Source organism: Centrocercus urophasianus, unplaced genomic scaffold, assembly GCF_019232065.1.
Source record: "Centrocercus urophasianus isolate 14NV4802_14NV808 unplaced genomic scaffold, USGS_Curo_1.0 seq_16, whole genome shotgun sequence".
NCBI classification, from domain to species: domain Eukaryota; kingdom Metazoa; phylum Chordata; class Aves; order Galliformes; family Phasianidae; genus Centrocercus; species Centrocercus urophasianus.
This window is the reverse complement of record NW_024884711.1, coordinates 8,519,948-8,664,126: the sequence shown is the minus strand read 5'-3', so window position 1 is coordinate 8,664,126 and position 144,179 is coordinate 8,519,948. Positions and strand designations below refer to the sequence as shown.

Below are 144,179 nucleotides of genomic sequence, written 5' to 3'. Positions count from 1 at the left end.
AAGGCTTCACAATAAGACTTTCATCATGATGTCATATAATATATAGGCAAGCAGGTGTTTTAAAATTTGATACTGAATACTGTTTATGTTTTTTTCACTTCAGTGGAAGTTACTGAACTTTCTCATTAGTTTTTTCCATGCAAGTGTTGCACTGAATAAATTCTTCCTTTAGATGCAAAGCATATGTCAGATTTGGAGTCAGTCTTTTTCAAGAATCTAGGTTTGTGGTCTCTAATTAGATGCTGTATTGCAGAATGGGTTCCACATTTGCATTAAAATCTAACTTCTAGAATTGCTTAGATAACTTGCAGTGTTCACAGTTAGTTTGTATCATGTCATTTTTCTGAGTATGCAGATGTGAAAATTTTGTGCACCTGCAGCTGAAGACTTTTAGTGCCCAGAAGCCTTTATAAATGCAGGCTTAGAATTATGTCAACAAATTCTTCTGGTAAGGAGATAACACATTCTCTAATGACTGTAAATGCCAGATAAAATACCTAGATGGTGAGACATCAATAGCATGAAGTTGGTAGCATTTTTGGCAGCAGCATTCCTGCAAGAAGCAGTGATCTTTGCCTCTGTTGTAATGGGAGGATCAACTGAGTTTCACCACTGTCAGTGTAATTTGCCTTAAATGTTTTTAAGATCTGGATGAAGCAACTGCACTGCTGCCACACATGCTCTCATCTCTTGTGTATTCTCCTTAAATAGTACTTTTGTCAAAGAAGTACTCAACTTAGGAATGTCAAAGCTGAAGATGTCTCTTTATAAATATAGCAGTAATTGTTGCTGTGATGTGCTGCAGAGTTCCATAGCTCCTGGATATAGCGAGTCATCGCTGTGAATAGGACTAACTAATCATCTTACAGCATTACTTCGTTCCATTAAAGAAGCAGTTCACAGAGTGGAATAAAAATCAAGCTCAAGTATGAACAGTTAGTTAAGATTTGGTATTAGCAGTACATAACATGTAAATGAAAATTCTTACAGGCTTTGTATTGCAAGCTGCTTAGTAAAGTTTTCAAGTTAATTTTGCTACTACTAGAAATGCTGCCTCCGCTCAGTTATTTTGCTGTTGCTGCTTTTGCTCAGCTACAAGCTGAAATTAAAATATGCTTTGAAAATGAGAACCATGCTTCTTAACAATTCTTTAGTCTTCTGCTGTACTTACTATAATATAGATTTCTCCAATATAGGTATTCACTCTACCTATCATAATACAGATATCTTCAATAGTTGCCAGAAGATCGCCAGAAATATCACTAGAAATTAATAGTACCATGCAAAGAGCATCATCTTAGTGAAGCTGCAGTGCTCCTCAAAAGGTCCAAACTAGGCTAATTTGGTGGCTGAGACTTCTAATTCTGAAATGTACCAAGAGGATTGTTTGATTCCTTCAAAAACTAGCTCTGAGGAGGAGATAGTTCAAACTACAGACCTGATAGGAAGAGGCAAGGAGAACAGCAGAGCATCATTTTCCTCATAGAGTGTCAGCTAAAATAAGAAAAGTCACTACACACAAGTATTCAGTCAGTCAAGTTCTTAAGAGCTCTTTGCTAACTGATAGCAAATGTGTATCTTATTCACAGTGTGGGTTGAGAACGTGAATGTTCACCTCAGGCTTTCAAGATAAGTTCTTAATTAGACAAGCGTTTCACATAATCTTCTTCATTCTTCTCATACTGACTTGCCTCAAAGGGTCCTCCCTTAATGAGAGAATCTTGCGAGATGGGTGAACAGTTCATATCTCCAGATCAGGTGGCTGAGGGAGGGAGAAAAGGGATCCTTTCCTTAAGATGATCCTGTCACACAGTACTACATACTATTCAGTCACTGTAACCAGCAGCCTCCTCCAGTCCTGGTGTGCCTGATCTCTGTCCAGTCAGGAAAGGAATTGGAAAAAGTCCTTGATATCTGTTGGGATAGAAGAACTGGTGAAGATGGGGATACTAAGGCTGAGATGTGCCACCCTTCAACCTTTGGGATGTGGCCGTAAGCAAAATATCATATATATCATATATATATCATATATCATCTGTATTCCCTGAGAATTTTTGACACTCTGTGGAACGTGTAGGTGGTTGCACGTGTCATCCGTAGAAGTATGGTATCACTGTACCACTTTCTAGCACAGCCTGTAAAGTACCAAGGTGGTACGAGTGTTGTGGGATCATAAAATCATAGAATGGCTTGGGTTGGAAGGGATCTTAAAAGATAGAGTTCCAGCTCCCTGCTGTGGACAGAATTGCCACCCACTAGATGAGGTTGCCCAAAGCCCCATCCAACCTGGCCTTGAACACCTCCAAGGATGGGATATCCACAACCTTTCTGAGCAGCCTGTGCCTCACCAGCTCTGACTAAAGAATTTCTTCTCAACATCTCATTTACATCTCTCTTTCTTTATAAAAAAAGTCATCCCATTGCTATCGGACCTTGTAAAAAATTAGTCTCCCCCTGTTTATAAGCTGCCTTTAAGTACCAGAAGGCTGCTATGATCTTTTCTCACAGCCTTCTCTTCTCCATGCTGAACAAGCCTGGCTCCCTCAGCCTTTCTTTGTAGGTGAGGGGCTCTAGTCCTCTGCTAGTCTTTCTGACTCTCCTCTGGACCCACTCTGACAGCTCCATGTCTTTGTGTAGTGGGGCCCCAGGCCTGGACACAGTACTCCAGATGAGCCCTCACAAGGGCAGAACAGAGGGGGACAATCCCCTCCTTATTCCTGCTGGCCACCCCTCTATTGATGCAGCCCGGGATACCACTGGCCTTCATAGAATCATAGAATCACCAAGGTTGGAAAAGACCTAAAAGATCATTCAGTCCAACCGTTCGCCTATTCCCAATAGCTCCCACTAAACCATGTCCCTCAACACAAAATCCAAACATTCCTTGAACACCCCCAGGGTCGGTGACTCCACCACCTCCCTTCAGGCTGCAGATGCACACTGCTGGCTCATGTCCAACTTTTCATCACCAGGTCCTTCTTGGCAGTGCTGCTCTCTGTGAGTTCTTCTGCCAGTCTGTAGTATATCTGGGGTTGCCTTAACCAAGTGCAATGCCTTACACTGGGCCTTGTTGAATCTCATTTCGTTCTCAAGCTTGTCAATGTCCCTCCGGATGTCATCCCTTCCTTCTGACTTGGTTTCATTAGCAAACTTGCCCTTAATCCCACTGGACTTTCAACCCCCTGGGGCAGCACTTGTGAACAGTCTCCACTTGGACAAAGAGCTGCTGACCACAACCATCTGGAGTATTGTTTGCAGTACATGCTGTTATCATCTCTCTGTGTTCTGATGAAAGGGAAACAGTTTTACCAGGTTCAGGCTTGTCCTTGTAGGAGCAGTTCACTATGAAGCAGGGAAGCAATATCAAAGCATAATTTGGGTGTCGTGTTCAGCTCTCTGGTACACTGCCTACCACTGCTGCTTTGTCAGCGCCTGAAGTTGGTCCTTGCACAGCATTACTCAGCAGATTTGTGCTTATATATGCTTATGCTTATATCCACATATTTATTTTTGCTAGCAAGTTACCCAATGGAAGGGGAAGTGAGCGCTTTTTTTTTTCCTGAAGTCACAGTGAGGTTCTGCAGTTAAGCTTCTAAATACTATTTCTTTAGATTTCTCTGGTCTGAAGGCTGTTTCTTGTTCTACCTATAGGACACCTCACAGTGAAAAATTAACCTACTATAGAAGAATCCATCACCTTTCAAAAGGAGGGGTCAATAGATTTGTATCTAACAAAAAGTGTATTAGGAGAGCAGATTAAATTCATTCATCTTAAGCAGTAAAAGTATAAATGCTGTTACATTGGGTTTCAGTTTTGAGTGGTAATTCATTCTAATTGCATACATAATGGGTTGCAGCCAAAGCACAAGACAGTTGTTCTCTTCCCTCTGAAGTCACTTCTGAAGCTTTACTTGTTTGAAACTTGAGGAGAATGTCAATATGTATTCCTGCCTATTTCATTTTTAACTTATCTTTTAATGTTGCTAGAGTAAACATCTGCAGCCTGTGTGAGCTCCAGTCATGACTTAAAAAATTGACATTAGTCCATATTAGTAAATGCATTATCTTTCATGTTTCCCTTTTAGCAGGATAGGATAGCAGTGTTGACTGAGTTTTCAGTGCAATTTAAGTCAGGACCGCAACTGGCTGGAGAGCATGCGAATTCCTGTTTTGTCTTGTACCATGCTGCAGGCTCTTGGCACTAAACAAATTAGCAAAAACCTTGCTGCACTAAGATAAGAGGCTAATTTTACAGGTACAGCATTTCGTAAATCATATTACAGTTGACCATTCAGACATTCAGAGCTGGAGAATTAATTCATATTTAGAAATGTAGTCAAATGGGAATGGTCGCAGGCTTATTAAAAACAAATGTCACGTTGCTTTTTGATAAATAGATTTCTAGGTCATAATGACTGATATTTATGTGAATTTTTTATATAAAAATGGCTAAATACTTTAGAAGGTCTACAGTTTTATCAGTTAGTGTATCCTATATAAATGATTATGATGGACAATTTTCCTGAAATACTGCATTATTGTATTTATTGTTTTTTTGTGGTTTTTTTTTTTTAATATCGCTTGACTGATACTGTGATAGCTCAGTGAGTGGAACCGTATGGGTTTGCTGGCATCTGGATTTGAATTTCAATTCTTTTTATCCTTTCATTTTGTAGGCAAGAACTGCTCTAACCTCTTTGTGGTTGTCATTCAGATATTAGCCTTGTTCTGCTGATTAAATGAGCAGGAGCTTGATGAGTCTTGCAGTCTTGAGTGACGTGAGCTTCCTTGCATTGAAATGAATTATTTCAAAGTAAACCAGTGGTATTTTGGGAATCCTAAGTATACAGGAGAGCTTAATGTAGTATTTAAATTTTTGTTTGTTACTGATGTAAATGGATACTTTCAGGAAATCGGTGAAATAAAAAATACATATAAGCTTTTCTAGTCTTGAGTGCAAACTGTAATGAAGTCTTTCACGGTGGGTTACCCATCCATCTAACCTCTTCTCTATTACAGTTTTCCATTTAATCATCTGACCTTAGCAAAAAAAAGTAATCTTTAGCTAAACGCCATTTGGAATATCTATTAGGAGAGCTGGATTTATGGAAGTTGCTTGTTTTAGAAGTGGCATTTACCCAGGCTGTTGTAAGCCGAATGTTTGCTTGTTCAGTTTTTAGTTGTGTTGTTGTTTTTGTGTATTTGTTTTTGTTTTGTTCTCCTCAAAGCTGTTCCACATTAATACCTATGGCTTTATTGGTTTGGCTCCAGAATGCACATATAAGAGTTACTCTTTTGGGTAAAATAGACTGCAGCTTGCCTCACAGCAGCATGAGCTAATTTGAAGAATTTTAGAATAGTTGCAAGATGTTGCTACTTGAAGTTGGAGACACCGGAAGAATTAATTATTTGGCAGAAAATCAGACAATTATTGCATTGATTGTCAGTGTTGTATGGGCAGCATGGAAGGCTGAAGTGAATACGTAGAAGGGCTTTAATTGTGCAAAGAATTTCCTGATGCAGAAAATATGTACAAACTTTGAAATTTCATTTAAAGAGATTCTATCTTATGTTAGTAGGGTCTCGTTTGAAAGAAAAGATTTATGCAGAGGGCATCAGGTTGACACTGAGTGAACAATTAGAGTGTGTTTATTTCATATTATGACATCATCTTTCAACATTATGTGAAATAGAGCAGTAGCAGATGTGCTGGGTAGCTGTCTTGACTCAGAAGGAAGTCCTGCATTAATTCTTCCATAGTCTTGTTTTACTTAAGTGGTATTCTGGATAGGGTATGTAAATTGGTGAAGAGACTACTTTAAAAGGAAATGCAGAACTAACATAGGCTTTGTGTCAGAGTCATAGAAAACTGTTTAATGTTTACCACGACAAAAGGCTGTAACATTTCACCTGTGTACGTGCACAGGCTGTAGAAATGGAGACAGTGTGGTTGTTAATAACTGCAAGCTTGGTAATTTACTTTAAAAATCTATGGATTTTGAGAGGACCATTGTATAGTAAATAAGATGTTGAAGTTTATTTACTTTCTAAATCCCAGAGGACTTACATTATACCTAAGATTCTTGATTTTTTTATTCCCTTTCCACTGTTCTTTTTTTCTAGGTTTAACTATAGATCAACACATCATCTTGCATCCCATGGATTTTATGAATTTTTAAACTGGTTTGATGAAAGAGCATGGTATCCACTGGGAAGAATAGTTGGTGGAACTGTAAGTATTATTATAATAACTTCAAGTTGACTTTGTGGTAATGTTGTTGAACTTTAAACACAACTTTGACATCAATAGAGGGAGAATCTTGGTCGAAAATACTTTTAATGGTCACATTGCAGTTGAGGGAATAAGATGATGTTTTTAATTTTTAGCAGCAGTAATTAAGACATTACATCAACATGCATTAGACCTCATCCAACAGTCTACCGTGAACAAGAAATACAGAACTGAATTTTGCCTTCTTACATGTGAGCTTGTAATAATAAGTTGGGGTTTTATGACTCCTGTAACTTCGATTTTCCTTTGTAGAGAAACTACACAGTGTTACAATACAAAAGAAAAGAAAGTGAAAAACAATCATCTAACTCTTCTATGACTCAAATTCTAAGTCAATTATGTATTTTGAGTGGGCATCATCTGCATGTGGAATTTATATTGAGGGTTTCACTGAATAAAGACCCTTTGAAACTAAACTAGGAGTGGTCAAGAGACATGCATGAAGCATCAGGAGGGGCTAAGATTGATGTCAATGCCAAATTACCAAATGGAAAAGTGATAAGAAACAATATTATCAATTAGAATACAAATATAGCTCACTAGAATATCTTTAGTAATTCCAAGTAACATAGCTACATCTAACCTTGAAAGTACATTAAAACTTTTTAATTAGAGAGCACACCATTTACATTCATTTACAAAGCTTTTTGTAATTAGATCACTATTTGTTTTAGTGTTTTAGAGATAGTCCATAATATATTACTGCATATTGATTTTTTAATGTTGATAAATGTGGAAAGGTACAATCCCTATTAAGAATATTTTAAAGTTCTCCAGTATTCTACAATAGATACGAATCCATGGAACCTATGCTGCTCTTTCCTGGAGGACATCTTTATTCAGTTTTGTAGGACTTTGCCTTAGTCTTCCTAAGATGTCTATGGATATCTTGCAAATATACTCAACTGACTGTCAGTCAGTTTTTCAATTTAAAAACTTCAATGTATATTTGCTTTCTCCACAGGTAACAAGAAATAAATAAATGACATGGTGTATTATAGAGAAAATTGGAAACGGCTGAGAAATGTTAAGGAGCTTCTTGTTGTTTTGGTTGTGTTTTGGATTTGTTTTGTTGCATTGTTCTTTCTTAAACATGTTAGCTGGCTTGAAATTTTCATACAAACTTTAGTTTCTGATTCCTTAACTGAAAATTCTGCTCATTATGTGATAAATGTCAGGGAAGATAGGATATTATCTGTGTGCTGCTTATTCATTTAGAAAATGTATTATATCTAATTGTTAGCATTTGGGTAAAATTTAAAGAACCTTGGGTATTCAGCAGTGTTGTCAAAACATGATTAAAGCAGTATTAAAATAATTCCATTAACTCTGCCTGCTCACTGCTTGTATCAGCTTAAGAAATGATTGTATTTCCTTGCAAATATATGCAAATAAACTTACCGTGACCATTTTCTACAATAATACAGTGAGATTTTTTCCCTCCCTTTAGGTATACCCAGGACTGATGGTGACAGCAGGCCTTATACATTGGATTTTAAATATGCTTAACGTGACAGTCCATATAAGAGACGTGTGCGTGTTCCTAGCACCCGTTTTTAGCGGCCTTACAGCTATTTCTACTTTCCTGCTCACCAGAGAACTGTGGAACCAGGGAGCAGGGCTTTTAGCTGCCTGTTTTATTGCCATAGTTCCAGGTTACATATCTCGATCAGTAGCAGGATCATTTGACAACGAAGGCATAGCTATTTTTGCACTGCAGTTCACATACTATTTATGGGTAAGTAATTGCTGAATCTTTTGCTTTGGAAACGTTTTTTTGGTTCCTCCTCCAACCAAATGATTTTTCTTAGCATTCATTGAAATCTCATTTTCTTCCCTTTCATTTCTCTTGCCTTTGGCTTTGGATGAGGCAAGTGTTGAGAAGTCATGTGATCTGAACCACTCCATAATAATGCTTTTCAGTTTATTACATGAAAATACGGCTCAACTGGAATACGCCTGTCCTGTAGTAGTAGTAATAATGATGAGTCTAAGTTTAAAGAAACAGTAGGGTTGCTTTCATTTTTTGGTTTGGAGGTATTTGGTGTTTATGTGAGCTCAGACTTGACAACCTGCAGTCTACAGCTTTTCACCAGCTCAGCTAAGGAGGCTCATCTGAAGAAGCTGTTGACTGTATGTCTAGACATTGACTTAAGTATTCAAATTTAATGCCTAAAGCTGCCTATGGAGCATGATACTCATACTGCTTGCATGCTTAAAAATTGTTCAATAGTCTAATGCCTTTTAAACAGCCTACTTTATCTGTCACTCCTTAATCTGCATGTAGAACTTCATCTGTCACATTGTTTTGTGTGAAGGGGGTTAAGCAAGCTGGAGTTTTTTGGGACTATTTATTATGAAAATAACACAGAGAATATAGTCATATTGTTAATTCAACGTGGACACAACAGTGCTGTTCCTTGAGCTGTCCTTTAAAGCATGCAGTTGCTGCATAGAATGTCTTCATAGGGACTATGTACATAGTCATTACAGCTCTTCCAATAATTTGTCAAGAATTGTAGTTTCCAGAAACAAATGCATACTTGCAGATTTTTTTAGCTTTGGAATATTTCAAACTTGGGACATGGTTGGTAAGAACATAATAGAAGGAAATTCAAGCTTTTCATGATTAAGTTACTGGTGATAATTAAGCGCAGGTTCTGAAGAAAGGCCTGCTAATGATTTTTATGTTTTCTTAATTTGAATTTAAATTGCAGTTGTAAAGTCATATTGGTTTGGATAATAATAGAATCAACCTGTGTTGTTACTTTTTAATAACTAAGGCACAATAGCAGTTATCTGCTCTAGTGGAACTCCCGCATTTAACTAGACTGCATAGTGCCAATAGCGTGCTGCATACATTTTTGCAGAATTGTGAGAATCAGATATATTTTACAGATAACTGCATGGCTTTGTTTAATGCCAGTATTTCACCACTATCTGTTCTGTACAAAGTCATATTCCTGAGCCAGTTTGTGGATGCTGCTGTACCTTTAGTAAAATCTGGATGCTCTTCACTAACCCTAAATGAGTTTTTCAAAATCACAGGATAGCTTTTTATAATTGCAAAGTTGGGTCTGATGCCAGCCAAAGGAAGCCACGGATGGTCTACAGTTAACAATAAGTTCTAATGTCTCAGAGAAAGCAGCATGAAAGTGTTGCAACTACTTTTCTACCTTGGATCATGAAATAGACAGTTGCAGTGCATCCTGTCCTGCATTATCTAGAGAGAGACATGTAAGCTGTCCTGTGTGTGAATGAATTGCCATTTTGGTTTGATTTTTATGGACATCAGTTCAAAAGCATACAAATATAACTTGAGATGTATTTAAGAACTTTTCTTGACAGCCGTTTTTTTTAATTGAATTTTGTATTATTGTCCAATATTTGTTTACTATACTTGATTATTTTTAAAGGTGAAGTCGGTGAAAACTGGGTCAGTCTTTTGGACAATCTGCTGCTGTCTATCTTACTTCTACATGGTAAGCCTTTTGTATGTAATAAGTAAATTGTTTGGTAGGACTTAATTCATGTGTTGGTGAAGGACAGAAAGAGGAGATTTTAATCTTTGTTGGGACCATAACGTAAAGTTGCTCCTTTGTCTCAATCAGACCTTAAGTATATAAGTTAGAAGAAATACTAAATATTTTGAAATTTAAAGTGCTTAAGTACAGTGAAAGTTCTTGTAAAACACTAAATACAGTAACTTTCCTTGCAAATTCATCCTGTGCTGCAATTAGATGTTCTGATTCAGCGGAATTTGTGGTTTGGTCCAGGTGATAGAAGGTGGAGTGTGTCATTATTACTGTGGGCGTACTATACAATATGTACATATTGTACATGTTACATACAATAATAATAGAATTTTTTCCTCCCCTTCTGAAATGTTAGATTCACAGTATTATCCTGTATGAATCAGTCAAAGGCCTTTTTTCCTCTAGCAAATAAACATTTTAGGGGGGCTATATGATAAATAAATTAGCTTCAGAACAACCAGTGGTGGGATAGTTGGGATAAGTGCTTGGTGGTGTTAATATGGAGGCCTGAAACACTGCCTTTTCCACAGGCAGATAGCCAGGCTTGGGGAAAAAAAGAAAAAGAAAAAAAAGGAATTTTGGAATTCTTTTGCATACCTTAAATTAAGGTAGAGCACTAATTCAGAGGTTGTGGGTGCTGCCTACATTTCCTTTGCTTTAATGTTAATTGGTTTTTTTGGGAGTGCATCTGTTTTCTCTCATTTCTCCTCTTTTCTGTTAAGTCAGCAAACAAAGAGCATCTTTTTTATACATAACATTTGTATTTATGTTGCATTATATGGAAGACCTGTAGTTTTGGTAAGAAGCTCGCTGTGTTAAACCACAGCAGTAGCAAATAAGACACTTTTTCACTTTTACTGATAAAAAAAGTCACAGAATAGCAATTCTCATCTCAGTATGACTAGCATCTTGGTCTGTGGAACTTTTCAAGAAGGAAGGGATATGGTCTTGAGTGTGCATGTGGCAGAATTTAAAGAATAGACTCATAGAATCACCAAGGTTGGAAAAGACCTAAAAGATCATCCAGTCCAACCGTTCACCTATTCCCAATAGCTCCCACATCATCATGACACTCAGTCCTTAATGTAAATTAATGTTCGTTTTCTTTTATATATTATTCTTTTATTTTCCTTCAAAGCAATGCCAACTGCTAAAAGCTTAATCTGTTTCTCTATAAATTAGTGTCAGTGATTAGATGAGAATTTGGTTGGTTACAGAGCTCACCTGCTTCATCTCTCTTGGTGGCTTTCCATATATTGTGTTTCTTTTTGAGGAAGTATTTCAATAAGATGCCCTCCTTGGCATTTTGCTTACATAAATTTCTAGAACAACATAATCATCATATGCATTATGTAGTATTAGTTTGTCCTCCTTTGGTGGAACGAGTGATCTTTTCAATGCAAGTTAAACAATGACAGTTTTGAGGTAGCGAGGGTGATTCCATGCTTGTGGAATGTGGGGAACTGCTCCTTGTATGAGAGATGGATATTGCATGAACTGAAAGAAGCTTTACTTATATCTGAATCTGCTTAAGGTACACGTCTAACTCTGGTGATTTGACTCATAATATCACGTTGCATTCCATAAGGATGAAATGTTTTTTCTTGCACTTAAATATTTTAGCTTTTATTTAACATTAGTTTCTTTTGCTTCAGATGCTTTGTAATGACAAAGGAAAAATAAAACTTTAAATTGAGTACTTATTAGAGTATTGGCATGTTTCTATTACTTGCAACTCTGCAAGGAAACATTTGAAAACCTCCAGTACAATCTTCAGTGTAGATCTAGTTCAGTGTTAGCGAATAAATGCTAGTTAGAAATACAAGTCTCTAGTCCATACAGGCTACTTGCTATGTGCATCACTGAAGCCTTTGCCAGAACGTGGCAATGTCCTAATTACACATTTGTTCTCATTCTATCTTATCTTACCTGTCTTTGTATAGTATTTTCTCTCAGAATATGAAATTGCCTATTGTATAGTCAATGAGTATAAAGGTGTTACAGTTATTAAATAAACGAGAGTTTGGCAAAGCAGATTATAATAAACAAAAAGAGAATAGATAGAACGCTTACCTGCATCCTGGGCTCACTGCAAAACTCCAGAGGAGGGATCTCCAGCAGAGATCCTTTCCCACTGGCAATCCAGGGGGGTCTAGGAGAGGTGCAGCCAGGCTCCAGCCCTTCCATCACACAGCTGAATTGCCTTCACCTGTGCTCCGTGGCTGACTCAGTGCTCGCCTCAGGTGGTCAATCAGTGCTTCAGGCTGTGATTCAGCAGTTCCACACACCTGCGTAAAGCGTGATAGCTCATGGTAGTGATGTGGCAGTAGAATGACAATAATCTGAAATTATTTCCTAGAAAATTCTCAAATTTTCTACTTGTTTCTCATTGTATAAATCAGTTACCCCGAATTTTGAAGTGCCTGGTTTTGCAGTTAGAGTATCAGAAAGCAATATTTGACTTTGCCCTTATTTTAGAATTTGTTCTATCAAATACAGATATTTGGGTTTCTGGATTCTAGGGCTTTAAAAATACCTGCATGAAACTAAGCCTTAGAGTACAATTGAAGTAAAAACCACATAGCTGCTGCATTCTGAAAATGAAGATCTGGGGTAGGCATGGTACATATGGGAGAAGTCTAGACTGCAGTTTGACAAGAGAACATGTTAAATACAGACTGCCTAGTGAACATTAGCCCTTCTTAATGTATTAAAAATTTAGATAACATATTTTAATAGTAGCTCATTAATTCTTTATCTACACCAACAATGAGTGATACAACGATAACACTGCAACGTTTCAGTTCTGAGTACATCTTACCCGTAGTTCTCAAGCACCGCAGTTTGTACAGGTTCACAATCTCCTTGATCCTGCTGTACGCCACTCCACAGTGCTCAGCCCTGCTTCCCTGTGTATCTGCCCTCTTCCATTTGTTTCTTTTCTTACACTGCAAATTCCCTTTGCTGTGTTGTCCCAACGGTTCTGTTGGGTTCCAGTGTTCCTTGCTCCCTTTCTTCTTTCTGGATGGAAACAAAAAGTGCAGGGCATTGTGCTTTCTGTGTGTCGAATGGAAATCTCAAATCCTAGGTGGGAGTACTGCTGCTGCCATGTGCTGCATCCATCACCATGAGGAAAAGCCCCCAGCATCAAATTCTTGTTTGCCAGCCAGCCCAAGTTATCTTGGGAGGAGCTGTGGAGCTGTAAGCAAGACAGCATGAAAATGCAGTAGCCCATTTCAAATGTCTTTAATGCTTTGATATTACTGCTTATGGGGGTTTGTATATCTTTGTTTTCCTTTCCTTTGGTGAAACGTTTTGAGAAAGATTCTGGTATTACCAGTAGTTCTGACTTCATGTCTAAATGGTTTTTGTGTTTTCTTGTCAGCACTGACTGTCATAAATATTCTTGCAGCTGATTTCCCATTCCAATTCTCACAGGTCTCTGCATGGGGTGGTTATGTTTTCATCATCAACCTTATTCCACTGCACGTGTTTGTTCTGCTGCTGATGCAGAGGTACAGCAGGAGGGTCTACATTGGTAAGTTTTGTTCTTTGAACAGTCATTGTCAAGTGCTAGATCATGAGATACGAAATTACACTGATGTCTTCTGTATTAGGTGGGAATGAAGTAATTGCACATCAAATTGCATTTCATTAATTGAATTACTGACTATAGTCAGTTGCTGTCTGCAACAGTAGAGAGTTAAGACGTCCTGTTCACATTTCCAAAATTTCAGATACATTGCAGCTAATTCATTTTCTACTTTCTGGTGCACTGAAAAAAAGAAACAACTGGATGGTTTGATATTCTTAAAATCCTGTTAGTGCATTTAATTTGTACATTGTGTGGGTGCATTCTAAATAAAAAAGAAAGTTTCATCTTTTTTCTTTTCCTAGTACATAAAACAGCTGCTATTTTTAAAACGTTTTGCAGCAATAATTTTGCAAATGTTACAGTATATTGTGACCTACACAGGAAAAGACATGGGGAATTTTAAGCAACCATATAAGCTTTATAGGCTGGACTCAAATGCAGCACAATAGTCTGCCGCCTCCACTTGATTCCTTTACATTTTCTTGGGTTAATGGGTCAACCTTACTGCCAGTTACAGAAATGTTTGGATAGCAATCTTAGGAGAATTTTTTTTTAATTTGATTTGCCTGATATTTACATACTGTGTCAACAGTTGAGATTTATTACCTATTAAATCAGTTGGCTGTCGTGTGGATGTGAATGAAACAAGCAATTCGAGGATTCAAAAATGTGTAAAGTAGCTAGAAAGGTTTTTGATCCCTTTGTGTGAAACCTTTACTGAAGATAGTTTGAGAGCATAGAATTCACTGAACTATAGTGTCATGTCTTGTGTTAGTTAATGTATATTTGTCACCCATTTTAGTACTGATTTTCTCTTAGTATTTTTAATAATTTTTTTGGTTTTTTTCGGAACCTACTAGGGGAATCAGAATATTTACAGATAGCCTGTAGTGCTTCAAATATATAATAGTTACTCACATTCTGTTTTTCATTTTTTATACCGTAATACAGATATTTGTTTCTTGCTTCTTGCTTATCTATTGTTATAATCCAGAATCTAAAATAAACTTAAAGAAGGGAGGAAATTCTTACCCACTTTTAATTTTAGTAGTAGTGAACTTTTTCATTAACTACTTGCTTATAATTACAGGGGAGAGCAATCTGTGTTGTTTTTCTTTTAAAATCACTTCATTAAATCTTTTCATTTTCAGCTTCTGTGAGTTAGGCAAGAGAAAGTGAAAGTTATTTGTTATAAAATCCTGAAAGGATGTGGTAACCAGAAACAATGAAGCATCAGTACTCTTGTTTTTTGAAACGTCCATAGGAGGCCTCACAGATGTCTGTGCACCTTGCAGCAATGTGCATGTTCTAGGTTTGTTTAGCAGGATGTTTTTGTAAAAACTGATAGGAATGTTCAAGCATTTCTGGGTAGAAATGGAAGTGTGTTTCCCTGCCAGATATTCAGATAGGGTAAGATGAAAGCTCATTGAAGTAGGGAAGATAAAGATATTTTTGGAGCATATGTGATACGCTATTAGTGTGCATGCAGGAGTCTCCTATTTCTGAAGGCTACCAATGTGCAGCGAGAACTTTTTGTAACCTATTGACAGATGACAGTAGCTAGTAAAATCTGCATGCATTTTAGAAAAATAGCCTCTTTATTTGAATGCAGGATGTTATCTTCTATTATTTTCTGTATAGTTTCTCTTGTAGTTTCTCACAAGTTTAAAACATGAATGGTTTTACGTTTGGAAAGGAACTGATGTAGATTTAAGCCTTGTGTGCTTGGGAGATTTGGCAATTTTCACTTCAACCTACTCTTTTTTTTTTCTTTTTTTTTTTTGTGTGTGTACTTCAAAAGAAAAAACCTTAAAGATAAGACAAGGGGAAATGGTTTCAAGCTAAAAGAGGGGAGATCTAGATTAGATATAAGGAAGAATTTTTTTTACAATAAAGGTGATGAGGCAACTGAACAGGTTGCCCAGAGCTGTGGTGGCTGCTTTGTCCTTGGAGATGCTCATGGTCAGGCTGGACCAGGCACTGAGCAACCTTATCTAGCTGTAATCACAGAATCACAGAATTGTAGTGATTGGAAGAGACCTCTGGAGATCATCTATTCCAACTCCTCTGATAAAAACAGGTTTCCCTGCAGTAGGTGGAGCAGAAAAGCATCCCTTGGAGTTGGAAGGGACCTTCAAAGGTCATCTAGTCTAATCAAACAATTCTGCGATCTGCCCGCATATAAAACTAAATTTCTTGCTTTTGTGTTGTGTCTTATCATATGTTTTTTATTAACTACTGAAGTACTGTAAAGCTTAAGATAATAAGTGTTTGTTTCTGGTGATTCTAATCCATTAATTGAAAACTGCTGATTGTATCCTCTAGAGTAGTTTTAGTAGTTTTTTTTCTCTAGTTTGCGCAGTGTACAATAACTGAAATTGTGTGAAATTATTTTATCCAAAAGAAGGTCAGTTTTTTTCAGTTTTTGGTCCAGTCAAAGTTATAATCATAGAATCATAGAATGGCTTGGGTTGGAATGGTTCTCAGAGACCATCTAGTTCAACCCTCCTGCTGTGGGCAGGGTTACCCACCATTAAATTACTAGATGCAGATCAGGTTGCCCATTGGCCCATCCAACCTGGCCTCGAACACCTCCAGGGATGGGGCATCCATGATATCAAATACATTTCAGGAATCCAAATCAAATTCTTGGTTTTACATTCTGCTGTTTGCGCAGTCTTTGCACAGGAACATGGGTAGTTTGTGGTGCAGTATCACCTTCATGTAATGAATTCCTCAAAAAGTTGTCTCAGACTACCTATTCCTTCAATACCAAGCAGGCAGATGTGATGGCTGCTTGAGAGAAGTGGGCTTTGAGGGGTGTGAATAAAGTGGGCAAATGAAGCATAGCAGTTGTAGAATTAAAAATGATTCTTCAAAATGGTCTAACAGGTGTGAAATCTAGTGATTTATGCCATCATTAAACCTCCACAGGATGGCACTGTTGCAGCATTTTTATGATACAGTAAGTGATTTATGTTGTAGTGAGTTCTTCAAAAATGAAGTTTCCTACAGCAAAAATACATTTCAGTGGCATAAAGAGGGAATAGAGGGGTAGCAAGGCCAAGCAGCAGAATACTGATGCTTCAAAGGATTTGGCAGCAAAGACAGCTGGAAGTGGTTGGAAGCATCATGACAGTCATTGTTGTGATCTTTGCAAAGCATACAGTATCTTAGGAGTGTAGTACACAGCTACAACAAAAATAATACCAGTGGTATATGATGGGGTCCCCAAACCTGTTGTCTTAGTAGAGGATTATATGAGGACAAGGATCTCCTCATAAGATTGAAGCCATAACAAAGCCCAGTGGTTTATGATGTGTAAGAATGTTTTAAAAATCTTGGAGGTACGTCATTGCTGGTTGCAACTGAGGGAAGAAAGCCTTGTTTGGATTTGGAGCTGGGGAGCTGCTTCCAGTGTAAGTGGACTTGCGGTTGTTCGTAGTTGGTATTTCTCTCTTGTCATTCCATCTCCTTCTCACTTTGGATTATTTAGGAACCAAATCCTGTCAGAATGAAGTACATGAATATCGTTTCAGTTGAAATAATGAATTGTGGTATTAATACTTTTGTGTTCTTGGCCTCAGCTTTCTGAGGGTTATGAGCGCACACTATTGGTATAGATCTGATAGTACAGATGCTCAATATTCATTTTTATTTCTGTTGCTTTTCAGTTTCTTGGCATGCCTCTGTTCTTGTATTAAAAACAGAACAAGCATACCTTTTTCATTCTGTAAGTGCACTCTTAAATGTTTTGTATGTTTGCAGCCTGGCTCCTTTAATTTATCCTCATATGGAAAGCTGCTTTTTTCACTTGTTATCTGAGATCTCTTCTCCCACCCCTATTCTGGAAAACTAAGGAAACCAAACGGGAAGAGAAAACTTGCAAAGCTACAGCATTTTAGGTAGACAGTTCACTTCTATAGGAAGAAAAATAAGCAACAACAGTGCAGTTAGGAAGAGCACTACTTTGCTTCATGTGTTTTTTTAGGGGAAACAAGTAATGGCCAGAATATTTAAAACAGTACAGTTGTGTTTCAGTGTCATTCTTTGTTTGGAGATGAGGAATGGGTTCTACTGTGGAATCAGTGCTTTTTGCAATGTGTATACAATTTTGTTCACACTTTTCTCGTCTGCTTTCTCCCTCTTTTCTTTTTCCAGCATACAGCACTTTCTACATTGTTGGGTTAATATTATCAATGCAGATACCTTTTGTGGGATTTCAACCAATTAGAACAAGTGAACACATGGCAGCTGCAGGTAAGAAAACTGTTTGCTTCCAAACAGCTTGTTCAGCACAAGAAAACCTCAAGCCCTTGTGACTCTGTTTCCTTGTATTAGAAACGGCACAAACTAACAAACCAAATTGTTGAAGAAAATAGGTACTATTTAGTATCTGTAGGGAAGTTTTCTTTCCAATCAACACATTATCCTTCTTTGTGTGAGCTAATGGAAGTGAAATGCCTCCATAACGCTGAATCACTAATGCATTCTGACAAGCACTTATTTTACATATTGATAATCTCTGCTCTATTGCAATATAATGCTGCTTTCAAGTGTTGTATAATTGAAACATTTGTTACTGGTAAACACAGTTCTTATTGAGCCATTTGTTTTTAGAGTTGATAATTTCTCAAAGTGAGTTAACTACAGATGACAGATTACATATAGGAGGCTGATTTTTAAATTACTGATTTTAATCTTTTTGATTCTTTGTTTTCTTAAACTAAGCTTATTCTCAGTAGCTGTTAAGCATTCAGACATCTTGATTTCTTGACAGCAGTAACCTTTACTAAGTCTGCTAGACGCAGGAGCATGCATATTATTTATTAGGAGCACAGAGCGGTTTTGTGGTACAGCTTAATTTGTTAGATGGCTCCTTGTTTCAGTTACATATTGTCACTTAAAATGTATTTTGGAGAGCAATTGGATGTTGATTAAAATTCACCAGAAAAAAATATTTTTAGCATGTTTTTTATTTTAATTGAGATTCTTTCAACATTCTGCATATAATGGATAGAGTAAAAATTATCACACCATGGTTTGCATCAGAATAATTTTACAATTATTTAGTGAAGAGAGATTTTGCTCTTCTCTGGGGCTTTGGAACTAATGAATTTCAACATCATGTATGACGGTTTCATGATTAGAGAACCACCACATGCTTGAGTTCATGTGTTTGGTTTTTTACCAGTGATTTTAGCTGTTGAGTGGTGAAATCATTGGATTGATGTGATTATATACATTGAAATAAATAACAGCAGAGAATTCCCATGCTTAATATTAGATTTGGAACTATTCTTTTTAAGGGTGCAGGATGTTTACCCAGCAAGTTCTGGTGTTTCAGCACTAGCTTTGTATAACTCAGATTGTGTTACTTAGATGTTGGTTTCTTTTTTCCTTCCATTAAATCCTATTGTTTGGTTCAGTAACTTGATTTCCATACATTTCTTTATTAGACTTACTTTTTATGATGTCCAGAGTCTTTGTTTGTAACTCATTACTCAAGCTAGCCAAGAGCTGCATGTTGTTTTTTCATAATATGTAGGTATATTAAACTGGCCTTTGTCAAAATATATGCAGTCTAGTTTTCAGATGTTTCTCCCCCTTATTCCCAAGTTACTTTGGGAGCAAAAAGGCAGCTTTTAATACATAATAAGCAAAGAACGTTTTGTGGGTAAATCACTTCATTGCAATAACTGAGGAACTATCATCTCTATTAATTATTAAAGTCAGTTTGTCAGAATGTAATTTTATACTGGTTTTCAGATGTAAGGATATACATGGTGTGTGTTTTTCTAACCCAAATAGGGACTAAGTTTGCCAATTGCTTTTACAATTGTTTTTAGCATTTAAACAGAAATGTTTGTCTTTCGTTAGGTGTTTTTGCATTGCTGCAGGCTTATGCATTTTTGCAGTATCTGAGAGACAGGCTAACAAAGCAAGAGTTTCAGACGTTGTTCTTCTTGGGCGTCTCACTGGCTGCTGGTATTGTATTCCTGAGTGTCATCTATTTGACATACACAGGTAAATAAACATGAAAACAGATTCTCTTTGGAGCAGGTAACCAAGGTAATCAAAACTCGGGCTGAGTCAAAAGTAGATGTTGGTAACCTCAGAGCAAACCAGCACCCATATTACCTCATGTGTCTGTGTGCTGGCATTCACTCTGAATTCTGGGCTGCAGGATTCTTTCCTGGGTTTAAAAATACTGGGGAAATTTAGACTTATAAATCAGCTGAAGAGATCAAATAGATCATCAGCTGAAGAGCAGAGATATCAGTATCACATCAAAATACCAAGAGAGCATTTAGAATTGAAGAATGGGAGATGAGCATTATAAAACGTGTGCATGCAGGACTCATTCTTTCATAGTATGATGCAAGAAGTCAGGTTAGAATGAGGAACAGAACTGTAGCAAAAGCCCATTAGGAAGATAAACATAGTTAATCTATTCTGTATACCACTGATAAATCAAGATAAAGCTACTTTATTGAATAATTGAACCTGATTTCTATATCACTGAAATTAATGTATGTCTGTAAGTTCCTCTTCTGTGGTTCAGCCTCCAGTCTTCAAGATAGCTCTACTCAGCCTCACAAAATTAAGCTTGTTTTTGCATGGTTGAGTTCCTCACATGCCTCACTGCCTTTTTCTGATTCTGTGACATATTTCTTTGGTCATCTACCTCCATACTTTTCTTCCATACCTGTTTTCCTATATAAATGTCACCCATGCCAAAACTGAATTCTGCTTGGTATAAACTGGGTGATGTTAATATATACCTCATATATAGTTATGTTTTTTAGAGAGGTTGGTTGGTTTACAAAAGAAACAACCACTTTCTTCAAGTTTAACTTGTTTTTATATTAATGGAGTTCTTTCTTGTACTTCCTGTTAGCAGTATTTCTACTGTAGATTTTTTTATGGTATCAGCTGTTTTTTGGACATTTAATTGCAAGTTTTATTTTTGTTAATTATGATACCGTTATTCCAAAAGATTACTTAGCATCAATATTTGCCTTTAAGTCTTCTAAACCTTGATGGTTTATAATTCTCTTTCCAGGGTGAAAGAGCAAATCCTACTAATATTTGTAAAAAAAAAATTAAAATTTCAGACTGGCCTATCAAGATGTTTGGCTTCTAATCTCAATCTGTTGCAAAATACGTCTTATGTTGCATTTCTTAGAAAGTGTTAGCATCCATTTCTGAGATTCCATAAGTGTCACTGCTTCACCACACAGAACAAACCTGATTCCCTCCCTTTTTCCTTACCTGCTGTGTGATTCAGGCTGCTGATCATCTCTCATGGCACTCAGCCCCCCCTTGTGTTTTCTTAATAATCCTCTTGCAGCAAGGTGCTAACATCTGGACCACACATCATTTCTTTTTCTTGTACTTCTTTACAGAACGTAGATTGCTATCAGTCATTCTTTGAGAAATATTTAAATTATTTTGCATCACCTTGACTTCTGGAGGTGTCAGATAGTTCAGTATGTCTTGCTACTGAACATGTCCAGTGTGATCTCATCACTAAAACTAGGTTCATGATTGGTAGACATCCTAAGCTACCTGATGCAGTAGGCCTAGTTCACTTATTCTACACATTTAATGAAATTTCTTGTGGTGTTTAGTTTTGTGCTTTCACTTAAAGATGTAGACAAATTATTGCATTTAAATACCTAGGCAGCAAAAGTCTTGTCCTTTCTTCTCATTTTCAGGTTATATCGCTCCTTGGAGTGGCAGATTTTATTCTCTGTGGGACACCGGGTAAGTAAAGATAAAGGATAATGTTAGCTATCATTAGTTCATAGTTTCTACTGAAAACTGATAATCTTTTGTTCTCCTCATTCTCAAATCCATTTAGTATTTCAGTAAATGAGAATACAGTTGATTTTGATCAGTTATCTAAAGAGAACATTGGCAGTAACTGTTCCGTGGTCTTTGCAACCATTTTATCTTCATCACAAATTTTTTTATTGAATTTCTTGCTTCTTTGGAAATCTTTGAGAATGTTAATTGTATGTTTGTCTATGAAACGTCATGTCAGCATAAGATAATGAAAGGTGGTATCAACACTTGAGGGCACATTTCAGAATTACTAAGAACCTTAAACTTACACTGTTTTCATTGCGCAGCATTGCACGAAATCACGAAGTTGTTACACATGATCTTGCATGGTGCCTGTCTATTATGTTCATACATCTGTTCTGTGTATACAGATGTCTACTCTGAACAGTTTTGGTTTATTCATGTGTGTTTCTGTAAATAAATTTCAGTTTAGTTAACTTTACAAATTCCAGTGCTCGGTTCTTTAGCCAGACACTTAAATAATGGACATTACGAATAAAACCAAAGGTATTCTGAAGATAAATGTGTTGAAGGTTTGTTTTAACTGGTAGATCTTTAAGATTAAAGGCAGGGGTAGGAGAACTTCAAACATTCACAGTTCAGCTTTTTATCAGGCTTCGAAGGCCAGCTGATAAAAGATTCTGTACCAACCCAGTAATAAATGTAGTAGAATAGCTAACAGTAAAGAAGCCTCACATTTATTTGAAAAATGTATAGATGTTGTTCCTTGCCTCTAAATGAAGCAGTCTGCTCACACATGTACAAACATCAAAATTTGGAGGGCTTGTCTACATTCAAGAATCACATTGTGTTTAAAACACGTCAGTTTCTAAGTGAGACCTGGATATCAGTGAAGAAAAGGACACGTTTGATAGCTCACCATTTGGTCACGTAGCTTCCCAGATCAGGGCTGTACGCAGAGCTGTCTCTTCATGTGGAACCCAATTCTGTCGTTATCCGCACTGAGTGTTCAATGTGTTTAGTTAACATGCATTTCCAAGTGTAGATCAGACCTGATTTTAAGCACCTGAGAAAATGTGGGGACATCAGTAACTGGACTGGTATTTAATATTTGGCTTAATGCACTAAGCAAATGAAGGTGTTTGGTATGTAAAAAGGCTTTCAGAATACACTATTGAAATCCTAGGAAATTTGCTGTCATGGGTGAGTGTCCTGCTGGAATACGACGACGGCTTCCATAGCTGTGTGTTTTCATTCTGGTGAAATTGGCTTCCTATTTAGCCATTATAGAACAAAGCACCTGTAATTCTCATTCTTTTAATTAGTATGGAAATGATCCTTTATACTGATGCTTGAAATAGCTCTGCACAAAAATACTTCCTACATACAATAAGACATGGGGATCTTTTGGTACTAAAGTTTCATCAGGTTTCTGCTAAATAAAGCACTTAGCATTTTAAATTGCAATGCTTCCTTTGAAATGAATTTCAGAATTCCTAATGCTTACAAGTTTTAATAATTTTATCTCTTCAAAATAATTTGAACTGAATTTTTTTTAAAAAAGGTATGCGAAAATTCACATCCCGATCATTGCCTCTGTGTCTGAGCATCAGCCTACAACATGGGTTTCCTTCTTTTTTGATCTGCATATTCTCGTGTGTACTTTCCCAGCAGGGCTGTGGTTCTGTATCAAAAACATCAATGATGAAAGAGTCTTTGGTAAGAGAAAATATTTCAAAATCGTTTCAAAACCTCTTGTCTTCAACTTGATTCTGTTTTGGTTTTGTTTGCTCAAAGCTGGTTTATGACATGTTTAAACCTCTTCTAGAATGTGATATGTTTGAGGGGGAAATGTTCAAAGTTGCCTGCATGCAGTAGTATTTGCAGCTTAATGAAAATGCAGCTCATGTGGAGAGGGGTGGGTTGGTGATGGAGTGCCTTATTGCGAGGTGGGGTCAGAGCGTTTGTGCAGTGCTGTTGTGTGGCTCTCCTGTGTGTGGATTGCACAGCCCTCGGGTTAGGGGTGCAGTTTCACACCCAGGTGAAGAGCAGCAACCCTCCCCCACGCAGGTCCAAGGCGCCTGATTCTTCTCTGGGTACCTGGCAGTCATCCCACCACAGAGGGTGATGCAAAGTGCCTTTTCTTAACAGATTTTCAACTATTTTAGTGAACTGAATCACTTGCTGTGGAGCAAGTGCTAGATAAGGCACAAGCCTAAGCAGAGGCGTGGGGTCTCCCAGTGCCAGTGACAACAAATTGTTTGTTTGTATGAAGCTTTACTTTGAGAGCAGATTGCTGGGGCTATGAATGAGGCTTCTGAGGATGTAACTTGGAGTTGTAGCCCAAAAGGAGGAGTGAAGCACACACTCTGTCATTCTGTTACGGAGGCAGAAGGTTACAGTCCATTACAGCAGCCTACTGGAACTACGCCATGAGCAACAGGAACATTTACTGTGTTCAATCCTGTGACTTCGGAGTATTTTGTGCTCTTTTGCTTACATGAGTCCTTGCAAAAAGCAGTGCTGCAAGACTCCCTTTCAGCCTGCTAATGCTGCAGCATCTCAGTCAGCTTAAAGAGACCCATGAGTGAGAGCAGAGAGCCATACCATTGCACTGCAAAGTGCAAAATGTTTATACAATGCAATTTGATAAATCAGTGCCCCTTAATAATTTCTGCGGCTAATCACAAATCTTTCACAAAAGTGTATGCTTGTGTCAAGCTGTAGCAAACTAGCAATAACCACTATTACATGAACAACAGATGTTCCTAACACGGCATGCAGGTTGCATTCTTGTTTTTTTCTCCTATGAAAAGTGTTGTGAATATTCCTATATTGAAAATCCTGTGGTTTTTTTTTTTTTGTTCTTGTTTTGTTGCTGCTTTGTTTGGGGTTTTTGGGGAGGAAAGGGTGAGGGGAAGCAAAGGAAGGGAGCGGAGATAATACTGTCCAGGAAAACTTGCTTAGGAATAGGGCTTGCAGTATCATCTTCTGTATCTGTATTGTAATGTAGACAAGCCCCCATTTGTTCAGGAATGTCTCTAAATTAAATTTTGATGTTTATATGAGAATCTAATCCTTGCTCTTTGTTTTTTCAGATTTAATAACTTGTTTGGCCATTCTAACCAAATGAAACTACCTACTACTCCAATAGTTTTTTTGGTGTGTGCTATTAAATTTCGCTAATAATGGATCTTCTGACACATTATTAATGAATATGAAAATGGAGTCATGTTATTGTTAATAGTTGGCAAGATGAGTTTCAGGAAGGACTTGAGGCTTAAAAGGGATACGCATTGATTAATTATCCATGTAAATTAAAAAGCAGTGCAAGATGCACGCTTCAGTCTTTATACACACAGATACTCAGCCCACTTCCAAAAATAGTTTTCTGGTGAGCATGTATGTGTGCAGTCACAGGGAGTGTTACTTTCTAAATGTCATCAGTAGGTTTCTTTTTTCTTCCTCTGCAGTTGCTCTGTATGCAATCAGTGCCGTTTACTTTGCTGGTGTGATGGTTCGTCTGATGCTCACTCTGACTCCTGTGGTCTGTATGCTGTCTGCAATTGCTTTCTCTAATGTCTTTGAGCGTTACTTGGGTGATGATATGAAGAGGGAGAATCCACCAATAGAGGACAGCAGCGATGAGGATGACAAAAGGAACCCTGGCAACTTGTATGATAAGGTGAGGACAGGGAGCAGAAGTTAGGAGTTTAATAGAGATAAGCTTTGTTATTTTTTGGAACTTTCCTAAAGATCTGAAATTTAGAGTAACAAAGTGCTCTTCTCCAATAAGCTGTAAGTGATGCTCTGAAAGAAAATCAGTGTCAGTAGAGAAGTGGTGCCTTCTAACCGATCAGCAGCGAGCCTTTAACCAAAGGAAGTCTGCAGTACTGACCCAGCTTTCTAGATGGGTGATGGCAGGCAGTTGCTCCCTCTCCTTTAATACAGTGGTTTTGTGTCACCCAGTGTCTGACTGCTTCCCTCTTGTATTCCCTCCTAGACAGAGTGAAATTAAACAATAATTTTATTCTTGTATTTTATGGGAAGGTATTTCTGTACTCATATTCCTGAAGAAGATGGTGTTACCTACTCATGTTTTTATTATTTAGCCTGTGTTACACTAACCAGTGCATGAGGGTTTCTCCCTGTTCCTCACAGTAGACTCCAGTGTCTCTCTCTCTTCCACTCCACCTTATAAAAGGGCATCATCACACTAAGCTAAGTCACATATAGCAGATTTTCTTCTTCTGAAAAGATTTTGGGGAATAATCCAGTCTTTCAATTTGCTGCGTTGTCAAAACGTTCTTGTGCATATTAGTTAATTTGCAATAGAACTTTGCTGATTTTTGCAGTGTCCCAAAGCTTTTATGAAGTGCATGTAGTGAAGGAAAGGCCATTTTGGTTTCACTGCTATGGATGATTGAATTTGCCATAACAGCTGTGTTTGTGTTTGTTCAGGCAGGCAAAGTGAGAAAACATGTATCTGAACAGGAGAAAACAGAAGAAGGACTAGGGCCCAACATCAAAAACATTGTTACCATGCTGATGCTGATGCTGTTGATGATGTTTGCTGTCCACTGTACGTGGGTAACAAGCAATGCGTACTCCAGCCCCAGTGTTGTTCTTGCTTCCTATAACCATGATGGGTAAGTAGTGTCACAGGTTTGAAAATAATTATAGGGCAAAAGCATTTCCAGTTCCTTTGCATTTGTAACTTGTTTTGCTTTTTGTTATATTAAGGCAAAACTGTCATCTGAATAAAAAAAAGTCTTAACGTTCTACTTTTCAAAAATACATAACATTTCAAAAAATACTTAATATGAATACATGAAAATAAATCCTGTCCAAAGCCAGTAAGCATAATAGTTTAAAAAAGAAAAAAAAAAGGTATTTGGGTCATACAATTTGTTAATGAATATATATTCAATTGGAAATGCATTTAATCACGTCTTGAAAAGCAGTTTCAGCTTCTGGCTGTTCAGCTGTCCACTAGTTTAAGCTCATGAGTACAGGCTAGGGACTGAATGCCTCTTAGGGAGTGGAAAGTATAAAAAAGACTCTGTTTGTGAGCCCAGATTTATCATGATGCAGTCAATTCCTTGCCAATATTTGTACTGATGTGAATAAAATGAACTCTGTTTTCCAGCACTCGCAATATCCTGGATGACTTCAGGGAAGCCTACTACTGGCTGAGACAAAACACAGACGAGCATGCCAGGGTAATGTCGTGGTGGGACTACGGTTATCAGATCGCAGGGATGGCCAATCGGACCACGCTGGTTGACAACAACACTTGGAACAACAGCCACATAGCTCTGGTAAGCATGGCAATGATCTGCGAGTGCCAGCACCAAAGTGTCCTCTTCTGGACAGAAAGTGTAGATGTTTATTGAAGGATAGTATGACACAAAGAAACAGAGGTGGAAGGAGCAGGTATCTTGGCTGTTAGTTCAGCTCTGTAATAAAGGTTGGTTTGGAGCTAGACATGATCAATTCTGCTTTTGGGTTCTCCATTTTGTTTTGTTGGAGTTTCCAGAACTGTGGCTCCACTTCAGTTTGTCGTATTTTCTTTGTGGGAAGATGGACAGCATCGAGTTGTGTAACCGTTCCCCTTGAGATATGCACTAGAAAAACTCACTGGTATCACTGCTCGGCCAGCACTGCCCAAACACAGATCATTTCAGTTCAGCAACGCGTTTGACTGGATTTTGAGTGGCACCCTGAAAACCAACCGTATGAAATGCATTTTTCAGACATCCTGGAAATCGGAGAAAGTAGCAATAGAAGTGTTGCAGACTTGAAGTGATTGTTTTCTCAAATCTGCAGTTTGATAAAACATCTGTACCTTTAATTTCTTCCAGTTCTGAAGTATAAGGGTTGTGCGTGCCATCTAAGGCAGGGCGTTTGTTAGCACTGTCTGTGCCTACAGAGGCGCTGTCCTTTTTTCAGAAACAAAGGAACGCCATACATTGTAGCCTTCCTAGGTGCTGTGTAGTCAGCCATCACTCAGTGCTTGCTTCTTCCCAGAAGACCTGTGTTCTGTGATGTGGGCACAGGGCCAGGAAGAGCTTGAGGAAAGTGACACAATAGTTTCTGTCTTCTGTCAGTACCCAGCACAGCAGTTGGACCAGATGTGCTGGCAAGCAGCGTTCAAAATGAACAAATTAATTGAGGTATGCTTGAAGCATACAAAGTACTGTAAAAATGTGTGAGGTGAGGTGCTTTTGGCAGTGGCAGGGAGCTAGAATCAGCCAAAAGAAAGCTTGGGAAATTGAATCAACGTTGCTGATATTAGTCAGCAAGCCTTCCCATGTAATGAGGCTTTTCTCTTTTTTTTCCTTGTCAACCTGCCAGAGTCAGTGTGTTACAGAGCTTCTAAACTGAATGTCTGTCTGTCTGTGTTCACCTGCTCTATAGATAGCTCTGTTTTGCTGTTGCCAGTATCTATAGTACAGATGCTAAGTCCAAACCTGCAGATTCTTCAGGACAAGATGTATAAGGTGAATAGACAGACCATAAAACAACCACCTGTACTTTGTACACACAGTAACTGTGCACGTTACAGCACTGATTATTAATGGTTTTTAATAAAGAATTCTCCTCAGTATGACTGGAGAGTTGGTACTGTTAGCTTCCATCTGCGAACAAAGGGAGAAGTAAGCACTACGTGTGCTTTGTGGCACATCTCTCAACTTGTGTTCTGAATGAGGCATTGCCCTGAAATATTTGCCAGATGACTTTTTCCTGCGCAGAAATGGAAATCTGCCAAATTATTTCACACAGATAATAGCTAAGAAACTGAGCTTCTTTTTGACAGATTGCAGCGTAAGCTTAGTATTTTCTAATCAAGTTCTGAACTGAATTTTACCAATTTGGATTCAGTATTATTTATATGGTAGTTGTGCCCTTCTACTACAGTGAGACATTATTATACTTTTAAGCGCAGGAGATTCTATGGCAAACAGGACTACTGAGCAGATGCCAGTTAGTGACCTAAGTGGATTTTTAAAGTAATTTTTAGGTGAAAAATGAACATTCCGGAAGATTTTTTACATACAGCTTTAAAAAGATTTTCAGGGCCAAAACATTGGCTTGCCAGTGCTACGCTTTTAACTCAAAGGTAACTCTAGCCTGGTATTTTCTCTCCATAAACTTTCCCTGAATTCCACACCAAGGAACCCTATCTGCTACTGAGCGCAGTGCAGCATGGCTGCTGTAGTAGAGAGGGACAGAAGGAAGGAAAGTAAAAAAGGGAGGGAGGGGGACAGCAAAAGAACACCAACATTTTAAAAAATGTATTCCTGTCAGGCTGAAAATAATTTGCAGCACAGCATTTTCTGCCACACCAACTTTTTGGCAATGCAGCTGTCACTGAAAAAATCTGTAGCTGCCACAAAAGGAAAGCAGTTGTTACCACACTTCTTACAGCTCATTTCAGTAGGCAGCCCTTCCTTCTCCTGCAGAGCAGAAGCCTTTTCCATTCAGGTTGAGCTTTAGGCCTTCTAAATAAAGACAATCTGTTTTATTTACTTACAAGGAGACTGTGGGATCTGGTGGGTGACCGTATTTTTGGACTTGCAGATGCTTGACCTGAGCACGTGGTCATTAGGGAGCTGTACAGATACTGAGGGTGTTTTTGCTGTGATGCAGGTGGGAAAGGCCATGTCCTCAAATGAATCGGCAGCATACGAGATCATGCGAAGTCTGGACGTGGATTATGTTTTGATTATTTTTGGTGGTGTGATCGGCTACTCTGGTGATGACATCAATAAGTTCTTGTGGATGGTGAGAATAGCAGAGGGGGAACATCCCAAAGATATTCGGGTAAGTGGAAATGCACGCAGGGAAACTGAAGGCTTCTTGGCTGAACGTGTTCTGTATTTTCACCTCCACTTTTTTCTTCTTTTTTTTAACCTTTATTTACTTTGTCATTTTTCTGGTGTTCATCACAGTGGAGGGAAATCTCTATTTACTGCAGTTATTTGAAAAATATGTTAGGGGTTGTTCTTCCAGAACAATAGCAGGGCAGAGGCTTGCAGTCTGTAGCACGGGTTCTTTCAGTATTTAGCTATGAAAGGTCAGTAATCTCAAAAGCTTTTCAATTTCTTTTATGCATTGTAATAAAAGAACAAGGTATCTTTTATCATTCCTGTGCACCACTGAATTACTAAAAAACAAGTCAGAGCATTCAGAATGTTTAAATAGTTGGTGTTACAGATTTCTTCAAACTCTGTAATAGCAGGAGACAAGCAAGCATTAATATTTATTTATGTAGAGTTGAAGTTATTTGAATGTCTCTGATTGCAGAAGTCTGTAGTGATATTTGCTTAAGCCAAACAAAAACTTTCAGACAGCACAGGAATAATGGAGAAGCTGCATGGAGAGTTTCATCTTGCACTTGAGGTGAAAACAGCAAAAAAAATTACATGTACAAACTGTGCACAAAGGAAGTCTACAATAACACACAGATCTTGTATATTAACAGTATGGTGCTTTGCACATTTTAAGAGTAATTCGGGCAGACATCCTCCAACTAGTTTGTATGTTTTCAAGTCAGTTTTCCAGTGACTGTTTACAGAAAAGTGACAAAATTTGTAGTGAGACAAGAACAGGGATGTAAAAAGATTGTTCTGCAGCATTTTAGGTTACAGTGAGGAGTTTGCAACTGATTCTACCTTCAGTGAGCACCATCATGACTGACTCGAATCAGGCTTTTAAGTCAATTTAGATTCTTTATGAAAGCTGTGTTGGTGTGGTGGTGGTGGTGGTTTGTTCTGTTGGTTTTTGTGGAAAAAGGAATGAGAAATTACCTTACATAGAGGTTTAGTTTATATTGACTCTATCTTCTTTTGCTTTTAAAGGAAAGCGATTACTTCACTCCTCAGGGAGAATTCCGGGTAGACAAGGCAGGTTCTCCAACACTGCTGAACTGCCTCATGTATAAGATGTCCTATTACAGATTTGGAGAGATGCAGGTTAGTGCTAACTCTTCTACTAAACCATAATTAAAATGTGAGAATACAAATGTTACTTTGATGCATTTTCCACTGTTTAGATTGAGTACTGCTCCTAATAGTAGAATCGTTAAGCAAGGAAGTAATCTTCACCAATTAATTATAATGCCTCCAAACTACTTTCTGCACGGAGCCTTTAGGCAGAAGCAGTTGTACTGCTAACCTAGACTGACACTTAGCTTTGTGCTGTCCTTTACTTGGTCTCAGATGAGTGTCCTAATTCCATTATGCAGAGCACTCAATAAGCTTCAATTCTTATGTGGTGGGGAGCATTTGTTGTTCATAACAGCAAAACAGAACTATTAATAATTGTCTTTATTTAGTATCTGTCAGAAACCATCCAATTTCTACCCAAGTCACACCAGTATATTATGCAACACCATGCTATAAGAGGGGGAGTGCATAATTGATGTAAACACATAATTCTTGGGATCATCAAACATGTTTGTAGCTAAATCGGCCTGCTTTGCTTTTTTCTCCTGTTCTCACCACCAGCCCTTGTCCCACGGGCTCCTCATTCTGACCTCTTTGCACAAAAGCCCTTTATTCAGCTGTAGCTTTGCAGCCAAGGGATCGTGTTCCTAACACAGGGGTCAAATTTAACTGATAACCCCAATAAGAAACTATTTTGGACTTGAACGGAAGAAACATGGAAGTGCAAACTATTTCAGTACGAGAGTAGAAAAGTACACATTAACAGCTGTGCCAAAAAAAACCCCAACCTGCTATGAGCTGCTGTACCTTAGTCTTTCACTGGAATAATCTCTGAATGCAGAAGTGGTGTTTCCATCGAAGATACAAAGCGCTGTTTCTTGCATCAACTGCAGGAATGAATGAGACTTCTCAATTTTTACAGTTGAGAATAAGAGAGGATTTTCTGTGTAGCAATGACCAATATAATAAAGGAAGTAGCATCCTTTGACCAGACCAGTGGAAATTGCTGCCCTGTGGTATGAAGCACCACAGTTTGTGGTGATGTGCTTTCGGGTTTTGCCTTAACTAATACACAACTCTGATCTTTGTAGCTGGATTTTCGGACACCCCCAGGATTTGATCGTACGCGAAACGCTGAGATTGGAAACAAGGACATTAAATTTAAACATCTGGAGGAAGCCTTTACCTCAGAGCACTGGCTGGTTAGAATATACAAGGTGAAACAACTAGACAACAGGGAGACGTTGGATCATAAACTTAGAGTAACCAACATTGTACCGAAACAGAAGTATTTGTCAAAGAAGGTGGGTTCCCAGTGAAGTAACTCGGAGGGTCAAGAGAGGGCAGTTTACTGTTAAGTCAATCACATAGCGGGTGCATTATGTATTTCCACTAGCCAGAATATTACGGATACTGTTCATGTTAGTGTCCAATATCAGACCTGCCTGCTGGTAATAATTGTTAATTTACTGTCTGCTTAACTTACAAGCATGTGAAGACACAAGGCTAGATTTTTTTTAGGCAGAACACTAACTGGAAATAGAGCGTGTCATTGGCTGTTACAGCTCCTAAGTCTTCATGTAACTGGAAGTATAATCTCTAAAGTAAATCAATTCATGTTTCAGTAACTATGGCTCACTAAGTAAATTCTGTGGAAGTTGCTTTCTGACTTTGTTTGAAAGTAGTGATGCCTAGAAGTTTAAAAATGGCACTTTTGTATAAAATAAATTAAATATGAAACTTTTGTTGATGGAACTTAAGTGTCTGGCTGCTTACTGTTCAATGTCATCTTAGTGTTAGTTTGGCGTGCTGCTTCAGCCTGCTAAGAAGGATTTGTTATCAGGGAGCACGGGAGAACCATAGCAGCAGCCCTGTCCTTCATGGCTTCTCACCCCTGTATATGCTAACATACGTTGCAAAAGGAATCCCAGAATCCTGTCAGAAAGAAATGTGTGTGAATTAGTGCAGGCAGTAAACATACATCCGTCATATAAGTACAGATAAGGAGTGTTAGAGGGGACTGGTAAAAATGGTAAAAGTTGCTTATTTTAAGTGAAATAAGGCATTTGAGAGTTGCCAAAGAAGCTAGTCGTACTTTAAAAAGATAACAGAAGTTTTTCTGAACCTAACATACAGTGTAACTTTTGCTTGTAGGTGATAAAGCAGGACTGTAAGTAGTATTTGTAAATGCACTGACCTTGCTAGAGCTGTGCACATGCTGGTTCTGTCTAAAGGCAGTTTTGATCCAGCACCAGCTGTTGTAGCACCAACTACTAAAGGATTTCCCATTAAGGAATGAGTGAACCAGGAAAGAACTTGGGGCCAGTGTCTAAACTCAGATTGGTTAAGCACGTGCTGAGGGTTCTGTAGTAGCTGAGGGTTTCAAATGCTTGCTTCCATAGTGGAAGTCCAGTCCTTCTCCTGTCACTCTTCCACAGTGAGGGTGACATTGCTCAAACTCACCAGAGTACCAAGTCTGAGTACTGTGTTGATATCTCACTTTAAAACACTTATTTTCAGCAAAAAGTTAAAAAGTTGTCTTTAATGGACATAAAGGAGCCTGCTGCTATGCATGGCACACTGCAGCAAGTGTGGGAGCTGCTCACTGTGCAGCTCTGCTTGCCAGGAGCTGACTATTTATTTATGCATTTGAATTTAATATGAGCCAAGACTAGCATCTCCCCATCACCACCTTTATTAAATAAAAAGAAGAAAGAGGAACCTAAAACACACTGATGAAGACCCATGAGCAGAAAGCACTAACTAGCCTGCAGGCAGCAGAGGACTAAAGATTAAAATATGCGTGTGCAGTTTCTCTTATTTTTGAAAAACATTTTTTGTGCAAATATTACTATCTACCTTGCCAACTTCAAAGAGAACCAAATAGGGCAAAAGGTGGTATTTCCAAACAAAACTAATGCTGTCACTTCTGCTCTTTGGCCTATTTAGTAAAGCTTTATCACGTTGGTTAATTATTAATTCTGCCTCAGCTCAAGCTTTGAAAATAACTCTACAGATTGTGTATATGCAGCTTGGAAAAGTACAGCACATACCAAAGCAAATGCTGGGCATGAATTAACAATTGCAGTTTTAAAAATAATAAACAGGTATTACTTAGTTGAGGATTTACCCATTAAGCTCTTTAAAAATAAATCTGATGCTCAGATTGCAACGCACGGCATTAAAATCGCGGTCAAGATTAAATCATTAACTAATGCATTGTATTCTGTTTTTCTTTTTAGACCTCCAAAAGGAAGCGTGGCTACATTAAGAATAAACTAATTTTAAAGAAAGGCAAGAGACCCAACAGGAAGACAGTTTAAATGCACTGTTCCGAATGCTAATACGAAGCAGTTGTCCTTGAGATAACCGGTCTTTGCCTTTAGCTCAAGTCATGTTTCACAGCAACATGAGGGTACAGAACCATCATTGGTCCAGATTATTGTACAAAATTTTCAGGCAATGTCTGATTAAAAATATTGGCTTATTGAGAACAGCTGTTTTAGATTTGTAATGTGAAGCAAGACAGAGCTGCTATCCAAGTCTAGCAGCGTTTTTTTATTGGTACATATTATCCTTCAAATCGGTTGAGAATTTGGACTGACTGCACCAAAGAACCCTGTAATTTGGTCCTTGGCACATGCATACTTGTCAATCTTTTTTGGAATACGTTCAGCTGAAGAGCAGCAGCATGTAAACTGGAATGGTTAAATCTAAAATGACTTGTTTTCGACAATTACGAGGAAATAAAGCTGTCTTTGAAATTAAACTTTCACAGTAAGTTCCTCCCATAATTACTGCTCCATGGTTTCTTCAGCCGTCCTTTCCTCTCGCTGCAGGCTGGTTTTGATCTGGGGTGTAAGAAGCAAAGCTGCAGTTCCCAGCAGAGCTGGGGCAGGACAGATAACCGGGGGATGGCTCCGACCGGATGAGCTGCTTTTGGTTAGCAGCCACTGCAGTGCTGCTGCCTTATGCTATCGCTTCATCAGGTAGACGAGGCAAACCTTGCACATTACAGATACAAGGGCTAAATTTGCATCCTCTGGAAAAAGCTGAATCGACAGTAATGAATGCTATAGAAACGTACAGCTGAGCACCATACTGTGGCTGGTGCTTCAGAACTGAAACTAAACTATTTTAGGAAAATGTTTACATTAGTAGAACAAGCGGAGCCTGTTGTAGGAAAGAAAAAGGTTGACAGGTATACAACCCCTTTTCTGTGTCTGGCAGTGGTAGAGGGTTTGCAAACCTTTTCGCCCTCACCACCTTCACCTGCGAGGGCAGAAGTTCTTCTGGAAATCTGTTTCTCTGCATCTTTATTTAGTGCTCAAATCAACTGAAGAAATCCCCGCTATAGCGCTATTTGTTTCCTCTGTCTTTTATACTGATTTCTTGTTTGTTTTTTGTTGTTTTTCTTTTTGAAGAAAAAGGTGGTGAAAACTGTCACATTAAATGCACTAAAGTAATATAAATGGAGATTGAACGTGTTCACTTTCCAGCTATAGGGAAGCTTTATACAAACTTGAACATTTTCTTTGGATAAAATGCAAGAAAGGGTTTTGCAGTTTGTTTTCCTGCCACAGATTGTAACTTTTTACAGAAACAAAACTTGCATCAGTGACTTGATGTGAAGTGCAGAATAGTATGTACCTTTCATGAAGAAAATGTAAATTTACAGTGTCCTTATGAGAATGTTACTGCTGACTTCTTTCCCAAGGTGTAGAATATTTTTGATTTACGAACTCATTTCCAACTCCAGTGGTTTTTTTACAGACCAATACTACAGCTGAAGCGTTTTCACAGAGGTAATTAAATCTGGATTTCTGGCCCCGTCATTTGGAGATTTCATTTATTTTGTTGCTTTCAAGTTCAATGCAGACCAGTTGTTGACTGTAGGGGAAAATAAAGTTAATTCAAGTTTTGTGTTAATAAGGGTGTTGTGTTGGTTTTGTTGTGGTTACTCAGTAATGTGGTGCTTACAGTCCTAGCAATAAATTCATGCATTCAGACTGGGTAATGCAAAGTTACTGACCTCAGGAAGTTACTGCAGTGAATCCACAGCAGCTACTTACTAAAGCTGGAAGGATGTTAAGTTAAACACAGGACCTCGGCTGTGAGGAAATCCAAAGCAGCTGTGATAGTTTCAGGGAACACACCCTGCAGTGAATACTGCCAGCAGCTGGAGAAGCCTGAGAGGTCGCCGTCACTTACATACAAGCAGAAGGGTGATGCATAACTTGTAGTATTCCAAGCATATCTACACCTTGACTGCTCAGCAGCGGTAAGAAAAAAGCAGTCAGGCATTTGAAAGAATGTGCAAAAGTCAGCTGAGCAGGTGCTGCTGGTCAGTCTCCTGGTTAGCTGTAATGCAGCCTTGCTTAAGAGGTGACCCTCCCATCTTCAAGAATCTTTACAGTTCTGTGAAAAAATGCTTTCTATGTTAGCTGTCAGCATTTTCCTACAGTAGAGCAGAAATAACTACTAATTTTGTAGTATTTTTAAAGCAACATGAAAGGATAAGCAGCTAACTCCCAAGAATCTCAACGAGCCTGGGCCCAAGTTTAACTATTACTTACCTGAGCATTCTTAAATCTAATCTGACTTCAAGGCTTTTACTAGTAGTGCGCATTACAATGAAAATTTGCTTTGACACCATTAGGGGAAAAAAAAAAAGCCTTTCCAACATACCAGCAGGCACTGTGTGACCTTCCTTGGTCCCTCAGGAACCAGCACATTGCAGGTGCCCACTTCTCCCACCCTTGGTGCTCTTACAAGAGCTGAGCCCCCCTTGTACCAGCAAAGGGCAGCACGCTCAGTTCTCGTCGTTCTCAAACCTACCTTCCATCCCGGGGTGCTTCCTCACAGCAATCTTCTTGTTGCTCTACTGAATCAAAGCTGGTAGAGTTTGAAAAACAGTTGCTACGAAGGAGTAAAAATCTAAAGGGAAAAATATGTTTGAGCCAGGCTCAGCCCTTCAGTTGCCGAAGAACTACACCTGTGCACCCATAGCTGATGCTGCTCAAGTTTGGCATCACTTGGGCACTGCTAGGAAGAGCAAGGAGAACACCACTGCTGTTGTTTATCCCAGCAGAAACGTTCTGAATTGCAGAAGAAAATCCGAAAGAGGAGGGGGAAGCTGTTTGTTAAGTACCTATCTTAGTAGATTACTCTTGGAAGCAGCAGTTAAATGCTTTGACTCAGCCCTCTGTACATATCAATGCCACTGAGAGAAAACTGAAATGAAATCCCATTTGGCTGTGACTAAAGCTGTCAGTAACGATGCTTAAAACACGCCATAGCCCTGAAGCAATGCAACGAGAGGTGAGGAACATGACTGAACGGTATTTCCTGTCTCATTCACAGCCACTGTTGGTCTCTGTTTTGCATTAAAACGAAGTCCTCTGGCATGGTGTTTCCCAACAATGTGGATGAATATTTAAAACAAACCAGACACATTATCCGACATGTGAGAAATGCAGACCACACCAGTGTCCAGTGCTGCAGTAATCCAGAATTTTATTTTAAGATAATCTCTGTTAATGATGAAATTTAAATGGAACGAATTTCAGAACTGAGGGAACATCTCAACCTTTTTCCTTTTTCTTTGCCAAAACAAGGCCTGTGCTTCCCAGCCTTTCCAAAACCACTGCCGCCCAGCCCTGTGCTCTCTGTGTAGTGCTGCCCAAATCAAACACCACCAGCTGTATGGTGTCTGGCAGTAGTAACAGGGAGGAACACTCAAGTACATAAACAAAGGCAGAGTTCCGCTGACCAGAACCATGGAAACGGATCACATGTGCCCTCAGCACTGTGGTAGCCCCGAACCTGGGAATAAATGCTTCTCATTAACTAATGCTTCAGTGAAAAGAAAGAGGGCACCCCCACTACTAAATGAGACACCTTTAATTCACGAGCATTGTAATTTTAACTTCACAAATCATGAAAGGAAGGCAAATAAGAGACTGCCAGAGCATCTTTTAAAATGTTGAAGGTAAAAATTTCTGTTCAGAAAGTTCTTTCTGAACATTTCTAATTCGAGAAAAAAGTTGCATAGGCCTTCCACAGATGTGCACAACAGAAATCTGAAGTACATGGATTACATTACAATTCCAAGTGTATACACTGGCTACTTAAAATGGAAAATAATCTCTTGCAAGCCAGGCCAGCTACTGGAACACCTTACAGAATAAGGCTTAGGAATACTTAAGTTTTCAGTCCTATAAAATGTACTGAATACATAACCATCAGGAAAGTAAAATGACACTTCTGAACATCGTTCTGAAATCTCCTGCTGATGGGATCTTTAAATAAGAAACTTTAATGTTTGTCTCTCCCAAGTTAGTTGGGAAAAGTGATGGTACCTGGGGACTCAGCATCAAGAGACATTTATCAGAGCACAAGTGGAATGTTCTCAATATGCACCACCAACCAACCATGCAGACAGAAAAAAACCTTCAATGAATTACAAGCATAAAGTTACTCAAATGTCCTAAGAGAATGACTACAGTATCTCTGCAGCTGTGACAGTGATGCCATCAAAGCCATGAAGGCTCTGCTCTTCTCCTAGCAGGGGCTGGAACCTCACAAAGAAGTTTCCAATGGTGATTCTCAGTGAGCGTGTGACAGTCAAAGGTTCTGGGAAAATGTTCCATTTGTTTAATTCTGCATTTAGAGTGGTCTTTGTGATGATGCTACAAACTGCACTGATCGCTCTAGTTACTTATCAGACTAACCAGAAACAAGAGCAGAACCATGATGGGCAGACTGCCAGCAGGTGGTAAGGAATGCATTTTCCTGACAATACCTGATGGTGGTATTCAGTGATTACCACAACTGCATCACTGTGGTGGTTACAGAGAAACACTGACTATAGCTAAAAATAAGATATTTCTTTAAAAAAAAACATCAGTTACAAAACTAAGCTCATTCGGTCCACATTTTTCTTAAGAAATAGTATTTAAATCACTCATAACATGAATCTTTCTAACGTGCAAAAAAAAAAAAAAAAGTATATCCAAGCAGACAAATAACATTCATGAGAGAAAGGCCACACTTCACTACACAGGGTTCTAAAGTTCAGCTTGGGAAGACTTATCAAGAGTTATATCCAGTGGACTGATGTTTCCTTGCACACACACCTCTGTATGGCCATGAGTTACTCAAGAGATTTTAATATCCAGCAAAAAATAAAGCATAATAAAATGCACAACATACAACAACAGATATAAGCAACACTTTGACCTAAATGTATTAGCGTAATAGGTGCAAAGCAAAAGTCATCCTGTTAATAAAGCAGACAAAAGGCACAACATAATCCACGCTACAGCAAGACAGGGCCCCATGCCAGGAGGTGAGAAACAGAGGGGTTTCTTTGCAGAGTGCTGTTAGAACAGCACTGAGCAGAAGTCAGCACGTCTTACATCTGTTTGCTGTCACTCCTCTCGAAAACACACCTTCACTTGTAACAAACACAAACTAAAAAGCAATGAAGGTTTAAGAAATGTATAGAATCCACATTCTTTGTGTCACAGTGGTTATCTTACAAAGCAAGATCAAGCTGCAGGATTGTTTACTCTTTTATTTTACAAAACAAGTTACATCCCATTTCATTCATTTCATTAATAAAGTTCTTGTTTCAGTGTAGTAATTTACTAAATCATTACTTGGACATCAGAAAATCATTCATCTGAAAAGGCTTCTTATCTCCTCCCACGAGGAAGCATTCAAAGCGATCACAAGCAAAAAAAATGAAGGTACAGCTCTACCTGACCAAGGACTGAGGGGCTCTGACTCCACAGCAGCAGTGGGCATGGGCAGCTCGGGAGGCTCAGACCCACTGCAGCAGCCGCACCCAACTCACAGCCTGGCATTTCTGCACAAGTGCATCAGCAGCAGTTTGATTTTAAAGGCAGGGCTGTGAACTGGGGCTCCTCAGACACAGACTGGGAGGGCAGGGAAGCTGAAGGTTGAAGACCTCAGCTCTATCTGCCAGGAGGGATTTAGCAAAACATGTAACCAAACGCATCGGCATGACAACAGCCAAAAAACATCACACAGCAAGACCAAAAGCAGCTGGCTAGGAGCGACCAGAGACCTGTGAAACTTCTGAAGTAGGAACAAACGAAACAGTGAGGACACGCCGGGTTAGTGCCAACAACGTTCTTGAGAAGGTATTGCTACTTCTTGTAAGAGCAGAAAATTCACACCGCAAGTGACAGAAACATGCTCTCAAATCAGCATCCCAAAGAGCTCTGTCAACGCATCATTCACACGTCAAAGTGAGTTACCCCGTGACTGCTGGAACAGAATGACTGCCATTAAGTGACATCACGTTTCAAGTGCAAAACATTTTTGGCAAAAGTGAAAAATAGAAAACCTTAACCAGTACTAATAAAAAAGTGGTTTTTAAATACTAGCACAGGGCCTGATCCTGCAAGCACGCAACTCGGGAACCCCAGCTGATGGCAGCCAGAGTTCTGTGCCCTAAGGTTTAAAGGATAAGGTCTTTAAATCACCATTAGTGTTTATACTTTGTTTATGTGCAGTGTAAGTAACACACACACAAACACACATGCATACTGTGTGTCTATATGTGTGTATATCGTACACGTGTGTGTGTCTGTGTATCCATACACATCAAATGGCTCCTGAATCACCTTGAGCTTGTGGCTATTTGAGATGCACTGTTCACAGTATATAGCTTCTCATTTGTATCTTCTGATAACAAGACCTACTCAGTGACATTTTACAAGTTATATACTGTGTCTTTATAATGCCTTTAAGGTAAGGTTATAAGACAATTCCTGCATCTTGTCAAAGGCTCTTCCAGAGAGGATTCAAGTATTGCCAACCATCTCCCTGTAAGAAAATTAGGGACAGGTTACAAACAAGATTTATTCATAATGCATCTGCATACATCCACATAAAAGCTAAAATGCCACCAATCGACACTAGAAACCATCCCTGTTCTCTGCAAACTCTGTGCTTAATGAACTTACAGGTAATTTTTGCAGAATGGAAGAAAATTCCCAAGGGGGAAAAAAGCAAAGGGAAGATGCAGCAGCTGAACTACTGGTTTAAATAACTACACACACTAGCTAACTTAAACACATTTGTGTAATGATTCTCTCAGTACATCTTATTTCCCCTTCCCCACTTCTCTAAGGGAGAACAAAGATGAACTTTGTAAAATCTATCTCATTCTGAGCAGATGAATCCCAAGGCTGCTTACTTACATTGGGCAAATGTCCCTAAGAGCATGTTCACCTTGCCATGCTAAGAACAAGATTATCAGGAAAGGTGAGCGCAGAGCATTTGCAAATCTACCTTCAGATTTCAAGGTAAAAAGCAAAGCTTTAGGTGCCTGCCACAAGATACCAAAAATTCAGTGTTAAATTCAGTCTAATTGAACAAAAGCAAGCAAACATACAAAATAAACATGAAACAATCTCTTGCTTCTCTCTGAAAGCCAGATTCCACTAAGAATAAAATAGTCGGTGATACATAAGAACACTGGCCCATGGTAAAACCACAAAGGTCCATCTGCACAAAGATGCTACTGGTCTTGAAAAAGAAAACATAATGCAGTACCTCTTTGGCGAAATATTTTGGCTTCCATGGGGTTGTAAGAGCTGCACGCTGCCTCTCCTCTGCTCGCTGCCTCTCTTCAAGGTGGTGTTTGTGTTCCGTTGCCGCATCAATGTTGCCTTCCTTCAGAGAATTGGTGACGTGCTGCCAGAGGTGCCTGTGTGATGGGGAAGGAGCACACGTGACAGTCAGTGCTGTGCCCCAAGCAGGCACAGGGCTACAGCAGAATGCAACCAGCGTTGAGCCCGTGCTCACCACAACTCACACGGTGCTGAACCACCGCTTCCACTACAACACCATTTGTGGACCACATCTTCAGAAGCCCAGTTCCCTGCAATCCACCACATTTCTCAGCAGCTTTTGTTCCTTGACTCTTCACAACCTGACCGTTTTTCCTCAAAATTGCTGAATGGTTTTTCAGCATTTCCTGTTCTAATCCTTTACTGATGACCTACCCCAAATGACAAGCATTTACTCTGCGTGTCTTTGCAGCCAGCTTTGGAATGACATGGGAATGTAAGACAGAAGCCAAGAGAACATTAACCCGGGACACTGACTGCTCCTAGGCTTACTAACAGAGGCACTGACACACTGATAGTCAGAAGCCCTTCAAGGTCTATGCACTTATTTCCAGTTGACAATAACTATCAGTACATAAGCACATTTGTTTTCCACCAGTACTGAAATGAAATGCTTCCTCACACTGTGTTCGTTGAGCAGCACCTTGGCCCCAAAATGTACTAAGAAACTTATTGCAACTCCCACATATTTCCAGGAGTGTTTAAGTGAGTTCGTTGACAATCTGATAAGCTGGATATCCTGCAGAAGCACTAGGTAGCTGTAATTTGCTTACTGGTGTCAAAAAATACAACAAATACACTGCAGAGTTACTGCTTTCATTATTTACTACAACCTTTCCTTGTTATTAAACTAGAGGGAAAAATGTGTTTGTGATAAACAGATATGTCTAGAAAGTAAAAAAAATGACATCTGACCTTGCACAATGCCTCAAGATACACCACTTACAATAAAGAAATATATTTAAAGATTATAAAATGAAGTTCAACTTGTGTTTTTAAATCCTCCAATAAAATGTTTCATAAAATGCTCCTAAATTCAATAAAAATATTGATTTTTCTGAAGTGAAAACAGTTATTGATGGAGAATAACAGAACAAGTTTTTTTCTAATATACCTGAATCAGAGTAGGAACATAACATCAGTTCTGACAGCCTAGAAACACCTGCATGAGAATTTCTGTGGCACTGTATCATATTTTACATTTCTGTATATACACACACATCACATATATTACATGTATATGTATGAAATACATAAAATGTGCAGTTCCAGCATGAACTATAAGATGCAAAGTTACCTGCAATAAATCCACTAATTTGGTTGTCAGTGTTACAATCCAAGAAATATATAAAAAACTGCATTACCATTTTCAAATGCTCATTAAAATGCATGTGAGCATTTTTCCCCACTAGAACACTCACGCTTACATCACTACAGTGTCATCTGTATACCAAAGAGCCAATACATGGCTTCAGCTACTTGCACCTAGATTAACGTGCTAAATGAAAGCAAGGGTTTTTAGAACCACGCTGTTGATAACTGCAGGTTGCTTCACCATCCTGTTTTCTCACTTGGGATTCAGCAGCAGAATGCTGTAATTACTCTGCCTTACCTCGATTCCAAAGGGCCTTGTTTTGCTATTGGTCTAATCTTCTTCTTGGTAACAGGCAGTTTGCTAGTGTCAATCACTTTGGTTTCTCCATTGCTGTAAGTGAATTCCAGCGTGCCATTCCATTCTCCCTGTGCCTTGCATACAATGGTATTAGTGGGATTATGTTTCACTTCAGCTGTAACCCTAATTCAAGAAGAAAAAAAAAAAGTAATAACTGGTACCATTCATTATCAGTGTATGAAAGCATTACCACTGTGCCGCTGCTAAGGCTACAAGCATGTTCTTACATCTACGGAACAGTTTTTCAAGCATAAAGACTGCTCTCCAAAAGACCCAGCTAAAACAGGAAGGAGTTTCCTGTGTGTGTGTCTGTACGAACAAGCACACTGTGTGCTTCAGCAGGTTGTGTCAAGTAATCTCCAAATTTGCTTTAGTTTTTAGATGATTAAACTATCACAGCCCTCCCCATTTTGATGGGCACCAATCAATCTGTCCCTTTTAGAAAAAGCCCTGTCAAAACAGCCCATGTCAATTATTAGCCAGAGCACAATGTTGAAGTGGTTGGCACACACATGGAAGAATAATAAGATCAACTGTAATTAAACAGAGGCAACTGTGCAAAAGCACACCTTCCCAACAGGCAGCACAGCCATGGAAATGGCTACAGTCTGCAGCAGAACTGGAAAAGGAGCTGTGTGTTTTAATTATCAGGTCACCAACTTACGCATGGAAGTAAGATACAAGCTATCTTGCATCGCTCTTCCTGACACTGCTGACACTCTCATAAAGTGGAACCAAAGACATACGAGCAATAGTTTCATCCAGAATTTCAGTGTGGAAATGGGACTTCTCAGTGTGGAGCTACTACTATGGGCAGTGACATACTCCTTAGGGGAATAAAAGCTGGCTCCACCTGCAGCATCAGCTCATCTAACAGCACTTGCACAGAAACAGCAGCAGGTTTGGCGGAAACGTTGCTTCTTCTGTATATATTTTTTCTCATCCTGCACTGTGCAGAGGTATACAGGTAAAACAGGTAACTTGAGATCAATGAGAGATATTAATCTAATTTGGTCAAATGGTATGAAATGTGCAACTACAATAAACTGAGCTCTAAAGCTGTAATCCACCTGAGACACTAATACAGAAAGAAATTCAGATATCTATCTACAACGCAGTGCAATAGAGGAACCTAAGAGATGATCAACTAAGTCTTTCCTTCAAATTCATAGCAGGTCAGCAAAAGTAATTCCCTACCTGTGAACCTTCCCTCCATAGAAGGGCTTGGTGTGGAATGTGACTGTAGCAGAGTAGCCAGTCCTGGCACAATTGATGTTGACTTTGCCTCCGAGCTCCACCCACGGGATGGTAAGTATCGATCGAGCATAGGCACTGGGCAGTGTGAAAACATATTCTTCTTCATGCTCCAGCAAGTAGAGAACACCTACATAAGGAGGTTGACAGAGAAATGGTAAAAGCTCATTGAGAAGACCTGAGAGTCACTGATCAATTATTGTCATTAAAATGCACTTCCACAGAGGGCACAACATGAAACTTGCTTGAAGGAGGGTACTGCCAGCTCCTCTCCACTAAATTATTTCTGACTAATTTGATGGTGGGAACAAAAGGTTCTCTCTGGGTCTGGCTGGGTGCAACCAAGAACCATGCTTAAGGTAACCTAGGAATTTCCTACAAGTTTGCTCCTTTCTTTCAAAGTGCCCAAAAAGTCTTACATAACCAGTGGGAGGTCACTTCTCTGTTCCCACTGACACCAAACTCTACCATGCAGAGAAAATTGCTGCCAACTCTATTTCATTCTGTAATGGTTTCTAACAACAAAACAAGCAGCAGCCATAGTTTCCATAATGTATTATTTGGACCTATAGTCCAAAACAAGCAGCAGCCATAGTTAGCCACAGTGTATTATTTGGACCCATAAAGTTAGTACCATATCTGATGAGAAGATCAAATCAGCTTTCCTTAAGGTTACTGATACAGCTCTATTTCCATAACAGCTGTACTTCTGTCTTTAAGACGGCAAAGAATGGCACATAAGACCTAAAATCAGGTAAAGAGCACTTTAAACCTTGTTCAAAGAATTAGGTAATGCTAACTATGTGCAGTCTATTTTTATTACAGTTCTACACTCTTTTATATACAATTCAATACCTAGCTAAAGGCAAAATTACATTTTGAAAATATTTTTTCACAACAGGGAACAAAAATAACCCATCATGAGAAGTACTTAGACCCCAGAAACCTCTGAAAATATCAGGAAAATTATCTTGACATGCAGAAAGTAATAGAACAGTTCAGCAACAAGATGAGCATAAGCCAATTTACCTCGCCCTGGGGTGGAGAGGGGAAGAACTGCAACGCATTAGTAGATGTATTTATTAGTTTGTCTATCTGTTGAAGATAATAATGATACATATTGCAAAGTGATCTGAAATGTAACGATGAAAAAGCACCAAATAGAAACACCACTAGTACTGTCAACATAAAAATGTGCCCTTAATGCTGTACAAAAACACAAGCCTAAGTGACATTCAGAATTTAAAAGTACAGTGTTCTATGAGAGTCATCATTTTAAATACCAGCTCCACCTGCTAGAACAAAACAGTTACAGGAAGCTTCCTAACTTGCTGTTCCCATTTTTCAGTAATCTCACTGCTTTCTGCAGCTGTTCCAAGATCTCTGCAACTGCAGCCAGCCAGCAGCAATGCAGCCAGCAGTCTATTCCAGCAACTCTGACACAAAAAATCCAGAGAGTGCAAAAGCATGAGCCCAGTACAGAAATGCCATCAAAGAACCTTTCATCATTTTGCCTTAGCAAGTCACAAGTTGTTCGTATCATGTGCCGAACCCTCACCTCACTCTATGGACAGAACACAGCTGGAACACACACACATTTTGCCACAGGTATCCTCAGTTCCACTCCTGTAAGTAAAAGCAAGCTTAACACCTTGCAGGAAGGCTGAGCTACATAATCCATCCTGGATGCCGACCGGGAAGAATTTCTACCTAAAAGGCAGGCTACACTTATCACAGAACTCACTGGACCTCATGGCAGCCTACAGCTCCTCACAGGGCAGCGCTGAGCTCTGCTCTGTGTGACAGCAACAGGGCCCGAGGGAATGGCAGGGAGCTGTGTGAGGGGAGGGGCAGCTGGGGGTGAAGGACAGGGTCTGTGCCAGAGGGTGGTGGGCATGGAACAGCCTGCCCAGGGCCGTGCTCAAGGTGCATCTGGACAGTGCTCTCAGACACTGGGTTTGGGTTTTGGGAGAGGCTATGTGCAGCCAGGACTGCACTCAATGGTCCTCATGAACCTCAACACAGAATACTATATGATTCTTTGCTTTTATCACTCTATAATGGCTACAAATACACAGAAGCTAAATGTCTGCGGTTGCACAATTTCCAAATGGAAAATTGTTACTAGTTGTAGATCAAAGCCCATCAGCCAGCAAAAGGATGCTGAAGCTCCCCATGTCCCACAGCCTTATAATTCTCAGGGCCCAGGCACCCTCCTCTGACACAAGAGGATCAAAACTGCATTGGCACAGGTTTGCTTTCATCACTCTGATGGGATCGATAGCTCTACTTCTCCATGCAGGAATGGGAGGGATGCAGAGTTCTAATGATCAGTGCCAAGCACACTGAAAAGTGAATGGCAAATAACAGTGGTGACCTTCAGTGTAAATATTTAACAACCACAGCAGGTTATGTATTGAAAATTGAACCAGCTTGTTTAGCAGCATTTCCAGCATTTAGTAGCTTCTCTTTTTTTTTTTTTTTCCTTAAATTCCTTAAACATCTCAATAAATACATTTCCTTAATGAAGTGCCACCTCTCTTGAAACACGGCTCCAGCTCAATGATTACAACCTAAAGAAGAACAAAGGAAAGATGTGAAATATCCACAACTTGATACTGCTTTCAGCACCAACAGGTGACTGCCAGTTTCCCATTCTAACACTTGCAGAGTCCACCTGCAAAACCTCATGTGCCTGAAGCAGCACAGAGACTGCAGCTGCGCCCCTGGGCCTGAGCTAACAGCCACATCTCTTTTTGAAGAAGCCAAAGGGATGCTGAGACACAACAGATATAACTGCTACCACCACTGGAGTTCATGTTTTAGCCCCCCAACTTTGAGAAATTAAAAGGCACTAAAAAGAAAACCAAACAGTTACTTTTAAATGGGTTCCATACTTTCAACATCTGCCGTTAAGTGTCATTTCATTGTGATTGAGTTTCAAAAAACTCAGGTAGGCCATCTGTGGGCTCTGTTTCTTCTCTTGCTCCCCAGTTGTAAGGGAACATTTATATTTTGAGTTTTAAAAATGGTTACAAATATACACAAAAAGTCATCAAAAGATTTTCCTCCCCCTCCTTCCTTTTTTTTTAAACTGAAGTTTCCTCCTCTCTCATCAAACAATGATTTTGGAAACTGCAGATTCCTTCAGAAATCGTTAAGTATTTATAGGCAGCTATTATAGAGGGAGAATGCATCACATAAGCACTCTGGGAAGAAAAGTGGATTTAGTAATCTAGCGTATTATTAGAACAAAATCCCATAGAGAAGAGTGAATTTTTGGTAAACAAGCCCTGAATTTTGATATCTCCCCTTGAAATATCCTCAACACCATTTACTCTTGCTTTGATTAAGGCAACACATTCACAGACACGCTCCTTTCCATGCCTCCCCAGCCCACATGAAAGGAAGCAATGTTCGTGGCATATCATTTTGCCCATTTGACTGTTACCCGTCCCTCGCTGAGGCTGTAGCTTTGTGAATTGATTTTCCAGTAACACATATTGACTGAATACCCAGAGGAGACTCTGGATCAACAATTGCAGAAGAGGCATGTGAAATTTAATGCTTCCCACTGATTGTTCGGAGATCAATCTGAACAACAAATGGTATGTGGGTCATAAATGGCCGAGGGCAGTTTCCTGATTTAACTGGTTCTTCACAGTCTGCATTATTCATAACAGGGCACAAACGAGAGTGAGTTACACACTGGGATGAAGCACACATGGATGCAGCCCATCAGCAGCCACCACAGTTCACACAAGATGCCCTTGTCTCAAATGTTCTAGCAAGCTGTTCTGCACTGCTTGTTTTCCAAAAGCTGGATGCATTTGCTAAATTCAGTAATGAGGACGGTGTCATACAGAAAGTTCTGACAGCACTAGGCTAAAAAATATTAATTTAAAAAATTAATGGTAGGGAAATATTTTGTTAGTTCCAGATGCATGGAGCAGAGCTGGTGAATTAACAAGTCACTAATGCCTCAGGAAGGGAAATGATATGCTTTGTTAGATGCACAAACAGATGCACATACATACATGTGAATGGAAAAAAACTAAGAAAAACAGCACTTGTTGCTTTCATTTGTATTTATCCTGGAAAGAGCACTGAGCCTTTCCCTATCTGTCAATCTTCTTCCGGGCTGATTTCAGTTTTAAGAAATAATTTCTGAGAGCATGCATCTCAGGAGTTTTTAAAGCATTTAAAAAAGAAGTAAAAAACCAAGATGTAACTAAGCCACTTGATTGTACACAGCAAACCACTTAAACTGCTTGAGCTGCAAATTAACCCGTGAATCAAAGGTAACACTTTCTGTTGGATTTTGCTGCTTTGCAACAAAAACCAAAGACAGATTAGGAGCACACAGTGAGGGTTTTCTACCAGAATACCTTTATCTTACAATCAGAATCTGTTTGAAGATTCCTTGGACCATGTAAAGCACATTAAATATTTACTCTGACTCTTCCATCCCCTGCTAATTTAAATCCTAATACAATTCTATTCATTACACCCTCCTCCCCTCCCTCGCTCTCTCATTAGTACATAATTAACATTAATCAGAATTAGGGATTATTCACTATGAATATGCATGCAACGTGAATTCTTACATGCAAAATACTCTCTCTTCTAACTCTGCTTTCTCCGGGGGAAACTCAGCTCTGGCTGCTCTGAAGAACGTTTTTGTCATACAGTGAAGAAGCTAAGAATTCTCTTCAGCAAACCAGATTCGGAGCTCTCATAACCAAAGATGAAGGCCGAGCATAAAAAACTGCCTCTGTTATGGACTTCCAGCATTGCCTGTCTACTCATTCTGCATCTCTGGAGTTAATAAATAAAAATCATAGTAGAAAATCTTAGTAACTCTGAGTTGCAACATACACTAAAAATTGCACAATTTGAATACATTGGTATGACAGAACATACTGTTGTCAAATCCCCTCATTATTTAACTTCCTACAGAAGCCTTGGCAGCTCTGCTGCATCCTATTTCAGCAAGGCATAAAAAGCAGCATGTGCTGCACATCTCAGGACATTGTGACAAGTTGAAAACACAATTTTGCAAAAGAGCCACAGAAACGTTATCGGCATATTCCTTACACTATATAGGTCCAAACATTCAGTACTACACTACCTATCTAAATAGCAAAGTGCAATTCAAAAACTCAGATGTCTGAAGGCCTCATACCCACAAAAAAAAACAAAAAACAAACAACCTTCAGGAGATAGCTTCCACATACACCACACATATTTGCATTCAATGCTAAGGTCACAACAAAGTCAGAGGGTAAACAAAAGGATTCTGTTAAATACCTTAAGTAGAGTAAAGATAGTCACTGCTACCACTACATTATGTGAATTCAGCAGTTTGTTTCTCTGCTGCTCTGTGGGGAAGGATTTTTCTTCCCCACATACATCAAGCAGTGTTGAATGAATACACAAGGTAATGAAACTGCCATATGAGCACCAGAATGATCTGAATATCATCTCAGAAAGGACATACACATATGGCAAGTCAAGAAAATTGCCTTTTCAGAATCTAGAATCCAAACTAATCTAGCAAATATTCAAAGGCATCTACATGTACAGAAGTAAACTTGATAGGTTATCTTAAACACGCATCAACATCACTGAATACATATCCTGCAAGAGCAAGGAAAAAAAGCTGAATGCTCATAATGAAAATTAAAAAAAAAAGAGGACAGAAAAAAAAAAGTATGAACATGACATGATTAGTTGGGTCATTCAGTATGGAGTAACAAAAAAAGAAGCACAAGAAAACACCAAATAGGGATTTCAATGATTCATGAGATGTCAATTTGCTTTTTCCCAGAAGCAGCCATATTTAAATCACTCCCGAGAAACTTCATCCATCACGTTTTAACAGCTTCTAATAGTAAGACTATACAATCCTGTAGCCAACCTTACAGTCAGAAAGTCCCTCCTGGTAGCTAGCTTTAGTTTCTACCTCTTTCAACTACCTTTTTCTATAATTTTTGAGTAATAATGTGCCTTTTCATCATCTACTTTTTTCTAGACAACAACCTCCATTTGAAATGCAGCAATGTGTACACTGTCCTGAAATATCAAGAACCCTCCAAATGATGTTTCATGTAAAAAAATTGTTGGGCTCTGCTCCACCAAACATGTAAATACAAACACAGACTTCCACACCATAAGCCCAGTGGCTACTTTTTATTGGTTCAGCAACATATTCCCCAGCTTTCATGCTGACCTCAATCTAACACAGAATTTGTACTTATGTAAGACATGATAAAGAGAAGCCTGCAGCAGCTTTTCATTTTTGCACAGCTTGACAAATCTATACACCAACTGTATCAGGAAGACCTCCCTGGGACTAAAATAAAAGAAAAAAAATCTATATTGGAACAAAGTATAGTCTTGAGTGAAGAAACCACACAGCAAGCAAACATTTTCAATAGAGGCTGCCAGATTTGAGCTGTCTGTTCTCAGATTATAAAAAAGATTCGCTGGTACAATTTCCTGCTGCTTATTGCTGGTTCTCCACACACAACAGAAATGCCTGGGCTGCACTGGCGTTTCTCTATCACTTCAAAGAATTGCTGTCACCATGAGTCCACACGCTTCTGCATTGCTTATGTGAACAAAAAAGATGAATGACAGCTATAAATTGGTAACCCCAAACTTCTTCCACAAATGTTCATCATAAAGACAGTGGTAAACCTTACACTAAAAGGGTTTGTCACTACAGATGATCCCCAAAGAACGCCTCCACTGATGGCACCTCTCTGGGATCACATAGGAAGGAAATTTACTCTCACAATTGCACACTAAACAATCATTGGAGTGGGGAAGCAGTTAATTCCTATACCCTTTTCTCTCTCAAAACTGGGACACATCAGGACTTTGAAGTCTTAAATAATCCCCACAGTAGACACCCCCAATCCCAGGGAGCTGTATGCTAGCGGCAAGAAAAAGAAATTTTCTCACTGCTAAAAAGGCTTTGCTTTTGATTGTAATTCTGCTAAACGGCTCCCTTCACTCAGAAAACAGTATCAGACTTGTATATGTACCAGAAAAATGTGACAAGTGAAACCAAAGACTTGGCCTGTAAGTAGGACAATAAGGAGATGGACAAAAGGACCTGCTTCCCTTCTGACTCTCTCTTCACCCCATATTAAAATAACGAAATCTCTGGAAAAAGAAAACAGCAGCACGATTATAGACTTCAACTATCACAACTACCACTATATCAGATCCAACAGCAAACAAGTTTCAAGGTTCAGGTACGAAAAGTGAATATATTGACATCAGGAAAGAAGCTACTGTAGCCATGTCTACTGTTTGACTTTGCTGTTTTCTTCCAGCAGGAACAACAGAACATATCTGTCTGCTCTCAAATATCAGGGTATTTCAGCACCCTAATGGTTGTCCTCACCCTCCTTTGTTACTGTCTTCAATGTTGATATTATTTAGCATAATGGCAAAAATAAACAATTACTCTAAGTTGTTCTGGTGTTTCTAAGATTTCCTCTTAAGGGCACTGCCTAGAAGCTAGTTAACAAAAAGGAATAGATACCACAGACAGAGATTACCCTCAAATATCAAGAGGGACTAAACTGTTTTGAAACATTAAATTAATAAATTAGCAGTCAATAACAAGATGGATACAGGCGTGTTTATCAGTTCATATCACACATTAATAATTTGTTGACTCCCTGCTTTTCTGAATTCCTATTGAGCAACAGTTTATCACAAAGCTGAATGCGCACATATGAAATAGCAAATTGTGATTAATACCTCAATTATTTGGCTTATCACAAAGCTTGAGACAATACATTACCATAGCAAGCACTACAGAAGCCATGATTCTTTACTGAAACTATGAGAAAGGAATGTTGAGCTTAAATACAAATGCTTTTCCTTTCTTATTTCTTCGCTCCACTTGTAAATCTCCAATATCTAATTGGATATTACTTTAAAAGTGAACAAGAAAACTAAAACCGTTCTTACAAAATATACTGTCCTCAGTCAATTGCTACTGCAGCTTAACATAGGACCATATATCAGGAAAAATTTCTTCCCTGAAAGAGCTGTCAGGAACTGAAAAAGGCTGCCCAGGAAGGTGGTTGAGTCACCATCCCTGGAGGTGACTAAGAAGCATGTTGGATGTACTAAGGGACATGGTTTAGTGGGGAAATACTGATGGTAGGTAGATGGTTGGACAAGATGAGGTCTTTTCCAACCTTGGTGATTGTATGATTCCATATTTCAGATATAATTAACCACCGCGTATAAATATACATTCCTGTTGTTTTGACTCTAATAACATTAGTTCAAGAAATAAAATAAAGTCACATTTCTTACCTTCACCTACCATAGAAACACCTATTGACATGCCCATAAACTTGCTTTTGGTCCATACGTGAGCGTTCACACACATTTTCTTCTCCTTGCACTCACAGTAAAAGCAAGATACCGGTGGATGATGGGACACTTGTTCAGCCACAAACCTCAGCTTGTAGCACGTGGACTGGTCCTGGCCAGACTCCTTGGCTGGGTCCTTAGAAACCGCAGAGGCACCGTTAGTTCTGAATGGTTTCACTTTATCTTTAGGCACATCCCATGAGCAATGAAACGTTTCACCAATTATAGGGTTATAGGGCTTCTTGGCAACCGCTCCCTTTCGGCCTTCATGAAAAGCTGTTAGATAATACTCCACAAAGCAGATAATTCTTTCCTCAGGAGTGGCTCCAGCTGCAATTGACAAAAACAGGTCTGGATGGGCCATGAAATTTGCATACATCTCCAGCAGGGATCTTTTCTCCAAAATAAATGTTGGAAGCACTACCTGTATGCAAAGCAGACAAAGGCAGATATGATTTCCCCATGATCATACTACAGCGAGGGGTAGGGGGGGAAAACAGTTAAGACAGCTGCAATTCTGGCCTAGCCAACTTTCAGGATAATGTATTTTCCTCCCCTCTGTAACAGCAATTTCCCTTCCTCTGCAGTGTATATAAATGGGTAAAGGAAAAAGCAGCAGTGTTGATAGCTGCGCCGGCTGCTTCCTATTTCATTATGATTCTCAACAGTAGCTCATGCAACAGGGATGTGCTGTTCCAATCACATGGAAATTCTCCTTTTCCTCTCCTCTTAGTTAATAAACAAACCATTGTTCTCATTGCTCTCCTGGCTCACAAGGCAGAAAAAAACCCCATACTCTGATGTAAATTGATTTAGTTCTAACATCAACAGACCCAACTGATTATGACTCTCCAAAACAAAAGCACACCTTCCCAAACCATTAAAAAGATGGGTTTTGTACATAAACATATGCATCCTAATCTAAGTGATGGACAATATAATGTGCACAGCTATCCAGTACCTCAAGCACCTGGGCTCCCAGTTTCACTCCAGGTCCCCGGCCACCCGCTGTGCATGCGTATGTAACTCTGTTCCCCTTTAGTCCCTTCCAACTAGGCTAACAAGCTCCAACCCAAGGTAAATCTTGAGTGGGTTTCCAAGGATAAAATCACTCCAGAGGCCTTTCCCAAGAGGTTCTAAGGCAGGAAAATGCTTCAGGTTGGACTATGCCTGCCATACCCCGTCACTGTATCCCCCTGACCTTCCCACTCCATTCTTCAGTCGCCCCAGAGCATGTGGCACTCCTCTTCCACTTCACCCCCCACCACATGACTGCAGGAAGCCACTGCATGCCTCTACCTTATTTCACCCAAGTTGAAACAAACAAAAAGTGCACAAGCTGTTACATCAGTGTCCTGGGACTAGAGAGGCCCATGTGGCCTAGAGGGATGCTGGGACTGAGTGCGAGTCAGGCTGCACGGCAGGCAGCCGTCCCGAGTGAATTGGGCACGATCTCAAATGGCTCATCTGGCAGCACAGATGTCACCAACGCCCCCCACTTAGGAACAAGGCTTTATTGGAAGTTTTCAATAAAACTTCTTGGAGTGACTTAGAATATTTTATTTCTCTCCATTTTTCCACATTCCCTCTTCCCCCTGCCCTCCATACCTTGCTCGGGGAAGCTCAGAGCTCACTGCTGTGCAGCCAACAGATATCCCTCTGGAGTCAAATGGGTTGGTGATGCCAATTACAGAACTACTGCCATCCTCTATTAAAGCAGCTCTTCAGCTTTCCTCTTCCAGCTCACTTCCTTTTCCCTTTTAACTCTCCTCCATATTTACTTGTTCCCTTCCCCAAAAGGGAGGGTTATTCAGAACACGCAGAAAATCACTTTTCAAACAAATACATTTGCTCTGCCCTTTCATCTCATACATGGAACATGGAACCAAAGCACAGTTCAGACCTATGCATCCCATGGATAATGAACAGAAGCCATCAAACTTCTATTCACAACTTAGTTCTTTCTAAAGAAAACTCGCAAGTGTGAAAAAAAAATTCTCTTCATGATGGCTCAAACAATCTTAATTCTTCACAGTAAGTCATCATACCCCCACAAAACAAAACCAGGTCGCTGCTCTATTTGGTAACATGCATGCTCATTTTCTCTCTCCTTCTGTGCACGTGTGAGTATAAATAATACAGTCATTCTTAGGCTAATATTTTTACAGGTTAAGACATAAATCAAGTGAAGTTCTCTCTGCAATATTCCTCAGACTCTGTAACACTTGAGGCCTCTACACAGTTTCTATTACTAAACTAATGAGTCCCTGAAAGATGCCAAGACCTTAACTTTACACTATTCATGGTAATCTATTGAGTGCCAAATACCATCCTCAGTGCCCTGTGGTTCTGTGATGGGTGGAGAAGTAGCTGAGGAGATTGCTTTTGAAAGGTGAAAGTTAAAATCTGGAAGTAAAAGTAGAAAGAGATCTTCTTACAGTATTTTTAGCTCTTGAAACGACTCCCTTTTCCTTGCAACATTCTCATTCTGACCAAACATTCGTTTTCTGATATCATCTTTAAAAACTTAATTCAGCATTAGTGACAGAATCTCATTTTAATATGAATTGTACACTAAAAGACCAGGGGACCAAAAGGGAAACAGCCAGTAACACAGAAAAAGCCTACCACTGCTACCTAGAAATGCCAGCAGTTGCTATCACTGTATAGAATAGAAAGGGCAGGGAAACTCATCTGAATAAAAAGCACTGCATCTCTTCATGTCCAACTGGCCCACTCTAATAGTGACCTTTATTAGCACAAATGGAGGAGAAGAAAAGGAAGCAATGGGCTATGCTTAAGATCATGCAAATCTGATGATTTAGACTGTTGTGGTTTCATCCTGTTGGCTTGCCTGAAAACACAGCCTCGTACCCACTCTCTTGGACACCAGTTGCTTCACATTATATGCTTAACGCAGCCACGCCAACACAGTCACTAAAGAGACATTATGAAAAACTGGACATTTTTGTTATTCAGTTTCAGTAATCAATTTGAAATTTGGAAGCCAGCTCACAGGATCTTGCTTTGAAAGCCCGACCTACAATGGAAAATGCACCCTCAACTGTAGCAGGTAAGGATCCTTTGCAAAACAGAGTAATTAAATTGTTTCCTCAAAAGGAGGCGTAAGTACATATGAAAACTGAGTTTCAAAGCTTACAAAGCTCTAGTGTTTTACAAAAATATCTAGAAAACACTGCCCCTTATGAAGTAATCTCATTGCCTGGAATCTCCAGTATGCAACACCATCACCCTCTAACAGAGTCAGAAAATCACACCAGGAATTTTTTGTTTGTAACTCATCCCTTCTTGATTTCCTCAGGAGAAAAAAAAAAGAAAACAAAAACAAACACATACAAACAAGTTTGGAAGGTACACTGCATTTTTCTTGTCAGCACAGGATTGCCATGCACTTCTGCTACTACTCTATCTTTCAAATGAGTGAGTTTTTGGACTCTTCTGCAGTCAAACAGAACTCAGTCTAGCAAAATACAATTACTATGTATGTTTGGTTTTTTTTTTGGACTACATCAGCTTTTTTTTTTTTTTTGCTCATTTTTTTAATTACATTAGGTCAACGCTATCCCATATTTTCCTATGAGGAAAAGCTGTCATGACAACTAAACAGACAGCGGAATCTCTCCAGAATAAATATCAAATTGCCAAAGTCTGAAGCAAAGAATTGCCTGATGGTGCACTAAAATGTTGACTTCCACTCTTGGTCTCCCTACGAAAAGCAAGTTGTTTAACTGATATCCTTCCCTTTCCCTTGATGTTAAAAAGAGGATTTGAATTCAACATATTTAATCAGATCTGAATGCAACTGAGAAAGGTACAGCATAAGTTCTTACAAATAAAGATACTGATCACCATTTCCATGATTTACTGGGAGGCAAAAGATGGGTGTCAGCACTGTAACCCACTCTTTCAGAAACCTGACCAGCACACCCCAAGCTGGGATTTTCACTACCTTAGAGAGACAAAAGCCTTCTATGGTCATCTGCATTGTTGTGGGAGTAAAATAAGGGTCTTTTCCACCCACTTATGTTTTTAATTACAATATGAATTCATCTTGCAATTTTAAACCATAAGACGTTGTGAACAAACTGCAGAACTAATTTACAACAGGCTGACAGACTGCAGAACTACCAGTAACGCTTCTACTCTGAACGGCAGCCCCTTGTTTTTCAGTACAGTTACAATGCATATGGAAGGTAAGGGAATGGGGTGAGCAATCACCCATCTCTACAAATTGTTAGCACTAATTTCAACCCATCAGATGCCATTTGCCAACACATTTATTAGGCTAGAAGAGATTTCTGGTACTGTTTTTTGTTTTTGAAAAGCCCAAATAATAAACAATTTATAAGTGTGACAGGATTTTCCTTTTGTTTTTCTATCTTTTCTTCTTCTCATCCCCATAAATGCCAATTTTAAGCGAAATATAAAGTCTGAAAACAGTCCAAGGCATCGGTGCTGTGTTGTGCTCTGCCACCACAAACTGCTCACCCATCTCTCAGCGGCTGCTGAAGTCCATTTAGCCACCACAGGGCTTTGTCTGTTCTAGGAAATCCCCATGCAGATTTGATTCTTCATTGTGGGGTTTTTATTTCACAGCAATGTTTTACCGTTTAATTCTTCATTAAAAGGCATGGCAACATGACACGTTTCAAAAGTGAAACACCTCTACGACGCTAAATGTGGCTATTATCACTGTAGGAGACTCGTGGCACTGCAGGCAAGGCCAGCATTAATGTAATGTTGTTTCCTCTGACGTGATGCAAGAAGATAATGATTATGCATCCAGAACCAAAAGTCAGCAAGGGCTCAGAAGAGCTGTTTGTTCATGTGCACCTCATCCTACAGTCCCTAGCTCATAAAAAAAAATATAAAGAAACAACCCTAGGGAAGACAGCAGAGGAAAATGCAAACATACAAAAATATCCTCTGATGTTAGCAACTACTGTGTCAGAAGCACTTCCAGCAGAAGCTGACTAGCACCAAGGCTATCTGAAATCTGACTTCCACAGGAATAATGAACAGTAAGCAGCACAGCCAACGAACTGAGCTTTACTGTAGCACGTCTGTGGCCCTGAGGGCCTCATGTCAGTTAGCAAAGTTAATAAAAAACAAGAAAAAAAAGCAGCCAGCTGTCCTGCATTTTTTTATTTTAATCCTTAAAATGGTCAGAAAAGTGATGTGCACATGTGGCACGTCTCATCAATACTCATCATATGTGTAGCCATGCATCACACACACACGAGAGAGATCTAACTGCCATATGCCTGTTCTTCTTTTCAGGTTGTAGGCATTATACACACATTCATGCACACAAACATTCTGCCATAGCACAGATCTGATGATACTCATTGCTACCCTCAAAAACCATGCTCCAAGAACGTTGCATAAGAAATAGGTTATCGTATTCATTTACCTACATACTTTTCATATATATCTCTACACTTCTCTTATTTATTGAAATTTATTCACATCAATGGTGCATCTGGGATTTTTGCCTCTGAAGACAAAAAGATGACACCAGGAATCAGAAAGAAAAGACTTATTCAGGTAAGACAGAATGTTATAATGAACACAAAACTAATAGATAAGGAATCTTAGTCTAGTTTTAACATCACAGATTCCAGCAGCCACAGCCAACCAAAACAGAAAAGAGGAAGGGCTATTAATGACTGAATGACAGAGAAACAAAATAAAAATGAACTGTACGTAACACCAGACATACTAAGAAGTGACAAGTATAAATTATGAACAAATTAAATGATGAAAATCTGTCCTCTTTAGAACAAAACATTAACTTCCCAGTAGTTATTCAATAGCTATACTTAGGAACAGATCATGGGATTGCTCAGTCTTAAAAATATAAGTCTTTATAAATAGTGTCAATTGTTTTAGAAGAAGCAGAGAAGACTACATTGAGAAAGTCTTAGTTTGTACAAAATAGTAAAAATAGATTTTGATTAATACATAAGATTAAAAGGAAAGCAGATGCAACTCTTCAAAATACACAAATGCCCGTGAAAATAATCTCCTGCACAGCTACTTCATAGCTACTTACGGGAAATCTCTCAGTAACCATAACTTCTCTGTTCACATCTGTATGGATAAGCTCATGACAATACTGGCTCCAAAGCCAGGAGGATGTACAGAATGTCAATCTGCTGAGCTGCTGAGCACAGACATGCATTATGATACACTGAAGACTGTCCTGTTTACCATTACTTTTTTCTTTTTTTAATTAATTGAAGCTGCCAAGTAATTAAAAGGGATTCAATCCACAAAGCAGTAACTCAAGCACAGATCTCCTTAAAACTGACACTATGGCTCCTCGCATGCTTGATGCACTCTGACTTAATATACATATGGGATATATACAGTTGCTTTGTAGGATTTGTAAAAAAATTAAGAAAAATTTCTTAAAAAAAAATTTCTAAATCCATTTTTTTCCCCCTAACAATGTCTTTCATGTGAAAACCTGCCTAGCAGACAATAGGAGCCCACAGCTGTCCAGAACCACCCTTTTATGAAGAGGTAAACATCTTTGTCTATTGGGTTAAGCACACACGCACACACACACAAAAACACATTAGGAAAAAGATACTGTGCCCATACCCTGGTAAGGTCCATGCCAAGTTTGAGTTGAGAGATGAGATGGAGAATTACACTACGTTGATCCTCCATGACTCCTAAATCTTCCTCTTCATTATCTTCTGTATCCGTCGCTTCATCTTCGACTAAGATCAACTCAGATGTTGACCGCTGAAATGAAAAGAAAAATCACCATCCAAAATGACAAAAATTATTTTCTCTACTACATACATTTAAAATGAAGTTGTTCCAAGGGAACAAAAGACAAGCTGTTGAAAAAGAAACATACGAATAAAAAGCCAGTGATGGGTTCACAGAGTATCTTGATCCTTTCATTTGAGCCCCAGTATTAAGCATCAGACGCTAATTTACACATTACATTCTTGTCTATATTGCAGTCAGATGTCAGGCAAAACAAAAAATAGAAAATCACAGCATGTTAAGTAACAGCATGTTAAGCTATTTAATAATCAGAAGTACACAAATGCAAATAAGCCTTCACAAGTTTGTTGCACATGTATCTTCAGCACATATTCATGTATCACCCAGATGTTGTAAGATCAGATTTAACATTTTCTTTTCCCCATTCTTTTACCCCAGTTCTAAAGTTAGATACCTAAGCAAGCCTCAAATAGAACATCAACCAGCACCCATTGGCCACTACAGTCCATACTACTAACTGAAGAAGATAAAGAAACTATATACATCTTAGGGAAAGAAAAAGAGAGAGAGAGAGAGAGATGACTGAAGGTAGGGCAATGCCATGAATCCTTGACATCTGCAACATTACGCTGCTTCCCAGTGTAACAGGGGCAATGCTGCCCATTTTGCAGACATGCCAGCTGAAGCTCAAAAGACATCAAGCCACCTCCCTTCAAAAGGAACTTGACAGCATATAGAGACCATGATTTGTGATACTATTTCCCTTGGGGTTTTACAATATATTAACGACACTAACTCAAACAGGTGCTAGTAGTTTTGTTCAATACACTTTGCAAGCCTTCCAAATTTTTATTTTCTTATTTTTTTTAAATGAAAGATGGGTTATGTAGTCTAAAAATTTACAGCCCAGAATTGCATTATTCCCCATGAAGCCCATGCTGCAAATGTGCCAACAGCACCCGCAGAAGTTAGCATTCCTTCATGCTCAGCAGCACATTCCCACAGAAACAGTGAGCTTGCTGCGTAGAAGGAGAACATTTTCAGCTCACTGAAAGTCTCTGCAAGTGAAAGTTTCATTAAAAAAGTTGATGCACAGAATTGGGTTTCAAAGGAAGTACTTCTGAATATCACGTTAGCGACCCCGCAGGTGAGCAGCTGGTGTCAGAAGGATGTTGCTTAAATTTAGTTGCTGCACCTTTTCAAATTTTAATTAAGCCCTTTCCACTTTCTTTTTCTTTTTAATTAAATACATGTTAGGTAACTAGTTGCAAAAGAATATGTATTTGGTGAGATCCAAGGACAATTAAAAGACACCCTGCAATTACTTTATTTAAGGCAGTAGAACACGTAGCTTACATAAAACAAGATCTGGTGAGCTGTAACCCCAACAGCTTAAAGCTTTTCAAAAGAACAAAACCACACTTTCCTCTTCCCACTCCCTCAGAAAATAAAAAGACAGAACAATAATCCCTTTCCTCCCAAAGCACACAGCAGCTGATGCCTTATTGACAAGTTCAATCAACATAAACCCGACAACCTCACACAAAACTATCAGTCAGGGGAGACATAAAACACGAAAGCCCGGCTCTGTTGTCGAGGCGACGTTTCATTTGGAGAGGCTGTGGAAAAAGCAGAACTTACAGCAGGCGTTTCCACAGGAGCTTTGCCTTTGATCCAGCTTGACCTCATTGAGAGCACTGAGCTACTGGGTAAGCACTGCTTCTTCGTTACTGCCATGAAACAAGCTCGCGGCAAACAAGCTCCAGCCGGAATTAATAGTGCTGGGGAAAAGCAAGGGAACCTCCCTCCTCACTCCCACCCCCTCTTCATTTTTTTTTTTTTTTTTTGGCTATCCAAAGAGTTGGAGTGTGTGTGCTGGACGTCAATCTGCTCCGTGTGTTGCGAGTCATGTGACACTGGGATCAGTGAGCTTATCTGCAAGCGGCTCCGTGGGGAAAACACTATTGCTGTTTCCCATAGGACATCCCACTGGGCTGCCCTCCAGGTTTGGGCTGGGGGGTGGATGAGGGAGGGAGAGAGAAAGCACTTGCAAGTAACAGCCAGCATCAGAAAATAAAAAAGCTACACATCAACCAGTTAAAAGAGGAATAACATATAATTTTCTTTTGCTCCTGAAGACTGCAGACTCAGCCAAGGACAGAAACATTTCTTCCTTGCCTGCTAAAACAGGTATTAAGTTTTCCATGCCTTTCAAAGTGATGCTAGCAAAATGCCACCTGCTTCCCATTGCTCCTGGACAAAATGAACACAGTGGGTGGGAGCAGCTCTAGAATCAACAGCAGTATTCAGGGAAATAGATTTTGCATTGTTTCAAATGAAAGACTTCCAGCTCCTCAGGGAGGATAATAAGTACAATGTAATACTGGGATCAAGCCTCTTTAATGACCATTCTGCAGTAAGGACTGCATTTTTCATTATCTGAACTATTTTAGTAGCACATGTAAGGACACTGAAAATCCTCTACTCCTTCTTCCACTACTAGAGTTTTCAGCTCAACAGTGATCTTCATGCATGTGGAATGACATCACTTCTCCATAACTTTCCTCACTTTCCAAGAAAATCAGAACACAAGTAGCAGTCTGCTCCTTATGTCATCAGACCTGAATAGTCATGCTCAGTAGCAATATCCTGTATGTATTTTCTTCTCTTCCCATTTGCTGTTCCACATAATTAATACTAGAAAACAGACTTCTCTTTTAAGAAATGCAAACTTTCTTAAAAACAAACCAATAAACAAAAAATCCACCATGAAAGTACAATACATTGAGTGTGCACAGACAGCCACAAAATGCAACACTATAAATGCCATAAAACGCAAAAGATAATTTATCTTCAAAATGGCATTAAAGTGCCACCAAGTTTTTATTTCTTCAAACAGAAAATAGTAAACAGTTTTGTATAAACCTATACGTAAGCATGCAGTAAAATCTAAGGGATTACACTGACCGATCATCCCTTAATGGCAGCTTTTCTGAATTATTAGACAGACACATAAATGACTTTTCCCCATTAAATATAATTGCATAGCTGAGCTAGGAAAGCAGTGATTTGCTTCATTCCTGAGTGGTTGGCGCACAGAATAAAACCTTTGGAGCTGTGCAACTCAGCCTGGGAACAAACAGCTGAGCAAGATGGATGCTGAACCTGAGAATCAGACAGAACCACTTACAAACAAACACCAAGAAGGCAATTCTATTTACCATCAGTGTATGTTTCCAGCACTATACATTTCCAACAATGATCTGAACCACCAAGATTTTTCAGAAAACACAATTTCTAGAAAACCCTTTGAAGCTTACTCCTTAGACTTTAAAAGCAGAAAACACATTACGGAAGAGATCTATTTTAAATAAGCTATTTCATTAGAACTGGAATTTAGGAAGGTCATCTCTTGGGATAAGAAACTCATGTTCAAGCCAAACATCTTGGGAAAGAAGAAAGAAATTGCTTCTGAAAGAAATATTGCAATTAAAAACATTCTTCTGGAAAAAAGACATTTCTACAAACTTGGGACAGAATCAAAGAATTAGAAATTACATTTCTGTCAAAGGGCAAAACTCCTGTTCTCCCAAAGACTACTCCACATATTCCAATTTTCAAACTGTAACTGTTTACTGGAAGTTAATTTCAGATAATTAGTTATGCTATAAGGTTCAGGGCTGAGTTTCCAACATACTCATAAGTCACACCATGTAACAGTATTGTCAAGCATGGCATAGATCTGATTTATTTGAAGGAATGGAGCGTAGAAAAAGGAATATACAGAACCACTGCACCAATTATCAGGTTAGAAAAGATCTCTCCAGATCATCTGGTCCAAACCCATCTGCTCAAACAGGGTTGACTAGAGCCAATTGCTCGTAACTGTGTCCTAATCAGATCTTAAGATCTCCAAGAAGTGAGACTCCACAATATCTCTGTGCTACTGTGTTTGACCATCCTTAACAGTGCTGTGCAGAGGAAAAGGAGCACTTCCCTCAATCTGCTGGCAGCACTCTTCCTAATGCAGCCCAGGAGGCTGTTTGCTGTTTCTGTCATAAGGGTACGTTGTTGGTGCATCAACAGCTGTCTACCAGGACTCCTGGGACTGATTTAGTGCAGGGGCTTATCTGCAGATAGCTCCAGATGCATTACTTTGCACCTCCCTGTGTTGAACATGAAGACATTTCTTGCTATGCTGCCTGTGACAGTCTGTTTCAACAGCAGCACAGCCCTCTAATTTATCAGCCAACCCCTTCCAGCTTTGTATCATCTCTAAGCTTGCTGAAGGTACACTCTGCCCTCATCGTCCAGGTCATTAATGAAGATGTGGGACAGCACTAGCCCCAACATTGACCCTTAGGTACATAGCTAGTGTACTAGTCTCCAACTGTACTTTGTGCCACTGACCACAATCCTCTAGGACAGGCCATTCAGTCACTTCTGATCCACTTCACTACTTAATCCATTACCCATCTGTCTATGAAGATGTTATGGAAGACAAGGTCAAAAACCTGAAACAAAACAACATACACTGCTTTCTCCATATGCACCAAGACAGTCACCTTGTAGAGGACTTTCATGCCAGTTAAGCAGGTAAGCTCATAAACATATACTGACTACTGGTCACCCTTCTGTCCTCTGTGTGTTTCAAAAAGGTTTCCAGGGTTAGATATTCAATAACCTTTCCAGGCACTGAGGCGAGGCTGATCAACCTGCAGTTCTCCAGATGTTCTTTCTTGCCCTATTCAAAGATACAAAGGGCATTTGCTTTCCTTCAGTTTTCATGAACCTCTTCCAATCACCATGACTTTTCAAAGATAACAGAGAGTGGCCATATAATTACAATGGCCAAGTACCTTCATGCTCAGAGACGTACCTTGTGGAGGCCCACAGACTTATGCACATCCAGTTTAAATGCTCCCTAATCTGGTCCTCTATGTGCAAAGGTATATCCTTCTTACTCAGCACCTTCTTGGAGGCCTGACAATCCTGAAGGTCAATTTTAGAGCAAAGAATGAGGCAAAAAAGGCATGGCATAACTCAGCCTTTCTTCCATCACAGCAATAAGTGCTCAAGCACAGTAATAAGCAGAGACCTACATATCCTGACATGCACACAGTGACAACTTGTACAGGACTCATAAGGCAATTCTGCATGTAACTGAACCAAAGAATTTTAAGAATTTTTATCAAGATATGGAAAAATTTTATGTAGTACAAGAAGACCTCTAGTCAGGTGCGACACGATGAATCTGGAAAGCTTAAAGCATTTGGACAAGAATTTCATAATATTCCAACTGAAGTAGGCATTAAATCTTTTTGTATTTAAAAAAAAATGGCAAATGATACTACAGAGTAACATAGTCTGACACACTATGCTATTAAGAGAAAGGTGGAGTAAATTAGTTGCAAGACTTGTTCAGAACCCACATTAAACAAAATTAGCATTCTCAGACTAGTCAAAGATTGACATGTTTTCCATAGAGTCATCTGGTTACAATTAGTCCTAGAACTGCACATAAAAGTCAAAGGCTTTATTTTAATTTTCAGATTCCCTCCATAATGATAGAGGCTTGCAAATATCATTTACATTTTTACTTGTGTAACTTGAGAGCTCGCAAACAGGTTTTCTGTGGGTGTAAGATTAAATATAACTCGTAACTCCATGTAAGGCCAGAGAGTTTTAGCATATTTACACTAACGTGACAAATTGACTCCATACAATTTTCATCACACTGAATTCCCAAATTAGAATTCTCTCTGTACAGTAGATACAGTAGATACAAAAGTGGGTGTTGTTGTATAATTAGGCACTGGCTTCTTTCAGGACTTGTCACTATATTAGAATTGATAAAACTGCACAAACCTGTAGTTGGGTCACTTGTCTTTTTCCAGCAGGTACTCTTTTGAAATATTTAATTACATTTACTATCAGTTGTGGCATGCACCTGCCAGGAAAACATGTGAGCTTACATCACCCCATACATTATTGGAAATGATCTGAATCTCAGATAAAGCTTTTACTGTATTTATTAAACTCTTTCATGTGCAGACTAATTCATTAGCATGCAATGAAAGGAATAATTCTCATACAAAATGTTGAAGTGAACAGAAATTAAATAAGATTTCAGTTCAGACATTAACCTGGATCTTGAAAGAAAACGCTCAGATGCAGTTGCTTTAAAACCCATGATAAAGACAGAAATCACCATCATCTATGCACTTCTCTAACTTACAACATGTTGCATTTACACATTAACACTTTTTAACCAGCATGTTTTTTCTTTTTTTTTTTTTGTTTTTGTTTTAATATATCCAGGAAGATTCTAATCTCTCTTAAAACAAGCTTTTCTCCTCCTCTAGAGCACTCCAAATAAAACAAAGGAGAAACTACTTTTCTCAGCACTTATCATCACACTATTAAACAATGTAAGCACACTGTGAAGGAAGAGAAATAAGACGTTGGAAAAGCAGTGCTAGGGTGAATTGAGTTTACTCACTGCTTGAGCCCTGGCCTCCTTCATCCTACTGAAGCCTTAAGTTTTGCTCCTGGTAATGCCTTGGACTTTGATTATTGCAAAGAGTAGATGAAGGATGCAACTTCAAATGCGCCAACACCTTATACTCTGATGGCAACTCTGGCACCTGGATACTGAAGTTCCAGTGACTTCCAAAGAGATTTAAGGGTCCCCATTTGTCAAGTGTTTTATTTATTTATTTACTTATTAAAAATATGGCTTAACAAGCCTACATACAAAGCAGAGCTTAAATGGGGAAGTTAGAAAGCAAAACTCATTATAGCCCACACACCTCAATTTTGCCCACAAAAAGGTCCCTTAAAAGCAATAAAAGTAGGTGGCTGAGCTGATTTTTTTCATTTATTCAGAATATTTCATAAAGCTGTTTCCTCTACTACCTTTGTTACCAGCTTTTGATTTAATTGCTAGGAAAAATTTTTCACGGTATTAATATACAAAATGTCTGCCACCTCAATGAGAGAATAAAACACACAGTTTTTTCTAGAATTCAACTGCAATAGCTTAGGGCTAATACTGAAAAAATATAACTTCTTAAATACAGATGTAAATACCAGAGAATACCAATCAAATGAGAAAGATTTTAAAACTAAAAAGTGTGCACACCGTAGCTTAGCAGTATAGCAAGCAAAAAAGTCCTTCTTTTTGCTTTGATAGTCATCTACATACAGATCCAATCAGCAAGACTGTTTCTCTTTCTTCCAAACCGCATGAAGGAAAAAGCAGAAAATAAGTTGGTTTTCTACTTACCTTTTATTATAGGTACCAAGATATTTTTCTATATCTAGATAGGTAAGTAATTGCTGCTGGGATACTGTGCTCATCACTGACAATTAAATAAAGAATATTTGGTAGGAAAAAGCATATATCAGGAAAGGAAGCCTACAATGTGCTTTGAAATTAATTTCTTAGCAAAGCTGTTATTTCAGATTGCTAATTCAGATCTCCAGAGGGAAAAAAAAATTATTCAAAGCTGAATTACCAATGATAAAACATCTAAATTTCTTGTATGGATAATTGATATGCATTTTGTGGGTTACTGTATTTTGCTTTGTCAGAATATACTACACACTTGGATATCCATAAAATTTATCCAGCAAGGGACAAGTGCAAGGATCAGAGATAGGTGAGGTGAACGACCTTTCCATTACACAAGATCTTAGATACAACATGTAATTGCAGTCATTTATGGAACAAAATAATACCTTGCTCATTTTATGAGATGCTTCACTATGAAGGAAGTATGTAAAGTCCATTTTGCAGAGATGATCTTCATCTTAACCACTTAGTAAATGCAGACAAGCTGACGTACAGATGGTGCAAGCAAAGAAAATAATTACAAAACTAGCTCCTGGAGTTACAAATAAATCTGCAGTCTTTCTTCCCAACAAAACCAATCTGACAAGCATCTTGGGGCAAGAACATTATCTGGATATTCACTATTTTGAGAGTTCCGCTAACGTGTTTTGCTTCCCACCCCCACCCCCAAGTATCTCCAGTGACAGAGGTCTTTTTACACATAAATAAGCTCAGAAAGCTTCCCTTTCCTACATGGCATAATTGTTTAAACTCAGCAAATATAACAACATAGTAGTGAAGAGGGCCAGAAAGCATAGAAAATTTAAGAACGGAAAGCTCTGATGTGTGGTAAGAACAAAATGAATGTAACATGAAACACGGGGCATCTTCGTAAGCTTTCAGATAAAAGTACTGGAAACAAACTATGGAAATAATCTTTTAAGATTAAAGTAGTAGTCAGTGAGCCAATACCCTTTTAAATGCAGAGATCCTTACTTGGATTACTCATAGCACTGTAACCCTGTCCAGCATCAAATCAGGTCTGACAACCCGACATGAACATATTTTCTTTGTAAGAAAATTCTTCTTTTATCTTAATTTTCATTAAACCCCAAGTACTCAGTACATAAAATCAGCTGAAAAGCAGCTCATTCCTAAACATAGACTTGAAAGAAAAAGATTAAGTATCAGCACCAGTCCACACATCTTGTGAATATCTATCATGAAGCGAGCGCAACTGAATTATGACACTGTTTAATGTGAATCCTAAAACACCAGAGGACTTGGCAATATTGCATAAATTCAGTATGAACAGGGAATAAATATTTTTCATCACTGTTATCAGAAAGGGTAAAAAGGAACAGCAACTAGAAGAACATACTAAAAAGAAAATGCTCAAAGAGAAAAGCCCTACAGACTTGTCCTAAATTGAGGCAAAAAAAAAAAAAAATCTTGAAGGCTACAATAAATAACAATAGTGAATTTTATACTAACCTAAAAATACATGAAAAACAATACAGTATCACATCATCTAATGCCATACAGACACTAGTGAAGAAAAACTTCTTGTAATCAGTTTTGTTTTGAGAATTAATTTTTTAGAACCAAGATGGCTTTAAATACAGCATCTGGCAACTCAAAATAAGTTCTTTATGATTTACAAGCTCGTAAATTCCAATGTTTGGAAGCCTATATAAAGACTCCCAGCAGCAGCCAGGCAAAACTTCAGAGACTGCGAAAGGTCTGAAAATCGTGTGCCTGTGACTCTTCCTGAGCTAAAGACAAAAAACTGCATGGAGCAGCAGGCTGGCAAGGGAAACAAACATGGATGAAAGCACAGCAGAAAGTTTTACCCTCTTGATTTCCTCCTGTATCCTCACTAGACTGAGATCCTTGCGTAGAACCTTGATGAACTTGGAGCAACTTGTCTCTTACACCCACAAAGTAGGGGAAGACTTTTTGGTAAGGGACTCAGCAGGCAATATTAGTCATCCACCATCCCATACAGCACACTGATAAGGAAAGCCATCACACTCAAATGAACTTGTGCTCATATTGATAGAATCCCAACTTCAGTGTTCTACTTTGACCAGAGAAATACTAAGGAAGAAATGTTACTCTATCGGTCTCCAGAGCAAGCAGTCACTAATGAAAAGAACATAGGTCTGATATTTGATAGTTGGAAATCACTCTCTTTACAGCTTAAGGGATTCATACAACATCTTTTAACAAACAAAAGACAAAGGAAGATTTATTTTTTTTTCTGGTATGCTTTCACAACTATAAACTTAACATTTACAATCATCTGGTCTGGCAAGATTACTCCATACATGTATCCATTTCTTGCTGTGCTACTACCTCTATGCAGAATAACGTGCCAGGATATTTATCAGAGGAAAGAAACAGAAAGGATGCTGACACAGGCAACTCTAACAATACTTCCAAGGCAGCAAACTCATTAAACTATTATGATTCCTCCTCTCTCCCTCAAATTCTTTGTCCCACCCACCACATACGTTCTCACTGCTGCCACACATAGGCACAAAAGAAGAGGGGAAAAAAAAGAAGGCAGGCTTGAGTCTTTCAAAACATCCTCATAAGAGAATGTCAATCCATATACGAAATAATCTGAGCCTAAAAAACTACCACCTTTTACATGGCTACGTTCTCGAGACCACTTGAAAAGCTTCAAAGATTTGTTCTCACTCTCATGAATCACTTGGTTCATTCTTGACCATAAAGAAATCTGGCCTCTGCCAGTTTGCACTGCAATAAGGTAAATAGTCCTGACTCCTTCACCTTCTCCTGCCAACTCCTCAGCTGAGGTAAAGTTTTAGTCTTAAGCACTTTTATCTCACCTGCTACCACAAGCAAAGCTTCTCAAATAAAGAACCACTAAAATTCATCACCACAGGTGGAAGACCCTCTTTCTAGCAAGACCAGATAGAACAGCTGAGGTCAGTTTGAATGACACTTTGCTTAAAAAGATGAAGCATAACCAACCGGAGACAAATATATACTGTGAAAAAGTTCAGTCCACCCCACTGAAGTCTAGGCAAGCTACTGATAGCCTTAAAGAGATGGGTACGCTTACTAATGGACAGTGTGGCCAAATCTGCACACTAGAAAAGCAAAAACGATAGCACAAAGCTACTCAGACAACAAATCAGTTAGTGCACAATCCTGAAATAAAATTGATACTGGCTTTGGAAACAGATTTACAAGGGGGCACAGGTTTTATAATTAATAGAATAAGCAATCTGTCTATTTTAACTTAGTTTTTAAGTCTTGCTGCAAGTGAATCTGATTTTATAATGATGAATTTGCATTGAAATTCACTGTTAATTATGAAATGCCAAATAATCAGAACCTCATGTTTATTCAAATTAAATATAAATTTTGTATTAAAGCCTCTCTTCTTGTTTTAGGCAGAATATACTCCCGAGTATATTTTACAGATATTAGATGGAATATACGCATTTGGGGCCTTCGGCTGACAAAACACCACGGCTTTGGCTGGAGATCAATTTGCATCTGTTATTTACATAAACAGATTTAGTAGATTCTTTGCTGACACAGTAATTACTTCTGAAGGTTATAAAAAAAGTAAACCCAACATCGGTTAGACTATCTTAGTCATTTTCTGTCAGGGCTGCTGTAGCAGGCCTATGTCACATAATTCTACTTTTAGTATAGTTGTATATTTAATCCCTTCCTCAGAAGTTTTCAATCGATTATCTCAAGAGTTCATTTTTCAGATGGCCTGATAGAGAATAGATTAACTGGTACCATTTTTGCCTAGAGGTTAAATTTATCTAAGTCATTACAGTTCATTTACTGTGCTCTTCAGCCCAAAAGCACTTAATCACACAGAAAGCAAAACGCAGGGCACATTTAGCAATTCGGTAACATCGATGCTAAACAGTGAAAAGGGACAGTGTAATACCATTAATATTACTTTCCCACACTGATCTGTTTCCTCTCCTTTACTGGACTTGCAGACAGCACTGCCTGTTCATTGCTAAGCTGACCTCCCAGCACTGATTACAAACACTTACGTCAAGTACAGAAAGGAAATAGGAAACACTGGGAAAAACTGATACCAGGAAATAATTCAGAGTCTTGGGCAAGACTGCCTCAAGACAGATGTACACAGAAAAGGTAATACCAAATTAGAAATTATTTCCCTTATCTAGTTTTGCTTCTAAAATGACAGAAACACTTAAAATTATTTCTTACCATCTCTAAATCATCCGTTAATGGCTCTAAAAGAGAAAGGACTCTAGAGAGGATGAAGCATTATCATATTAGGATCCATATTAAAGACAGAAAGCAACTTCAGCCTAAAAGACACAATCTCCTGAACAGATTGGACAAAAACATATCTTCAAGAACTAAGAAGAAAACAATTCTGCAGTTCCCTCTTGCATTTGAAAACATCAAAGTTCAAATCACCCAGGGGACAGAAATATCCTTAATGATCAGGACTAGACTACACTTGCTATCACTATCATAGTGAAAACCTGGTTTAACAGCTAGATAATCAGAGCTAAGCCTCAATCCTATAGTGCTGAAACTTCAATCCTATTAAAAACATACTTTGGTATGGAACACGTGTACAGTTTCTCATGCACATAAGCAAGGGAAAGTTAGAGACAGGAAGGCAGAGAGACTGCACAGATGCCAAATCCTCAGGACAGCAAGAATCAGCTGGCATGGCAAGTTAAGGAATTAAAAAAAAATAAAAATCACAAGAATGGACATAAATTGCAGAGATAGATACAGCATATTACAACATAATAGTTCTTAATCAAACTATGAGATGTGAAGAAAATTAGCATTCCCCTCTCGGGTCTCCCCTAAGAACCACCATTTGTATTTGGCTACCAGGGGAAACGTTTGGCCTGCAGTCCCATTCTCATTGCTCAAAGGGGGACTTTGACACCCAAAATTACAATTAGTTGAACTGGAAGAGCAGCACACAGATGGAAGTGATTCACAGCTTTATTCTACTTAGACACAAACTTTATTACAAAACTTAATATTTTGAAATTAATCAATTTCAGAACGTCAAGAAAGGAATTTCCAAGTTGTAAACAATTATGAGCAGGTCACTGTTTGTTGCAGACTTTACAGAGATCAAGTTCACATCACAGCTCTGAAAGGTGTACAAAGGTGTACAAAGGCATACTTGTCCAGTTCTGCTTTAAGGGGAAAACTCTGTAAAATACCTTATAACTTATACCAAAAACTCCAGGTAGGTTCATTAGGGGTTGCACAAATGTATTTTAAGTCATCTCACAGCAGATGTAGAATAGCTCTGTTCAGATCAGCCCTTTGCCCTGATGAAAATAATACGAAAAAGCTATCTGGCATTTCACTATTAGTGGTAACCTCTTCCAGTTGATATGACAGGCTTTAACCTAATGCTGTTTTATAACACAAACTTGAAAGGAAATTCTGATCTAGGAAGAAAAAGCAGTAATAACAATAGTAACAGCAAAGGAGATGACAAAATAAGCAAGTAAGTACACATGGAAATCAATTCTGCTACACGATCTTTTGCTTTCTGAGCTACTTTAAGAAGTATCTCAAATGACATCCCTCTGCACTTGGAAACAAGAAACATTTTAAATAACAAAAGCAAGTAAACAGCAACAGATTGTTTAAAAATAAGACTCTCTAGCTGCTACATTGTTTCACCAGGAGAGAAATTGCAACCTGAAACCTTAACTGGGCAGCAAAGTAAAAACGCTTTTTTTTCCCCTTTAGTTATCAGTGCCATCAAAACCCAGCTCCACAACTTACTATACTCCTCAAGGTATTCGGTATTAAGATTGCATCAGATAAATCTTGTCCGTGCTTTCTTTGTAAACATTAAAAAAGAGAAATTGTCTTCTATGTGTTAATGACATTTCTTAACGCACAGCTACAAAGAGCCTACCCAACATGCTGAGAATTAACTATCACTAAACACATTTAGTAACTCGGCCTTGTGGCCAGGGAACTGCTGCCAGTTTGTAGCCTTCTGTACTGGGGACAATTCCTTACAATCTCTTTCCAACAAAACAAACGTCTCTATTCTCTTCTTAAAAAGCACCGTTGATTCACATACCTAAAATGATCTTTTCCTTATAAATAGCATCCTCTAACATAAGCAGCTAAGTCAGTTGTTCCTCAAGGGCAGCAATTTAATGGCATTTTCTATTTCAGACCACAGGTCAATTCACAATTTGCTTAGTTGGTACATCTAATACATTATGCTGAATGTCGGCCAAAAAGCTCTCTCCCATTCCTTTGGGGCATAGCTTCTGACTAAGAGACAGAGGAGATACTATCAAAAAAATAAAGAATTCTTTCATAAAAATCCAGGCATGGCCAAAGAAGAAATCAGAATTAACTTGGTAGCACTGAAAGAAGAAACAGCACTCTCTTCTCAGAACTTCTTTAAAATTAAGGCACTTTTGAAAACTAGCCCAGCTTACACACTACCAACTTGTTCAGAGATGAGGATCAGCCAGCACTCAATTTGTTGCTTTTCTTTCTTGGTGTGAGGGTTTGGGTTTTTTGTTTAATTTTTCAAGAAAGCCATTGAGATACATGAACATCATTTGAATGACGCTTTGTGGATTCCTCTTCTTTTTTTCCTCCCACACCTAAGAGCAACTGCCAGGTAGACAACAAGAAGTCATGGTGTTCCACATCACAAGTTTCTTCAACAGTGACATCTAGATGGATTATCTCATTCTCTACTGATGCCACCACAGTTACTAACAATATAGGAATTAACATCTGCACTAGGAAATAAGTGGAGTGTGATGACTTGCAGTTGTTTGTATATATAATCTCACATACTAAGTAACTACGTGAACTGGCTACTCGGTGTCACTCACTCTTGCCTCAGACACACAACATGTCTGAGTACATCTGAAAGCGAGCACTAAGCAGAACACCTCTGATAGCCTGGGTGAAAAAACAGACAAACTTTTTAAAAGTCAGATATCATCTATTGGGTAACTGCTGGATAGCATCCTTTGTGGGCTAACAGTTATGCTACTCAAACTATTTTTCTTTTCCTCCTTTCTATAGTCACAGCAACAGAAAGCTTTGCCTTCTACCTGACACTCTGCTCAGCTTACACAATTGGGCAGAAATCTTGCAGCTCTCTATGAGAGCATTTGTTCCAGTAAAGAATCTGACCACAGCAATCAAGAGATGTGTAACCTTTGTAATAGGCCATGACAGCATGCCAGATCTGAAGTTGAACACGAAAACAACAAAAAAAAAATCCAACCTCAATGGGCTTCAACCTTCCAAGAACACACTGTTAGCTTGATCGAAACTGAAAATCTATCAGCCACTTTTGGAAGACAATTTCTATCTGTGAGCCAACAGTATCAATCTTGGACAACTTGAACCATAAAGACTCTGTGGAAGGAATACAGCTTTGAAAAGAGCTTCCAGGAATGAGTCCTGATTTACGTCCTTTTTTGGGGCAAAACAGAATTTCTGCTTGAGAAATTGTACTACCCTAACAAAAATTACATGCACAAGATGCTTATTGTTGCTTCAATCTACTAACTTCCAACTACTGCTTGTGCCAAAGCCAACATCCTGAGCTTTCTGTAACCTGTTCCACTTCTTTTTTTTGTTTGTTTTCTTCCCTTTTTTAAGTGCTAGTGCCCCCAAGGGATGCAAATGCAGGCTGCTGATTTCAGAAAGATGGCCCACAAAGCACTAAGTATTCTGTATTGAAACTAGTATTATGTTCCCTTGCTAATATCCATTTCCGGAAGGATATTCCCTCCTCCACAAATTATGAGCTCCCATACCTCAAGCCATATGCAAAACTCAGCATATCACATTAGCAAGAGAAAGAGAAGAGCTGAGTCTTTGAAAAAAATAGTTGTAATTCAAAACAAATCATAAATGGCTTGATTCAACTGGAAAAGTGATGCTCTCTAAAAATAAAAATTTATTTATTATGTATTTATAATGAGTACAGAAAGCTCTCAAAAGAATATTCTTAAGAAAATGCTGTAAGAATTGTGGTTGGTTCATCTAAAAAAGGAATTATACAACCACCTAGTAAAAAGCAAATATAAATCATTTAAACACTGAGATTATTGGACATTGTTAAATAGCAGAACTTGAAGCTGCTTTTTAAGGACAGAATTGGAAAAGAACCAAAGTAACAAACAACTGAAAGAGAACCAAAGTAACAAGTAATATTTAAAAAAATCTACTTTGGTTTAGCCCAGGATTTTTTAAACTATATTCAACTCAAGATACTACAAAAGACCTAGAAAAAACAAACAGCTTTATTGATCTCCCCAGCCATTACAGTTTGTTAAAGGCAATATATTTTCAGTTAAGCAATTCCAATTGCCAAAGAGCATTCACTTGTAACAAAGGGTTCCTTCAGCTCTCAAAAACGTCTTCCCAGTTCTCCAGGTCTTGTGTGCTCCAGGTGCCCAACAGTCAGTGAAGTCTCAGTGTGAAGTGTTTTCCTGGTGGGCAGCACTGGTATCCAAAGCAGACAGCAGAAGCTGGAGAAGTTTGACATGGTGAGAGAGTTTCAGTGCACCAGATGCCTGATACGCAGCTATGAGCCTCCTCAAAGAGTCGACGCTTCAGAACTGCCCTTTACCAAGTAAATGCCACAAAAGCACAAATCAACAGGCTGGTGCAGATGATGTGAACAACTTTGCCTATAATCACTTAACAAGAAAACGGGCCAGAAAGCAATGCACAATTTTGAACTCAGAGAAGCTGTGCCCAGAGACATTCAAGAGCAATTAGCAACATAGAAAAATGGGTAGCAAGCAAACCTTGTGGTCCTAATGTCTCCTGTCTCAAAGCAGAATAAAAACCAAACAGCTTATTCTATCATCAAAGATAGATATGTATACTGAAGACCACTAATGGGTTTTAAACTAGGAGATGATATGCTTTCCATAGTGCACTGTCTCTCAGTATCATGGAGAAGCAAAAGCACAGAGCAACTCATAAACATTCTGTTGTAGTTTTCGGAGTACATTCTTGCCAAATCAACCATTTTAACAATTACTTCATACAGAACGATAAAAAGTACAGTAAGTAATTCATAGAAACATCCACTATTGCACATCTTTGCATCTGATCAATGTCTAGTCTCAAATACAACAGAAATGGTCTGCTTACCTCAGTACCTGGCTGTAGTGTCTGCCCATCTTGGGCTGCAGATGGAACTATGGCCCATGTGATGTTGGCACTAGCAGATGATAAGGAGCTGAGGGCACCATTTTTCAGTTGCTCTGAGGAATGTGACTTGGGCCCAGGCCATCCCAGGATACCATCTGAAGCAGAAAACAGGTACCAACTTACAAGAGGCAGATGACTGATTTTGCCACTCCTCTCAGCATTCTATTCATATTAATGAACTGCTATTTATTCCCTGTCCCCATGCACAGTTTTACTTCTGAAATAAATGAATGAAGGAAGAATATTTTACAGTTTTATTCTTACTGCCAGACAGAATTACACATAAATTATTACACATAATTATACATAAAGATTATTCAATCTGACACATTTTTGTAATTAAGCAAGCATTCTCTATCCAATATTTTAATGGTTAGGAAATTATCCAGCATTACTGCACCTAATACAGTGCAGGTGCTTGCCACGTCTTTAAATATAGATCAGTACCAGAAGACAGGTGACTAACCATCTAGCTTTTGCATCAGGCCCCAGGCCCAGGACTAGCTCAGGTAATACGCTGACCACCTCTTCATTCACTGTGCCTGAAACCACAGTTCTAAACTTAACAGCTGTATTCCAATTCTGCCAGAACTTACACCAAAGCTTTCCCTAGATTAAGTGCTAAAACGCTTTCCTTGTACCAAGAGGACAGTTTAGAGGAGCTCTCATTAGAAAGATGCACATTATATATGAATCAAACAGAACTAGACATCAAGACAACCCCTACTTCTGGAGGCACCTAATTTCCAAGACAGGCCAGTATTGAGGGATGCTAAGGCAGAAAAAAACAATCAGCTAAGAAGGCTACAATGTCCCTCCTCCCTCACTGCTCTAAAACACAGTATTGCATTCATATCTGTAGCCCTCGCTACAGTGCTTAAATTTCAGCTATCCATTACATGCTGTTATAAAATAGAGAGATATGGGTAAGAAAATTGTGGTTTTTCAGTCATTACCATAATAAGTGCATTAAAATACTATTAGTGTCACCAGGAGGATCTCCTTCTCTCATCACTGCCAACATCTTAAGATGATCTTGAAGAACAAAAAGTACATTAAAGATCATGCTATTTGTTTTCTCCATATCACTGGTGGTTAACAGAGGTTGCTTCCTAATTAAGACAGTGATCTGGTGAGATAATCTGGGTACTATTATACTAACTTAATATTTGTATTGTTTAAAATGAGTCAGAAGTCCTATAGCTGAAATCCTCTGAATTCCAAAGATAAAACAATTACAGAATATTCCTCTCATCTCAGATGGTACCAAGTTATAACAATATGACAAAACTACAGACCTACTTGCTTAGCAGGATTTTGTACCACCTTTTGAAGAAAGCATAAGCAAATGATCTGTAAGAAGTGTAATATGATTTCCAAAGATCAGAGAAACTAGCAGAGAGAAAATAAAACATTAAATAAAAAAAATCAAACGTATTTCATACAACTCAAATTTCTGAGTGGATATTCATCCACTGACAAAGGATGAATATCTCGGGTGCTATAATATCAGGCCTTTACTTTTACATGCTGCAACTTCTGGATTTTAGTAATTCTGAGTACTGTGTCAGAAGATATTCTTAAGATTAAGCAGAATTACATGGATACATGAAGAAAAAATGGTCTTCATTTGATTTGCTCTACATATTAGTTCAACACACCACAAAGTCAACATTTGCTCCCATTTCAACTGAATTAAATCTACACAATGCTGGTATACATAGGAAGGAATGCAGAGCTCAGTGACTGCAGTCATAGTAGCACTCTGTTTGTTAGGAAGAATGGACAACCCCAGATCCCCCAAAATAAGCTCTGATTCAGAGGATCATCTGAAGATTGTTCTGGCAAATCCAAAATGGACTCTGCATGGGAGGAAGGAAGGAAGCATACCTTCAGCATTTAAGGATAAAAGCAGAAAACCTAGAAAAACTTTATGTGAAGAAATCTTCACATAAACTGTGAGTTCCTTGAAGGGAATGTGTGAGGCTATAAATTGATAAACAATTTTTAAAAAAATCATTTTAATGTTAATTGATACAGATTTCATAGAGAAAACCATATCAAGAAGTAAACTTGCTTCATTTCAATAGTTTTGTAGAGCACAGCTATCCTTCTCATTCTTCATTACTTTGTAATGTTGTTACTGATCTGTTTTTCCATTTCTCCCTGTCAAGCAGCTGAATATTGAATTATTACTGTTATTTTCCTATTACAGAGAAACTAAAAAAAAAAAAAAAAAAAAAATTGAATTGACTGTTCTTTATGCAACTCTTTGAAAATAAGTCATCCACTCATTTCCTTGGGCTATCAATTTTCTCTCTTCACACACAATCTATTTTGCCTCCACTGTGAAGAATTACGCTTTTTAACTAACATTTTTTAAAAAGCTCATTTCTGTAAATAGCCATAAGAAAACCATTTGAATAAACACCTCGCTTCAGGGGAAATTTGCAAGCGTGAACATTTACTTAACTGTTGTTTACATATTTTTTAGAATACTGGATCAGTTTTCAGTACAAACACACCTAGTAAAAAAAGATTATTTTAGTCTTCATCTTTCTCTGCACATTTTAAACTCTATCACAAAAGCAGCATCTATTAGTAGTATGCCAGCATGTTTTTCCATCTGTCCCAAGGGCAGTGATACTCCTTCAGAGAACGATGCATCTTGTCAGCTTAGACAAGTTTTTAAGCAGATCTTAACCATGCTTTACAAGAGGATGTTAAGAGTTGAGGTCCAAAGGATAAATCACATCTAATAACATCACATTTAATATGCAAATGTACACTGACACACCAGTATTCTTGGGTTGTTCCAAGGGAGTTGCCTTATACCTTATAGAACTTTACTTCCCAGACAAATGCAGAGTATGAAGAGAGGATCATTAGGAATAGTCTGAAAATCAAATAAGAATCTCTACATATAGAAAGTTAGAGGATACAAAAAGCACTAGGCTAATTAAAGCAAAACATCTACTACTCTGTAGTAAACAGTGCAGAAATTAGAACAGATGTGTTAAGTATGATACTTGTACAATCAACCAGATCTCTTCCACTTGTATGGTGTTGGGTATGCGGTTCCAAAAGAGAAAGCCAATTCTAAGCCCAATTACTCTGGCAGTTCAGTGCATATGTACACACAGTATGATGGCTCTTATAGAAAGTACACAAAAATGACACCAACTTCTACTGCAACTAACAGGCAGCAGGTAAATTCCGACAAAATAGAGAAGAATACTTCCAGGTAAGCTAAATGCAGCACCCAGACACAACCTGATCCTCTTTCCCTTTAGCAATGCTGCAGTTCAGAAAAATCATCCATTTCAGGTAGCACATTCTACAGAATGTATTCTACAGAATTGTCCTCAGGATAAAGACTTTACCCCTTAAGAGTTGCACTAAGCAGGAGGTTCTACCAAAAGAGGAGGTTTGGATGAGATTTTTCAGTTAAGCACTATCATTTTCTTTTCTTTTTTTATTCTGATGTACCTTCAAACTATGTTTCTGTACTGCAATTGGTGTTTTAACTTCTTAACTTTTAACTTCTCTGCTCTTGGCTTATAGACAGAAAAAACCAACATCATTTTCCCTTAGCACAATCATAAACAAACAACTATTGATAAAACTCTTACAATACATTGTAACTACACTATAATAAATATTCCCTTAAGAATTCTAAGTAGCTCTCAAGGAGAGACCAAAATTGGTCCCTGCTGGGCTGGAACTAGAAAATAATGTTATCTTGCAAAGCAAGATGAGCATGTAAGGAATAATGTATTAGCATATAGATAGAAGAGCAAATTGTTTTGGCTAGTCCCAGCAGAAACAAGTCTAGCACTGACACATTTAAAGGAGACTTGACTGACTAGGGAATTTAGTTAAGTTACACAGGTAATAATTGTTTCTCACCTGTCTTCTTTCCTCATTCTTTCCTGCACCTTCAGGAATTTGGGGGTGGGGGGGAGCAGGGGGAAGGGCTGGGGATAGCAGGTATTAGGCAAGAAGGAGGATTCCCCTGCTTGCTCATTTTTCTCTCCTTTTGACATCTCAGCTAAAGGAGAATCCACAGCTGTCATTTGTCATCAAGTTGAAAGCATCTGGATTTCATCTTTCCTGGCCACTTATTTTCTCAAAAGGAGGAACTAGAGAATCTGATGAAACAAAGAACATTCTGCCCCTCCTCCCCCCCCTCAAACTCCAGACTCCAGTATCACCTTCAGTCCATCTGTTGCCATAGAAGCCAAAATAAGCAGCATTTGCACATCCAAATGAACTCCAGAAAATAGATAGTGAAGGTGGGTTTGGGCTTTTGGCTTTTGTTTTTAGAAAAGAAAACAAAAATTACCCCTCAAAAAGGAAGAAAATAAGAAACATTATATTTCCTACCCAGAAAAGACAGGCAAGAGAGACTTAAAATTATATCAAGGAATTCATGTCTGGTAGATGCTTTGTTCAGTAAGTGAGCATGTGATGCAAGATAGTTCAAAATAAGGGATATATCTGTACACACTGCTGATGACTGCAAGGCAGGATTCCAATTGCAAAAATATTAAAGAAGAGACCTAAAGCACAACGTAAGGTGATAAATTAGCTTTAAAGCAAATACTCAAATTTGCTGCGTTTTTAGTTTGGAATAGAAGAAAGAACATTAACCACAGCAGTCAACAGGCTCTAGAGATACTCTTCTGACAAAGGCTACACATTAGGAAAAAAATAACACCAAAGGTTTTAAGGTTTTAAATAGAGATAAAAGTTTCTTCTCTGTAGTTTTATTTTGAAAGCCATCTGTTTCCTGTTGCATGCTAAATAAACTCAATCTTGTCATATGGCACTTAATGCTGAGTAGAACACACTACTCTGCTAGGTGACACCCTGGAACAATTTTTGGCTCTGTTCAGCAGCACCCATCTGAGACAACCTGCTTGACAAGCTTTTGAGGTTAATGGTTACCATGAGCACAGCAGTAAAGAGAAACATATGTGACTGGGCGACACGGAGAAACCATTTTCAGCTGTTGCTCATTTTGGGCATTCAAGCTGACTTACGGGGGTGGTCACGCAACCAACAAGGCATCACTGATCCCTGGTGATGACTATCCCCACTTTATAAACTGTTTGCTAAGATTTCACTCTTTACTATCACTAACTTCCCCATCTTCCCCACATTTCTCAGCTGCTTAGAACTTGCAATAAGTCAACTGGACTGCATTTGTCTTCTTTTACTGCTTTAGTCTTCCTCTAGATATATATATATAGATAGATAGATATAGATATATAAATGTCAAACCATCTCCTCCAATAACTGGAGCTGGACAGCATGTAAAAAAAATCTTTGAAATGTTTCTCCTCCCTACAAAGAGAACAGAAACCCAGAACTCAATACAACTTGTAGGTACAGATGGAATCACTCATTCTTTTCCCCACTCTGTATGTAATCAACACTTCTAGCTAATAACATATTTTTCTGGCATATCTTTCAGTGAAAGAAAAAAATGACAAAACTTAGCCAGAGATCAGTGCAGTTACTTTTAACAAAACAGCTAGGTATGTTTGCCATTATTTTGTCTCAAAAGCAGAAACAGACAGGATTTTTGTCTCACTGACTGTTCTTGTTGATGCATTTCCAAAAATCAAGCACTAACAAATAGAGAATCACAAAAACCTTTCCTTGAATCTTTACAGTAAGACTAAAACATGTGTTGACTACCCTTCAAAAAAGATTGAAGATTTCATTTTAATCTTTAAAACTGCTTGTAGACTTGAGTTATGTGACTGACAACTTCTGAGAAACATTAAAATGAAGAGCAGAAAAATCACATCTTCCTTAAGCTATTCCATGCCAAACAATATCATAAAATATTTGAAGTCAAGAACTACATAATTTTAGATTTTTGATATGATTTTATTGCACTGACTGCTAAAATGCTTTCCTTCTATTCACACTACTAGAAAACAAAACAATAAATAAATTACATTTAAAAAGGAGATTTTTTTTCTTTTTAACAGTAACAGCCCACAAATCCATTTAAAGTAGCTTCTACTAAATAACTATCTTTGCGATCGCAGTTCCTGAGCATTATGTCAGACACCCAGCTACCTTAAGTCCTTGCTGTAGCAAGCATTAAGATTGTAAGGCCTACAATGCACAGAGAAGTTAACAATCCTTATCTAACTGACCGTAACAATTTCAAGAACAGAAGCAGAGCAGAGTTGTTCAGAAAATAGATATGTATTACCCTTCAGGCAGTTCTCCTTATTTGGAACATAACAGTAAGAGGTTCTGATGCTGAAGTAAAGGTAATCACAAGGATAAGTCAAATTCAGCAAAGCTAAGTCACTGCTTATTTCTCACACTCTACACGAGCAGCACTGCTTTGCTTTGCTGGACTACTTTTGTGAACTGTAGGGCTAGAGGCAAACACGTTATCAAATACCTATCTCATGTGTCAATACAAAAACCTGGGGGATTCTAGACCAGGATAACCACTGCCTTCTCACAGAAGTTATTCACCATTATCTTGGACCTCATGTAGCAGGTAATTAGACAGCATCTGAATAGAAACATTTGGCAATATAGTGCATAGGGCCATCATATCATATAGGAAAGGTGTTTTGGACTTCTTATCAGAGGAACCTGAGGCTTTTAAAATAAGAAGTGATTTTCACCTGGCAGCATCAAGAGGTGATTCTTTGGTTGCTCCTTCTGGATATGCAATTTTAAAAAAATCGCCAGGAGGACACAACCAAAATGAAAGATATTATCTCTCAGAATTAGAGTTTCCTAGAAGATTACTTCTAGTCTGATTAGGTATGAGTTTATGCAGCTTTGATGACTCAAACTCCATCGACTCAGCAGAAACCTTAAGTCCATCAAAGTACGTCTGAAAAAGATTAAGTGTAGGAAAATCAGTAATCAAGACTTTCAGGCCATGTTCTTTCAGGCAACTGTGTTGCATAATAAATCCTGGGGAAAAGAAAAGGGAAAAGATATAATAATTTTTGCAGACTTTTGGCTAAGGAGAATAGACCAAATATTTCAGCAGCTTTTAGCCCTCTCCTCTCCCCCTTCTTCCCTCTCTCTAAATCACATACCAAGTGGTAAGCACACCTAAACACTGAAGAATTAACTGTTTGCATTCGGGTTCTCACAGTTACACTGAAGATTCTGGTAGGAACAAGTGCTACAGAATTCCTGAAAGAATTCTTGTGTAAGTTTAAGGTCTAAGGAGAAGCGAACAACAGCATTTATTAGACTTTTTAAAATACTTCATAATAGTGACTTCCAGAATTTTTTAGAGGAGGGATTAAAAAAAAAATTAATAAAAGAATTCAACAGCTTTTCCCCATTGTGCACGTATCTACAAAAATCATTACTAAGTCAAAATAGACACCAATTTAAAAGAACATTATTTGGACACAAATTCAAGAGCATGTACAATTCAAGCCATCTATCTCTGACAGCTCACTTAGATCACATGAACATGGGAAGCAACATCCAGAGAATGTGAAACTGGAAACTGACCTTTCTTTGAAGGATGCTTTTCATCTTTTATACAACCCACGCTGTTTTGAAATGGCATTATATCAAAGAAATCTATTAAATGTGCCCTTCATCATTACTACGAAGATGTGCACAAATTTTCTAAATTAAAACCAAAGTGTAGAAAATAGGGGTTTTGTTGTTCTCCCTTGTTCCCCTATGAAACATCAGAAACTGGATTAGGGAAAGTCATAATACACCACAGTACACGCATAATAGTTTTTAATGCCTTTTTTTCCCTACTTCTCAGCTGATCCTCTCATATTCCACTTTCCCCAAAGAGAAACTCTGGAGAGGGCTTGGTTTTTCAACCAGTTGTCTCAGCAGCTCTGAAGGTATATTTGCCCAGAAGCAAACCTACTGTAAAAGAAAGGATGTTTCGCCTTTTTGGTTTTGTACCTTTTTTTTTTTTAAGGGCCTACTTGAAGTTGGGCTTTGTTACTGATTCACCTACAGAAAACACACAGAGCCCCCATATCCAGAATTCTCTTCCTCTTATATCAACTTCTGCTCCTGCGCTTAAGCTAGATAGTACAATAAGAAAGCAACAAGTACCTGTTCAGAAAGGTTTAGCATCTTATATTATGGACAGAGTTCTAGAACTGTGAGAACTGAAAAAAAAACTGAGCTACATGGAGATCGAGAGCTTCATGCCTACAGAGCTAAATGCAGTATCTGTTTGATATTTTAGGCTCATAAAAATGTGTCAAATATATATCTATATTTTAATAGCAGCAAGAAAATCTCTTCCTAGATTTAAATAAAACCATTGACTGGAATAAATCTGCTTGAATAGGATCCTTTCACATAGGAAAACTGGTAATATGACTTTTCAGAAAACAACTGCATTTTTATCAAACAAATCTGTATTGGGATTTCTCTCTCTACAAAAAAAAAAAAAAGGTTCTGCACTGTCATTAAGAATACAGGCTTATGCATCTGTTCCCCATGCCATCTTTTTGTTGTTGTTGTTATTATTATTATCCCTACTCTGCCTTTCTATCTTCAGAATCTGACTTCCTGGGAAGACTTGGGACAACATCTTTTTCTCCCCTCTTCTGTTTCCAACTGATTTTGTGGCTATTTTTTTCTTCAGATTAAAAGAAAAATCCTGATGCTTGATGTAAGGTTCTGTAACAAGTTGCTCCATCCAACTTGCTTTTTTAAGGGAGGGTTCACTTTGCCTGCTTCAGTAGCATAGTAAAAAACAAAAAACAAAAAACCCAAGACACACAAAAAAATACCCAAGAGAGATTATGCTCACCTGAGGACAGTGTCCTGTTATGGTGTTGGCCCACTTGATGCATGCTTTGCTGTAACAGAGTCAGGCATTCTCCAAGGCAGCTCAGGGTGGCAGCAGAGGTAGCTTTTAAAAGCAGCAAGTCCTGATCCAAGGCAGAAAGGGGGCCAGAACTTGGGAGAGCTTCAATGGCTTGTACAAGATTCTTCTGTTGTCCCTCAACTTGGCTCATCATCTGTAAAGGTGCAAAAACATGATGTCACAGGAAATATCACAGACTCCTACAGCTCAATATGATGACTAAATGTAAAGAGCTGCCTCAAATGAATGTTAACATTATCATCCAAACAAACCACAAACTTACTTACAAAAACAGGGCTTGAGTCTACCACAAGCCTATTAAACCATTAAGACTACAGTGGAGAAAACAGTCACTTAAAATAGTAGGTTCACTATAGATTAAATAATGGCTCACATTCTCCACAAGTCTTCATAAGAAATACATTAAATTTCTATCTCCTTGTCCATTACTAATTTAGATTTACATTTTCTTTCCTTGGCATATGATCTGAGACACCCAAGGAAGATACAGTATCCATCTTCTTCCTTTCCTACATAAAACATGTAATCACAGTTTAAGAGCTGATATTTTTCATTTCTCATGCTTCAGTAAGGAATTGCTCTCAAAAAACACGGTGACTTGGAAGTTTATAAGCATTATCGTGGGATGCAACTTAGAATACTTTATTTACTGTCAGATATGAATACCAGCTGTCAGGGAGAAAGTTAATCTGTTTCTAAATTTTAACCACACGAAGATAAAATGCATGCTAGTAATGCATGCAGATAAAAAACATGATAGAAGTAGGCTGTTCTTAAATAAACTGGCAAGTTTCCAAAGTCATTCCTATAACCAAAAGAAAGAGCTTATTAAAAATTCTATTTTTACAGTCTGTAGCAAACTGTACATGCACATCGACAGGCCTCTTCATTTCACTTACCCTTCCTTCAAGTGAGAAGCCACCTTCATGTATCACACTGCATCTGGCAGTGTCTTTGAAAAAAATCATATCATACCCACTTGGGCCAAAACTCAAATTAACTCTAGATGTTTTTTTCTTTAATGCCCTGACATACTACCAGCCTATGCCTAAAGAGACAGAGTTTATATACCTCATCTCAGACAGTAACTTCAGTTAAGCCTTCGCAATATTCGTTTAGTGACAGAGCGTTACACTTCTTCCCTTCTTCACTCTTTGGCAACATACAGCAGAAAGAGTATCTACTACCAGACAACTCAGTTAACATGAACTGAGTTGCTCAGTATCTCTTTCTCCTGCAGGTGCAAGACCTATCAATATAAACCCAAGATTCAATTACCTGTGGGAGTCCATGCTAATTAATGGCTGCCACGTGTTGAATTATCTTCCCTCTCCTGAAAAATTTCATGTTCATTTCTTTCTACTTTCAGTACAACTGCAAGTTTATGATCCTAAAAGGTGGACACAGTAGAAACAACCTACCCATTCTCTGCCAGATCGATACAAGAGAAAAGTCCTTTTATAAAGCATGCAGCATCTCATAAACAGCTTCCAAAAAAACAAAGGATAATCATGTGCCAGTCATTCTTCCCAACAGGAGATGAACGCATTTACTGTATTCATCTCTGTGTATTCCTATAGGAGGGTTTCTTAAACTAAACATGACATTTATTCCACAAACGTTTCTTTATTACATCCCCCTTCCCTCCCTTCTCAGAGAGTCTGTTTTACTAAATCTGATATTTTCACATTATCTAAGAAACTGCTATTGAAGAATACAAGCTTGAAGAAGAAAAAAAAAGATCAATGCTTAATAGGTTTATTAAGCTAATTCAATCTCACATCTGAAGTTCAAACTCTGAACATGACTAGAGATGAATCAAAGTCCATCTCCTTCAGCTATGTGAATGAATCATATAAGGCTGAGATTACAGAATGGGTCAGCACTGAACCCATTTACCATGCAATTTACTAACTGCAATGTTCCTGTATTAGCTCACTGACTCCAACCAAGCTTAGACAAAACATTTGGCTTAATTATTACAAGATTCATGGGACGATGTGGATTTTTATTTGATGCAACAATCTGTAAATCCATTAAATTCCAAAGAAAGCTTTTTGAAGTAGGTGCTTTTGATTTGGGGTTAACTTGCCTTCAATCTCCTTATTCTACATATACGCAGCATTTAATACAACACTGCTCATCTCTCCTCTAATGCAAGTAAATACTAAGCCAACCAGATCAGAACACCTGAGGACACCAGCACAACACTATCACTGACCACAAGAAAGTTATAACCCAGTTATAGATATGAAAGATGTTGCTATGCAAAGTCACAGTTTGAAAAAAGGCAGTCTGTAATGCTGGAATGCTTGACTATAAAAGCAAGCTAGATGCACTCTGGAAAATTCAGAATGTTGAGATGCACTTTGCTACGTAAAGTGTTGTAAACACTACCTTCCAAACAGAATACTTTCACTAAATATACACACACACACACACTTGAGATGTCCAAAGCTTTCAAAAGAAAAGATTCATAAACAACAGATTCAAATTCCCGTTGTCCAAGCTACCACAGTGTTTAAAAAAAAAAAATTCACGAGCTTCATCAGGTTTTTAATTATTACATTTCTGACGTAGGGCATGCTTCCTGTGGCCTCCCTACACTGTGGCAAATACACTGATAAAAAAGGCTACACTGAGTGCACTGAAAAGAAAGAACAGAAACTGAACTCGAAGAAGCAAATAACCATTCCAGCAAACAAGCATTCTCAGCATGCTAAGACACAGTGATTTCAAGCTCCTTGAAGAAAACAAAGAGTGACATCAGCCATTTTACCTCAAAGGGCAAGCAGACACTTTCCCTTTATCATGTAAGGCCATGTGGAGCATGGCACATTCACTGAGGACTCACTTTGCTCTGTCAGTCAATAGCACCCTTTCTCTGCTTCAGTATTCTTTGTGTGGGCTGTCAACAACACCACTGCTAGCAGCACATTGTCTGCCAAGTTACCTCTGGGCACTTCCCCTGGAAGATTCAATGCAGTGATTTATTTATTTTAAAGCTTTTCCACTGCCGGCTGCAGTAAGCTGAAAACGATCAAAAAAAATTGGAAAATAAACAACAGCGTTCATATGAAAATCACAGCATCCATATAAATAAACAAGTGACCACAAAAAGACACCTCTCACAGGGGAATGACAAGTAACAGAAATTCAACGCACATCACTTTTTTTTTTTTAAATACCAGAAATACATCAAATTGTATTTGGGAGAAAAGTATCACAAATACCTCCTAGTACTATCAATTTCTTGCTTTTGGATAATCATGACAGAAAAAAAGCATTTTGAAATACATTTGGAAAGGACAAAAGGAGAAGTCAGTTTCTGAAACCTCCTGAGAGTAGGTCCAAAGTGATGAGTCCAGACCTTGGTTCTCATTTTTAAACAACTGTGTACCACAGGGTTTTTGTTTTTTTCTTTTGTTGTAATGTAAAGCATTGCTTTTCTTACAAAGAAAAGCAGACATGAAGGAAGAACCAAGCTCACACAGAAATAAAAACCTTCTAAGGTACTGTAAATCAAATACATTCGATTGTTACCTAATCCTAATAAAGTTAACTCTGACCTTGAGCAAGGACTCCTGGCTTGATCCAGGTATCATCAACAATCTTGACCCAGATATCATCAATAACAATATCAATCATCACATTACAAAATTAAAAGTTAGAACAGTCAATCAATTTCTATCAAAGTGTAACATAGAGATTCATATACCAAGTATATATCAAAATGTAAGGCAAACACGTGGAACTCCAATGTCACCGAAGTAATCATGCCAGTCACTGATGTGACACTCTGGCTAACATCTCAGCACAACTTCATGATTCCCCAGATGGTATTTCCATGAAGCTTTCCCAATTTATTTATTCTGAAAAGGAAACATTCCAAAAACAAACAAACAAACTAAAACCACTAACAAATATTACTTCCTTCTTTAGCTTGTTTTCAGCTACATCTGGAGAATTCAATGCTGCCAATCACCAGCTCAGAAAGTATACCTCTCCTATTGAAATGTCTGTCAAATGAAGATAAATTCTACAGTTGCAGTAGAAGTGTGGAATTCGGGTTTTTTTTCTCTCCCATTTGATATGTTCTTATTTTGAGTTACAACCACTGCAGAGTAAGAGCAGTTTCCTTCCCTGGACCTAACTTCTGAAAATTCTCCTCCAACTTTCTCAAGATCACTTGATACACCTTCCTGCTTAATGAAGGATTTCCTGACAAGGATTTATAGGTTTACCCCTTTTCTTCAGTAAAGTCACCTCCATCAACATTCTAGTGGGATTCCATCAACAGTATGCAAGGTAGAAAGGCAAAATTAGAGCTTAATATATAGTTGAAGTGAAAGAGTTATACACAGGAATTGTTGATAAAGGCGCTGCAGTACGTAACACCAATCTCTTATTAAGGAACTTTCTGCTTTTCAATCTTGAATCTGTTTAGTGTAGAAAGGTACACATGACCATATGACTACAGACATGCTTACTCTACAATTAACAGACCTATATGCTTTGCTTTCAATAAAATTTAAAAAAAAAAAAAGTCAGTTTTTGATCAAAAAGGGCTTTCTTGAGCTGTATGCAGAAAGAAATTCTTCCCACAGAGCTTCAACCTGGACAAAAATACACAGCAGCCTCTGTGAACATTGTTATTCTAATGAAAAAAAAAAAAAAAACTTTGCCAAAGGATCCTAGGACACTAAGTGAGATATTCTGAAAGCATCTTGGAAAGATGGAACAGGATAATGATATCCATATCAACTGCTCTTTCTTGATTAATACTCCCTTCCATTATGAAGAAAAAGCACGCAATTCTCCATTATTGTCACCTCAGGATAAGAACCAGCTTGACCTCAATTATTTCAGAGATGCAAACAACGAAGAGTAAAACTGAAATGACTCTGTTATATAATAGTTATTAAGGCTTAGACGCACACATCCTATCAAAGAAGCTTCAAAGGAGCAAGTTAATTTTCGCTTGGCATGTAATTTGCAGACAGAGGCACAAAAAGTGACAGAACAAACAGAACTATACCTCTGACAAACACAACAGCAGCTAACCACCAGGACAAGTTTTCCTTGCAGTCCTTGCTCCTTTTTCCACAATTCTATTTCCTTCCTTGCAGAAATAAAAAATAAAATGAAAATAAAAAGCACAAGCCTCCCCACTCCCATCTGTTATTTTGTTCTGTTTTCCCAAACCAGAAATTCACATAATCTGTTACAGGAAAAGCCAGTTCCTACATATCCTATTGTCTCAGCTGACATAGCATAATTTCCTTTAGGGTTTTGTTTTGGTTCTTTTGCTCTGTCTACTTGCAGGGCACTCCACAGGGAGATTCCTTTTGTGGAAACGCTTAAAGAACAGAGAAACAAATGTTATTAGACTGGACCAATTCTGAGCAGAGCCTAATACAACCAGTAGGAAACAGAATGATTTGGTTGCTTCTTCCCTTTCCAATCGGCTCTACTCTTTCCAATCTGCTGTTTCCACTGATGATGACGCTGTTCCACTGGTAACCATTAGGAGGGGCTGTGAGCTCCCCAGGGACTGTGGCACAAGATGTACACACCAAGGAGCAGCTGGCTCTTAACTGTCATCTCCCACTATTTACTTTCAAAACTGACTGCTTAATCTGTTCAAATATTCCTATGCTCCACTCTTCACCAGCACTACACATTCAATCTATGGTTTATACTTTTTAAGTTCCATAAACTGATTACTTGCTACATATCCTTATAAGACAATATCACTGCATTTTTTGAAAATATGATTCATTACTTGATTATCTATAGACTTCTCACTCTTCGGCCTCCTGTCCACTAACTTACTAATCACATATTCAAGGTACTTTCCTGCTAATTGTACATTTACAGCAATCAGACTGTATTTAGCAGGTCTGCACACTACATTTTTTTTTTTAAGCCCAGAAGACTGTTGGGTACTAGAGTGAGGAAGGAAAGGGGAGAGAAGAGTATTTTCTGGTTATTGATCTGGAAGCTCTAAACATTGCTTCCAGCACTGGAGGAGAAAAAGTAATCTTCTTCCCTGACAAATTCTCAGACTATTGCAACCTGGGCATATAGGACATACCTCCTCCTTTCCTTCAGTGTTTTAAAACAGGCACAAGCTCAGCAAGAAAAGGAGCTGATTAGCCACCTGTTTTACAAAAGCATTTCTCTGTTCAGAAAAAAATAAACAAAAAAATGCACAGGATATTCTCAACAGATCTCATCTTTAAGTACTAAGAACTATATGAAAATCTGTAACTGTTAATATTCTCTCGGAGTCCACTTGATTGCAAATACTTTATTTGGATGCAAACATTCTGAGTTTCCAGGAAATTCAGCTTCTCTCCACATGCAATGACAGATGTGAGGGAAAAAAAAGAGAGGTTGCCAGAGAGCGGTTCACAGCCTTTGCAACATACATGCAACTTTGCAGAGAGCATTCAGCAATTCTGGCAGAATTCCCAAGAATGCTACCAGAAATCTCAGTAAAACAGCCCACTTACTTGGGGGCAAAAGACATCAGGTGTTTTTCTTTGCTGTCTCAGGCAGACTTACTACCATACTTTGTTAAGATCACACTTTCAGGCTTAAGATTAAAAACATGCTTTCTGTATACAGTCTGCCCTACTCCTCACCTGTGAAACGAGATAGTGAAAAATGGAAGAGATTAAGATCATCTTAATCAATATCCTGAGATATTTACCTTCTGGTGGCTCCCTACTGAGCTATTAAAAAAAAATAAATAAATTGCCAGTTCTCAGTCTCTTCTTTTTCCTTAAGATCAAGAGAGGACAATAGCTCTCCCTTCTAAACCAACATACACTTCAGCTTCTTTTCCTTGCATAAGAGGAAGATTTCAAAACAAACTAAAGTGCTAAAAGACTGAAGTAAAAAGAATTGCTCTGATAGCATCAGCTATCTTAAGAACGTTTCAAAGAGCCACTAAGCAAGCCTTTGGGTGAGAAGTCAAAGCTTTTTACTAAGATCTGGTTTCTGTAATTAACACTCAAGTAAAAAAACATGATTCAGACAAACAGTATCAATGAGCACTATTTTTCTCCACAAATCAGAGTGTGTGGGCTACACTTTTTTTTTTTTTCCTCTTTCCAAAACACAAACTATTAATCTAGCAAAGGCCATTTTGCCACTGGAGGGAGCTGTCTCGGCAGCAGGATCTATTTCATAGCAGTAGATAATGACCGGTTTTCTTCATTGCCTGTTTTATTAAAGCTCCCTTTGGATAACCTGTACATCTACAGGTAATGTTTGCCATTTGCTGCCAACATAAGGCTGAAGCAAAAAGTACAACCAGTATATAGTAACTACCAGGTTCCCCCTGCTATCTTAAGAGCTCTTTCCTTGAATATTTGTTTGCCTACCTGTTAGATTAACCATATCCTATTAACAGCTACTTACTTAGACTTAACATTTGCTATTAAAGATAACTCAAGAGGAGCAGAACACAAGGATCTTGAGGCAAAAACAGAGAAGAGTAAAAGCAAGTAGCAGCTGCAAAGGTTGGTGGTGTTTTGTTGAGGATTCTTTTCACCCACTGGAAGTTGCTTCCAGTGATCAAGAGCCAAAAATTAAGCAGCAAAAGGAAGAAGTCTGCAATTTCAAGTAAATCTTGGACAGCAACTGGCTGCCATCCAGCCAAGCAAGAAGTGCATTTTTGAATTTTAAACCACAGAACATAGCATTGAGAACACAGATTCTGACAAGCTTCTGGTGGAAAATTAGATTGTTTCATTTCACTATATTTCATTTTGAACTATAGTTCAAAATCTGCGAGGAAAGTTACTTTTAATGATTGTGTTACTCACAAGTGCATGTTATCCTATGAGCTCTTCTGAACAGCAGTTTCTCCTACATTAAATAAGGATCAGTTAATAGTTACAGCAGAAAACTGGAAAGCATGTTTTGATTACTGGCAAGTAAGGCACATTTGTGACTGTTAAGCATTCAAAAGGAGACCTAAAATGTAGCTGCTAGTCATTAAGTCAACATCAGCAGTCAGAGAAATGTTCTGTTACTTCATCACTGTATAGCATACTATTGACAAAAGCTATTTTTGGTAACTTAAGCTGCATTGCTCTAGAAGATATATTATACATTTCAGAGGTAGATTTTTATGCGAGGTGATTCTCTGAGAACACATCACTAATAATTTTGGATTTTAAAAGAAAACAAACATTCTATTTCACCTCAGAATATACAGAAACACCTCTGGTGATACAGAGTTGCCCAATACTCCATACAGGTAATTCTTACAGAGATTTCCAATGTATCTATAATGGGTTTAAGTGGCAAGGGCACAGAAGCTGCCCCATGTCAGAGATGAGCCAACTCCCCCAAAAGAGACACCCTGCAAACACCCAGGTCAGTGCAGAATGAGGGCAGGAAGTGCTCTAAGCACTGAGCAGAACTTCCCGGCAGCCCAGGAGAGGCCCACAGAGGAGCAGGCTTTCCCCCTGCAGCCCATGGGCACCACGCAGAGCAGATCCCTGTGTGCAGCCATGGAGGAGCCCGTGGTGCAGCAGTGGATGAGGCCTGAAGAAGGCACAGCCCATGGAGAGCAGGAGCAGCAGCCACTGGAGAGGCGCCTGCTGTGCAGCAGGAGGGCCAGGGGAGCTGTCACCTATAGGGACCCATGGTGGATCACTGTTGGTCCTGAAAGGACCCTTGCAAGCCCGCACTGGAGAAATTTGGGAAGGACTGCATCCTACTGATGACCCTAACGGGGCCTGAGGCAAAAATCCCGAGATTTAGAGCACCAAGCTCTTGCCTTTAGTATCTATTTTTACATTTACTTTCTTTCACCCCCAGCCCTGTTGGTTACTTAGGGTGCAGTAAGTGCAAAATAAAATTCTAATTCTGTCACATCCCACATTAAATTCATAATCTAGAGAACTGCTGTGCCAGAGGATAACAAGATTTGCTTATAATTACTAACAAGTACTCTTTAAACAACTCTCAGGTGACAGTTTACAGCGGGACGACCCTCAGTTTTCATCAAAGTAGGTATCAGCTCCCCATCTGGCAATCTGTTCAGCTCGCGTTTTCTGAAAAGCAAGTCAACTGTCACTATCAAGGCTATCTAAACCTGCTATTGCTGAACCCCAGATGGGAAGCCCTGGATAAAGCATATCCCAATGGCTTATGACAAGTCACACAGAGACAAAGCACAACAAATCCACCCTTGGCCTTACCCCACTGTGTCAAAGCAGACTGTCAGCTGTTTGATAACAACAGCTTTACAGCACTGAAGTGATTTAACACGCACTGCCATGGTTTTGAGACAGTTTGTGACACACCATAATAGAGCTGAACTGTGTTTTTACTGTAACTTCTAAACAAATTCACATGTTCTGCATTCACCAGCCTGGACCTACCAAAAACCAACAACTGGGTAAGCGGGAATCTCTGGGAAGAAAAACTATAGTTAGCCCAGAACATAGCAGATATTATCAGAACACACTAAACAGTACTTAAAAGAATCTAAGACTATGCTTCCTGAGCCAGACAAAGGAACCATTTTTGTATTACATATCAGTTACAAGCATTCATCTAATAGCTGTAATAAAGTAGTGTATTCAAACTTAGCCAGATACAGTTCTTTTTAACCCACTGGACATTACCCATCTGGCATATTAATCACATTTTAAAACTACTGTCAAAAACTGCAGGCCTGTAATGAAGAAGCAGACAAGCAGCTTCTTAAAATTGCAACATACAGAAGTTTCAAAGGCATTGAAAACCTCAAAGCCAAGCTTAAGCAAATGAAATCATACGAACATGTCACAAACATCATTGATCATGTCCTTGTTCAAGATGGGAGCTACACTATTCACCATCTTGAACTTGTAAAATCAAAATGTGTCCTATATGTATTTGTGCAGCAGGCAGAAATTGGGTGTTACACAAGGATTTGAAGATTGTAAGTCCTTCCAAAATTTACGTAATAATACAAATTGAATACTACACAAAATATATGAGCCATTTCTATGGTTACTTTCTCCTGGAGGTCATTTACTTAAGTACTTTCTGTATTTAACATTTGAAAATCGACTAGCCACCTAACACTACATTGTCATCACTGAGAACACTTGAAAATATCTTCTACTTCATTTAATAAAAATTGAATTTTAAGTAGGTTAACAAAACAGCCCACGTATCTTGGAAGCAGTTATTGCTGTTATAAGCACAGCTATCCAAATTAAGCGCACCTTATCTCATTAAGGACTTGCTGTGAACATCACTGCTGCACCAGCTAGCCAGAAATGTGCACTGAAAGGAAGGCTGCTAACAACCAGCCATGACATGACATCCTCACATCTCAAAAAAAGGTTTACAGAACCATGTTTTCTTCAAAGCTTCATTTCCAAACTGTCAACTCTGAAACAACTGCAGTATCAGCGCAAGAGAACAGCCTGGTAGGTTTTCAAAATGTAGATAAGCATATGATAGAGTACAACCCTATTTCACACAGAACAGGTGAATTCTGCTTTATATTCAACATTAATTGAGAATTTTGAAGGTGTGAGGATGATGAAGACTGACTTTCCCCTCAAATTTCACTTCTAAAGCTCCTTCACAAGCTTTCTGTTCAGTTAAAATTTAATGAAATGCTCTAAAAACTGAAAACAGTAATCTTAGCTTCTCCAAAATTGCTTTAGAAAACGAATGCTGCAGCAGCTTCCAAATGTAGCTATCATACACGTAATATCCTTAATTTATAAAATTGCCATTTAAGTGATTGAAAATGATCATCTTTCCACATACTCAATTACTACTAAACTACTGGCTGAGAAAAATTTAATAAAAAGAAGCCATGTTTGCATCATTAATATTTTTCAGATTAGGAGTAACAACAACAAAATTTAACAAACAACAAATGACATTCACTCTTGACATTACTCACATGGGCAAATGGTGTAATTTAGCAGAACATTTGCTCTGTGATTCCCATAGCAACCTTAACTCTCCCTGCTTGTGCATTTGGAGACCAAGATGACGCTGCGTTTGATTTCATATTCAAGCAAAAGTTAAGAACAAGGTGTAGTTTAGAAAGGTGCAGCTCCTATGCATTGAACTACAAAGATGAGGTGAAGATTTGCATAATAAAAGTATTCCACTCTTGCCTATACAACTTCATAGTTGTTGTTTTATAGTACTGTAATTTTTATAAGCACAAGCACATTTACTACTTAGCCTGATACCCACAGAGATTTAAGCATCCCATTTATTCCCTAAGGAGACATTTTTTTTTATTAAGTTAAGCAACACTAACTTGTGGTAGAACCAATAGCCTCAGGAGATGACACATCTACACACAATCAGTCTCCAAAGAAACTGCCCTGCAAGACATCAAATAATTGTATCTGTTCCTACGTGGTCTAATTTAACTTTCTGTCTACAACAGTATGGATAGTAATTAATCACACCAACACTGTTGGACAGCTAGGAAGAAAGTGCAGCATGCTTGCACTTCTCATACTGTATGAGGAACACAAATTTCTAGAGGAAGCAAATAACTTACCAGTCAGTTGCGTAATTCCTGCAGGGATCAAAAGGTAATGACATATAAAATAATAATAATAATACATGGCCATGGAGAGGCAAGAAGCAGCAGGATTGTAATCTTGCCAAAAACAGTCCTCACCAAAGTCAGGGACTGTCCACCTGTGATGTATATCACCTTGGTGGAGGCCTCATGAAATCCAGATCTCACTACATGTGCTCAGAACGCATGCCAATGCTAAGTCCATTATACGGTATCATAGCTTGTTAAACACACCATATTCCAGAGGGATCCAAAATTTTCTTTTCACTCCTCAAAATGATGGAAAATAACTATTTCTGTAGATTTCTTCTGGCTAACCCTATTTAATTTCTCCAATGGTCTGTAAATTATTAACGTACGTTGTTACAAAACATTCACATACTGCGATCCTTGGTTCTTCAACAACAGCAGTAACCCTGGCAGAGGCTAGATTCTAATCACTTATTCTTAGCCAAAACGAACACTGTTCCAAGATAAAGTGTGCCACTATTACTTAGTTCCATGGCAGCTAAAATTTAATAAGGAACGTGATGCAGCCACTTGGCTTTATGTTCCAGCTAATTTTAACCACCTATAGGAAAGAATTCTGCAGGTATAGCTCTTATCACAAATTGCAAAGAGGATAACGAGACGTATAGTTTAAAAAACAGAATGTGATGTCAAGACCACACACATTTTGATTACTATAAAATAGTCAAAATCACTCCTTTAGTGGTAAGTTACGGCCAAACAGAGAGGTCAGATCTGCATATATACATATGCAGAACTAGACATACATATATACACACATACATACATATCAGTTCTTCCAGGTCAATATATGATGAATTTCACTTCTGATGAAGTATTTCAAAATCAATACGGACTGGACAATCAAGATCAAGTTAATTAAAAATCTCATTTAAGAGAATAGTAGAATTTAAATTAAAAAAATACACCATACTGAAAACCAATGGTCCTTAGCTTCTTTTTAACTCAGCACTATGGAAAAGTATTAAGTCTTATGGCAGTCAAAAGCTCCACGTTACTGCTTAGTTTTACTCTTAGATCACTTTTTATAAGTTTTGGTAATCTTTGATTTTGAAAAGTTCTGATTTCAGAACAGAAACACTGCACTGCATGAGTCATTTTGGGTACCTACACGGGCACTTATACAACTTCTGTAAAATTTAGCACAACAGTTTGGTTCTAATTACTCCTCTTTGGTATAGTTTATTTTATGCTTCAATTCTCTATTTTGTCAAAAAAAATTAAGTCAGCCAGAACAAGCAACAGCAAAAAACAATCTGTTGTTAATTTTAACTATAAAGGAAAAAGAACAACCAAGTATCACCAAATATCAGTGCAAAATGTCAGCCATTCGTTCTATCTGCTACACAGAGATGCACTTCACTGTTTGCAAATAACTTCATCATATCAGAATAAATTGGTCCAGAATTGAGCAACAATTTCAACTTTCCAAGGATATTACACAAGGTAGTGAAGACTGTACATCCCAAGTGAAGGATGAGCTTTCTGCTGCATTCCTGTTTTTCATAGGTCTCACAGATGAAATCACAGCATTACCATAACATTGTTTAAAATATTTCCCTCCTCTAAAAAAAAGGAAAAAGGCTTCTTCTCATTTTCCAGAAGCACATCAGCTCCTTCCATTGATTCAACTACTGCATTTTACAAGATGTAATATGCTAATATAGTCCTCTTTATAGCACATTAAGGAGAAAAAAAAAAGGCTTATTTGGATGTCGAAGTTTCAATTACTTCATCAGGGAGGGAACATTAACACACAGATCTGTAAACCTCTTGCAGACTTGTCTTCACTGTAACCATACCCACGTCCAAATAAAAAGCAAAGATTCAGCTGTTGACTCTCTTTCTGCACTTTTACATCCCACCTTTCCTTTTTTCACATAAAAAAGGACCAGATTTAAGGGCAGTTTTGTGAATGCTTCTGGCCACATCTCTTAATTCATTAAAAAATCCTTATAAAAACTTTCTATATTTATCTTAGCTTAATTTTCTCTCCTTGAAAAATATCCATTTCTTTGAACTTTCAAACATATGTTCTGTATCTTTTTTTTTCTTTTTATTGTTGCTTTCGAAGCTTTTCTCACAGGATTTGATGCTCTACCTGGGCTGTGACTCACATAAAATATAGTAAAGTTATTATCTATAATTACAAAATAAAATCCTGTCATGTTTACCTTTAAGCAGTGACATCACACTGCAATATTCTATAAACAAATGAGTCAGCATTCACCAGCATTTACTGCAGAGATAGTATTGTGACATTTTTTCTGTTAAACATAAGCTAGTATTCATTTCCTTCCCAAATACAGTCTTTCAGATTTGTTGATTTTGTCCCTTTCCAAATTATTATGAACAGTACACATTAAATCTCTCCTTTTCAATTCCTTTTGGTCTCAGTCAGTTTTATTCAATGAATCTGCTACGGCTCCCACTGTTTATTCTATTAATTGAAGTAATGTACTCTCTGGATTCAGCCTATAAGAGCAAATACATTTAGTAAGGTAGAAACAACTTGAGGAGATGACAAAGACAGGGTATTCTAATGAAAAACAAATAGATGTGTTTTCTCTGTAATATAAAGTCAACACCAGTGACAATCAGTGGCAGAGAATATCAGACAATCAGAACAAGTATTGTTAATACTGTACTGAATACAAGGGAAATTCTCACTTTTACTGTTAGCAGAAAAAAAGCATTCTTCATCAGAATGTGTAATCCAAGTCCTCACTATTACAGCATACAAAGACAATTTATTCAAATTCTTACTTTAAAAGTCCTCAATTCATAAAACATTCCAGGAGACAAAACTTAAAAGTAGATTCTTCAGATTGTAACTTAAAGGATGAAGGCAGATATTTTAAACTAACGTGATAAAAGATTGCTTTAAAGTTAGGCTGCCAACAGTTTCTTTGGTAAAAAAGGTGGGAAAGGGACTTACAAAGGCACTATTAGAGAATAGCAAGAAGTTCAGACAAAACAAAAATAACAAGGGATGAAAGATGAAAGTGAGCTCTGTGAATGTCTGCCACATTAAGCTTTATCTCTGTACTATTTTTGCTGCCTAGAAGACAGACTTTAATCAGTATAGGAGTTACAGTTTTTAAACTGTGATAGACACACATAGAAATAAACATTTTTTCTTTGTTTGTTTGGGTTTTTTTATTTGTTTCCTAAGAACACAGCATTCTTCCATCGCAGGCCAACAACAGCAAAATGCCAACGAAGTGAAGACGTGGCCGTATAGAGACAAACAGCTGATGGGGGGCAGCTGCTCCTTCTTCCACATTCCTTCATCAGAATAATTCTTTTCCAGTTACACTTAGATCTTTTACGGCCCTTTTTCCAATTGAAAAGGTTTTGCTGCATGCAGCTTAAAAGAGATGTTCCTCCAGCACTGAAGCACCACTGCAAAGTCTGGGTGCTACTTCACCTTTTAATGTATGTGCACAAAGAATAAAAAGCCTGCACACACCAGACTTCAAGCTGAACCAGAACTAAAGAGAGGCTTTTGCTCAGCAAAGGGATCAAAACAAAACAGTTACAGAGAGTAAGAAACAAAGAGAAGTATTGACTTGTCAGACTAGACTGTTTACTCCAAAGCAATGCACAAGTCTTATCAGATTCTCTTACCTCTCTAACTTCATGGAGTTGGCCAGAACGCTGGCTCTTAGCTCTTCGAGCAGCTGCAGGTGATTTGTGATGTGTGATGGTAACAACAGTTGGCCCACTTTGATTCATATGTTTCTGGCCACTAGGAGAATTAACTGTCCCAGGTGGCAGCAGAGATGAGCTTCTACTTCGGGAAGATGAAATGCTCTAAAACAAGCAACAGAATGTTGATGTTAACAATCTTTACGCAAATCATTAATCTGCAGTTCAGGCTATAGATCTGCAGTGTTCTGCCTTCCTCACAGACTTGGACCTGGAAATCTAACAGCTCAGTACTGACTTATTCCTTTTGAAGCATCTGCATTGCTCAGCACAGATCTTCTCAGAAATATTGTGGCCACTGCCTTTCTAGAATGATCTGAACTTGGCCTCCTCAAAAAGTTCCACAAAATCGTAAGTGAGAACACACTTCTAGACTCCTACAAGCACACTTTTTAGGAAAGATTAGGAAGGATTCTGAAGACTGAATAATAACATTTGTCAACACAGACATTTTTAATGAAGATGTTGACCCATAATTCAAACTATTTAGTGTGAATAGCAAGGAAGAAATCTTATAATAATGCTTTTACCTGATAAACTTTTGAAACAATATAGTGCTGAAATTTTACCATGAAAAGAGCTGCAATTTTGGCAAAGCCAATGCACAATCCGTTCAATTAAATATGACCTATCCAAAGTACAGTTTAAATTGTTAACAGGTGTTGGAGTGAGCTTAGGATAAACAGAAAATACAATTTAAAAGGCTAGAAACAAGTTTCCAATAGTGTTTGCAGCATGAATACTCCTTACATACAGCCTATAAAATTCATCTAAACATTCAAGAACTTTCTTCGTTCTTATCTTATCATTAATCAGTGTTGCTACCTCTGTTTTCTGTTGCCAAGCTCAGACACGCACTAGACCACTCTGACATATCATATATGGGTACAATATAAAAAAGCTTTTCTATTTAAACTGCTCATTGCATCTGTAAGGTTAAAATTGAAACAGAATAACTACTACCTCATAAAACAGAAGCCAATTCAGAGCATGACATTTACTACCACTTTTAGAAAGTGAGGTAAAGACACAGTGCAGTGAGTGAAAAAACATTTCATATCTCCTACCAGTTCTGCACAAGCAATGACAGCAGCCTTCAATATTTCTGAGAGTTACTGTGAATGTGGAAAACTATTCCTACAGTCTGTTGGCAAGTACACAGAAGTATTACTTGAGTACAGTCTTTCTCCCTGTACGTTAACAAGTTACTCACAAGCACTGCAGTTCTGTAGTTATTAAAAGAAGACAAAATACAGGGTAGACGGGTGTCAGCTAGCACTGGAATTAAAGTCATGCATTATATTACCACTACAGTGACTGTAGATGATGAGGCAGATTATCTGGCTCAGACAAGATGAAAGAGTTAACTACGTTACAAGCTCCCCCTGCCACCCACTCTCACATACAGAGCATAAGGGTGAAATTTATCATAAAGGAAACTGAGTTTCACCATTTCTTAAAATTCATCTTTCATATGACATAGCATTGTTTAGAAACAACCACAACTTAAAATAACTGAGAAAAAGGTATTTCAGAAGAGGAGTTGAGTAAAACTGGATGTGACTGAATTTTCTTTCTAAATAGAAGTCTCACAGAAAAGGGTTAGTTACCCCTAGCATGATAGCAGAACATATTTACTCATTTTCTTTCCAAAATTGACTAGCATGAGAATACTTTCACTTCACTCTTCAGCATAAGAGAAACATATCCTTCAGTTTAATAAAAGTTATTTTTAGAATTAAATCTTCTGAGAATCACTGATGTTCTAGCATCATGCTATCACAATATGAAAGAAAATCCACGACTGCTACCTTTATATAGCTACACTGATCACAAAACATAGATAAGCAGCAGCAATTTAAAACAGCGAGTCCAGCCATTAGTTTCACTTGAAGGAAGGCAACACTCTATGAGAAGTTTAGTTTTATTATGGTTTTTTATTTTCTTTGGGGAAAAAAAAGTTATAGATCTGCAAATAACAAAAGAAATATAAAATAAATAAGGAAAGATCCATGCAATATCTCTGTTTAAACACAGAATCAGAAAGGAATGAGAGAGAATGAGCTTTCAGAAAAAACAGCAGTCAAAATAATTCCATTTAACTTGCACAGTTTGAGAGACATTCATAAATTGACTTGTACGTATTTCACACAATTATCTTATTTTGCTTCAAGACGTTGTTGCAAACCACCATGAACTGCTTGCAGCTGGGCCATGGATCAAAACAGACTGAAAGTGCTCCCAGAGCCTTTGAATGCAGCTGGCACCACACGTTCTCTCTGACAGCGTCTCCACACACAACACAGCTTTCACCAAATGTACTTCTGGAAGTCAAAGACTTGATAGGGCACCATTAGCACAAAAGCTGCAGCTAGCCCACCATACAAATCTTCTCAGGTCTAATCTCGGAATTACTCGTTAGAAGATGTCCATAACATACAGAACCCAGATGAACTCTACACAAGGACCACTGGCTACTCAGAAAGTTCACCCTAAGCGCATCCCAAAGATAGACATAAAACCTCAGCTTGCAAGTAATCTTCCTTCTGTTCCGTGCCTTAATTCATGAGATTGGTGCAAAACCTGAACAATGGCCAAAATGACACAGAACTGCAAGGAACTGATACTAGTAAGTGTGAAGCACTTAAAGATGCAAAATGCAGATGAGTGTTTGCAGTAGGCAGTTTCTACAATCACTCAAGAAAGCCTTTTGAAGTGGAACAGCACTCCCCAGAAGCTGGAAGCAGCAGACCTGCCCCAGGCATCTGTCCCAGCAGCAGAACACTGAGCATACATAACCCAAGGACATAGGGCTGGTAACCAACTTCTTCCTGCAACTTCCAGGAGAGACCTTTCCTGGAATGACACACTCACCCCTTCCTGTACTTTCTAATTTTGCAACACGTTGTCAACACTTACATCCCAGCCAAGTACTTGACTCTTCTTTTGCAGAACTTCTTCAAACAAAAAATTGGGAATGAAAAGCATCTTTTGCATTTAGACACACAGCTGTGCAAAAATCAACTTTAGTGTTGCTGTTAAAAATGTTAAAATCAATGTGATTTTTTTATTTTTTTTTTAAACAGCCAAAAGCCATCTAATTACACAACATACTGCAACAGTGATTTTCCCAAATTCACTCTCCCAGGAAATCAAACTGACAGAACTTTACTCCTAATCTCCTGCTCTTTCCTCTATTACCATAGATGTTTTTCTTTGGTGCCGCTGCCTTCTGGCTTGCAAGTAAATAGAAAAAAAATAATAACAATGAAAAGAGAGACAAAAGGAAGATATAAGTTCTTCAATAATCAGTAATGCATGGTGCTAGTAATGAGCCAGGAAACCCACAAGCTGAAGCATCTGAAAGGGATTACAAATATCCTTTCCTGAGGCTACACTTTACCATGGCTCCAACACTCTGCCTGCTAGTAAAAAGAACCCAATCAAAGAAAAATACAGAAGATAATAAAAGGTTATTTGTACTCACATTCATCCTTGTTTTATGACCTACAACTCTCTAAAGTATGCCTAGCTAATATAGTCCTGGGTTAAGCTCCTTATTTTGACTGTCCATCTCCAGGAGAAAAAAAGCAATATACTGAATGCTTCAATTTGGATATGAAAAATCTCAACAATTAAATAATGTAACCATAGAACAGCAAGTTCCAGCTATACTAATGTTTCAACTACACTAATGTTTCATGACTCATTTTCCCTAGAGGTTACTCTTTCTCCTCACAGAGAAGAGTTTTTCACCATTTACCAGAAGCAAACAGTTTTGTTTATTTTCAAAAGCAAATGCAAATGTTCCAGAGATCAATAAACTAATTTTTGAAGTGAACTGTCATATCTGTTTATGGATGATAATCATCATCTGCTTCAGAGGCACTGTGCCACAGATGTTTTCTGCAGAATAATAAATACTGAAACGACATTCCTCTACTCCTCCATATACATACCCAGCACAGCACAAATCCCCGTGTACAGCTTCAAAGCAGTGGAAAGTCACACAGTCAGAAAGTAATTACAACTGAGACACCACCATTCAGTATTTTAATTCCTATCTATTTCTTTCTCCAATGCATCCTAAGTAAGCAAATACTGAAGCAAATACTGAATATATGCACAGATCTGTTTAAATTACATTCTGATCATTCAGAAATATTAAAATGCAAATGACAAACTACATAAAATCCAAATTCTAGCATTGAAAAGGGATTAGCTTATGGAATCCTCTGCATATTTGTGTACAGCTCTATGTACAGCACTAACTTTTCTAACAGATTATTACCATGCTTTATCATCTTTACGTAAGGCGATACATTCGTCTGCTTTTAAGCAAGAGAGTAACGTTTATTTGTTCATAAAAATATTTTATTTGTCAAGAATCATTTCAGCATGTTTATGTTCAGCCTTGAATTTTTTTTCTCCAAGACTTCTTTCAAAGATTTTGAAACCAGCGATGTGAGCAACTCTATCTTCATGCGAGTTCTGAAGGGAAGTGAAAAACACTTATCTACAGCCAAGCAATGCATCCTTCTCAGCCTCACTACAAGGATTATTTCCAAAGCATGTTTTAATTAGAAGCACGATGCTTTATTACAGTTCTCCAGATTAAGAAAGAGAGAAGTGGAAAAGCATACCAGGCAAAAGGAAAGGCAAAAAGAAATCTGAGAGAACTGAAGAAGAGCCTGCAAAGATCTGACAGTCATTCTTACAGCTATACAGGAAGTAGTACACATCTGCCTCAATTATTTCAGGCAAGTACTGACTTCTTTTCCAGATTTCCAGTAATTTCCAGAAATTACTATGGGTGCTGTTCCTAAATTACAAATAAATCACTGCAGCTGTCCCAGGTGGAGCAGTTTTAGTTTTGATCTTCATTCTTTACTCTCTCTCCATAAAATGATGCCCACTGACTCCAATGACAACAATGTCAGGGAGTTAAACCAGAGGAGAGACAGAAAAGTAAACAAAATTTTCTGCTAATTTAGTTCACCAAACAGCCTTTCCAAAGGGCCCGACAATGGTTGTAACAGGCACGAGGAACACTGATTGAGAGGAAGGAGAGCCAGAAAATCTCTCAGAGACAAGCAGTCATCAGGTTGGCTCAGTTTTAAATACACAGCCTGAAACTAAACCAGAGGAAGGTTAGTTTCTAGCCAGGTTCATTTTGACCATTCTCAATTCAGGAGGAGGAAGACAGCAGGGCTTTACCATATGATAAGTAGTGTCATGTCTCCTGCTTGCCTTTTATCAGCGCTCACCTGACTCCTCAATGAGCCAGTTTCTTATGCCCAAGCTCCCATAGGTGTGAAACACAGCAGAATCTGTACAAAAGGTGGCAGCAAAAGGAAGGGAACTAGATTGCTGTGTGCAGCTGCAGAGAACTGGAAGATGGGATGAGGTGAAACAAGAAACTGCACCACTCAATTTTCTGCAGCTCACTGCTCAGCTCTGAGCTGAGTGTTGGAACAAGGAGTCTAGTCCTTTGTTCTTCCACAAACCTAAGCGGAGAGTTTTCATCTCACCACACTACAAGGCACAAGCTGCTTCACAAGATAAAGGCTTTTGTTCCTTGCCACGCTGCTGATACACACTAGGAGAAACAAGGGTTATATATGCCAATCCAACAACTGATACATATGCTGAAATTACAAGAGTTGTATAAAAGGCATTCTGTGTATTCAGTAATGGTTTTACAGCCACCATCATCAAACATTCGAGAAAAAGGGAAAAGAAATTGAAAATTGATCAAGCTTCGGACAATTCTCAGAAATTACCAGAAAAAATCATGCATGGGCCTACTTTTTGAATTCACTTTCTCTCCAAACTCCAATTTGACTTTAATTAAGACATGGACAATCCAATTGAGTTAGAATTGTCTTTAAAAAAAAGCAGCAATCCTATCCAGACACAGATGACTTCTTCCAACGAGTGTGATTTGGCACTCTCTGGAGGCTAAGTGCTCTGTAATTAAGCAAAATGAAACTTGTATGGGGATATTGAGAACACTGGAATTATCCTACAGCACGGGTATTATTTGCCAGAACATTATCCTTTTATTGCTTTTATATCATTAAGATGTAAAATTTAATTAGAACACAGCAACAGACTTAGCTTGTATTATGTCTACTTGTCAGCTGTGCAGCTCACCTTCGGACGATATTCAGTATGCAAGCAACATTTTCATACAACAGTTTTGTGTTGTAATAAGAACATAACATGTTATGAGAAAGGGATATAATCAGATGCAGATTTAACTATGTTTTGCTTACACCTGCAGGACTTCAATAAACCTCAGGAAACTTCAGCAAAGGAACACAAACTCCACAAAAGATTCAAGAAGAATATAAAAATTATTATAAGATATCATTATTAGAGAACATGATGATATTATATAGTATATATAAATAAAATACATAGAGAATAGCACTGGGTCACAGCCACACAAAAACAACATTTAAATGTCTGGCATAAAAATGAAAAAAAGATTAATGAAAAACTAAGTTACTTATTTTTCTCAGAAAAGGCTTTTGCTGAACTAGAATAACTTCCTATTAAGTCACCATCACTCAAAAAAAGCAGAAAAAAATGTTTCTATTTCACTTCAGTCACTGCAGTGAATGCCATTCTCTTAAAAATATCATCCAGCTGTTCAGCTAACATATGATGATATATCATATGCCAGAGCAGGGCAGGCAGAGCCCTTTCCAATTGCAGTTAAATGTGCTTATTTATTTATTTATATAGCAAGCAATTCACAGCAGGAAAGCAATCCTTTCATTCTTGGATATATTAAGATATATTAATGGAAGTGTTCAAAGGACTGAAGGTGAGAACAGAAATTGCTGGTTGTTTTTGAGTGACTTCCAGTACCTACACTAAAGGCACACAAAATAAAAATAGCGACTTATTCCTGAAATTGTTTTTATTAATTTTGTAATCTCTCCCACCTTCAAGGGGCACTGGAATTCAAATAGGTTCAAGCCATTTCTGCCGAGAGGCAGGGAACACTCAACTCATCATTCTGCTATTTTTGAAGTACCTATTCAAAACATTCATCTGTTTGAAGAGAAAAATTCAGACACCACTTTTAAAGAGAAGGAATTAATATTAATCTTCACATGACGACACCTTCCAGATTTGTTAAAGAACTTGCAAAACTGACCACTGCTAACATATACACGCAGCTTTCTAGTAACAGCCATTAAATACTAATCTGCATATCATAGGTATTAATGAATGGTCAATTTTTCAATAACCATCTACTGACAGCATCCAAAATGCACTTCATGAATTTCCCATGAATTGGACAATGTTTATTTAAAAATAAAGAAGCCCAACTGACTAAAAGAACTCTGTTCCAGATAGCAAGGAATTACAACTTGCTGCTTTCATTCAGAAATACCTGAACACAAACACAGATTACAGCAGTCAGTCTGTCATCCAGATAATTCTGTTCCTCACCTACATCACTTAAAACAGTCATTACTTCTCCCTCTTAATTATTTACCTTCGAATTACCTTCCTTGTGATGTTTGGCACAGGATCGAAGCTGATTGATCCAGTATTGTTTCTCCTTTGCATCAGCAGCTAGAACAGAAGCAAGAGAACGCAAGGGATCACACGAGAACTCTTTTTTGGGATAACAGCAGATGAAGGGAGGAGGAGACAAGAGGGAACGGAAAAGGAAGAAAGAGAGAGGGAGGTTATTTACTCGTTGGGACTGTACATTCTAGTTTACTCTAATTTAAGTAAGTGCAATTTCTGAAGCACAACATGTAAATCTCAATTTAAGATGCTGTGGGCAGCTGGAAGCAATAAGCTTATGACACTTCTTCATGGTTATCACTACCAGTTGTTCACAGAATCACAAGGTTGGAAACGACCTGCAAGATCATCTAGTCCAACCACCCTCCCATTCCTATTAGTACCACAGGCTACTAAACCGGATCTTGTAGCTCCTTATCCAGGCGCCTCTTGAACACTGCCAGGGACAGCGACTCCACCACCTCCCTGGGCAGCCATTCCAGTGCCTGATCACCCTCTGAGAGAAAAAGTTTCTCCTAATGTCCAACCTAAACCTCCTCTGGCACAACTTCTGGCCGTTTCCTCAGGTCCTACTATTAGTCTGGGAAAAGAGGCCAGACCCTTTTGCACCACAACCTCCCTTCAGGAAGTTGTAAAGTGCAATAAGGTCTCATTGTTATTTGTCTCATGTTGATTTGAGACACTCCTTACCAGTTTCAGACATTTTTAAAAGCAGAAGTACCTCAAGATGGCTTTCAACTTTTCCTTTAATCATCACTGTCCATGAAGGACAAAGGCCATATCTCAGCATTTAAATATGTGAAAACTCTACATCCAGGCCCGTCAACCAGACAAGTTCCACATTCTGCAGACACTTCAGGTCTTCTTCAGTACAGTTCAACTGAACTTCTCTTTACACCTGTATTTTGCTGGCATGCCTATTAAAGATACAACGTCCCTGACCATCCTTGAAAAATCTAAAATTTAAAAATTGGGAATCTTAATAGTATTGCACTGGCATTCTTCCTTCTTCAACCCTTCAGAAGATTCATTATTACATGTTGTTGTCATGACAGTGGCAGTGGAGAAGATTAGAAATTAAATGCCATGATGTGGACAGCACGTAAGGTATCTCCCACAGACAAAATGCATTTTAAACTCACACGTACTTAACTCCACATTACTATTCCATTGTGTTTTATAGCGTAGCATGCAAGAGTACAGCTGTACAACCACTACCTTCTGCCAGTACAGGGAAGTAAGAGATAAATGAGAGGAGATGCAGAAGCAAGAAAGGAAGAACACCACAGCTAGTACTTTAAGCAGCACCGTACCTCTCAGCTTAAATATCTCTCCATTAGCTGAGTAGACCACCAACATGTGCGGTACTTCATCGCTGGGTGATATTATAGCTCCAGCTAAAGACAAGGCTCCTCGAGGCTTCTGGGTTTTACTTTGTTCATTCACAAAATACTGCAGAATTCCTGTCTCGAAGTCCAGCACAAAGTACCTGTTCAAAGAAATACAACGTTTCTGTGAAAGGGTTTTTCAAGCAGTTACTTAGAGGAAAGTGGATCTTTAAAAAAAAAAAAAAAAAAGATCATAAACAAACAAGGCTAAGCCAATCTTGGTAAATCAATTTTATAAGGTAACATTATTTTGACTAGTAGTTGTTTTGAGGGTTTGGGGTGTTTTTTCTTAAGGACATTTGGTTCTTTTGCACAGGTTTCTTCCAGTTTAACAGTGAGGTTCACACAAGTCACAAAAGCAAGGAAAGAAGGCTTTAACTAAAGAGATGCACTGAAGATAGAGACAGCTTCTTCTCCGTTGGTTGCTTTTTTCCCTTTGCATTTACAACCTCTATATATGCTAATTCCCTGCAACTAGTCTTCTGAAAAGGAGCAGCTCTTTTTGCAGAAGGATGAGCACAATTAATGTTATGATATTTTCACTTCTGTGATTGTATTTCACACACAGTTGTTCTGAGTTTAGTTCTGAAAGTCAAGCAAAGGAAACTGAACATTCAGTTCCCATTAAGCACTGGGTAGGTAGGAAGTATCAGTAGCTATCTTCAACAACACAGCTAAGATGTGGGAGCAAAAAATAATAATAATAATAAGCAAACAGAAGGTACTGTGCTTGATGATCATCTGATTTCCAAATTAGCTATTCATAGAATGTTTTTTGCAGGATTCTGAGAAAAGCCCTGCGAGGTTGAAACACAAAACAAATGCTTCATGTAATAAAAAAAAATACATTTAAAAACAAATAAGTGCAAAAATCAGAGTCCTTACTCATATCTAAAGTCATTAAGCAAAACATCTATTGTTTGTATGGTGTGAAAAACTGTGCTCCATCACAGCTGTTTTGGAAACGGAAGGAGCAATAGCCTCCTGCTGAAGAGTAAACAACCAACATTATTCTACTTCAATCTTCACTCGTTCATCTTCAACTGGCCCCAGCCATTCTACGATAAACTGAACTGCAAGGACTGTAAGACCATACAAATGAAATTAATTGTGCAGCTCAAGTGAGTCACAAACATTATTTTAAATATAGCCATCTTTCACAACAGCACATATCTTAAATAGCTTTCTCCTGTAGGAATCACACGTATAATCAAACAAAACAACAATTTAACTCTTTGCCAAGAGGGGACAGAAAACCTCTTAGCTGAAGGATTCCCAACAGCATAGAGTGAATATGATGCAAATATGACCTATGTGCTTTCCTCCACAAAAAAATAAAAGTTAAAAAATTTCCAAAAAAACAGCCCTAACAAATTGACTAATACCATTAACGTGGGCATTTGGAACACGTATTTGCTATTGTTCTTCCAGACAGGATTATCATACTTAAATATACAAATCTCTGTTCAGTATTTCAGAAACTCTTACTAATCAGACTTGCTATTTCACATACCCCAGATTTGCTCAGGTTATTACTTTATTCTGAAAGAGTCATTTTGTTTTAGCCCTTTTTTTTTCAATATTTCCATATTAAGAACACCTTTAAGCTTTTCCATCACATAACATTTGTTTTCATAGCCTACTGAGGTTCCTGCTGTTCTTTCCTGCTTCTATTTTTCCAGCTAAATAAGTTTGAGTATAATAAGCAACTACTGCCTAAGATCATCAGAGCTTCAGACATTTTGCTTGGGCAAGCATCCTTTGCCACCTTTACACACAACTCTACTCCCTCTGCCTCCAAAACAGAACAAAGATCACCTTTGCTTTAAACTATCCATAGGTAAACAATCCTTGCTTCAAATAATCTTAAGCTAGTGCATCATTAACCCTCACACTTCCGCCCTGACTCCATCTCCCATAAGTATCTCCACAACCCTTCCCTCACTAAACAAATGGAAACCCTTTCTTTGTAATCATGAATCATCTTTCCACCTATCCTCTACAGAGTTTATCTTCACAGCATAAAAAAGAGGAGAGCAATGGCAAACTGAATGTCAACCACCATCATGTTTTCAACAGCAGTGCTAAAAATAAGGGAGCTCTAAACAGAAATTGCCAACATTTGAAGATTAACTTACTGCCATCTATTACACCAATCTATAATCTCCATGTTTTGCTTGACTTTTAAATGATTTTACAATACTGCTTCCTCTCTTACAAAGCATTTTTCCCTTCTTCTGATTGCTCTGTAGGGAGAGATGATGCACTTAATGGCAAAAATAGCAGAAGTGAAAAACATCTGATCAAAATTCTGACTGCACATTTCATAGCACGGTTTCACTTACTCTCAGTTTTCCTTGTCCACTTTAGAAATATCTGTTACATATTCAAAGGGATAAAGCAGACAGAAGTGAAGCTATGCCCCTGAGAAAATGATGTGGTCGCTTGACCCTTCTGCAAGTGTTTCCCTCTATCCAACTAATAAGTTCTCAGTTTTCTATTTATTCAGATTTAGCAAACAAGTCCATTCTGAGCCTGTGACATCCACATGATAACTGCCCCACTTCACTCCTGTTATCAGGCCATCTTTTATCAACTACATCACATGCAGTAAAGCACTGCATCTTCACAGCTTAGAAAAAAGCAACAACTGCATTAAAAAAAAAAAATCTCTCCTTCTCCTACCAAGGAAAAAAGATCCTTTGAGTCTATTAGAACAGTCTATTAAATTACATCTAGCAAGAGCACTTCAGTTGAAAAATCTTCACATATTAGACCAGCAAAGCACCCCCAGAATGAACATAAGCTCCACAAAGACATGCTTTGCATTGCATAAAGCTACCCCACAGAAGGAAACCAGCCATTCACGTACCAAGTACCTTTCACCAGCACCATGACATCCTGCAGAAATAACTTTTGAAATTCCACATATGCAGAGAAGATGGCATCCTTCCATAGGCTTGTCATCATAGCCATAGCATCAGTGTTAATTTGACCTTCTAGACAAGCATAAACTATTTTATATATAGTCTCAGAAAACCAGAACATTACCACTGGCCTCATCCCTTCCGTTTTATAGATGCTTTCTTCGTTGCTTGTAAAAGCATGCAGAACATTTTCAGTACAATTTGAACAGTAATACTAAATGGAAAGAAGATTCAATTTTCATAAGCCTTCACATTGCTCTCTTCAAGTACTCTGCCTTCTTTTGTCATCCCAGATGAATCAGTTTTTATGCCTGACAACTTTGAAAGCCAGAAAAGCAAAGAGAATTATCTATAGAAAGATGAGTTCTAACTACTTAGCAAAAACTGTTCAGGTCAACAAAATAGCTTTCCTCTGATTTTGAAGAGGCCAAAAATCAGTAACTTTTCATAGTCATCCATTCTAACTGTGACCTTGTTCAAGCTGAACAGAAAAGTATTTGATTCATGACTCCCCTTCCCACCTTTCTCACAGCAGTATCCCAGAGAAAAAAAAAAAAAAAGGAGGGAGCTGCACAGATATCTATAAGACATCTATAGCCTCACAACAGAGGCAGGTGGATAACACTTTCAAAAACATTAAAGTGATAAAAAGGAGCTAGGAGAAGGAATGAGGGATAAATGTTCAATCAAGCAACACAAGACTTCAGGGGAAAAAAAAAAATAGAAGAAACAGAAACAGCCTCCAAAAACATTTTCTTATGTCACAAAACAAATAATCCAGATGAGACTACCAGAAAAACACAGGAGAAATGGAGACCAGATTCTTTCATTAACTGAGGATGGAAAAGCAATATATATAAAGCAAGAGAGAAGTAATGATGCTGCATGTCCCATTTTAGAAGCTTGATGTAACTGTAATCAAAAGAAGAAGGGTATCTGGTAACTTGAGTTCCACAAGTCATTTGTTCTTCACACCAGGGAAATAACAGCATTAACTTCCCTAGAACTGATTAATCTTGTCATCTTTTCCTCTGTTACTTTACTGAGCTAGCTAATAGAGCACACAGTTACCCAGGACATCGCATTTCTGTAATTAATTTACAGATTACCGCTGATGAAAACTTCAATATACTCTTAAGAGAACAGACAGGAGGTAGCAGAGCTGAGTTATCAAATACCAGACATACAACAGCAAGAGTCATACAGAAGTTACAAAATAACTGTTACTGCCACACACTTCCAAAAGAACCCTTGGTATTTCTCTCACACTAAAACTGGAAAAAAAAATCTTTTATTTTAATTAATTAAAAGAGACCACCACTATTGTTCTAACCTCACAGCTGCTTAACTGTTCACATTTGATACAAACCGTTTGGAAAATACCAGCTTCCTGCTCCTCCGGCCCAGCCGCAGCTCAGCAGTCTCCATCAAGATCCTGAGATTCACCACGGATCTTCCTATTCCTCCCCCACTTCTTCAGGGCACTTGCCACAGACCTCCCTGCTCATGGGATTCACTCTTACACTTCCTCCTCATCCATGGAACACAACTCCACAAAATGAATTGGCCATATTTCTGACATTTACTCTGGAATTACTTTCAACTTCAGCAGCTGAGCTCCCTGTGTTTGCTCAGCCCAGAGCAGAGGAGCTGAGGGGAGGCCTCATGACGGCTGCAGCTGCTCACAGGGAGCGGAGGGGCAGCGCTGAGCTCTGCTCTGTGTGACAGACATGAGAGAGCAGAGCTGTGCCAGGGGAGTCAGGTTGGGAGTTAGGGACAGGGTCTGTGCCAGAGGGCGGTGGGCATGGAGCAGCCTGCCAAGGGCTGTGGGCACGGCGCTGAGTGCCGGAGCTCAGGGAGCATTTGGACAGTGCTCTCAGACACTGGGTTTGGGTGGTGCTGTGTGGAGCCAGGATTGGACTCCCGGGATATTCTGTGATTCTTTGCTTACTGCCCAGAAGTACACTGTGTCAAACAAGTGGAAGATATAGCTTGTTCTACTGTCCGCTAGGTACAGCAGAGTATTTTCAAATATTTAATTCTCATTGTCCATAAATACCTATCAACTGAGTCCATCAGATGCATTACCAACTGATATCAATTACAAGGTAAAACATTCAGCAACACTCAGCAATCAAGAACTGTATTTCTGCTTTAGCAAAAACAAAAACAAAGACTGTCAGTTTTTTTTTAATGTAACTCGTGCATTTGTTAAAAAGGCCTGATGACAACACAATTTCTATTTTACTTGTATTTCAAAACCGTTCCTCTCCACCTAAATCCCAAGCCTCATGAATTTTGTAACTACCTATCCTGACACTCATCATCCAGTTCCATTCCTAACCCCTCTATCCATCCACCTTGACAGCCATTTCATTAATAAAATGAAAGTCAAGCAGTGCAAGCATTACACACCAGGAAGCACAACTCAGTTGCTTTCTAAATTTGTGGAGCTGAAAAAAAGAGACTCAAACACTGTACAAAACAACTATTTCAATTGGATTTCACATTTACTGTTAAGTGTATTTTTATAGCAAACTATGGAAAGCTTACTTTTGCTTCCCCATTCAAGAAGAATTTAACAAATAGCAGTAGTTTTGGTTTAGGGAGCAATAAAATGCTTGTGGTATATTAGAACAAAAATGGTCTACATCTGAACCTGTCAGAACAACAGCTACAGCATTTTCTGCAAAAAAACAAAACCAAACCCACTCTCTTATATTGCCAATATACTTCTCATACTGCCCCAGTTTGAGAGGATCTGAAAACATCTAAAACTATCAGAAGAACAACATAAACATTTCCCATATGATTTATTTACATCACAGGTTTTCAAGAAATATCACACATTTCCACTTAAATGACAAATTTTAGTATTCTCATATGGAAATACTTTTTTTTTTTTTTTAATTAAAAAAAAAAAAAATCAAAACAGCTATAGGCATTTTAACTTTCAGTTTCACACCCATAACATGGCACATTGCCCACTGAAGCTGACACTGAATAGAAATCTTAACTCACACAAAGGTGTGCCGCCAGCAGAAAAACACCTCTTGTTATAGCTACGATCTTTGCTCTGCTCTGAACACATCCAACTGTCTGAAAATAAGTTTTCATTACTCTGTAATGCCAGGAAGTTCTCTAGGTAGGACTGCTAGTTCTCCTTTCAGTCCACTGCAATTCACCTCCAACAACTACCAACCAGCTGCATGTCCTTCACTGTTTCCATAATCTTCAAGAAGATGGCATTTTCGAAAATAATCAAACTATGCTATAATTCCTTTTTTAATGTATGTAAGAATCGCTTGACAAAGTAAATGACTGCATCCAAGGAAAGTTTATGGTTCTAATAACTGGAAAAGAAGTCATACAGAAACATTTCATTTTTAGGAAACTGTCTTGTTAGGCCACCTTAGAGATACGTATGCAACTAATTAACTGTTGTTGGGTTCCCCCCCCTCTTAAACCTTGAGCCATAACATTAATGAAATTGTTCATGTCAATAAAGAAGCCTGGCATACAGTTTTGACAATTAAGGACTTTGCTGGTGAAAGTCATCTCTGAAGACATCATTTGAAGACTGGTGGTTGGAGAGCATGCTTACATTTTGGTTACCTTTTAACATCCTTTATTGAGGTTCTTCAATTTCTCATTTTTTTTTTAAGCAAGAAAAAATCAAACCTGCAGTATTCTTTAGAAACTTTACTGACTTTGAGCAACTCAGAATGAAAACTTGATTTTTAAAAACAGTTCTACTAATCAAGTTGAACTGCAACTGGGAACTTTTGGAAGCATTACACATCTAAAACAGAGAGAAGAAGTAGAATTATTACTCACAATTAATAGATGACTTGCTTCTGATTATCACGCTCTCCTTGATTTTAACCACAGATCCACAAAATCTCAGGAGAAATCTCTACTGCTTTCCCAAGTCCCGGTCAATTTCTACATATCTACGTGAGTACACGTCATGAACAGAAATGTCACTTCTCATCTGAAGAAGCTACATTTGCTTCATAAGTTCAGTTTTCGCTTCCTCAGCCAATTGCCTTCCCCTGCTCAACAGTCTGAAATTCTATAGACAGCAACAGACTGTGGTCACCTGCCCTTTTGTAGAAGGAGAAGACAGTAAAAATAAAGTAATACTATATAGTCCTCTAATTTCAAATGGACTTGCTTAGAGGTTGCTTTTTAGGACTGTGAAGAAAATATAGCCTTAATGATAATGCATCTATTTTTCACTCATCAGGCTTGGAATTCTTACCAATTACGAAAAAGAACATTAATTGTCTTTCTCCATGCTTCAGCACATCCAACACCACCACACTGAGGGACAGCAATTTATAGCAAACAGATAAACAAAAGGTACACAATTGAGATTGATACCATAAGCAGCACTTAGAGCTTACACTCCAGTGAACTGGCTGGCTGCCCAATGCTATTTGTGACATTTAACAATCCTTCCTATCTTCCTTTTTTTTTTTTTTTTTTTACTTTGTTCTAAATTTGCTACTACTTAATTCAGCAGACTTCACTTCTGCATTGCAGATCACAGAGAAAAGGCTAACAGTGACATAACTGGGAGGAATAAACAGGTCAGTGCAATCCTAATTACAACAGTATTATTATCCAGTTCAATTCACGTCACAGATGAAAAACAGAGTTTGCAGATAGAAAAATAAATTTTCATTTACAAGGAAAACAATTTTGACACAAAACAAGCACAGAGCAACTCCATGTTACTTCTAATAACTGGACTACAGCCAAAAGGAAATTGGGCTTGAAAACGCTGGAAATATCCAAATAATTTATCAGGACAGCATCTCTGATAAAAGCAGATTTTATTCACGATTGCAGTGGCGGGCATCCTGCAAATAGGTGCACATGCACTACTTCAGGTTCACAAATCTTCCCAATACTTAACTAAACATATGGATACCTGCTAAACATACATAGCTGCTATCTACACATGCTTATTGCTAATTGCTTAACTTCTCCTCCTCAAGTTTTCTATCACTCAGGTCTTGCCTGTCCAGCACGAAAAATTAGTAGTCATTCTACATAACAAGCCTGTTGATATCCTTCTAAGTCACTAAGTCACCTTGTGTCACTAAGGAGTGGGACCTCTAACTCGTCTTCAACTCTAGGCTCAGAGGTATTCCAGATGGCTGGACAGAAAGAGCTGCAGTCTTTGTCCCTATAAATTACTCCATCTACCTAATCCCTGTGACCACAAATTACTTCACTTATCTGCTGAGCATGCAAAGACTGTCAGAGATCCCTGATGAGGTAAAAAGACTCTCCTGAAAAGAACTTCTAGGAAAATGTTTATCTTGTCAGTAGGCAGCCATCAGAAATCAAGTTTTTTACTTTCTCTGTTTTCCAAAAATCCAGTGGGTTTAATATTGTTTAGATTTTGCACACCAAGAGGATGCAAAGAAAATACAATGCATGTACTCTGCTTAGTCAAAGAATATTCTCACAGCAAAGTGCCACAAGAGTACTCAAACTAACTCTTTGGAGAGCCTATGATCAATCAAGGTGAGACATAAAGAAAGAAATCAACTCATTTGCTTTCATCATACAATAAATCACGCATACAAAAAAAAAAACCCTAAATATTGAGGGAATCATACATCACTACAAAGTCTTACGCATCTCCAGAAGCAACACAATCAATAGAATTTGATAGGTTTGGTGTTTACACTTCACATCAAAAACTGCATTGTGTCTAACAAACTCCTTTTCCACAAAGTACTTACAAATTCAGTACGAAATAAGCAGTTTCACACACCAAAAATACATCTCTCCAACAAGACAAATACCGGATTGTGGAAAGCTGAAATTTTGAACTAGAAGGCTCTATTACGTCCATTAAACATACTATAAATGACCTTAAAACCTAAGAATCTCAGAGGCTTATTTGAGTGAAAGTAATAAGATGACACTGAATGTAGCCAGTGAACACAGCTGCTCCAATTGACAAGTCTAAGTCTGACTGATGCTATTTTGCTATTTTGCTATTATGCCATATTCCTTCAGTAGTATCTACACAGAGATGTGCACACTGAGAATGCATTTTCTGTACAATCACGTATAATGACAGATCAATAATGAAATTAAACTTGACCAAGAGCCAATACATTACAGAGATTTCTGACAACTACTTGCCATATTTTGCAGGATTCTTAATAGACTGAAAAAGAAGACATGACATTACCTTGGGGTTTTTTGGTGTTTGCTATTATAACATCCAAAAATCAATGAAAAATAATCATTTGATAACTTGGTTTTCCTGCGACATAATGGGAGAGTAGCAAATTCAGACATCTTGTATTCTATCTCCACTATGCCCAATGGAAGTCTGAAATCGTTGGGTTTATACCAGCATGATCATGCAGCAAAGTTTAAAGAAAGCCACGTCCCACAGACATGTGTCAGACAGTCAGGTCTACATCACAATTTTATCTCAAGCCACTCAGTATCATCCATAATCTAAGTTCTCTGCTATTCGCTGCTAGTAAACTTCAGTGATGTCAAAACATACAGCAGAAAAAGACAGCTGAAAACAAAGAACATCTATCCAACTGAAGTACCCACACGCCCTTCTTCACCTTTAGCTATTGGAGCCTGTCCTCTAAGTTATGTTAAGTGAGGCAGACACCATTACCAAAAGCACAGAAAATGCAGGAAGGAAGGAAGCAGTGAATATTTATCACAGGTGTCTACTACACAATACCTTCCAATTGTCCTATCCTAAACTGTCCTATCACTTCCCTTGTACTGCATGCCAATGATGAACCCAACCCATACTTGCAGAGGTAAATCTGGTTAATATTTCTCTAACCTGTATCTCCCAACTCTTCCTTTCTCTTCTGTGACAACCTGTAAGGATTAAGTCCAACTCAAACCTGCATTACTGTGACTAGATATTATGTCCTGCCTGGCGAAGGCACCTTCACCCATTTGCTGACTTTGAGACATCTTCATTACCAAAAATTACTGGTTTCAAGCAGAAAAGTACCTAAGCATAGGACAGCCACTGCGGGCCTGAGGTTTTATGTCAGATCTGATATTAGTTTGGATGTCACCTGGAGATGAAGTACTCTCAGGGACTGAAATATTAATAAACCAAATAACAAAGGCACAGAGAGTGACCCTGAGCAGCAGCAAGAGCACTGAAACTGAGGAAGAGATGATTGCTGGCTGCCAAAGCCCAAACACCTCCACATTGGAAGTCTGGAAAACTATTCAAGTAATCAAGACCACAAAATGGACTGCAAATAGAGCTAGCTCAAATAACAATACTCTGATTTCAATTAGAGTAGCTGTAGAGTAGTTCAGCTACTCTAAGTGCCTACTTCTTTGTTCAATTTAACAGTGAGAGATCGGAAATTAAAAACAGTGTTCAATCATAGCTTGAGCCAATTTCACAAAGAAAAGGAATCTGTTGTCTTAACTCAGAAGTTATTTGGGCTGCAATGTCTTAGAGTTAAAAGCCATGGAAATTGCCTGTGTAGCTGAAACATAATAGGTGAAATGTGCTACAGTGACAGCCTGTCACTTAAAACAGGTACAGCACAGCGGTTAGTCAGGGAACTTCAGGGAGTTGACCAGCATATAAAGAATGAAGAGTAAATACCAGTGAAAGTAAATTCTTCTTTACTGCTTACAGGATACTAGGGTCACTTTAAGAAAGCGTAAAAACCCTGAAATCAAGGAAAGTTAAATTTTATGCTATAAAAGCTGCTCTATTTTGTAGATAACACTTACTGGAAAAAATATCTACTAGAAAACAGGACTGTCTCTTACTTAGTTCTTCCCTCACATTTAAACACACAATACAAGAAGTGAGAGGGGATTCGCAGAATCTCTTATTAAAAGCACCCAGAAGTTTTCATTAGAAAGATATTACTGAAAATTAATTAGAGCAGTCACTCATGTAATGGTTTATGGAGACAGAAACTTGGTTTTATCACAACCACTCTGCTGCCAACGAGCGATGGACAATTTATAGAGCAGAAGAAGATGACAATTAAGGAGCAGACAAGCAGAACAGTTTGGTCATTGGATTTGCCAGAAGCCTTCAGTAGATATACCTAAAACTAAGTAAACAGAAATCTGAAGACTCACATTGACGCTACAGTTGAGTATAAAACACTATTGCTTTGAATTCCACCCACAAACAAAAGCAAAGCATACAGTCCCTCACTGGACTGTATTTTCTAGGGACTAATAAGTAAGTTGGTGAAGATAGTTTTCTTTGTACAAGTTCTTACCAAAACTAGCTTATCAACAAGCATCTTGGACAACTTAAAGACGAGAACTAGTTGGTTACTCCTTCCTAGGCTTATTACACAACTGATGGAGGGGAAGGGGGAAGGGGGTCAACTGCCACCATAGGCCTGTGTTTTGACAATATATTGGTGTTATTCTTTCAAGTTATACAGAACATTGGACTTTGTCCTGCAGCTTCAACAAACTAAGCAAGCACTTACTGGTGACAGCAAAGATTTAACTGTTATCCTTGAAGCTGGAGTACTTTACAAGACAGATATTGACATTTAAGATATACTTACAACTTTTTCATCTTTTTTTTTTTTTTTTTTTTTTTTTTTTTGGTCAAGTTTATTTGTCACTTCCGTAAGTGGAATCCCATGGCCACGAGTGAGTGCAGTGAGGAATAAGTAAGAAGTTTACTTCCTTTAGGTGACAGTGTGTTTTTAACTCAGTTCAAAAAACCTTGTGAAACCGTATCATCTGAGGGCTGTTTTAGTGACATATTGTGTTGTTGTATTTATCAGCATGGATAAAACTGCAGAGAGAATTCTGATGTTTAGACTTTTCTGTATTCAACACTACTAAGAATCACAACTGATGGCACATGGTCTGAGTATTTTCCTTCAAAGAGAGGAATAAACACAATACTAGTTTCTCCCCATTCATTTCTACCTTATATTATCTATTTGACCTCTGGCTTACCATCTGCTAATCCAAAAACCTATATATAACGAAAAATTAAACCTACAAGTGAAAGCACAAACCTAGTATATTCTGTATTTTCAACACCCTCAGGCACGCTGTGTAAAGCTCTGGTTAATGTCACTTCTGCTAAGCTTAAAAATGACCAGCAGGTAGAAAAAGTATCCTCTGTTTCTTTTGAAGTATGAGAAACAGCAAGGATGTCATATGAACCTAGAGATAGTAGCTCCAGCTTTCTCTAGTCTTCCTGAGAGAGCAATGTGACAGAAATACTACCAGAAGACAATAAATAAATTAATACAAAAATGTGTTCATGTAGAGCAAGCAGGAAAATACTCAAAGTTACACAGGAAGCTAAATCACCCCATACATTTTGAAAGTTTTCAGACAAACACCATTCGAAAACACCAAAAGTCACCTTTATTGCTGAATACATGCAGGCTCCAAATCACAGGTGCCATTAATGTATTCCAGGCAGAAGAAGCTGTTATGTCTGCTCCCACTTCACTGCTGGAGATCATCACCCTGCAGAGTGAATAAACCTGTCCTCAGTGAAATTAAAATTGATGGACTCACGCTGGGTGACACTGTCTCTTGCACTGATCCGCTTTTCAAACATTGTTATTTGGAAGAAAGTAGGAGATATTTGTCTATGTGAGTTGCTTGTATAAGACTGCAAAGAAACGACATCTGCTGGAAGCCAAGGCCCTTCCAAAAGTTACAATTTATCACTTCATCTAATTTGCATGTGATGTATTCCCTTGGAAGAAGACCAAAAAAAAAAAAAAAAAAAACAACCAACACAATCATCTTACAATCATCTTATAATTGTTCAGATTCTACGTGAATAATTCAAAACAAGTACACTGAAACTAAGAAAAAAAAAAGTAGTCCTGGTATTTCTTAATACACAGAACTCCTTAATGATCAGTAAATAGGAAATATTAAATATCTAACGTTGATCTTTTAATCCAAGTTACTTATTTTTAAACAGAAATACGATATCTTGGACATTTACACCACAGTCCACAGCAACTGTACAAAAACAAACAATGTGCCTCCTAAATCTCAGAGAATTGGGCAAAATAAAGTGAACCACACTCAGAAAACTTAAGTGAAAAACAATCTTACTCTTGTTCCTCAAGGATGGATTACAGAATGGCCTGGGTTGACAAGGACCACAATGATCGTCTTCTTTCAACCCCCCTGCTATGTGCAGGTCTCCAACCAGCAGACCAGGCTGCCCAGAGCCACATCCAGCCTGGCCTTGAATGTCTCCAGGGATGGGGCATCCACAGCCTCCTTGGGCAACCTGCTCCAGTGCCTCACCACCTCTGTGGGAAAAACTTCCTCCTGATACCTAACATAAACCTCCCCTGTCTCAGTTCAAGATGATTCACCTTGTCTATCACTATCCACTTTCATAAACAGTCATAAGAACAGAGGACCATCAGGACCATAAAGGACCACTTCAAAAGCCTAGTTAAACTAAAGAAACCCTCCTCTATTCATCGTTACATCAGAACTACCAGTCTGTCACCTTAGTTTTTCAATTCCTGCCTTTGGCCAACAGCAATACTGAGCACTGCATTCCAGCAGAATCTGTACAACAATAAATGTTGCTAGCTAAAGCAGAAGATGGCACATAATTTGCCAGGTCAGTCTTTGGGTAGGAGAGGAACTTCAGAGAATCACCAACCTGGTAGGACAGTGATCCATTGCCTCTGCCAGCTACCAGCATTACATGGAAACCACTGGCCTGTGCTTTCAGCTGTCGATCTCAAGCTCCGGTAACAGTACACGGCAGAACTCACTTCAGTTTGTCCTGCACACAGTGAAGCTCGCTTACTGCTGCATTATGAACCCTCAACTATTCCAGACTTCTGGAAATTCAGCTTCCATGCAACTGCATGCAACACCTTTCTGCCACACTGAAAACAGCCTCTCCCACACTAACAACCACTTTGCTAATATGAATCTTTTATGACCAAAGAAAACAGATGAGAACAATTTTTACCACTCAGCATCAGCAGTCCTGCCAAGTCAGATTCCACTGTACTCAGTGCTACACCAATTTCAATTTTAAAGTCATGAAAACATGGCATTTTGCAGGGGCCTCCGACACTGCGTATGTTTCTGTCAAACCCCTTGTTATATCTTACTGAATTGGTCAAACCATATTTGCTGGGCAGCCAGCAAGTAGGTAATTTTCAATCAGATTTGACAAGAGTTAACACAGAAGCAATCAGGCTACTCTACAGAAGGCACAGGCTCACCAATAACTTTTTACAAGCACAACATGATTTCTGTTGTCATTCCTAGCATTACAGCCATGCCAGTTACAACAAAGCAATTCAGGAATTTCTAATTTAATCCACCCTCCCACATGAATGAGTACCTTTGCCGTAACTGATGTTACGAATGATCAAGCACTGTGAAAACAGAAGTTTAAATTCTTCACTGTTGCAATATGCTAGTGCTTTGATATGACAGAAATTTCCAAGAAAGCTTTAGGCACAGTCTTTTTACTCACTGGAACACTCCGAGAACACAGCTAGGACAGTAAGCTTTTGCACTGTCTCACCAAAACTAAAGAAACTGCTTTCCATTAGCCTTAGCTTGACAGGAAGATGCAGGTACTTCCTTTCTCCCCCGAACACCCAGCAGTATGCATTCTCACTTCCAAAACAAATCATGTAGAAAGCAAGATTCCTAAGACTTATCATCTGGTTACCAGGAGCAGTTTCAGAGTTGAAGTGTTTAAAAGCCTTGTCTTGTAACTATTAGCAGCAGGTTGTTAATCTCCTGTTTCCAATATCAGACACCCTCATCACTTTAAGTATTGGCAGTGTATGTTGCAGATGCAAACAGCCAAACTCTAGTAAAAGAATCAGTGGGTGTATGACGAAATAAGGCAATGACAGTGCCTTCTAGTAGGACACAAACCCTACAGAGCAATAGCAGGTAAAAAGGAAGGAAAAATTGCTCATCCCTGCCAATGACCAGTGACAGCTCAAGAGCAGTGCAATCTGTATCCAGAGAGACACGACTCCCTCAGCTGCTAACCCTTACATGAGAGTGAGGATGGATGGATCCAGGCTCCACACCTTCCAGTCACTCAGGTGCACTGCTCATCCCTGAGCTCCCTGGATTAGCCATGGCTTTTCACCTGGTGCTCAACCATCGGTTCAGGCTGTGACCTGGCAGTTCCACTGCAGTGGGTCAGAGCAGTTTCGTTTGATTTGTACAGCTTGAACTCTCCCATTTCTGCTCTGCTTTTTGTAGTGGTGTTTCTTCCTTCTAGCTTTTGTCATCGTTTCTAATTATGACAAAAAACAATACTGTACTAAGTACTTGTCTATTTAACCACTTCTTTGTAGTTTTCTTCCATTTTCTTCCCAAATGGTACAAACTACTCACAAACACTCTCAGCAGATGCTGATTCTCAGCTGTTAGTTTCTCTTGCCTAGCACCCCAAACAGAAAAGATGTGATTCAGAACATACACCGTTTTTCTCCCTCTCCTCAAAACAACTTGCTTCTAAGACATTATAATTGGAGATGTTCAAGTGAAGAAAACAAAATTCTCTAATGGAACGCAAGTCTCAAATGAAAACAGAACCTACAAGTCATGCATTTAACAGCCATATCTAAAAAGCATTATTTTGCACACACATTATTTCTCACAAGAAAACACTGTAAAGAAGTAATACTTCTCAACTTAGAGAGCAAAAACTAACACATTTTCCTAGCAGTGATTTGATACTGAAAGGTCATTCCTGTTCTGCAGTGCCCTTTGGCACCCTGCTGCCTCCCTCCCATACACTTCTCCATACACCATATCCAGCACTGCACCCTCTTTGCTCAGAATGAAATGAAAAGCAATGGCAAGGAAATAGTGTGATAGAAGGAGGAAAAAAAAACAAACACTAAATACACTTGGAGAAAAAGTCCCTAACAACAGACTAAAATTCTTGCAAATAACATTAAGGTATTCCTTAGATTCCTCTAGTAATCGATGCTTGCTGTTAAAATTGCAATCACAAGCCTGCCTACCACAGAGTCCATGAAACCACAACAGAGAAGGGAATTTTGGGGAGGAAAAAAAAAAAAAAGGACACAACATAACTTCTGCATCGAACACTGGGCAATAAACCAACTCCTAAGTTTAAATACTCTTTGAAACAGAACAGATTCATCAAAATTAGTTCAAGTAACTAAAGTATGACAATATTATTAGGGAAAAAAGAAGCAAGCAGAACAAGTGTAGATCATTACAGACAAGGCACAAAAGCAGAGCTTCAGTAGTTTTCAGATTTCCAGAACTTAGTTACAGTTCCATAATTTTTATAGTTTCCTTTTTAAAAGTGTGCAATTCAGTATTCCAATAACTAAATCCAGTTGAAGGAATGTAATGAAAGTCAAAACTCAACATATGAGTACAGTAGGCATTTTCAGTCTCTTAGACATCTGTTCTTGATGTCCTGACACCATCTCAAAAATACAATCTGTGAGAAACCGTACTGTATACTTCTCCTGTACCAGCTGCTTTCTCTATTACCACTGACAGTTCCATTTAAGCTGTCCAAGTCCCTTGGTTGAGATACCTATTCCACACCCCTAGTGTTCAATCTGTTCAGACATAAATTGTGAAAAATCCAGTCTTAAGCTCAAGGGGAATAAAATTCCAAAAGGTTTCAAGCCATTGCCTAATCTCTGGAACCAACGGTCAGTCTGTCCAGTTCTAACTATTAGAAAACGCAACATTTTTACAGCTGATCTCTTTACTTTCAAGTATTTTCTCCAATTCAATTCCTAGAACACCTACCAACCCTACACTCATTGCCACAGCATCAAATAAAAGATCAGATAAAGGGGAAAATATTGAGGACCCTTCTAGAAGGAAGAAGGAAGACAGGTGGACTCGTGTGACTTACCTGGTCCTACTTCATATCCCTTCAGACTTAATTGCCAACGCAGCAATTCAACGTAGGAAGGATCAAGACAAGATTCAGCACCTTTTCAACACTTTTTCCTCAAGACTTTAATTCTTCCATTTAAAAACTAGAAAAGACATGAACCCAAGCCATCAGGCTAACAGTTCTAAGCTGCTCCAGCACCTGCTTAGAAGGTCTTGCCATTTCCTATGACTCATCCTTCAGCACAGAACTCCTACCGGAACATCTGTGCCCAAGCAAGGCCCACCTGAGCCTCCTACCAACTTTCGCAGTCGTCTGCACCCTCTATTACAGCTCATGCATGACAGAGACAGTCCCAACAGACTTCACACACTGACAGTGTGGCACAGTCACAGTGTGAAAGGGGAACCTTCAGTTCTTCCTACGTTTGAACAATCCGCCAGCCTCCCAAAGCCTAGCAGAAATGCAGTATGTGTTACAGGCTTTCTTCTGAGCAATATTTGACACTTCAAGCCCCTGGGAAAGACAGGGCAGCTGAAGGAGACTGCCCAAAAACACCACCTGCTTACTGCCTGCAACTAATTCCTACATCTATATCCACATATATGTACATATATATCCAGAGTTTTGCTTTCAGATAGTGGCTGTTCTCTTACCTTCTTATGCTAAGTCTCAATTAGTACCTTACTTAACAAAAGTGTAATATGTTATTTTCCCAGCATAATCACATTTTGCTACCAAAATATAACCGGGGACATGAAGGGGGTTTGTAACTAGCAGTCCCCCAGCAAGTTATTTAATTATAGAAGAAACCTGAAGAGCTAAAGTTTCTGGTATCCCAGTCTTTTCTTGTGTTATTTTTCTGATTTTCTATGATTGTTCTCAGGACATTCTGCACTGAGACCTGCCAAAACTAAGTAGCCCATGTATTAATTAAAAAATTTAATTAAAAAAAAAAAAGAAAAAAAAAAAAGTAAGTAAGTAAAAGCAAGAAAATATTTACACAACTAATCCTGGTTTATTTTCATATTGGCTAGGTTTCAAGCTGATGTATTTTCAACATTCAGAAGCCAACCCCTTAAAAAGAACCTATCCAGAGAAAGACACTGACTGTACTGCATTACAACAGTACAATCCAACAGAGTACAAAGCATATTCCATCCCATCAACAAATAATATAGCATAAATATAGCTGCCTTGAGTCAGCTAAGCTTTATGGAGGTTTTATCACAGTTCACTGACTTCTCTGTCAGACCTTCATAGTTCAACCTTGTTTTGCAATGCCCTGTCCTCAGCAAGAGTCATTGCCAGAAGCCAGCAACTCCTCAGCATGATGTTTTTAGCTACGTACGGAACATCAAGGAATAAGAGGCCTCAAGATGCAATAACTTTCCTGTAAACTGAAAGACTACTGTTTCAATTTGAAAACCACAGCATCTTACAATCAATGAGAGCCACTTTTGGATCTCAATTCTGCTGCAAAAGATAAACCTAAGCATATATCTAAACCTCTGACAATGATTTAAAAAGGAAAGGCTCTTTTATTAGGGATCTAGCACTTCTTCCTCTAATCTCAGTAGACAGTGCTTCATTTAAGGCTTGCCCAAATCCTACAAAGGACGCATGGTATTACCTGATAAAACAGACAATTTGAGGGATGGCTTTTGTTTTTTAAAAACCACCACAGTGTAAAACATGGGTTTGTTTTTGTTTTTTTTTTTTAAAGAAAAAAAGATAACAGCTGTGCTATAACTTAGTTCTAGAAACTACTTTTACAGAGTAATGAATTGCAAAGCCGACAAGGATACAACCTCACTGTCAGGTTTTTTTTTCAATTGTATGTGTTGCAATGTGTTCCAAGCATTAATAACATTTCCAGCAAAGCAGTAAATTAGAACAGTTCATAACTCACTTTTATCTGAAACGTTCTTGTCTTCATCATCTAGGCCAGGGTTGTAATGCCAATACAAAACTGGTGCATACAAGAATTTGGCTCCTTCTTTTTTTTTTTTTTCCTGATAATTCTCTCATGTTCATCTAGCTACTGTAGCATGTGGACCAGCGTACATTACCCGTGTAATTTATGTGGAAGAAACAGCCTGGTTTTAGCTGTTTTTAAACCCTGGAACACATCGTAAGAGCTGAAGCACCACTTAGAAAAGCAATAAACACAAAGATTTCAAAGGCAGTTTCCAGAAGCAGAAAGGCATTCGCTGATGCCAGGAAACAGCAGTCCTCATACCAGTTCTTCATTCCTCTCTCATTCCACATAGCATCGCTTACATAATTCATAAAGGTATATTCTCCACAGTTATTCCAGACACAAATTATTATAATATATTCTATATGATTACATGGACCATCAGACACTTTCAGGCAGACACACACCTTCTGAACACACCTGTTGGGGCAATAATTTGCATGCAAGTTAAAACCAGATATATTATTCCATCAAATTTGTTCTGTGTGATTACTACACTGCTTAAAGCAGCTGTTATTTTTCACTTTCAAGACGATAACTTATCATCTAGGTTCTCCAAATTGAACCTCATGAATATTGGCACTTCTCCCAACAGCAACGTTCATTTAAAATACTATTTCACCCACAGAACCTGTTGAACAAGTAATATTTATTCTATGCTCACACACAAGGGGCTGAGAACTCAGCTATGTTAACACTTATGCCATTTTTGTGAGTTGCCTGTATTTTTTAAAATATATTTATTTATATGAAACTAAATAATGCAATGGACAATTGAAGGAGGTCCTGCTTCTGGATTTTTTGTGTTTCTCGGTTTCTCTCTTCCCTACAGTTTGTTTTTCTTAGCTTTAAAAAGAGAGAGGAAAAAAAAAAAAAAAAAAAAAAAAAAAACCTGTAATCACCAAATCCCCAATTTGAAATTACAAACATATTCAAGACCACGCCAAGCCTTCTCTAAACATCATATGTGTAGTCAACAAAATACGCAAGTTAGAGATGTAGTCAACGAAATACGTGAAGCGGGGGCTGTCAAGGTCACCAGGGGTAACCAGGCGTAATCTGTGTGGGCCCCCTTGTGTGGTTAACGAATACGTGAAGGGGGGGCTGTGGAAGATATCAGGCTCTGCGGGAGCTCCTTGACTCATGAGAAAACCATGATGAGACATGGCAAGACAAGACATGCCACACGTCTATTGGGCACAGATAACCGTAACACGGGTGATTGGTAGCACTGTGATATAAGGGACAACTATCAGAAGAGTGTGTTGCTTGCAATAAACGCCATTTTGCCGCTCACCACATTGGTGTCATAAAAGCGTGTGATTTGGCCGGGGCTGTCTGAGCACTTCACGACGGGACATTAATCAGAGGTTGCCGAAGCAAAGGCAACACATATGGATGAAACTAAGACACACAAAGTAAGGAAGCTGCTTTCTAGCTACCACTGCACTGGCTCATTTCCATCTCTTATCCAGCTTACTTCTATCTCTTCTCCATCTCAACAAGTCCAAACAAAGCTCTGCGGAAACCAGATCTTTCTTTCTTACTACATCATCTCACGAGACCTGGAATTTCCCAGCTCTACATGTCAACGCTCTGAATAGGGCTGGCCCTACCTTTTCTCTTGGAATCATTGATTCATTGACTAAGATGAGAAGTTAAAGTTTCTGTGTTTGGTCTTGACAGCTGATGTGCAGCCCTCTTCACAACGCAGTATCTTGTCAACAGCACTTCTAGAAACATATGCACAGAATCCACAGCCCACCAAATGGTGGTTTCATCAATATGTTGTGAGATATTCAGAGTATTAGCCATGATCCCCCTGGAGACAGAGTATTCTAATTTACAAGCAACATTTACTTTGAAAGACCTTTAAATGTTAAGCTGCTGCTTTATATCTATTTCTAAAATCTCTGTCTTCTGTATGCACAAAAATCCAGATACTCATTCTTTAATGAAAAACAAAGGAACAACACGCATGACCTTTAAAAGGCAAAATCATCACATATGCTTGAATTTACACATGAACAATACTGTGTTTAAAAGGGCAAAGATAAGCCTGGCACAGGACTATATATCCAGGTGGGCGCTGTCAGTAGCTTCCCCTGGCTGCAGTTCACATGCTATTAATGTGGAACAAACTCTGTCACAGAAGGTGGGAGAGGTAAGAAAGCAGAAAAATGTTGGCACTACCCAGAGCGCTCTGCAAAGTAGAAAAGAATAATTTCTGCCTACTTCTTCTGTGTCGTTCTTACAAGTGGGATTAAAACTAAGAAATAGAGCAGATTTTCTCACATCTTCCTTGACATCATTCTGAATATATATTACATGATTTCTAGACATTCCTTTTCATTAAAAAAAATTTGCTCAAGGTCTATCTCTGTACTGTCTTCAGTTTTGTACCTACTTCTTCATTCCTTCCTTCGTTTCCTCCTCCTCCATGGCTCCCTTTCCCTCCATCAATCCTCTTCCAGCAGCTTTTATTCCTTTCTAAGTTTCTCTCACCATTGCACACCTCATTTTTCTTCCCCGTTCTACTGTCAAATCACCCTTTCCTTCCATTTGCTTAATAAAAATAAGATAAAAAGACTGACACGTAACCCAACAGTAACAAAATCCAAGCCTAATAACCAGGTAAGATTAAATGTGCCCAAAGGAAGGGGAAAAAAAAAAGAAAAGAAAAAGAAAAAAACCTACCCTATGGTGTGAAAGGCAAACCTTCCAATTGAGAGAGATTTTTTCCATTTTCAAGAGCAAGAGCTTCTATACAAATCTTACTGTGATAAGGCACCACAAGCAAAAAAAAATACCTTCAGAAGAGGTTTTTGTGCCAGTGCAAAATACCCAAATGCTTGCAGCAATGAGTAACGCACTTTTTGTTGCTCCATCCTGCCTACACCTAGGTAACTCAGTCATGAGACAATTCACTTTTTTCTTCCCCTAACCAGAGTAAAAGAAGCATGGAGACCCCAGCACAATTCTACTTCAGCAAGAGACATTAAATGCATTGAAAAACAGCTAAAGGATGTAGCCAGCCTCAAAATATAACACAGCAAGGATCTTCAAGTGAATGCATTTCTAATAGCATTCCTTGGCAATCAGGTCTTGGTTATAGTTTTTAGCAATGACCTAGATGAAAAAAATCTCCATAAAGATTGCTGATAACATGAAAATAAGCTATCCTCAGCAAATAGCATGTATTCTAGTAACATCAAAATAAAAATCACACATCTAGTGACAAAAAGAGCTGTAATTACAAGAGAGAAGATTGGCCTGGAAAAGCACAATCTATATATAGATATAGATATAGATATAGATAGATAGATAGATAGATACTCATACATACATATATACATACATATGTATATATAGAGAGAGAGCCAATCCTTACACCAACATATTTTTCCAAAGTAATTCTTCAACTAATAATGTTTCACCAGTTATATTTCTTAAATGCTCTTAAATGCTTTTAATGTTTATAAACAAATAATTACTACTTTTCCCCCTACAAAAATAAGGCATCCACAAGCCACTAGAAACTCTAAGATGAAAAGAGAGGAGATGGGGAGATGAAAAACCATGTGCTAACCACGGATAGAGCATACAGCAGAGAGACATTTTATCACCTTCCTACTGGAAAAAAAAATAAATAAAGGAACATCACAGTACTTCCAAAATGAGTATTCTAATGGACACAAGAAAGAAGAACAAGAAGCAACACATACAGCTTAGAGAAAAGCCTAACAAGCATTAGACCACGTACAACTCAAGCAAGGCAAGCAGACAGTTGCAAGAGATGGGGTACGGATGTATCTGTCTGGAGAACCAGAGCAACACCAGGGAACACGAAGTATCAGTGTTGTGTGTAATGAGAGTTAAATTCACAAGTCAAAACAGAGCTAATTTCCCAAAACTGTAATGGAGACCTTAAAAGCCAAAGTTGTGGACATTTTAAGCAGGAAATACTGAATTGGAGAAAACGGGATGTATTACATTTGCATTTGTTCCCTAGTGCAATCACAATTAACTGTATATCGTTCCAGTGTCCAGACTTGAAGGAAAACACTGAAATGGCCAATAGTAATCATAAGGTCATAAATTATTAAAATTACTGGGAATCTTGACTTGTAGCTCCACTGAAGATTCTACTGGTTTAGCTATCAACAGAGAAATGATAACATCACCATTCCAAAAAGATGCATGAGGAAATGAAATTTGGTAAGCAGTGTTTTCTGTCTCCTACACAGTACACACAACAATATTAGAGTAAAAAAATAAAAGGTTGACACATATTAAGAAAGGCAATTTCTTAAGCAGTGAGTAACTAAAAGTTGGCTCCAAACACTCTATCACTGGAGGAAAAAGCCTCACGTTCCCAGAGAAACACAAGTCCAGGTGAAACAGGAATCAAGACAAGCTACGGCTTGTGCTAGGTAACTGGTACTTAGAATCTAAATTACTTAATTTACCTGTTAACTGTGGTTGCTGCTCTCAAAGTAATGCCTCCTACTTTATTACGTTGGCCTGCAAAAATCAGAGGTCATCACCACCGTGACTAAGCTGAACACTCAAACTTCCAGAGTCAGGGCAGAGAAGAGAACCACCTTTCTCTTGCAACATGACAACACACCAGCTTGAAGATCACGGAGCGCACTGCCAATCTTTACAGGACTGTTCTACCACACCCACCATACAGTCCAGATTCAGCACCTTCTGAATTCCATCTGTTCAGGCCGATGGAAGATGAACTGCACAGGCAACATTTTCCTAGCAACATCATCATCATAGCAGCTGTAAAATAGCAGGTCACTCGCTGGTGCAGGTTTTGTTTGTTTGCTTGTTTGTTTTTACAAGCAAGGCATACCAGCTCTTGTTCATCACTGGTGAAAATGCATAGCTAATGGTGGTGGGTATGCTGAAAAAATAGTGCTCTGTAGGTGATAGCTTACTCTACCAGTCTTACTATGTTCTTTGTATCTTTTGTAGTTTCCAAGGAAATATATAGGAGGCGTTACTTTTGGTGATGTAAATGCCATCTTGGAAAGAGAAGTACAGTAGTATTTCAATAGTGCTTACTGAAATATATTTGCAGCAGAAAAGAAAAAAAAAAAGAAGCCTTGCCTCCCTGGGTGAGGTTCTGAAACGTGCTCAGCCATCTCAGAAAGATATTCCCAACATCCTAAAAGACCTAAAGCATAACAACATGATACTTGGGGAGAAAAAAAAAAAATTAAGTTCTGGAAATATATTTGGCCAAGAAAAGAAACTCAACTTTTTTATTTGTATCAAATTCAATACTTTTTGTTTCATCATCCATTATAATGCTGATTTAAAATACATCATTTTACATTAAGAGTTGACAGTGATTTTCAGCACCCTTTTCACTTGAAAGGCTTTAAATATAATAGAACCTTTTAAATATATCATAAAGAATAAGATAAGAATTATTATATTAGTTATGCAAAGAGAAGCTAAAGCCCAAATGCATTCTTCTTATTTAATAATTGCTATTAAATATAAAGTGATGTGAAAAACCTCTTGAATACACTTCTTATATACTCACAGAAAGACTCCAAGGCACATTACTTAGTTTAACAACTTACTGTCACTTCACCTACTTGAACACAAACCCGTATGCACAAACGGGTGCATTTTTTCAGATGAGCTACCATGAACATGTGTGCTCCCTCCAACCACATTTATCACTGCGTTGCTAAGCATAGAGATCTCCATTCAAAAAGACAGCAGTGAGATGAACTAGTAATAACTAAATCCAGATAAGGGTAAGTGCTAGAGCCAACTGCCACTTCTTTTCACTGTCTGAAAATGAAGTGTGACATCTGGGTGAAAGGAAGACCACGGTCTGTTTTGTCTGTCACTTCATTCCCTGTGGTACCAAGACTGCTGCTCAGCTCTGAAGTGCACTTGAAAATCCCAAACACACTGAGTGAAAGTGCTCAAGTCTCCTTTATTTTAAACAGACTTTTCCTACGCCTACGATGCCATCAAACACCTTACACAGTCAATTACCATACGTTATATGAACTTATCCTCCACATAGGCATAAGTAGCAGTGAGGCTACGTGACACGGGCAGCCAAAGAACAAAGAACTTGGGTTACCTGCCCGGGGACAAGAGAAATGTGGATTGCTTGGAGAACTGCCACAGACATCTCCAAAGTCCAAACCACACGACCATTCTTTTTAAATTTCAACCTGACATTCAAAGTTTTTTTTCTTCAAAATGTTTCTTGTAAGCATCACTGAAGGGCAGAGAGACAGAATGATCGATTTCTCTTCCTGCCATTACCTTGATAAAAGCCTTCTCTAAGATCTCTGATAAAAAGCATTCTCTAACTTCACTCCTCTGTTCCAACAGCCTTCTCCATTCTCCTGACATCTGCTTAGAGGCAGCAGAAAAAGCTATTCAAGGTAAATCAAGCAGTTAGTGATCAAACAAGTTAGGTTTAATCAACCATTACCTAAGCACAGACAGGGTGCATCTTCACTTAAAATTTTAACTTTCCTACAATTAAATCAGAGATACACAACAAAGAGGTTTTGCTTTTTTTTTTTCCTAACAATGACCTTCAACAATAAACAATTAGGAGCGAAAAGTTTCAATAATAAAAAGTGAAGGAAATAGAGGAGTAAAAAAAGGAAAGCTCCCATCTCTACCTAGAAGCTACCTAGATTTCAGGATTAAGGAAAAAAATGATTAGCATATAGTCTAAAACAGAAATTACTAATAAGTGATTTTTGACATTTTAAGTTCCAAGTTTATGTGAAACTAGCAACATACGTTTAACTTTCAATAACATATTCAAGTACAGTCATATTTCTCTAGTAACCACCTACTTGCTTTTTACACTGGAAAAAGGTCAAAATTCATTCCTAGAACTTGAATGGTACCAATGAAAGAACCTGGAGCAGCCATCACTGTACAAGACTCTTTAATCTTTGACTCTTAACATGTTGTGCACCTCTCTTATGACAGGGAAGAAACAAACAGAAAGGCTGGGCTGCAGCACTTTCTATATAGTTAGTACTAAGACGATTGCAAGAGTTGGACAATCTCTTTTTCCCTAGACAACAGTTGCCTACTAATACACCCAAGAATATCATTAGCTTTTTTATCTGCAAGGGCCAACATCTGACTCACAGCTACCTTGGTGTCTATCATGATTCCCAGGTCCTTTTCTGCTGTGCTGTGTGGCCCCCAGCACATCCAGCATTATCACTCCCCAGAACGACTTGCCATCTCCCTTTGTTGGACTCCACATCAACCTACCTCCAGCCTGTCCATGTCACTCTGGATGGCTGCACATTCCTTTGAATAAGCCACTTCCCTCAGTTTCGTGACATCTGCAAGTTTACTATACCTCATCATCCACATCTTTAATCAAGACATGGAACAAGACTGTTCTCAGAATCAACTCCCAGGGTACTCTGCTCAGTACTTGCCCCCAGTTAGATTTTGTACCACTAACCACTACTTTATGCACTGACATTCAGCCAGCTTTTGATCCACTTCACCATCTGCTCATCCAGGTCATACTTCAATAGCTTCTCAATGATGAGCATATGGGGCACAGTACCAAAGATCCAGGAAAGTAACTTCCACATCTCCACCCTCATCTACAAGGCTGGTGATTTCACTGTAGAAGCTTATCAGGTTGTCAGGCATTACTTCGCCTTGCTGAATCCACACTCACTACTCCTGATCATCTTCTTCATATGTCTGGAAACGGTTTCCAGGATCAGCTGTCTCATCACCTTTCAAGTGACTAAGGGAAGGCTGACCAGCCGGTAGTTACCTGTGTCCTTCATCTAGTCTTTCTTGAAAACAAGAGCAATGTTTGTTTTCCTTCAGTCTTCTGGCATTTCTCCAAGTTTCCCTTATTGAGCAAAGAATACCAAGAGCTGCATCTCAATCATATCTGCAAGCTCCCTCAGCACTCATGGACACATCCGGTCAGGGCTTATGGACTTAAGAACATCCAGTTTGTTTAAGTGTTCCCTGACTTGATCCTCCTCCACTAAACTTACAACTTCCTTGCTCCAGCCTTTCCTTCTGATCTCTGGAAACCAGTGCTCCTGAAGGCAACCATGCATGAAGAAGGCCATTCGGTACCTCAGCCTTACCACTGTCTCAGGTAACCAGATCTCCTGTTTCACTAAGGAACGTCTTCCTAGTGTTATGTCACTAATATACTTGTTAAGAGGAACAGGAAGGGCTTTTACATCCTTAGCCTGCTTCAACTCTATCTACGGACTTTAGCTATCCTAACTTCATCCCCAGCTGCTCTCTGTATTCCTTTCAGGTTACCTGACCTTGCTTTCATCCTCTGTAGGCTTCCTTTTTGTATTTGACTTTGGCCAGAACCTTGTTCATTCATGCAGGCCCCCTGTTGCTAACACCAGTCCTGCAGCCAATGACTGACCTGTCCTGACAGAGAGATATTCTAGTATCTCAGATCAGACACAAATGTTCTTCCATGAAAGTGTCTGTGTTTGAGGTTGTTTTGCTCTTTGCCTTCGCACCTGTGTAAACCAATGGCAAGTCAGACTTCAGCAGAGACACTCTAAAAGCCCAGCCCCCTTGACAACTTTACTGTGCAACAAACTGCCTCAAAGCAAACAACAAAAAAAAAAAAAGCCAGCCCTTCTTTCTGCTGGTGTGAGGGTAAAAAAACAAAAAACAAAAAACAAAAAACCCACCATCTAGCTCTTTTTCTTTTTGGAAGGTTCAGGCTATTCCTGAACCTGCTGAAAGAGAACAAATAGATTTATTTAGTAATAGACAATAAACCCTCAGAAATTCTTAAAATAGAAATTAATGCAGCTCTCAAGATTGACTGAACCGGAGGCCTTCAATTACTTCAGCTACTGTTCATCAATGCAGTGTTACGCTTCAATATTGCCCCATCCAAAATAGGAATATCTTGCATACTCTCCTTAAAGGAGGACTGATTAAAAAGCCACACCAATGTATTGTAATTCAAACAAGAGGAAAACGTCTTCAGAATTTTAGAGGTCACCCTGCATAATAAGCATGGAATAACTTAGGAAAGAAAGCCTATCTACTTCAATACCTCATGGCAAAAGCTAACGTTAAATGCATTTAAATTATTTAGGTTAATGGATAAGGTACTTTAAAAAACATTTCAAATCCACAGTCACTGAACTCTATCAGTTTCCTCTTTATTGTTCCATTTTATTTATATTCATGCCATCTGGCTGTATCGATCATGAACTTAAAACAATCCTGCATTTTTTCAGATGAAGTAAACTCAGAACTAATTTCTATGATCATTCCACAATACACACACTCCCAAACAGACAACCTCACTTTAACCCACGCATACTTGTTTATTGGAAATTATAGTAAGACCGACTTTTGTAATCTTCCAGTAGCAACTGTTTTGTTTAAAACTGCCATCACCAATCCCAGTCAACATACACATAGATCAAGGAACACCTGAATGAACTAGAAACATCACTTAGCCCAGAAGCTGTCATGTAGTCAAATAGCCAGATTTACACAAAATAAGATGAGTGGTTGACAAAGCATTATACAGCAGGATTAAAATAGACTGCTAAGAGTAAAATAATATTAATTAAAATGCGACATTTATCTCTGTAATGTTTTCAGACAGAAGTTTCTCAGACATATGTAGATCACACACGTTGTCTTAAACTCCCACCCTTATCAGAGATCTAATCAGTGCTAAACGCTGCCCAAAACTAACAGGCAGGCAGTTCTAGACCCAAAGATTTACAAGCAAAGACCTCAATTTTGCAATTTTCATCAGGTTATCTGAAAATGACCCTTAGCAACACTCAAGATTAGGAAAGGTTACTGCTTCTACCAAAAGATATGGCAGTATCAGGAAAAAAAAAGTAAAAAAAAAAAAAGTAAAAGGGAGGGAGGGCTAGTTGTTCATTTTGATATCAAACTGTGTTTGTTTGGTTCTTAAACAAAGCGACAGAAGGTCTGCATAAATCAGAAACAGACAGGATACCGACACGAATCTAGCACAGAGCAGCAGTGGCCAAGAGATAGTCAAGGGCCTTCTTTATGGCTCCATGAGAGCAGCCTATACATTAAGTGAAAGACACCTGGTTTATGGAGAGAAGTGCCTATCTCTATTGGGTATGGAGCATCACCCACAGTGGGTATAACCTGTGCGTGCCCTCCCGCACATGAAATCAGATCAGTTTCTGAAACTTTTCAGCAAATATTGCTACAGCCCTGCTCTGCAAGAGTCAGCATCAAAGCATCCTCGGCATCAGTACCATTTAATTTTCTCACTTAGAAATGCTTTAAAATTACTGCTGGAGCATCCAGGAGAGAGCTATACATGCATTCTCACTGCTTGGTATCACTCAACCTAAGCAAAGTTTTCTTTCTCATTTTCCTAAGGTTTGTGGCTGGACCTGCAGACATTCTATTGCCACTGCCTCTCTTCAGAGCCACCACCACAACGCCGTACATTAAAAAGTTGAGGTACAGATAGCCAACCTCACCCACCCAGTAAGTTCAGCAAGAAGTAAAGCAGCAATGGAGAGCCTTCCGCGTTCCACGGACCCCAGCGCACGGTTCTCAGTCCCACAACCCGCGGCGAGGCCCCACGCCCAACGGGGCGCACAGCGGCCGTCCCGCCCGCAGCCGGCCGCCACCTCAGCGCAGCGCAGCACCTGTCACGCAGGAAGGGCAGCGCGGCAGCCCTCAGAGCACAGGCTAACCGCCTCCTCGGTGGCCCGCCCCGAAGCCAACAGATCGCACCGGTGACTGCAGACACGAGCACGGCACCTCTCTCTCGCTCGCTCCGTGAGGCTCGCACCCGTTCCGGTTGTCCCGCCCAACTTTCCCAGCGTGAGGAAGGTAAGTTCCCGAGGAGGACCGCGGAAAGGGAGCCGGGAGCCTCCCGCACCCACACAGCGGTGCGCCTCTCCTTCGGATGGAAAATAACACGAAACGAAACGAAAATAAATTCCGAGGGCCGCAGGAAGAGAGCGGATCGGAGCGGCGGGAAAGGGCCGGCTCACCGCACCGGCCTACCTGCCCGGGGCGGGGAAGGGGCGGCCCGGGGCGGCGGCTGCCGGGCACCATCTTGGGGGCGGCGGGGGCCGGGAGGCCGCGGCCCGGCGGCGCATTACCTGCTCTGCCAGCCCTGTAGGAGGTTGGTGTATTTGCTCAGCGTCCCTTCCAGCACCGGCTCCCGACGCCTCCCGATGCCGCCCGGCGCCTGCGCGCCCCCCGGGCTGGCCGCCGCCGAGCCGGGGCTGCCGCCGCTTCCTCCTCCTCCTCCTCCATCCAGCCTTCCCGCGGCCGCCGCCCGGCCCGGCAGCCCGCGGCCGGCTGAGGAGGACGAGGGAGAGGAGCCCGCCGACGCGGGGCGGCTGCTGCTGCGGCTGCTGCTGTTGCTGCCGCCGCCCTCGCTCGCCGCCGCCTTCTCCATGGAGCCCCGCGGCACAGGGTGCAAGCTTGCTCCGGCCGCGGCCGCCGCTACCGCCCGGCAAAGCCCTGACTCACGGGCGGCGCCGGGAGAGAGAGAGGGGCGGCGCCCGGGGGAGAAGGGGCCGGGCCGCGGCGGGAGAGTGAGCCGCGCGCCGCCCCTCGCCGGGGGCCGGGGGGCGTCGGGCGGCCGTTGGGGCCCGGCCCTGGGTGTGCGCGGGCCGCGCGCTGAGCGCAGCAGGGGGCGGCGGCCCTGTGGGGCTGTGCGCGTATCCCTGCGACGCTGCACGGTGCGTGCCCGGGGCGCGCGGCCCTGGCGCTACGAGAGCTGCGCCCGTGGAAAGCAACGCTCGGCAGGAGGGCGGTTCTCGGTGCGGATGGATGCGCGCGAGTGCCCGCGGCCACGGAGCGTGGCACCGAAGAGGCGGCCGTCTGTGAGCCGTTCACGCGGTGCACGGCGAGATGCGTGTGCCCAGCAGCGGCAGTGCCAGAGCCGTCCCCAGCACGCTGCAGGACGCCGTAGTGTCACGGAATCGTTAAGATCGGAAAAGCCCTCTCAGATCACCTAGTCCAACAGCCAACCCCACCATGCCCACTAAGCACATCGCTCAGTGCTGCATCCGCACGGTTCTTCAACATCTCCACAGATGGTGACTGCACCACCTCCCTGGGCAGCCTGTGCCACTGCCTCGCTGCTTTCTGAGAAGAAATTCTTAATACCCAACTTGAAACTCCCCTGGTGCAACTCAAGGCCGTTCCCTCTTGTCCTTTCATGTATATCAGTGCATTGCATCAGTTCTATCATCGATCCAGACTTTGCAAAAAATATTTTTGTGGGCTCAGTTGCATCTCCTGAAAACAGAGGATGATTTAAGATCGTTCAGGATCACTGCAAAAAGACAAGCAGGTCCTTGTACAGTCAGCAAGGTACAGAGCCGTGTGGTTACATTCCCCCAGCTCAATTCCACAGCCAGCCTTGCTGTTTTAGCCAAGTGCCTCAGCCTTGTTACAGTACACATCCTCACAGCACACCTGACATGCAGTTATGTCATCTTGCAACTGGAGACCCGAAATACAGAGGGTCTCAGTGGGACTGCCAAAGCATGAATGAACCAACATTAGTGCTGTACTTTAACCCTTGAAAAGCTGTGTGCTTCCATGTGTTGGAGATCTAGAGATCTTTGGACTGTTCCAAATCTCATATGCCATTTCCTATTCTGCACCACTGAAGATTTTCAGGCCCTCCAAACTCCCACGACTAGGGGCCTGCATTTCCAGTATAAACCAGACAGGAGGGCTTCTTGCTCAGATTCTCCCAGTTTTCCCTCTAGAAAATCTTACCATATGTGTTGTAGTTGGTTAGCTGAAATGTTGGACAACTCGATCCTGAATTTTGGGTAGTTAAACTTCTATGTTGTAGCTAAATACTGAGGCACTGCAGTCTGGAAACTTGAATTTTAATCTAGCCTTTCATTGGTGGAACATTTAGTGTACAGCACTAAATGCAGCACAAAGATTGTTAGCTTAGTTATTCTTTAAAACATAAAATATTTGACAGTAGTTTTTCAAGGCAGAGATATTACTTAAATATTCATATAAAATTCCCCAGTCTTTGTTTACTATAGAAAGAAAGAAACTGCTACTACAATCTGAAAATCGTTGTTCTCTGACTCACCTCCCTCAATTTGATGGCCATACTTTTCAGAAGACCTTGGAATGAAGGAGCCATTCTCCTTCAGGAAGCTCAGACCTCGCTCTCTGGTGACAAAAAGTATGAGATGCTTTCATTTTTCTCATCATCAGCTACAGCTACAGCCCCCAACAGTGGAACAAAATACTTTACAGAAGTAGCAGTGTCATCACCACAGCTTCCCACCAGCCACTGAAACACATTGACTGTGTGTGTTCTATATTATAAAGAAATAAGATTTGTTTTTCTGTCTTCTGTAGAATTTATTAGAAGAGAGTTATGTCAGGAAAAGAAGTCTCCTCATAAAGTTATACAGAAACCTCTCTATGTCTTTCTATACAATAAAACCCAAGTAACAGTTGTGTTCCCATGAGGGAGTTTCTGACACGGAAGAGGCAATGGACTGCCAGCATATCATATCCCCAGGAGAATTTTGAAAAATCTCAAACCACCTCACTGCTGCAAGAAGGTTTGTGTGATGTGATAGCATACAAGGTCCTCTTACAGCTTGCAGGCTGGTTAACAGGGGGAAAATGAAATAGAGAAGTCAATGACCACTTTTCAGATGGCGGAAAATGCTGCTCTGATTTGGGATCTATGTTACTCAGTATCTTCTAAAATCATTAGTCCTTCAAAAATGATTAAAACAAGAATCAACTGGAAGGAAAAAAAAAACATCAGAGATTTTGAAGCAGTGACTGATTTGCTGATAAAATGGTAACTGAAGCAAATAATTTATATCATCTATACGTTAGCTGTAGCTTCCCAGGAAAGATATTTTGAAGTCATTTGAAGTAGTCCTCTGAAAACCCCATCTCAGTGTTCAAGGGTAATCAAGCAAATAGCTGGGATGAGCTCATTAGGAAAACAGAAATATCAGCATGCTGCTATATAAATCCATAGTACACCCTGTGAATGTATACTCTGTATTAATAACATTCCTTCAGAAAGGATGGAATAGAAAGAGAAAAGGTATAAACCCCAACTTTGTAATGAGGAGAGAGTTAGCTCAGCAGGATTTTCTGCTGGAAGAGCAGAACAGGATGGTATTTGGGTTAATGGGTGTATTTCTCATGAAACTGGAGCTACGGGGGAGCTGGTTTAAAATAAGCACAAGAGAATACTTTTTCACATGATTTCTAAAAGTGAAACTCATTGTTACAAGATGTCCAAGTTCCAGAGGAATAAAAGAGCAATTTGATAACTGTTTTCAAAGACCTTTAAGCAAGGCTGTCCAAAGTGCTTTGTAAGTATCCGAAGATCAGAGAAACCCTAAACTTCTGATGCCTTGAAGAGTGTTTATTGATGAAATAATACCTATGTTGTTCTTGATCTTTCTCTAGGCATCTAGTAGTGGAAGAAATGAACTATGCAGACCTTCAGTGTGACCTATAATTCATTTACTTAAGATTTCTTCCCCTTGGTTAACCAAAGATCCTTTTGATTCCAACCGTGGCACTCTATGCTGTTTTTGCATCATATCTAAGAACAAGACTGTATTACAACCAACTTTCTTATTCCTTTTTCCTTCCCAGTGTGTACGTACTGCTGTGATGTGACAGAGTTGGACAACCTTTCATTGCAATCTTGATATCAGTGATTCCCTATTCTCACTTATTTTAAGGCACTGATGTTTTCCAAAATGACTGAACCTGTTTTGCTTTTGTGTTTTTTTTCCCCAGCTAATGATCTGTCCCAGTAGAGCTACCCTTCAGAGTAATAGACTCTGAGTTAGTCTGATGCAATCCTGCATGATCTATGCTTTGTTACAAGTATTCTTAATTAGCTGTTTATTAACAGCAACCTACCTAATGAAGGCTTTTGCTGTTTCCAAGGTAACACAGCCACTACTTCACAGTCCTCCTCTAGTATGTTAGTTTCACTCTGTGGTCAAACCAAAATTTTGCCTTTCTTTAAGTACCGTAAGAACCAAAATGATTCATTAGTTATCCCACCTTCTAGAAAGCAGAACATCTGGCAGGATAACAAATTCATCTGTGTTTGCTTTTATCGGTAAACAGAGAAGTTTCTCCATTCTATGATCCTTTGCTATGCTACACAGTTTCATCGTATTGAACAAGGCTATCTCACAGCCCATTTGCTGCTTTCTGTTTTCTAGTCATCTTGTTTTGGGTTTCTATATCTTTTTAATGTTCCCCTAGCAAACAATTTTCTATAATTACTTTCCATGTTCCTTTTCTACATCTTGCCCTCTCTGCCACCAGCTTTCATACAATTTGTAACAATCATAGTCATAGGGAGATGGATTCATACAGGCTTTTCTCTAACAATGGGGTCTACTTAGTTTTGCCTGGTCTGTATTCAAGCACTGAACCTATTCCATGAAAATGACACAAGGCTTCTGCAGTTTTTCCATCTCCTCCTTCTTGTCCTACAGAGTTCTCCTGAGCCACTGCATCATTTCCCATGAGCTTAGAAGAGTAAAGCCAGATGTCACTGCATTGCAGGCCGTACTTACGGCAAAAACATGCCACTGCACACCTCTCCTATTGCTGTGAGCACCAGAATGAGTCAGGCACGGTCCCTAAGGATTAGTTCATGCCATGGTCACACTCATGCCAAGGCTGCTCTCACTGACACTTCCCCAAAAGTCTGCTGCAGCTGCCACAGCTTGAGTGCAGCTGGCACACATGCAGCAGGTGGAACGATGCAGAGAAACAGAATGTTCTCTGGCCCTTCCTCAGATCTACTTCCCTACATTACTGGACTGGAAGTTCTAAAAGAAGCAGTGATCTCTCTAATCTGACCTTTCCATGACATAGTACTAGAATCATAATACAACTACTGTGATCTATCTTACATAATGGTTTCATTTAGACTTAACCAGCACATCATGCACACTTCTGACCGGACGATTTGAAGGACACAGAATCTGCCATTCATTTTGCAGTCTGCCAACTTTAGCATTAGTTTTGCTGCATCAGTATGCATTTTATGCTCTTTCCCTGGTGCCTGTAAGTCTGTAAGTGTACTAAAGATACTTCTTTGACACTCTTCATCTTGCTGTCAGCAGTTTCTCATCGATGTTTCTCATCCACCAACAAGACCATCTCTCACTGAGGTTCAACCTGATGACAGGGAAACCAGCATATGGCACTAGTACCCAAAACCACCTTGGCTGCCAGAAACAATCTAGTTCAGGGAACAGTCTTGACTGAAACATAATTCACTCTGCCACAAGGCATCACAAATTCATTTGGGCTGAAATTTGTGCTGCCTGCCACATTTAGATTTACAATAACTTGTCTACTCACAACTCTGTAATTTGCAGGTTAGGCCAGTTGAAACAGACCTTGATCAAAACATCTGTGAGCCTCTAGAATGCAAATGGTCAGGTGGAGAGAATATTAGTTTATATTGCTTATGTTTACATCGTATGTCATTAAATGAGCATAAGGAAATGATGTGTGTGATAACCATGATGCAAAATATTTTCTGTATGATTAGAGTTAAACCTTTGAACTGCCCTGGAAACAAATAGAAAGGTGGTGAGCAGAGAAACTAAGTGAGAGTAAACATCACACAA

At 38.9% G+C, this 144,179-nt stretch overlaps 2 protein-coding genes across 2 annotated transcripts in view; one reads left to right on the top strand and one right to left on the bottom strand.

The window, feature by feature from the left end:
- Positions 1 to 33,955, top strand: part of STT3B (STT3 oligosaccharyltransferase complex catalytic subunit B) — a 48,631-nt gene extending 14,676 nt beyond the window's left edge. The window contains exons 2-16 of the mRNA XM_042816681.1: positions 6,124 to 6,232; positions 7,743 to 8,030; positions 9,709 to 9,774; positions 13,267 to 13,366; positions 17,585 to 17,683; positions 19,304 to 19,450; positions 21,145 to 21,193; positions 22,800 to 22,954; positions 24,709 to 24,920; positions 25,697 to 25,884; positions 26,385 to 26,556; positions 28,889 to 29,062; positions 30,100 to 30,213; positions 31,278 to 31,490; positions 33,429 to 33,955. Of these exons, the coding sequence (XP_042672615.1) occupies positions 6,124 to 6,232; positions 7,743 to 8,030; positions 9,709 to 9,774; positions 13,267 to 13,366; positions 17,585 to 17,683; positions 19,304 to 19,450; positions 21,145 to 21,193; positions 22,800 to 22,954; positions 24,709 to 24,920; positions 25,697 to 25,884; positions 26,385 to 26,556; positions 28,889 to 29,062; positions 30,100 to 30,213; positions 31,278 to 31,490; positions 33,429 to 33,509 (2,167 nt within the window). The 3' untranslated portion in view covers positions 33,510 to 33,955. The remainder of the gene's footprint in view (positions 1 to 6,123; positions 6,233 to 7,742; positions 8,031 to 9,708; positions 9,775 to 13,266; positions 13,367 to 17,584; positions 17,684 to 19,303; positions 19,451 to 21,144; positions 21,194 to 22,799; positions 22,955 to 24,708; positions 24,921 to 25,696; positions 25,885 to 26,384; positions 26,557 to 28,888; positions 29,063 to 30,099; positions 30,214 to 31,277; positions 31,491 to 33,428) is intronic.
- Positions 33,956 to 38,744: 4,789 nt separating this feature from the next.
- On the bottom strand, positions 38,745 to 138,946 carry OSBPL10 (oxysterol binding protein like 10). Its single transcript, XM_042816760.1, has 12 exons — positions 138,645 to 138,946; positions 108,600 to 108,775; positions 107,249 to 107,328; positions 99,652 to 99,837; positions 84,336 to 84,546; positions 75,473 to 75,627; positions 58,816 to 58,962; positions 52,126 to 52,609; positions 43,723 to 43,909; positions 42,466 to 42,648; positions 40,777 to 40,930; positions 38,745 to 40,044 (listed from the first exon to the last, which is right to left on the bottom strand). The coding sequence occupies exons 1-12, from the start codon at positions 138,944 to 138,946 to the stop codon at positions 40,000 to 40,002; spliced, it is 2,310 nt and encodes a 769-aa protein (XP_042672694.1). The 3' UTR covers positions 38,745 to 39,999.
- Positions 138,947 to 144,179: the final 5,233 nt, after the last annotated feature.

Coding starts and splice junctions, on each gene's coding strand:
- OSBPL10 (XM_042816760.1), bottom strand. CDS start 138,946: ATGGAGAAGGCGGCGGCGAGCGAGGGCGGCGGCAGCAACAGCAGCAGC. Junction 52,610..58,815: donor TTGGCATGGACCTTACCAGG/GTATGGGCACAG, acceptor CTTTGCATACAG/GTAGTGCTTCCAACATTTAT. Junction 42,649..43,722: donor TATGGAGGGAAGGTTCACAG/GTAGGGAATTAC, acceptor TTCTTGAATTAG/GGTTACAGCTGAAGTGAAAC.